The 124,637-nt window shown below is 31.6% G+C and overlaps 11 protein-coding genes across 11 annotated transcripts; 9 read left to right on the top strand and 2 right to left on the bottom strand.

Moving 5' to 3' along the window:
• Positions 1-4,406: 4,406 nt before the first annotated feature.
• On the top strand, positions 4,407-8,226 carry LOC112747650 (protein GET1-like). Its single transcript, XM_025795801.2, has 7 exons — positions 4,407-4,598; positions 4,842-4,921; positions 5,860-5,930; positions 6,294-6,352; positions 6,440-6,521; positions 6,695-6,744; positions 7,842-8,226. Exons 1-7 carry the CDS (start codon positions 4,482-4,484, stop codon positions 7,908-7,910), a joined length of 528 nt encoding a protein of 175 aa, XP_025651586.1. The 5' UTR covers positions 4,407-4,481; the 3' UTR covers positions 7,911-8,226.
• Positions 8,227-27,432: 19,206 nt separating this feature from the next.
• LOC112747651 (rab escort protein 1-like) lies at positions 27,433-33,491 on the top strand. The gene is made up of 9 exons (XM_025795802.3): positions 27,433-28,940; positions 29,957-30,079; positions 30,167-30,266; positions 30,703-30,741; positions 30,865-31,111; positions 31,203-31,278; positions 32,003-32,195; positions 32,687-32,767; positions 33,017-33,491. Exons 1-9 carry the CDS (start codon positions 28,204-28,206, stop codon positions 33,110-33,112), a joined length of 1,692 nt encoding a protein of 563 aa, XP_025651587.1. The 5' UTR covers positions 27,433-28,203; the 3' UTR covers positions 33,113-33,491.
• A 7,615-nt stretch (positions 33,492-41,106) lies between these two features.
• Positions 41,107-45,159, top strand: LOC112747652 (protein RKD5-like). The gene is made up of 5 exons (XM_025795803.3): positions 41,107-41,288; positions 41,475-41,745; positions 42,484-42,731; positions 42,936-43,150; positions 44,735-45,159. Exons 1-5 carry the CDS (start codon positions 41,237-41,239, stop codon positions 44,936-44,938), a joined length of 990 nt encoding a protein of 329 aa, XP_025651588.1. The 5' UTR covers positions 41,107-41,236; the 3' UTR covers positions 44,939-45,159.
• A 4,330-nt stretch (positions 45,160-49,489) lies between these two features.
• LOC112747653 (probable serine/threonine-protein kinase CST) lies at positions 49,490-55,960 on the top strand. Its single transcript, XM_025795804.2, has 6 exons — positions 49,490-49,809; positions 50,171-50,553; positions 53,714-53,849; positions 53,962-54,107; positions 54,261-54,384; positions 55,292-55,960. The coding sequence occupies exons 1-6, from the start codon at positions 49,737-49,739 to the stop codon at positions 55,657-55,659; spliced, it is 1,230 nt and encodes a 409-aa protein (XP_025651589.1). The 5' UTR covers positions 49,490-49,736; the 3' UTR covers positions 55,660-55,960.
• Positions 55,961-66,021: 10,061 nt separating this feature from the next.
• On the top strand, positions 66,022-66,927 carry LOC112747654 (dirigent protein 5-like). Its single transcript, XM_025795805.2, has one exon. It carries the CDS (start codon positions 66,104-66,106, stop codon positions 66,683-66,685), a length of 582 nt encoding a protein of 193 aa, XP_025651590.1. The 5' UTR covers positions 66,022-66,103; the 3' UTR covers positions 66,686-66,927.
• Positions 66,928-68,056: 1,129 nt separating this feature from the next.
• LOC112747656 (protein MODIFYING WALL LIGNIN-2-like) lies at positions 68,057-71,486 on the top strand. Its single transcript, XM_025795807.3, has 3 exons — positions 68,057-69,090; positions 69,190-69,392; positions 69,869-71,486. Exons 1-3 carry the CDS (start codon positions 68,977-68,979, stop codon positions 70,101-70,103), a joined length of 552 nt encoding a protein of 183 aa, XP_025651592.1. The 5' UTR covers positions 68,057-68,976; the 3' UTR covers positions 70,104-71,486.
• LOC112747655 (phosphoinositide phosphatase SAC7-like) lies at positions 70,957-80,740 on the bottom strand. The gene is made up of 21 exons (XM_025795806.3): positions 80,535-80,740; positions 80,168-80,335; positions 79,953-80,036; positions 79,336-79,463; positions 79,157-79,245; positions 78,293-78,350; positions 78,081-78,137; positions 77,945-77,978; positions 77,635-77,715; positions 76,732-76,838; positions 75,126-75,212; positions 74,962-75,039; positions 74,672-74,742; positions 74,472-74,570; positions 74,097-74,196; positions 73,702-73,810; positions 73,513-73,585; positions 73,086-73,179; positions 72,556-72,648; positions 71,967-72,033; positions 70,957-71,519 (listed from the first exon to the last, which is right to left on the bottom strand). The coding sequence occupies exons 2-21, from the start codon at positions 80,313-80,315 to the stop codon at positions 71,389-71,391; spliced, it is 1,788 nt and encodes a 595-aa protein (XP_025651591.1). The 5' UTR covers positions 80,316-80,335; positions 80,535-80,740; the 3' UTR covers positions 70,957-71,388.
• A 1,415-nt stretch (positions 80,741-82,155) lies between these two features.
• Positions 82,156-84,953, top strand: LOC140179047 (replication protein A 70 kDa DNA-binding subunit A-like). The gene is made up of 10 exons (XM_072217379.1): positions 82,156-82,305; positions 82,399-82,669; positions 82,757-82,856; positions 82,931-83,140; positions 83,238-83,373; positions 83,457-83,620; positions 83,713-83,827; positions 84,281-84,478; positions 84,582-84,662; positions 84,768-84,953. The coding sequence occupies exons 1-10, from the start codon at positions 82,156-82,158 to the stop codon at positions 84,951-84,953; spliced, it is 1,611 nt and encodes a 536-aa protein (XP_072073480.1).
• Positions 84,954-89,173: 4,220 nt separating this feature from the next.
• On the top strand, positions 89,174-91,032 carry LOC140179048 (uncharacterized). Its single transcript, XM_072217380.1, has 3 exons — positions 89,174-89,183; positions 89,353-89,847; positions 90,278-91,032. Exons 1-3 carry the CDS (start codon positions 89,174-89,176, stop codon positions 91,030-91,032), a joined length of 1,260 nt encoding a protein of 419 aa, XP_072073481.1.
• Positions 91,033-94,414: 3,382 nt separating this feature from the next.
• LOC140179049 (uncharacterized) lies at positions 94,415-95,053 on the top strand. The gene has a single exon (XM_072217381.1). The coding sequence runs from the start codon at positions 94,415-94,417 to the stop codon at positions 95,051-95,053; it is 639 nt and encodes a 212-aa protein (XP_072073482.1).
• An 8,077-nt stretch (positions 95,054-103,130) lies between these two features.
• On the bottom strand, positions 103,131-105,643 carry LOC112746843 (uncharacterized). The gene is made up of 2 exons (XM_025794977.3): positions 105,088-105,643; positions 103,131-103,339 (listed from the first exon to the last, which is right to left on the bottom strand). Exons 1-2 carry the CDS (start codon positions 105,614-105,616, stop codon positions 103,131-103,133), a joined length of 738 nt encoding a protein of 245 aa, XP_025650762.1. The 5' UTR covers positions 105,617-105,643.
• Positions 105,644-124,637: the final 18,994 nt, after the last annotated feature.

Raw genomic sequence — 124,637 nt, forward strand, 5'->3', positions numbered from 1 at the left:
TAGTGGTCATTTTTCTTTGCAACTTATATGGCCACCAAAAATAATTCTAAAATTGCAATGTTATTCATTTTTAACGGCCATTACTATTACCGTCAAAATCCATTTTACCGGCAATTTATATGGCTATTAAAAATAATTCTAAAATTATAATATTATTTACTTTTAGTTGCCATTACTATTGCCGCTAAAATCTTAAGACTTTTTTTTAATTATATTATATTCATTTTTTTAGAAGCAACGAACCATGTTGTGACAAGAGCAACAACGGTAGCTAGAAGATCTTGACAATGTAAATCTGAGATGAACAAACGATGACAGCGATACGAATCTAAGGCGGATCGGATAAAAACGAAGTCAAAGGAGTAAGAAAGTTACGACGGTGGAAGAAAGTTACGCGAATTAATCCAATGTTAATACTTCTTTTCCTTTTTCAGTTTTTCTTTCTCTCCCCGTTTTTTAACTTGACTTAGGGATAATAAAAAGAAAGTGATAATAAAGTTTTGTGACAATAATAGCAATGGCCATTATAATAATTTAAAAAAATTAAAATTACAAATAATAAAAGATAATAATTTTTTGACAATAGTAATAATGGCCGCTATAATATATAATAATAATAGCAAATATATAATTACCGTAAAAATATAATTTGAATTAAAAAATTAATGACTATTATGTTATTGTCATTAAAAGTTTGTCGTTCAAATATATATTTTTTTATAGTGTAATTTTTGTCTTTTAGTATTAGTTTTTGTTCTAAATGCAGTTAATTTTTTTTAATTATTAAAGAGCGATAAACTTCCAGTAATTTGTTACCTTTTGTGCTTTTATTAACTAATAATACTATAACGGTGTAAATTTTTATGCACTTGATGATCAATAAAAAGATAACTTACTAGAAAAACGAGTAAACAAAAATGGTATGGTTCAAAAACCTTTATTGATGAAACCACTTTTACCATTGCTAGCTGGTCAAAACAATAATCTTTTTAATTAGCGCGACTATCTTAGATATTTTGAAAATCGATTACTTTTTCTTTCTTTTTAAACATGGACGACAATAACATTTAAAAGTCAAATTCCTAATATACTATACTAGGTATGTATTAGCCTAATTTTAGGAGGGTGGATTTTCCCATTTTCTTTAATTATTTGGTAAAATATATTTTTTTATTATTTATTATTTGTTTATATGTTTTTTTTATTTCACTTAAAAAGTATAAGATAAAAAATCATATTTTACCAAATAATTAAGAGTAAAATTGAGAGACAATCTTAATACTTTATTAGTATGTTTTAAAATTTTTAATGATATAGAATTGAATTGAATTCTATCGAAAATTGGATTCTAGAATTGAATTGAATTATAATATTTAGAATAAATTAGTAAAATTATAGAATTGAATTGAATTTTAGTGTTTGAAATGTCTATCAAATGAATTAAAATTTTATAATAGACAATGTTATCCTATATTAATATAACATCATATTTAACCTCAAATAATAAATATATTTATTTATTAAATTATATAAAATAATAAAAAATTTATATGTTTAATTAAAATTTGTTTTAATTAAAATTTGTTCACCTCTGTTAAAAAAACAAAATTTAGATGAATTTAAAAATATTAAATTTAAAAATATTAAATTTAAAAAATATTTATTAATTAAAAAATTAAACAATTTTTTATGATTGATTCCAACGACAAACCAACAACAAAAAAGACACATGAACTATCAAGAATGAATTTGTTGAGTAGTCTAATGACATAGTAAGTAAAAAATATTAATTATTAATGGTAAATTATAGCAACTAATTCATGTTATTAAAATGGAACAAAATTATGCTACTTTTTACTAGTGTCATGATAATCAGGTTCATTGATAGCTCCCTCCCAAAACCAGACCCTGCTCTGATACCATATTATAATACAATTCTTTTCACTTTTGTATTGTAATAACTTAAAATGTTCAGACGTATTGAAAAATGCTTAGTATCATTAATTTAAGTTAAACACATAAAATTTATACGTGTGGATAACTTTTTTAGATTTATATAGTAGATCTTTCAAAAAAAAAGGTATATATTATATTAAATGAATTTAAAGAAAAGAAAGGAAGAAAATGAAAATGGCGAGAAAAGAGAGAGTTGTGTTGAAAAGTGAAAAGCATTAAGAGAAAGTGAATAAACAATTAAAAAAAAGTAATTAGATTATAAAGATATTTTAAATATTTTAAGTTTTAAATGAAATCCAATAAAATTAGATTTCAAATTGAATTTATTCGGGTTGAAATTAATTTTGAGAAAAAATAATAGAATTGAATTGAATTCCATCTAAATTAATTTAAATATTTTTGTTTTAAATATTGAAATTAAATTAAATTCTCATAAAAATTAAATTTTAAAAAAATTTTAAATAAATAAAAAAAATTGAGAGGATTTATTAATCCTAATACTTTATGATAAGATCTTTTAAAGTTTAAGCTTGAATGATTTTGAGAAGAGAACGAAAATTAGAAAAGCAGCAACTAATTGAAGTCCTTCCCGCTATAATTAATAAGAAAATATTAGAATATCCACTGTTAAAAAAATGTATTAAATGAATTTATTTTTATTTCTTTAATACTTTTTGGTTTAGTATTTATTACGATGAGTAACCGGAGATTAATGGATTGGATTCATTAGGTTGGTCCAATAGTCTCAGGAGAGAAGTCTTAGAACGGGTTTGCGTCTTTGGGGCCTCCGTCCGACTTGTAAATATGAGCGAGTGGGGTGGTACTTGCAAAGACACTTCGATGCCTAAGTCAGCAAGGGTGTAAGCAGGTTTAAAGAGTACTGGGCTTAGAGATGCCTAAGGGGTGTCAGTGTATTTATAGTGGTGAACCAATAACCACCGTTGAAGTAGTTCTACCTTTTAAGGTGGATAACCGTCTCTTTATCTTAGGGAGGTTGAGATATGGCTCCTGAAAATGGGTTGAGGGATTCTAGGGGCAGTTATTTTAGCGTTATCTGCTAGCTAATTTTCGTTCCCAACTTCCTTAGAGCAGGTCGTAGTAGGAGCCGACTTCTAGGAGAAAGTTGGTGTAAAATGAGGGTCAATTCATTGACCTTAGAGTTGGAATAGGATATGAACAGTATTATATATATAATTTTTAAATAAAAATAAAATATAATATAATTAAAAAATACAAATAACTTGTTAAAGAAAATTGAATATAATTAGTAGTAGGGGTGTACAAATTTCAATTTGATTTGTAGGAGTTGCAATTTTTATTCAAATTCTATCTGCACATCTGCCATTTTTTATTCAAATCTTATCCGAAATTTAGAAATATCATCCAATTTGCAAATCTTATTGGATCATGTAGTGGGATTGGATATCAGATTTTATATATGTATATGCGCATTAGATATGTGTAAATCTAAATAAAATAATAATATATATATATATATATATATGTTTTTTTTCAAAATTTTGTTTAATTTTTTATTTGTATTGTACTTTTGAAATGTTCGTATATCAAAAATTTATATTATTACTTGTATTTTCGGATTGAAAGAGTTAATATTTAATTTAGTCCAAAAAATTTAAAATTGAATTTAAATTGACTCTTAAATAAAAGAAGTCGATTTTTATAAATAATGTGTTAATTTTACATATTAAATTGTCAATATTTAAATTTCTCATTTAGATTTTATATGATTAAGATTTATTAGACTTTCTAAAAATTTAATTAGTTCTCTAATATCTTCGTGAAGATGATAATAATAAGTTCAATTAGGAAAATTTGTGTTTTTAGAAGCAACACTCAAGTTTTTAAAGTTCTAATAAATCTTGATCACATGAAAGTTAAATAAGAAATTTAAATCACAACAGATTAATGTACTAGATCAACACATCATTAATAGAAATTAGTTCAAAAATTAACGTGAGTTACGATTATAAATTTTAAAGATCAAATTAAATTCGATTTTAAATTTTAGATACCAAATTAAATATTAATTTGGGTTGAAATGTTCAGCAATTTTAAGTTGAATTATATAAAAAATAACACATAAGGAATAAAAGAAAAAGAAGAAGAAAGATGCTTATATATGTAATTATGCATGCAAGGGTACAGCAAGATTTGGTTCAACTTAATTATTAAAAACATTTGGCGGCCAATCATTTATGTATTCAGATAAATGATATAACGCAATATTTTAATAACAATAAAAATTTAATTTTGATGTAAAATAATTATATAATTATATTTATTTTTTAATAATATTTTTTTAATTAAAGATATAGAGTGTCGAATTTGCGACTTTTTAAATGAGTATGAAGAAATTATGCCATATTTTTAGTTATTTACTTGATATTGCGTAATTGAATTGGATCAAAATTAAATTCTAATAATAATAAAGGAACAAAGATAGAAGAAGGGGATGCAACGTATTGAAATCTTAGTTGCATTGATCATCCAAATCTGAGTGAATAATGGGAGACGAAGCAAGCCACGAACATCGTGATCAGGGTTCATTAGCAGCTCCTTTCGTTTTCTTGGTTGTTGCTTCTGTGCAGTTTTCATACTTTTGTCTTGATTACTTGAAGAAGGTACCTCTCTATTTTTCATGTCTCTCACCATTCTAATCATAATTTCAATCAAACCCTACTATGTTAACCCATTACATTCATTTTCTTATTAAGATCCAAAAAATGCGAATTAGATCATCTGATTTTCATGCAGAAACTTATATACGTAGAAAATCATCAAATTAAAGAGTTGCACGTGTTGATTTGATAATACTCATTTGTTTAATTAGTCACATTATTGTTTCTCTTTGCCCCCTACTACAGAAGGGATCTGTTAATGATAAGCAAAATCAGCTTCGTGCGGAAATAAAAGGCCTTTTGAAAGAGGCAAAATTATTGTCACAGTGAGTAACTCATATGCTTTAATGTGCTATAGATCTGATCTGTGTAATTTTGTTTCTTAGTTTAGTCATCATGGATTCAGGCATGAGTACCTTTCCTTATTTAATTTTTGGATTCTATCATATCTTTCAAGTTAACATGGTTAGATTCTGAATAAATGAGTATCAAATATTATTAAGGAAGAATTCAGTGTATTCACTCAACTATTGAAGTAACTCCAATATTAGAAATAACAAAAGAGGAATGCTATAAGGCCATAAGAATTTATTGTTTTTGGTCATCAATTAGCCATCAATGTTTAAAAGTGTGGGCTAAAATATGATGTTAGATTACTAAACTAAAGGAATTGGATTGATGGTTAAAAATAATAAATTATGATGACTATCTGGTATTTTTCATAAAGCAATAAGGCCCGAAGGAGAAGCACGTGTGCAACTGGCCCCAAGGTTGCTCTGGACCACCATCCGTGCGAGTTGCTCCCCAACAAGAGCTTGTCTCTTTGAATCAACCGCGAGACAGGGGCTCCTGGGAGGCCAGCATTCGCCCTCTCCTCATGGCTTAAGACGGGCTGGGTGGGGTGGGTTTTGGTGACACTTAGGCAGACGCGCTCTCAACCTAAGGGCTTTGGGGCTCTGTCTTGCCTCTCCCATTGTTTTCATAGCTTTGATACCTCTGGAGGCTGGGATGTTGAACCTCGGGATCGTAGGAACTCCGGCATATTTATCTAAAAATGTTTGGACATGCTTGTTATAGAAGTGAATAGAAGGATGGACGACAAAGAAAGTTAACTAACATGAGTAGAGATTAAATCACTGGAAAAGAGATGGCCGAAGATTTATTGTGTTTGAGTATTTATGTGTGTTATTAGTTTAGAAAACATTTGTCTTGTGTATATATCTGAGTAAAAGAGAGCATTTTGGCCACTTGTTTGTGCTGTTAGGCCAGCAACCTTTGCACAAGCTGCAAAACTTAAAAGATTGGCAGCTACCAAGGAGAAGGAACTTGCAAAATGTGAGTTCATTTTCTGTTGAAATCTTCTTTAAAATTTTTATTTTGCATTTTGCATGTTATTGATATAAATTGACATGTTGCAATTTCATACTTTTTAAGAATTTTGAACCTGTATTTTCTAGGTCTTTTTTCATCGACATTGTAATAACACTATGCATTGAGCTCAACTTTGATAGAAAAATATATTGATTATCAGTTAGAAAACAACATCAAGTCATATAATACTTCTTATATGTAGTATCTATCTTCAATTTTGATCTTTCATACCCTTGATTCTATCAATTGTTTGATAAAACTTTAACAATAATCAATGTCATTACCTAAAAGATTGTTAAAAACCATACTTTATAAACTATTGTGCAGTTCAAAATATGCATCACAGGGATTATGCTTTGTATACAAAACTGATGCTTGTCACAAAGGTATCTCAAGATACAACTTTTTCTCATGTTAATTTCTTGTCAAAATTTAAGCTCATGTGATACTTATTATTTGTTTGTTTTATGTAGTATGTAACATATGCACTGCTGCTCTTTTGGTTCTGGCATGTTCCTGTGGCTAGCATTTCTATGCAACTTGTGCAACCATTTGGTAAATGCAATTATGATGATATGCATTATTACTTCAATTTAATTTTAGTATGTTACATTAATTAATGAACCCTCTCATACATTACTTTCTTGGATTTCTGACATTATTAAACTGGCATGAGCCGCATGAGTCATTTTTATTTGAATTCTAAACATATTTTACACTCTTTGCAGGAAGACTTTTATCTTGGAACACTTCAAGAGTTCAAGAAAACCATGCTACGGTAAGTAATAATTAGTATCTTAAGCTTTGTATTCTCTTGAAACATGTTATTCCGCCATCATTTTTATTAGGGGTGACTCTTGCTACTACCCTGAATCATTAACCCTTGTATTTAATATAAGGAATTAAAATTAATGTTAGATTAAAGAAGTGTGATACTTGTCTTGAATGTTACTCCAATTCAAATCTTGAGCCAGTGTTTTGGGATATTTAGTCATTTAATTAGGTGCAATACATAGACACTAGCAATATAAGGTGCAACACTAAAACCATTTGGAAACACTTTGTTTTAGTGATTCAAAGACTGATTTGAATGTTATTTGTCACATGATGAGATGTATTAAATATACCCGTTCTCTTGTTCAGTATATTAAATTGAGTTACTCTTCTCTATCATTAGATATAGTTTATGACCTAAATCAGTGAGTTTTATCCCTCATCTATATTGGTGAAGAGTCCTGCTAGGGAGCCAATGGAATATTTGTACAATGTGTACAATAGATTATTTATTTGGCCCAATATGAGTTAAAAAATGAACATTCTCATACTATCCACAATAAGTCAATAACCATCCGGATACTAGAAATAATAAACATCTCATGTTATCCCAAAAGCTTAAGCTGATTTTGAGATTCACCAAGAATCGAACTCTTGACCTTTCAGATCTAGAGTTCTAATATCGTGTCATGATACCACTCATCCCAAAAGCTTAAGCCGATGGAAAAAGGTAACACTAATGGTTATATCTCTAATACTGAATCGGACATCCTTAAACCTCCATTATACACATTGTACAAATATTCCATTGGCTCCCTATACTTCCTCAGGGTGGATAACGTGAATCAGTTTAGCATACGAGAAAAAATGAGTACAAAAAACATTTTTTTATAGTATTAAAAATGATTAAAACATTATTTAACAAAGATATGTAATTATATATAAACTAACTACTAAAAATTTTGTATCTTAAACTCCTAACTCATTAATCTGAAGCAATTTTTCAGCATGATTTTTATATATAATCTTAATAAATAGCATTATAATTTCTTGTGCAAGAAATTGATAGGTAATTCTAACTGTTGTTACATATATATGCAGATTGGGATAATATCATGGTTAGTAGTATCTGCCAGGTTTTGCAGATTTGTCCGTAAAGCTTATAGCTAATAGCAGGTAGTGTCATGATTTTTCCTCAAAACAATATCAAATGCAGAAAGTTGCTTGGACTGCAATCTTGGATCTTAAAATGTAACTAACATCACCTTAAGCTTTGTACCATCATGATTTTGTTTTTTAATTCTTAAAAGTTAAAACCTTGGCTGGTTGATCAGTCTTGCTACTTGTAATACTTCATTTATTTTTGCCATTGATTTTACTTTTTTATTTATTTATTTTTTAATAAGCCCAGGCTAAATACCTTCTTGAGAATCCACTTTGAATGTGGATGTGCCAGTAAAATTTTCATGTCATAGGCATTTATCTATTTTTTCTCCATGAAAATATAATTTGTACTTGGTAAGAAATTTCATCATTTACTAAATATTTGGTGAGGAAAGAAAATAAGAAGGAAATGATATAAAACTGGAATTCTCCTTCCTTTATTTCTTTGATACATTGAATGAGATTTGAATTTCTCTCATTTTGCTAAACTGCTAACTATCTGAATCACTCACGAGCCACCACTATACCACACTTTTAGTGGCTGGAAATTTTAGTTATCCATATCATTTGTTTGCAGGACAAAAATAAAAAAAGGGGAAAATAATAACCTTTAAATATACTGTCACAACTTCTCATAATAATTTTACACAAGTTTTTAATCACATAACAATACGTCAATAAAAATATCTTTTTTTATATTAACGACGTAAATAATTATTAAAAAATAGGCATAATTAAATGATTATGTAAAATTTTTTATACTATATTAAAATTAAACTCTTAAAAAAATTAAAACTTCCTAAAAGAGTTAAATAACTATAAGTATTCTAAGTTTTTAACCTGTGAATCAACATTAATGTTTTAATTATTAAAAACAGAAAAGCTCTGCATACAAGCGATTAGGGTTTGTAAGCATTACAAGTCAATTAACCAATACCCCCCAAAACGCGCTGCAAGTGTTATGTCCCATACACGCGCTATATAAAGATCTTGCGTATATATAACTAACAAATTTAAAAGATTTGTTTCCTTCTTCGTTCTCCTTATTTCCAAGTTTGCTCGTTCTTCTTCTCCTTCGTCCCCCTACTTTTTCGATTGTTCTTTTTCCTCTCCTTTTTCACTGGTTTGTTCTTTGTCATTGACGTTTTTCCTATCTCTGTAACTCCAGCTTAGTTTTCTTTTCGATTTCTGGTTTCTGAAATCAAAGTTTGAACTCGTTTTGAAGATAATGGATGATTCAACCTCAGATTGTCAACTGAATCAGGGCGAAGTGGATTATGAATTTGAATCTAACGAAGTTCCTGAGATTTGATTTACATACGATTACTCTGAATTTTGTTGCAGTTATTTGTATAGCATTGTGTAGCTGAATAATTCGTGAACATTGACTGTGAAACTAACGCGTGAACATAAATCTGTGGATTGAATCTAATGTATTAGTTTTGATTAATTATCTGCAATTTATAGCAGACGCTCGGGTGTAGATCAGAATTTTTTAGGTGTATTTTTGGGGGAAGTGTGGGTGTATTTACAGTTTATGGCTTTTTTGTTATTTTTAGTTGAGTTGTTGTCGTTGGGGTGTATTATATCAGACATGATTGTGTGTATTTTTTGTTTTTGACATGGTGTATTCTGCAGCCTCTCTGTTGTTGATGACCAGTTTGTTCCTATTTTAGTTGAGTTGTTGTCGTTCGGGTGTATTATATCAGACGTGATTGTGTGTATTTTTAGTTTTTGACATGGTGTATTCTGCAGCCTCTCTCTGTTGTTGATGATCAGTTTGTTCCTATTTTAGTTGAGTTGTTGTCGTTCGGGTGTATTATATCAGACATGATTGGGTGTATTTTTAGTTTTTGACATGGTGTATTCTGCAGCCTCTCTCTGTTGTTGATGACCAGTTTGTTCCTAAGGTTGGAATGATCTTTACCACCATTGAAGATGCTGGACAATTTTACAGGAACTACGCCAAGGCTGCAGGTTTTTCTATAAGAGTTCGGAGCATAAATAGGAAGGAAAACGAGATTAAGAATCAATTGATTACATGTAGCAGAGAGGGAAAATGAAAATCTAAAATATCTCCGACCGAGAAGACGAATCTGACAGCCGGTTTAAACTGTCCTGCAAGAATTTATATACACACATTGAAGGATGTTGGTGCTTGGATCATTTCAAAGGTTGTGCTGGATCATTCACACCCTTGCTGTCCAAGTAAAGCAAAGATGCTCAAATAGCACAGGGAACTAAGCATGTCCATTCGTCGTACAATAGAGAATATCGAGGAGGCTGGTATTAGACCAAGCAAAACTTACCAATCATTTGTTGCGGCTTCTGGGGGTCATCACGAGTTAAATTTTATTGAAAATGATGTGAGGAATTACATTACGAGAGAAGTGCGTAATGTTTTCGAACAAGAAGATGCAAAGAAATTCGGAAAATATTTGTTAAGAATGAAAGAGAAGAATCAGAAGTTCTTTTTTGAGCTTGAACTCGAGGAGGATCAATCGATTAAGCTGACTTTTTGGGCCGATGCAAGAAGTAGAGCTGCCTTTGAGTATTTCGAAGATGTTATTTCATTTGACACCACCTACAATACAAACAGGTAACAAACTGTCCCTGTTTATGATGCTAAATTAATGTATTTTTATGAATCCACGGCAGAGGTGTATATTGGGTGTTTTTGGGTGTATACAAAGCATTTGTTGGGTGTACCTAATTATTTTCCATTCTGCACTATGGTAATTTGTTTCAGGTATAATTTGGTTTGTGGTTCTTTTATCGGGGTGAATCACCACGGTCAGTCAACACTTCTTAGATGCTCTTTGATGAAAAACGAAGAAATTGAATCATTCAAATGGTTATTTCAATGTTGGCTTCGTTGCATGGGAGGAAATGCTCCGAAAGGGTTTCTCACCGATCCATGCGCATTAATGAAAAGGGCTTTAGAGGCCTGTATGCCAACAACAATTCACCGTTGGTGTATTTGGCACATTACGAAGAAGATTCCAAGTAAATTAAACGGGTACAATGGACATGCAGAAATTGAACAAGAAATGAGCCAAGTTGTTTGGAACTCTCATAGTAAAGACTCATTTGATAGTAATTGGAATAATTTTCTGCTGAATTTTAGTCTTGTGGATAATAAGTGGCTTTCAGGTAATCTTTGTTTAAAATCTACAGCAGAGGTGTAAATTTAATTTTTTCAGGTGTATTTATAGTCTGTGTTTGGGTGTATTCTGCAGATCTCTATGAAGACCGTCATATATGGGTTCCAATCTATCTGGATCACCACTTCTGGGCATGTATGAGAAGCACACAAAGGAACGAGAGCATGCATTCATTTTTTAACAAGTTTATTACTCGGAACAGCTCGCTTATTCAATTCGTCAAACAATACGATAATTGCCTCGGAAGCAGGGAGCAAGTAGAGAGAGAATCAGATGCTGCAGATTTTTATATGGTCATATCGTGTGCAACCAAATTCTCCATTGAAGCACAGTTTCAAGATGTGTACACTCATCAAAAGTTTAGGGAAGTCCAAGCACAATTCAGAGGAAAGGCGAATCGCATCACTAGATTAACGAATTCTACTCTAGGCCATTTAGTATACGAAGTTGGAGAACAAGTTTCCAGATTAATATTCAACAAGTTTGTGGTTACTTATGACTCAGTAGCAGTCGAGGTAAAATGCCAATGCTTATTATTCGAGTCGAGAGGGATACTGTGCCGTCACGCACTAAGCGTGTTAAGCTTTGAACGAGTAAGCCAAGTGTTACCTAGATATATACTGGAACGATGGAGCAAGAAGGTAAAGAGGCGACACGCACACATCAAGAGCAGCCACGACGAACCACTGTTGGAGTCAAGAAGCAAGAGGTTTGACCAATTAGTTTTTTGTTCGCAAAATATTTGCGAATTTGCATCAGAATCGGAGGAGCTGACTGCAATTATGCACCGTGCGTACGATAACGTCATGGTTGAGATGGAATCATTGAAAGCCAAAAGGAAGGGCACATCTTCTTTATCTCACGAAGATGCCAACTTGAAATCCGTTAACGAGCTTCAAAGCCCTCCAAGGATTCGAACAAGAGGACGTCCAAAAAATAGGCTAGGTTCAAAGTTGGACAAACAGATTACAAATGCCATAAAGAAGAAGAAAACGAAAGATTTAAACGAGGTAAAAGTGATGTTCTTTAAATATGTGGTGATTGAGTTTATTTTTCTCGTTAATAGTTTAGCTAATATGTGAGTTTGTTATATTCAGTTAAACCTCTTTGATGCTGCATCAGTGGTGCATTCAAATTCCAGCCACTATCAAGGACATGTTATGAATTATCAGTTCAGGGTACTAGCAGCAGCGGATAACTCTTTGGGTGTATAGTTACAGAATATGGGTGTAAAAGTACTGTTCTTTTGGGTGTATTTTTGTGAATTTTCTTGTTTTTCACATTTTACATATAGATACATATATATACTTCAGAATCTTGTTTTTATGTTATAAAATACTGTTTGTTTTTTTACAACGGTTTAAGGGTTTTAGGTATTAGGGTTTAGGGTTTTAGGGTTTACGGGTTAGGTTTTAGGGTTTACAAGTTAGAGGTTAGGGTTTAGGTTTTAAGTATTCAGGGTTCAGGGTGTTAGGGATAAAGCATCAAGGGGGATAGATTTTTGGGTGTATATTCAACTTTCTTTGGGTGTAAAAAATGGCAGGTTATGGGTGTATAGTTGCTTTGATGTTTTCCTTCATATTATAGTACCTATAATTCATACATTTTGAATACAGCAGAGAGAGTTTAATTATTGAAAGAAATTTCACAATAAACTGGATTATAATTGGAAAATTTTTACAGCATGTGTTCAATTTGTTACAGGACTATATAACATTTACATTAATAAGTGTCAACATCCTTAGAATCTATCTGACAATATGGACTCAATAACAACGAGAATGGCTTGGACAGTCTTATTGCATTACTTCTCCTAATGGCTTCAGCTTTGTCTAGATTCATGTCATGGAATAGAATCCGGGAAGCATATTCCACTCTAAAGTGGTCCACCTCATGCTACAGTAAAAAAGAATATTTTGTTTAATCAACCATGTTAATTGAGTAATGTAATACAGAGTTATTTAATTTTCAACATATTTGCCTGGGTCCAATTGTCCCACTCATACTTCCGCCTTTTAATTTTGCGAGCTCAAATATCTCAAGCCACTTCATTACGTAGATAGCACAGTCATAGCTGAAAACAAAGAAAATAAATTACAAGTTACATATAGGAAAGTTTAATTTTCAAAGTGAAAGATTTATACCTTGTCTTTTGTCCCGAGATGTGAAGGTATGGTGGTACAATTTCCTTGTCCTTGTCCCTTGATTTCAGAGGTGCCCCCAGTATATACTTTAATTCGTGAAATTACATATCCCTTAAAAGACGAAACAAATCAGTAATACATGAATAATTTCAATAATGGGATACACCCAAAGGAGCACAAAGTTACACCTTATATTGAACAGAAATACACCCAACTATTAAAATACAGAACACATAAACAACTTACAATGAATGTATTCAGGGCAGTTCTCTCATCAGACAGAGATTTCGTGTGATATTGGTCGACTATATAAAATTTCCGCTTTCTTGTATCAGCAAACCATAACCACCAATGCTGTGAATGTCAAACAGGTGCAAATATCTGAAATATGTTCAGATTGAACACTGTTTTAGTTTATTTGGCACGTAAGTAAAAAATGGTAATAAGAAGTTTTAGAAATGAAAACTTACAAAACGATGGGATGTTAATTTTTGAAGGTCCAAGAAGGGTATAAACATTGGATAGTCTTCCACCCTGAACGGCTTATTGTTTTTAGGCTGTAAGAATACCCCATGTGGATGATTTGCAAGGGCCATGTTCTGCAAAAATTGTGAACAACCAAATGAATACAAAAAATACACCCAAACGAATCCAGAAAATACACCCAAATGAATAAACAACTAACACCCAATTGAACACAGAAAATACACCCAAATGAATAAACAAAATACACCCAATATAAGACAAAAAAATACACCCTAAGGAATGCAGAAAATACACCCAAAATTCGTTGAAGCAACCCTTACCACAATATTAGGGGGAGATAGTATACTTCTTCTTGAAACATTTTAATCTTTTGTTGGTTTAGGATGAAGCACATGGCAGAAACAATTTAGAAAAAGATGCCAAAATCAATTTTACATCAATCAGGATTGTAGTTAATTTTGGTGATAAAAACGTTAATGTTGTTGTAATATTACCTCAGCTTCTATATGCGTTTCAAGCGCGAGTGATGCAATGTGGAGTTTTGATAGAGTGTATATATCTTGGGCTTGGAGTCTGCAGACGTTGTCAAACTCATTAGTTAGCCCATTTGCGTAGGTCTTCACTCGTATAGTCCAGTGGTAGCATTTCTCTTTCATGTCAGAACTATTTTCATTTGTCCTTGCAGGAGTTTCAAACTTCTCAAAACTCTCTGTCCCACTCTCTTTTGGAATCTGCGGACTTTTTTCTTTTTTTGTCACCCCACCACTTGTAATTTTTTGTACCAGATCCCCTAATTATTCTAGCAGTTTTGGGATTTCTGGAGTTTTTGCCCTGTCTCCATCTTGCGTTGACGCTCCCTCCTGCGTTGCTGTTTCTTCTTGGCTTAAATCAGTCAAGTCAAGGCTGAATGATGACATCAGATCTGTTTTAGGAACATACAATGCTGTTCGTGCCATCATCATCAGCGCAGCAGCCTAATTAAAATTTAATTAGATCTATTTTTAGCAAATCGCATCAATTAAAATTTTGATGCATTCCATTTAATCAAAACCGCTCAATAAAATATGATAGTATTTTAATTGTTAAATTAAGATATTAATTAAATATATTAAATTGGTTATACATTTTATTATCTTATTCATATACTATTATTATTTAGTAACCATTTTAAGAATGTAAAATGAGATTAATTTATGTTACCAAATAAAAATTACTTCTAATTTTTAATAATAAAATTTTATTTTTTAAAATCTGATCGATGAAATCCAAACCGCAATAGTTTGGATTGAATTACATTGGATTGGATTTAAAAATAAAATTAAATTAATCTAATTTAAACGACAACAAATTATGTGCTTCATACCAAATTTATTTATTTATTTGGCAAACTCTCTTGGTCTGCGGCATAATTTTTTTTTATCACTAATTAGACATTTGAGTTCTTTTCTTTTTTGTCAGGGGCACCTTCATTTAGACTAAGGTGTCAATGGCACCCTTGCGGCTACGGCCTTGCCTCTTCTTAGTGACAGAGAAATAAAGACCAGATTATTCATTCCATTTAATAGAATTATTATAGAAAGCAGTTTGAACCCCGGTCTATTTAACTATTTTTTGACTTAACCCGGTCTGCTTGTTTTTTTTTTTGGACCTGAACCGGTCTGATTGTTTAGATAGACACAGATTGCGTGATCCCTTTAAGCCTCATCCAACCACTTAGCCCAACACTAAACAATCAACTGGAGTTAGAAAATTATAGCTTTGGGCCAAGCCTAGAGAAGAGGCCCAAGCTACGTTTCCTCTCTTTGACCACCCACCTAATTCGATTTATAAGCAAACTGAGAGAAAGAAAATCACATGAGATGACTAGGGTTTTGGTTTCGTTTCTGCAATCTGCATCTTGTTCATCGGTAGGGGTTATGTTTTTGTTTTTGTGCAACGGATTATGAGGGCTGAGGCGTATAGGGGAGAGCAGTTATGTTAATTGTGGCTCTGAAATACTCGTAGGTTATCTACGGGCTGCCCTGCCTTCAAAGCCCTTTACAGCAATATGGCATCATAGTACGGGTTTTGTGCTTTGTGGCGTCTTGGGGAGGGGCATTTTTGGATTTTCGACTTTGGTCCTTAGAAAGCCCTTGCTTTCATTCGCCAAAGTCCACTCTCCGATTCCCTTCCTCCGCCACACTCTTCACCACGAATCCGCCTCCAAACGCCATTACATTTCAAATACCACTTTTTTCCTTCTTATTTGTTTTTTAAAGGAAGTGGATTAACCATATTTTTTAGAGTTTTCTACTGAGTCTATACTATACTGTTTGGGAACTACCTAAAGCTAATACAGTAATACTTGAGTTTTGTTAGATTATTTTTGCGGAAAATTTTTGTTGGGATCTAATTAATAACAAATACTGAAATACACGAAGCCTTATGCCACATGCTCTATAGTTTTGTAGAAGTTGCTGACTAGAAAAGATGAGGAATATCAAAATTAGTTTCTGATAAATTTTTTGTAAGACAGTTAGACTTCAATAAATTTTAATTAATAAATTTTTATTTTGTAAGATAAATTAGTTTTCACATAAAATTGTTAATATATAATGATCTGAAAATAATTGCTAGAGATTAATTTATCTATTTTATTTTATCAAAATTTTATGTAGAATTAATTTATTTAATAAATTAAAAGATTATATATTAATTTGATAATTTAAATTTGTTCAAGACTAAACATCTCAATAATTCAAAACTTATTGAATTTGTTAATGAAATATTCAACTTAACATGGCTAACGAAATATTGACATTTTGCGCCTTTTGATATGGTGTAGCCATCAACACGTTGTTTGACTCGGACAACGCAATATTTAGAAGGGTTAGAGGAGGATGCAATTGAAGTGTTTCCTTTATTGTAGCTTTTACGTAATTTAATTTGGACAATTGTGATTCTGATTCAATGGTGTTAATTCAATCCTATTACTGCATCCAATTTTGCTCGTATTTTTTTCATTGTCTCTGGATTCTGTGTTAGCCTTGCCATCACCAATAACATTGTTCTTGATGTGGTTTCAGTTCCACCCACCATTGCATCCTGTATAAAAAGAATCATTTAGTTAATTACTTGGGTTGGTGTCATAACAATATCTAGACATGAATTTTAGTTCTTGTGTTTGATTAATATACTTTGCTAAGTTAGGTCACGTTTGATTAATGTATCTGTCTATTCACCAGAGACATGAAGACAGTGGCACGTGTATATTGTTTGTTTGCTGAAAAACAAAATTTTAATAGACATAGTTATACACAGTAATACAGATGTACATAAAAAATATGTATTTAGTGTAATTCTTCAAGCTATGACACTATGATACAATTTATGAGACACAAATTTTTTAAAAATTTTTAACCTTCATAACTCTCCCTCTCCTCCCTATTTCAATTCCTTCTACCTTTCTACCTCTCATTTATTACTGTCTTCTCCTTTCACCATTATCCTTGTCGCCACTACTAGCACTGCCACTTCTCTCTCTCTGCCGCCACCCCTTGCCTCCTTCTCAACGTTGTTGTCGTCACTATTGTCATCGTGTCTTTGTTCACCTTTCTTCCTCCTTCACTTGCGTCGACGCCTCATTCCCTCCAAATCTATATTCGCCGTTGCCCTCTTCACTCGTCGTCCACTGTATCGCCCCCCGCCATCACTATTGTCATGCCGCCTCGCCTTCAGATTTTCCTTGGGCCGCCTCTCTTCTTTGTCGCTCGTGTCGACGCCTCCATTACCTCGCCTCCAAATATGCCTTCACCCGCCTTTCTTTCTCCTTGGCTCGCGCCGGCATCGATGCCTCTGTTGCGTCTCCCTACATATAGATTTGTCTTCGCCGCTTTCAGATCCGGCTATTCTCCCTCACATCCTTCTTTCTTTTCCTATATTTTTTGTGCCCATTATTCTTTCACCGGGTATATTTTATTCAAGTTTCCTTTCTTTTCCTGTCTAAATCTTTATTTCAATTTTTTATATAAAAAATTATTGATTTGATTATTATATTAAAAATATTGATGATAATTCATTATTATTTGGACTAAGGTTAAAAAATTAATGACAGTAATAGTGAAAAACAATGCTAGAAGTGGTGTTGCAGTGAATACAACATATGGATAAATATGACATTTGATTTAAATTAATATGTCTTGTTCATCATCACCAAACATAATAAAAAAATTATGTATTTTGGCCTTAGGGCTTCCAGTATACAAAAAAAATTATGTATTTTGTGCATTATCAACTTAATTTTTTTTCAAATACTTTTAAAAGTACTTTTAATTTTAAAAAAATGCAAGGATAAACACATCATTTTTTATTTATTAAAAAAAATGAGATACTTGTGACACTTTAACAAAAACATTTTACTAAAGCAAGACTAAAGACTAGATAATAATCCGTAGTGAACACTTAACTTTGATATTCTAAAGAGAGAGGCAGGACTAGAAAAACATATTATGAAAATTGCTTTAATCTGTTCCAAAGTCATGCAAGATGCTGAATCACCATCACTCATTACAAGCTTAAAAAAAACAGGGCAAGAAATCTCTTTTCTCTTACATATATTCACCATTTTCAATCACACTCATTCTCTTCTCAATTGCAGAATCAAACAACCTATCAACCCAATTGAACACCTTCTATTATGGACCCGAGTCCCAACCACTACGTCCCAATGATGAACTGGCTAATAAATCTACATTTTATGGTATTTATTTGTTTTAATTGAGTGGATTTTATTAATTTTTCTTGCATTTATTCATTGAAATAGCATAGTTTTGTGAATTTCTTCTAATTGTGCTTTGTGATGAAAACCATGCATCTTATGCTTAAAATTTCTAATTTTAATTTCAGTTCTATTCCATTCAATAACTTGATGTGTTTGTTTAAGTGATTGATGGCAAGGATGGCTTGGAAGGATGAAGGAAAAGCATGCAAAAGTGGAGAATTCATGAAGAAGTGAAGGATTTGTAGAGATGTCAATCTTAACTTCTTCGTACTCAAGTGATCATAACTTGAGCTACAGAGTTCCAAATGAGGTGGCTCGAGTGGCATTAGAAAGCTAACATCTGGGGATTCAAACCGATATACAATTATTTATAGTGAACGTATGGTAAGATGTCCGCATACGTAGCCAAAGTGCTGTGTACACAGAACACAAAAAAATGTGACTCACTTAAGGCATCACGTGACCAGTGATTTCTGAAGCATTTTGAGCCCAATCCAACCTATTTTTGATGCTATTAAACCAGGGATTGAAGGGAGAATGAACCAAGTAGTCATAGTTCAGTTTTAGCCATGCTTTAGGTTAGATTTCTAGAGAGAGAAGCTCTCTCTTCTTTCTAGAATTTAGGGTTTTGTGCTTAATTTCTTCTTAGATTTAGGTCTAAATACTTGTTTTGATTTAGTTTCCTTTACTTTTCCTTGTTCTATTGCTTTAATTTTCTTAGTTCTTCTTGTTAATTTCTCATTTCGCCATTTTTTAGTTCATGAACACTCTTGTTGGATCTTGAATTTCTTTAATGAAATTTGATGTTCTTATGTTAATTGATGCTTAATTAAGTTGTTGTTATTGTTATCTTGTATTTGGTAGCTTTAGATTTTATATTTCATGGCAATTTTACCATACTTTTATTTTATGCCTTCTATGTGTTTGATAAAATGTTTGGTTTGGTGTTAGAGTAGATTTTAGCACTCTTGGCATGAGATTGAGAACTTAGGTTCCTTTATGTCATTGATGTATAGTGTGATTAGTAATTTAGGGTTGTTGGTTGGTTTTAGGATCAATTATGTCCACTTGACTTCACCCTCTAATGTTAGAGGATAACTAAGTGGAATTAACCATTTGTAATTACCATGTTGCGGTCAATGATCTAGGATAGGAAACTTTGACTCTCTATCCTTGCCATGAGTGTCTTTTAGCATTTATACTTCCTTAGTTGTAGCTTTACTTTCTTGTTCATCATACTAAAAACTCCCAAAATTTCTCATAACCAATAATATGGGCACTTTCCCGCAATTCTTTTGAGAGACGACCCAAGGTTTAAATACTCTCAGTTTTTATTGGTTTGACTTAAGTGACAAACAAATTAAACTTTGATTGAGAGTTGTCTATTGGTTTGGATTACTTTAACGGAATTATTTTGTGAAAATTTCGAACTAATGATTTCTGCCACGTCAAGCTTTTGGCGCCATTGTCGGGGACTTGAAAATGTGCGCTTGTTATTGGTTATTGTATATATGTTGATATTGTGAATTGCTTGATTTTTGGTTTGTTTGCTAGTTTTTGCTAGTTTTAGGAGTTTGTTTTCCTTGTTTTCTTATTAGCTTTTATTTTTATTCTCTCTTTCTATTATGAATTCTCACCCTTTTGGCTATGAGTTTGGTTCTAACATGCTGTAGGAAATGGAAATTTCAATGAGGATTTGCATCAAAGATGAAAAAATCAAAGGTGGGAGAAGCCTCAAGCATATGAACAATCTTCATGACAACAACATCTTCCGGCATACTATGAGCATAATCCATCCCTTGGTACATACCAATCCCATGGTTATGGTGAGTCTTCTTGTGGTTATCAACCACAACCGCCCTATGCGGCTATGCCCATGAACCCCCTTCTCAACATTGATCTCAACCTTATTCACAAGCCCCATACCACCAAACACCTCCATATGATCCTAATCCATATCCACCATACCAACAACCATACAAGCCACATGGACCATACTTAGAACCACCACAATTCCAACATCAATACTCCCAAGAACCACCACCTCTATATACACCACCTCCATACTCTTACCAAGATGAACAACCTCCCATATATGAGAACTTTCAACCACATGATGAATTCTCCTTTCCACTACAACCCTCCATGGAAGAATACCCATATCCATCGATCTAAGAGCAATATGATCCTAATTATGTTAGCCAAGTGGAACAAGAGCCAATGGATCGTCTTATGGATGCGATGGATCAGCTTAAAGCAATCATATTTCGAAAGGAGCAAGAGAAAGTCTAAAAGAGGCACGAAGCTATCATGGTTAACCTTGCTAAAATTAAAGCCAACTTAGACTCATGGAATTCATGCCACAAATAAAGTATTTCCACGGATGAATGTGGAGAATCAATCGAAGAGCGGAACAAGTGGAGGAATTAAAATCATTAAAGAGGAAGAAGTGGAAGAAGCTAAAATCATTAAAGAGGAAGAAGTGGTAGAAGATTTGGGAGAAGTTGAGTGTGAGGTGGATTCCAAGGTTGTAGAACCTTCTTCCATTGAGCTTGAAATTGATATTGAGGAGGATAATGCGCAACCTTCAAGGCATATTGTGAATGATGAATGATTGGAAGAAGTAGAGCAAGTAGCAAGCCCCACCATTGAAGATGATTCTGCACAAATCAATGTGCTATTTGAGACTGTTGAATCTTCCTCATTGTGTTGTGAAATTGATGATAAAGAGAATCATGCACAACCTCCAACACATGACTTGAGTAATGAGGAATGTGTAGAAGAAGTTGGTAAACAAGGAATTGAAACTGAGAAAGCTTGTCAAGAGGTGGATGTAATTCAAGAAGAGGAAAAGGGAGTTGCAATCACCTTGCCAAAGCTGGTTGGAGCCTCTCTCACTAAGAAACCGTCCATCATATCATTTGAGTGGATAAAATTCATATCTCTTAGTTTTATTGTCCCACTTGAATATGGTTTACTTGAAACGGATGGTCAACTTAGAGCTCTTTATGGAGTGAAGAGTAAGAGATAGATCGTTTGTAGTTGGAATCATAAATCTAGGCTCATTAGGAAGAAGCTTTGGTATTTAGGGGGAATTCTGAAGTGATGACACCCGAATGGAAGCATGAAGATCAAGAAAAAAGGGTGTTGACAAAAAAGGTTTGGGATCCTAGAATACAATTTGGGAATCAACAACTTTTTGGTTTTGTTACTTGCTTGAGATTTCTTGAAAGCATTAATGGATGAGATTTGTGCCGGTTTAGAATTTCTCAAAACAAGAATCACTTCGTCGGTAGCATAGTCTGAACCGACAATTAAATCCCAAACTCAAAGTTTAATTCAAATAAAAATAACCGAGAGTAATTAAACCTCGAGTCGTCTTCCCTAGGAACCAGTGACCAAGAGCACACAATTTTGGTTGTGAAAATCAAGGAAATTTTCAATAGTGAAGCAAGCAACAATTTAAGTTTGGTGTTGTGATGAGCGGATAATTTATACGCTTTTTAGCATTGTTTTTTTAGGTAGTTTCCAGTATGATTTAGTTAGTTTTTAGTATATAATTATTAGTTTTTAAATAAAAATCACATTTCTGGACTTTACTAGGAGTTTGTGTGTTTTTCTTTGATTCATGTATTTTCTAGCTGAAATTGAGGGACCTGAGCAAAAATCTGATTCAGAGGCTGAAAAAGGACTACAGATACTGTTGGATTCTGACCTCCCTGCACTCGAAATGGATTTTCTGGAGCTACGTGTCTTCTGGGGCTGGATTACTACGTGATCATGTATTATAAGAATAAGAATATACGGATGATAACCAAAACATTTATTTTACTCTGATGAACTTACATTTTAGATGGAGCTGGGGGAAGTGTGGGTGTGCTTTCTTCAAGTTGTTGGGGGGTTCAGGAGTGCTGCACGGCACATAAAATTAATCATGATGTAAAAAAACTGGTCAGGGGCAATATACACCCAAACTGTAACCAAATATACACCCAAACTGTAATCAAATATACACCCAAACTGTAACCAAATATACACCCAAGACTATTTCTTACCTTTTTGTAGTTCCTTCAATTTGTAGCAAAGGGGTTGGTTCATTTTTTGTCTCAGGTATTTCTTCAATTTCCGGCACAGTGGTTGTTTGGGACAGTGGTAGACAAACTTGAATCAGAACTCTAAACAAGAAGAAAAATAAAAGGTTAACAAAGCCTCCGAAAATAAAAGGTTATAAGGTTGAAATTTTCTTGAAAAACTCACATTGCAAGCGCTTCAGACGATGTCTCTTCCCTCACAACCATCATATTCTCTTCAGCCGTCTCACTGGCTGACTCTTCAACGAGACTCAACCTAAAATACACCCTAAGAAAGTCAAAAATATACTCGAACAATTCAAAAGAAAAACAGGCTTTGTTTTTTGAGAACTTACATACTTGCAGTTTTTACTTTTTTTGCTGCCTTTTTTTCTCGAATAAAAATATAAAGGGCTTTTTTTTTCTAAAAAAAATATATACAGAATTACAAGTAGAAGGTAATAAAAGAACAAAAGCATCGGTTATTTGAAAGAGAAATTACATACTCTCCGCTGGTTTGTTTACGCTACTTTGTTCTGTGTGTCCTTGAGAGGAAGGATCATCACTTTTCAAGTTTACGTTCGGTATTCTAAACATAATAGAGTACATGTTATTCACACAAAATACCATACTGTTAAATTAGGATAACAAGATTTTATCAAATAAAGCTTCTTACATTTCAGATGAGAAATAGTGACCTTCCGTCGATCGCAGGTCAACTTCCTTCTCCCTGCAAAACAAGAAACAATTATTAGCAAAGAAAACACCCTAAAATCTGAAATATACACCCCAACAAGACATACCCCTGTACAGCAGATTTTTCATTGTTTTTCCTTAAGAATTCATCTAGATCTTCAGTTCCAATTTTAGATTTGACAGTACATGCATAAAAGAACATGTTAACAAATATAATTTTGATGATAGACGGTAATATAGCTTACAAAGTACTGTACCCATGATAGGATTGAGCTTGCTCAGGAGATGAATCCTCAACAATGACCTTTTTCTTTTTGGATTGTGTCCTGGGTGAAAAAAACAAGTATGAATCAGAAATAAAAAATTAATTTTATCGCAAAATACTATCCAAAGAAGTGCTTACTTTTTTGGTGTTCTCTGTGTCTTTTTTTTTGTTTTTTGCTTCTTCACTGGTGATGATTCTTTGCTTCTCTAAGTTAATAAGAGACACTCTGTTAATACATGAAATCTTGATAATAAACCCAAAGGAAAGGAGTAATAATTTCAGAACATTACTCATCAGTTGATTCAGATTCTGAATCAGAATCCTCCTGATTCTTCTTTCTTTTTTTGGACTCCATTCTGGAAGGAAAACAATCATTATTTAAAAACATACTAAAAGGGATAAAATACACCCAAATAAATACACAAGATACACCCAAATGAATGCATAAAATACACCCAACTTGATAAACAAAATACACCCAAATGGATAAACAAAATACACCCAACTTGATAAAGAAAATGCACGCAAGTATGTTACTTACTTTTTAGCTTTTTTGCTGGGTTGTTTTCTTGGTGAATCCTCTAAGTCTTATTGAGTCTCAGACTCAGAGGTAAAATTGTCACTATCAGTTGTTTCTGTCTCCGATGATGATGTTGAACTTGCCTTCCTTTTTTGTTTTTTTTATTTCTTGTTTTTTTCTTTTTTCTTTATTTTTTTTCATTTTTTCTCTTATTTTCGCCATCTTTACAATCCCTTGAAACATTAGAAATTTTAGTTAGCAGCATTCAGGTAAATAAAATACACTCAAGATATTTTGTTCACTTACCATATTTTCCTCTATTTCTGCCCTCATTCTTTCGACCAACTGCTCCTTACTCCAGTTGGCAATCCAGGGTTCTTGAGGTCTTTCTACCCTCTTCTTGTCTTTATTTTTTGAAATATGAAAGTAAATTATCATCAGGGCAAATAGGCAGCCATCAATTGCCTTTTTTCTTTTTCAGCTTGTAATCTGTTATGCCCTTGATGATAAAACATGTCCTCCCCAGTTCCTCTGTTATTGTGTCCATCTCGAAAATTGGGGCCAGGTGCACAAGTGAGATTTTGTTTATTGTTGTTGGTATCAGGAACGCCATCTGTATATAGAGGATGAAAATCCTCTTGAACATGAGGCGATCCTATTCATTACCAACGCCAATAGCCATCATCTCATCTATTAGATTTTTGAGGGTCTTACCCTGGAATCTTCTAAAAATTTCTTTGTCATCTTCATAAAGATCCTTATAATTGAGTTTCTGACAAAAAGGAAAACAGCATAGTATGAAAATCAGTTCAAATACACCCAAGCATCAATTGAAATACACCTTAATATGGCTCATATACACCTATAATTTTTAGCGAGTTACCTAACGCGTTGATGCCAAGCGTAGCCCCTATTATTTTTGGTCTTACTTTAAAAAAAACGTAGCCGGTTTTCAGTCGGTTTTTCCCTAATTTGAAGGAGTTAGCCAACTCCCTTAATATTTGGTGATGCACCCTTAGCGGCGGGATGTGCATCAGGCCACCAAATCCCAAATCCCTAACAATCGTTTTCTTCTCCTCACTCATGTTTCTGAATTTCTCACTTAACAAATGTGTTGCACACTTAAGGTCTTTGGTTTGCTGTAAACAAAGCAAAATTATAGTCAGATATATTTCTATTATATAAAACTGATTTCATCTAAGACATATATTTGTTCTTACATTTTTTTCAGCTTGGTTTCTGGCTGCCATTTTTTCTGAAATGAAAAATACACCCATAGATATGAGTCAGATACACCCATATATATCAGTCAGATATCACTCAAACATGCATTAATATACAAGGTCAAGCAACATTACAAGGTTAAGCAATATACACCCATGGACAAGCAAATATTAGAACAGTTGCAACTGTTGACTATATTACAGTATATCAGTTCAGAAATATACACCCAACAAATTATGTCATATATATCCAACAAATTACTCCATATACACCCACCAAAATTATGCAATATACCCCCAAAAATCAGTTACCAGAAGAACTAGAACAACAAGAACAGTAACACCTAGAACAACTAAGAAGAACAGTATAACCTAGAACCAGGAATAATAGTAAAACCTAGAATAAGTAGAACATTATAAACTGTAAAATGAGACGTAGAACAAGAAGAACAGTAAAACCTATAAGAACAGTAAAACCTAGCTCTTCGATTTTCGAAATGTGGAAAATATACAAGATGAGTAAAATAGTAACGTAACGTACCTTGAGTATTATAACTTCGTTTTTTCTGGAGCTTGTTGATGGAGAGTTCTATGATGTGTTGATGGAGAGTTCTAATCTTCGCGACAATTGCTATCTCTGTAGTTTGCAATGTCGCTCGAAAATGGACGGTTTGTGTTTTCTTCGAATGGCTTGGAGAAGTGGAAGAGTGCGCCATTAAGGAGCGATTTTCGCGAAGCGCAATTGTTGAGTGGAGCGCGTGAATTTTACGCTCCATTCAAAGTAATTGAGTGCGCGTGTGAATGAAGTGTGGGCTGGGAACTTGTATAACTTGTAGGGCCTTTTTGCTTGTATGTGTAGCAGGCCCGTATTAAAAAATATACATATTATTCTCCTAGTATAGAGTTAATCCTCGTATTAGTCCGAAGAGTTGAAGTTACACTTATATTTTAATTTGGTCTCACTACAAAAAAAAATACTGAATACCGTTAAATTTACTAGCAAAAAAATAAAAAGAATTAGCCGGTAATCATAGTACCGCCAGATGTTCCGTTAGATTAAATTCGACGATATAAATCTTGCTGGTAACTTGTAGCGAATTTAGCATCGGAATATGATGGTTTATGGGTCAAAAATCTGATGAACGTTGCCGGTAAAATAAATCTGACGGTAACGTTGGCATTTGGCACCATAAATTGAGCCTTACCGTCGAAAAAATCCGACAAAAAATGTTTTTTTTAAAATAGTTTGAATGCGACGTCGGAATTTTCCGTCGGTAAATCCGCCGGTAGCATCAATATATTTTTTTTCCCAATCTATGATGGACACCAATAATTAATAATTGATAGTCAACTCTCAATTAACAACGAATAAATTAGTATTTTATCTGAAAACAGTGATTTATATATGAGGTAAAATATCAAATATACAGAATGTAAACATGAAATGAAAGTTTGAAAATGAAATATATAAGATAGAACTATATTGACATTAATCTTATTCAGATTCATCATCTTCTTCCTTTGGTTTGTCATCCTCCTCTTCTAAGGTAATTTCCTAATCATCGAACTTGTTTTCTTCTTCTTCGTCTCTATCAACCCCCTCTTCTTCTTGAAGATCGTCGTCGTCAAGTGGTAATGTGTCGTCATCTACCCTAAGGTCAATGATGTCATCATCCATAACAGATTAACGCCGACCTAAGGGTGATCATATCACCAGTATCAACCACCATTTTCGAATGAGTTGAATCATGAATTTGGAAAGGTTCCTGACCCCAAATAAGGCAAATAGTATACTTGTCGTGCATTTTGAGGTAGAATAAAAGGATCGTAGTGCCTATATTTTCTGGTCACATTTACTTCATGATATTGTAGTTCTTGTGCTTTCGTGTTCTTGTCGCGAACTTGGATCATACCTTGTACGTAGTGCGACCAAAATACTCTAATTGAATTATATTGTGCAACACACTATACCAATCAGAATGACCACCGCCTGAATCCTCAAGAACCCAGACCCCGATGTTATCTGTTTTCTTTCCAACCTACCATTGTAAAGAATGGAACCAAAACCATTAACATTATATATTGGGTAGCTTGTGCCCTTATTTATTGGACCCCAACTAAGTGCAACTAGTTCCGAATCTGTTGTGTCAACTAGGTGCACTTTGATGTATTCTCTGAACCAAGGAAAAAAATTATTTAGTGATGTATTAGGATTTGTTTCTTGGAATAACATAGAATACAATAGGATAAATAACAAAATTTCAGTGTAATGAAGTTTTGATTAGATGACGAATATAGGATCCTCAAAGTTTTAATTTACAAAATTTGGTTCTCCAATTTGGCATTTGTGACTCACGGCAGTCTCTGATCCTATTTTCGTCACAGAACCATTAACGACATGTTAAAATAGACTAACGTCTAATACACTAGACTCCCTATGAATATCTGACATGAAAATTAATTTTTTTACCTCAATATACTCTTTAAGAAGTCTTTAAAATCTTTAAGTGAAATTAGAATTAGGGTTTTAAATATTTCATAAAGAGCAAATTGAGGTTAAAAAACTTCAATTATCATTTCAGCTCTTTAAGAAGTCTTTGAGAAAGAGCTCACTATACTGAATTTATCTGCCAGGAACTGGTCTAAGTCCTCTACTACCATCACTATCATTAAGAAGTTATATAAAAAGATAGAAATTTATAAAATATTTGTTGCATAAAAAAATCTCTCTTCTTTTTGGGGGATGGTTAAAAATATTGTATAGATCCTTATCTAAATTGATTGGGCCGAAGCCCAAAATGGATACCCAATTCCCTAAAGTGAAGATAGCTATTGCTTGACCCAAACAAATCCATGATACCATTCTATCTAAGCCCAAACTTGTCGTTTGCTTTGGCACCAAACTGTCGTCAACTTAGCCACCTCGTTTTACGCCACACGCGGCAAATTGCTTCGACGCGCCGTCGTTCGCGATGGCCGTATCCGAAGCCTCAGCCTACCCTCCCATCGAGCCAACAAACTTCGATCTCATCATCGTTGGCACTGGCCTGCCGGAATCCATTCTCGCCGCCGCCGCATCCGCCGTCAAGAAGACTGTACTCCACCTCGACCCGAATTCCTTCTACGGAAGCCACTTCGCCACCCTCTCCCTAATTGATCTCACTTCTCATCTCAACTCCCATTCCGTCCCCGCACCACCACTACCACCATCTGCCGCCGGATCCGGTGATTCCGATTACGCCGTCGTGGACCTCGTCCACGATCCACTCTACTCCGATATTGAGGTCGAATGGCATGGTTCCGAGGACGAAACCTCGAAGATTCGAGAAGATTCCAGAAAATTCAACATCGATTTGGGAGGACCTAGGGCGCTGTTCTGCGCCGATAGTTGCATCGATCTGTTGCTGAAATCCGGAGCGGCACAGTATCTCGAATTCAAGGGCGTGGATGCGAGCCTCGTGTACGAGCCTAATGGCAGCGGTTTGGCGAACGTGCCGGATTCTCGCGGAGCGATTTTCAGGGACAAGAATCTTTCGCTGAAGGAGAAGAACCAGCTGATGAGGTTCTTCAAGCTCGTGCAGCAGCACCTTGCTGGTGGTGGCGATCAAAGTGAAAGTGGCGGCGACATTCAGAAGATTTCGCAGGAAGATCTGGAGAGTCCATTCGTTAGTTTCCTGGATAAGATGCGGTTGCCGCCAAAGATAAAATCGTATTCACCATTTTCTATATGCTAGTGAGAATTTAATTTTTCATTATTTATTTTATTCTGTTGCATGTTATCATTAATTTGAGGATAATGGGTTTGTGGTTTGAATGTGTTATACGGCAATATCTGCAAGTCCACGTATTAGTGCATATGCTTACTGCAGCATGCTGATTTGATTAGAAAATTAGGGTGTTTTAGTTGCTGAGAATTCCCAGCATTATGGAGATGGCAGTTCTTACAATCCATGGTTGCATTCTGATCTAGTCCCTCAGCATTTAAGAATTGCTAAGCCAAAAATGTAGGGGAAAATGTTTTTGGCCTGTTGTTTCGCTCTTCACAAAGTGAAACTCTTGGCTTCTATTATGGTGCTTTATTGTGATAGTAATTTGAAAAAAAAAAGAAAGATATGAGAAGAATAGGAGGGAGAGTTTCATACCTTATGCTTTGAAAATTAGAATCAAATCACCAAGCTGTCTTGACTTACAATGACAGAATAATAAAAGACCCTTTTGAACACTTAAAATTTTTGTAAAAGATGGATGAGTTAAGGCTTTTCTAGTGTTTGAATTATAGTAACTTTTTCCCTTTCCCTGAAGTTGCTTTGTCCTATCTAAGTCATTGGTTAAACAGTTCAAATCTTAAAATAGTTGGTGGTGGTTCACTTTGTTAGTTGGATGGGGCATTTGATATATTTTTCTTGGGAAAGGTGAAACGAGTACTCCCTTTGTTCTATGACATCTGGTGCTTTGGAAATTTGATAGGTTAAAAAGATCATTGTATTTGGATATTATTAATGTATCTGGATATAGTTATGAAAGTAGTGAATTTCCAAAGCGACAGATGTTGTGGAATGGAGGGATTACCTTTTAGTGCAATGAAGAGAACTGTATCTTGTTTCATCTCTCAGTGGTAATTTTGAGCAAAATTTGCTAAGCTTGGCTGTATGGTGTATATATTGCATGCATGACCTGCTGAAATGCTTCAGTACACTAAGGGCTATGACTTGCTGTCTTCTACAGAATTCTTTTGTATGCTATCGCCATGTTAGATTATGACCAAGACAATAATGAGGTTTGCAAAGATTTGCTCAAGACAAAGGATGGTATTGATCGTTTAGCTCAATACAGCTCATCTGTTGGAAGGTAAGTTCTAATTGAATTGCTTTCATGCTTTGAGGTTGCCTGACTTGTTATGGGAACATGTTTAGATACTTACCTTGGTTCGCACAGGTTTCCTAATGCACCAGGGGCTTTGCTTTATCCTATTTACGGTGAAGGAGAACTACCACAAGCTTTCTGTCGCCGTGCTGCTGTCAAAGGTTGCATTTATGTAAGTTCCAGTAGATTTAAAATATTTAACTGATATTCTCTCCAAAAGTTGCGTATCTTTGTTCAACCATTATTTTAAACAGTGATTCTGTGTATATCAAATGCTTCTTGTTTGTATTTTGTTCATTTTTATTTGTCAAATCTCTTCTCTCTCTCTCTCTCTCTCTCTCTCTCTCTCTCTCTCTCTCACACACACACACACACACACACACACACACAGTGAAGAGGTTATCTTTGTTGAATTATTGCCATGGAAGTGGTAATCCTCTATTTTTTGGGTTAGCATGAAATTCATTTATCTCTTATCTGTTCTTGATAATAGTTGGAATTTCTCTAATATTTTGTTGGCAAACTAAAAGATATGGTTAACTCTTTTGTTGCTTCCATGTATTCAAAAATATTATGTAGTTTCTTATATGTTAAAGCTTCTGATTCAGGTTCTCAGGATGCCAGTTACTTCTCTGCTTATTGATAAGGTGCAGAAATATATCTTTGTATTGTTCTTTTTTGTAATACATTTCTGTGAGAAGAGATGAGGTGAAGAGGTTGGTCAACTTTGTTGGAATTTCACCTTTTGTCATTTTTAAATCAATGCGCAGGTTACTGGGTGTTATAAAGGTGTCAGACTAGTTTCAGGTCAAGATTTATATAGCCATCAGCTAATCATGGATCCGTCATTTGTGATTCCATCACCACTGTCCCCATCTCTAGGCGATTTTCCCAGAGAGAAGATCCAATTATTGAGTCAGAGAGATTTGAAAGGAATGGTGGCCAGGGGGATATGCATCACAAGGAGTTCCATAAAGCCTGATTTATTAAATTGCTCAGTGGTGTATCCCCCTAGATGTAAGAGATTTAAATACTGCATTTTATTTGGCAGAGGCACATGATAAAATGAGAAAGAAATTAATTTTTTTTTCTTTCATTCCCCCAATAGCTTTGTATCCTGAACAAGTGACGTCGGTCAGAGCTCTTCAAATAGGATCAAACCTTGCTGTTTGTCCCGCGGGCACGTAAGTTTTCCTCTAAATAATCACCGACATACACTTATTATGCATTTGGTTTTCCTTTAAATTTCCTTTTTACCTTTCCTTAAACCTTCTATTTATTTTTATTTTAATACTTCTAGATTTTGTTTATATAGTATTGGCTGGGATTTGGCACAGTATCATAATGTATTATGTAGTAGACCAGTGGCTTTAAAAAATTACTTTTGTACTGTGGTTCCCTTAGTTTATATATTTTGTCACAATCTGATGTTTGATGATTGTTTTCTGTCTTAGAGGCTGACTTGATACAAAAGACGCTTGTTCTTCTGAGAGAAGATTCACAGACTTAGATCCGTATCCTTATATCCATTCCATCCAACTTTGAAAACAAATAATGAAGTTGTATATATATATATATATTCCCTTCCTCATATTGCTCTAGAAGGGATCGTTATCGTTAATGCTATATACATTTCATTTATAGGCATAATTTGTAAGGTCGTTGCTTCAACAAGTCAACCTAGATGCTCCTTTTGCTGTTTAACTATCACTTCAACCTTTGATTGTGATTACCAGTCCACCAATGGTGCTTCCTCCATTGTCAGACATTGTCTAGATAAAGACATGCCCCCTTCTCAAAGAGATCATGTCTTGTATTTGTTTGTAGTTGCTCCCACGTCTATATCTTTTTGTTAGCTTACTCATATTCGTTATTCAAAACTACTAATGGTGCTTTTATATCTTGCAGCTTTATTTTATACTTCTCCACTGTGTGCAATGATGCTGATGAAGGAAAGAAGTTATTAAAAGCAGCCATGAATGCTCTTCTTACACCGCCTGTGTCTGTAACCTCTGAAAGTAATCCAATTGTTCAAAGTGATAATGAAGATGTAAAACCCATTGTGCTCTGGAATGCATTTTATATCCAGAAAGTATTCACGGTGTGCCTCTAATCCTGACTAGTTCGCATGTTGCTTTCCCTGATGTGTAGTTTTACCTGCAAATATTGTTGATCACTCCTTTAAATGTATTATTTTGAGATAGTATTGACATAGGTTCCCCCCTTCTCTATCTCCGTATATTAAAAGAATAAAATAGGGTAATGATTGTCACTTCTATTTTCTATAATGCCACTCCATACTTGATTTTTTTGCCTTGTATGTTTGCATGAATTTGTTAAAAAATGAGTAATATTATCAAAATATGAGTGACAATATCAATTCTCCAAAATAAAATATGGAAATCAATTGAAATGTTGAGAGTTAAGAGTATTATATGGTCCTTCTGGGTCACATACCGTAATTGTCTTTATAGAGCACGACCAATAGTGTCTTAAGAATCTTTGCATATCAAATTTCATACAAACAGAAGCATTCTGTAGCATTGATATAGACTTTCTTGGCTTATGGATGTACTGTTCTTTCAATCCCAGGGTAAATTTGACTCTATGACCTCCGCTCCAACACCAGATGGAAATCTAAACTACGCTGACATTTTAGATGCGACTGAGAAGGTATGCCTTTTATTTTCTTAGGTTAAAATATAATCTTTTCTTCTGTGTTATGCCTTGCATGTATAACTTTATTTGACTGCTACTCAAATAGCTTCCCCTTGCATTTGTATATTCTTGTTTAAAAGAAAAGAAAGGGATATTTTTTCTGCATTCAAGTCTTTGCGATAATTAAGGACCAAAATAAATTATGATCATATTAATTAATGATTAGCATATTTGCTGATGCTTATTCATTTGGTGGCGTGACAGCTATTCGGTCAAATGTACCCAGATCAAGCATTCTTTCCAAAGACAGAATCACCTGAAGATACTATGGATGAGAATGGAGTGATTATGGAAAGCTAATCGAAGGTCAAGTAGACTGATCTTCTCGCAGGACTGCAACACCAATCATGTGATCTGGGTGACAGTAAGTTGTGAAGTTAGATATATGCATCTCCCAATTTGTAGATTTAGGTAAGAAGGTCGCAAGTCAAAATTTTGGGAGAACAAAAACAAAGAGGTCATCAGGCTCGGAAAAAAAAAAAAACTACTGAGTCTATAATGTTTATCTGAGCAGACAGATTCTGATTTGGTGCTGTATATATCACTTTCAAGCCATGTATGTTGTGGACAAGTTGCAACTTAAAAATGATTCTACTGTATAGCACTATTGTTGTACAAGCATATTTAATTTTCAAGACATTAACGATAAATGGATTGTTTCTCTTACAAGTTACAACAATAAGCTGCTGAATTTCGAGTTTTTGCCAATGTTTACTTTTTGAGTCTGGAGATTCATTTCATGCACAGATAAAACGGCTCGCCGAAGAATGACAAATCAGATAGCCGAAAGAGAATTATATATATATATATATATATATATATATATATATATATATATATATATATATTATCAATTTACCATAAAATAAAATGCATCCTCTCTACAATTAAAAATGTGTGGGAGAATTAAAAATATATGAGTAGGATGTAAATGAAGTTTGACTTATTTAAGTTTTTATTCTGTTATTGGTATAACATATATATTAAAATACAAAATACACATTAAGAATGAATTAAATTATGTATATTTATATATATATTAAAATACAAAATACACATTAAGAATGAATTAAATTATGTATATTTATATATAGTGACTGATTTGATAATTAATTTTTTATGTGTATATAATATTTTTCCTTTTTTAGAGTACTTGTTTTTTTTTTTTTTTATTTGTAACCTTATTTGGTAGCTTAGGTAGCTTTCTTTTGCAACCACAACTATACTATTTTGGTTCAATATGTATAATTTTTTATCTTAGGAAGTAGTTGATGAAATGTTCCTTTTGGTTATATAAATTACTAACTATATACTTAAGGTCTAGAAGCTCTATTTTTATCAATTATTTACATGACTATATTCATATTAAGAGTTTTATTTTTAGATATGAGAAGGAGGAAGAAATTTGATGGAGGAACCATTTTGACTTATAATTTAAAATCGAAGGACCATTTTAATTAATTTAACGTGTCATATAAAATTTTTGTTAGCCTGTTAATTTGGTGATTGCTATCTTTTAAAATAAAATACTATTTAATTATTAAGTTGTAAAATGTAAACATTAGAGAGAGAAGTAAATTAGTGTATTAGGGAAGCTGTTCACGTCCACATTTTGTTCCTCAATTTGAACCTTTAAGATATAATTTAAAAATTAAGAATTGATGACTGCGTCAAAGATGTACTTGCTATTACTAATACTAGTATATCGGAGAATTTTGAATTGATTAGTTTAAGTAATCTCAGATTGTAGAACAAAAGAGTATCTCGAATCTACATCGAGGTATTGACGGCCATTCTCAAATATCGCAGAACCGAACGGAATATGATAAGATAAAATGGAGGTAGAAGGTTTATGGGTCGTGAACTTCTTTTTTTGGAGAAAAAACAATGACGGTATTCGGAGAATAAGCATCGATTAATTCTGTGCCAATAAACGATTCAGATTCAAGAAAAATAGCGTCTGTAGACAATATGTAAAAGAATCTCACTTTAGTCATGTAATCAGTCTACCATTTTGCATTTTTGCCCGTTTGAGAGAGTTTAAGTTAGCTATTTGCCCAAGCTAATTGGAAGGTAGATAGATTTGTGTTGGAGTTGATCAAAAGTAGCTTATAAATCAGCTGGTATTAAATTAGGTCATCTAGTTTGATTTATTTTTTATTTCAGTCTATCTTTAACATTTGTTTTTAAATTAAAAAAAACTAAAAACTAACAAAATATTAAATTTTAATTTTTATACAAAAAATCAATATTTCTACATAATTATATATGTATTCTTAAAAAATCTATTTTTAATAATATTGGTATAATTTTAATTTTGATATACTATCGGTATAAAACGTTTTACATAATTATCCAATTACATTTATTCTTTTAGATGACCATTTAAGTTATCAATATAAGATGTAGTTATGTTTGCTAGCGTTATGCTATATAATTAGATGCACGTACAAAACTATTTTACACTAATAATGCATCAAAAATAAATTTTATTTGTATAATTTTATATTATGTAATAATATTTTTAACAAATATAGTTATTTAAGATATTTTAAATTTTAATATGAAATATACTATTATATGTCAAGTAATATAAAATATTAATTATTTTATATTTTATTTATTGCAATAAAAAATAACATCTTAATATGAATTTATTTTTAATATAATAAAAACGTTACTCATATCATTAATCAATTTCAATTAATAAAAATATTTATAATTTTTTATGTATTAATATTTTTTGTATTTATTTAAAATATATTATATAGAAATAGATATTTATTTATTTATATACTAATATGTTCTATATTTATTAAGATCTATCAATATTTTTTATAGCATTTTTAGTTTTTATAAAATTTAATTATTTATAAAAAATAGCATATTAAATGCACATAAATTATTTGGGTTCATTTTAGACAAATGTTTTTTTTATAATTAACATTTTATAATGGTATTTAAAAGTGGCACATGAATTAAATTTACAAATAGCAAAGGTACTTGTTATTGGTATTTAGAAGAAAGGTTTGTAAGATGCATAGTTACATTTTTTAATTGTAGTTAGCTTTGTGTCACGGTCTTGGACACACTCTAATATTATTGTGTCGACACTTGAACTTATTCAACATTTTGAGTTAAGACAAAGTCAGTCTAACCCTCAATACTTAGCAAGAAAGTTAAGAATACAATAAAACACAAGAGAAAAGAAGTTTTGGTGGAAGAACACTTTATTACTCAAGTGTCTATTACAAATGACTCACACATAACTCACTCTAACTCTCACCTCCTATTTATAGCCGTCCACCTCCTCAATGGATGGTTAAAATTAAATATAATTAACGGTCCAAATTAATCATCTAGAACTTTCATTACAAATATTTATCCTACCACTACTTTCTGAATACTTCTAGATTATTCCATACTACTCTTCATACTTCTATATACATTCACACTCTTCTAGAATATTCTATGACCTCCCAGAGTCTTCTAGAACCTTCTAGAGTATTCCGAGACCTTCTAGGACATTCTAGAACGTTCCGGAACCTTCTAGAGCATTCTCAAATACTCCAAAAAACTATATAAACACTGTTAAATCTAACCTAAAATTTACCGTGACATTCTCTCCCCACCTAATGTGCAAACGTCCTCGTTGTGTTCTGCTCATAATGGCGCTATAGGTGTTCTTGGAATTGTCATAGATCTTCATGAGCTTTCTAACTAGCTTCAGTTATCGGGAGCCCTTTCCACTTGATCAAGTATTGAATACTTGGTGCTACCCCTCTTCGTCGCACGACACGATTAGCTAAGATCTATTCGATTTCCTTATCAAAGGATCTAATCACCACGGGCGGAGCACGACTCGAGTCACCTCTACGCGGTTCGTCTTGGTCTCCATAATATGGTCTAAACATACTCACATGGAAGACTGGGTAGATCTTCATATAGGGAGGGAGTTGTACTTTGTAAGCAACCTTCTCAACACGTCCAATGATCTCAAATGACCCTTTGTATTTGCAGATTAAACCCTTATGAACTTTGCGAAAGGTTTTGAATTGTTGTGGAAGAAGTTTGATCATTACCTTGTCTCCCACTTGATAGCTTACATGCCTCATCTTATCTGCCCATTTCTTCATCCTCTTGGCAGCTTTGTCGAGGTAAGAACGAGTGACATCTGCTTGTTCTTCCCATAACTTAATCATATGATAAGCTCAAGGGCTCTTCCCTGAGTAAGAAGAAGAAAGAGAATGAGGTGTAAGCGGCTTTTGTCCAGCACAATTTCGAATGGGCTTTTCCTTGTGGACTTGCTCCTTTGCAAATTGTATGAAAATTGAGCAATGTTGATGAGTTTTGTCCAATTATTTTGATTAGCGTTTACAAAATGTCTCAAATAACACTCAAGTAAGACATTCATTCTCTCAGTCTGCCTATCGGTTTGAGGATGGAAGCTTGTTGAGAAATGAAGCTCCGACTCAAGGAGTTTGAACAGCTCTGTCCATAGTCGTCTTGTGAAGTGTGGATCTCGATCACTAATAATGTTTTTAGACAATCTCCAGTACTTCACCACATTCTTGAAGAATAGCCGTGGTGCAAGTATTTCACTTTTTAAATTTAGAAGTATTTACAAAGTTATAGTAGGATAGATATTTGTAATGAAGATTTTAGATAATTAATCTGGACCGTTGATTAGATTTAATCCTAATCATCTATTAAGAAAAGTGGATAGCTATAAATAGGAGGTGAGAGTTAGTTTGAGTTATATATGAATCACTTATAATAAACACTTGAGTAATAGAATATTTTTTTCACCAAAACTTTTTTTTTGTGTTTTCTTGTATTCTTACTAGATACTGAAAGTTAGGTTGACTTAATTTTAATTAAGTTAAGTAAATCTGAATATCAATACAATAACATTAGAGTGTATCTAAAATCGTAATATTTGGCTATTTGAATAAAAAATTCAAATGAGATATAACATCAATTTATACTACTACTCTCCTAGCCTACGCATTGACATTGTTAATTTCAGCAGATCAGTTATGTCAATACACACTTAACAATTTATTCGCATCATGAATATGGTGTTCTATTTTTTTTATTAGGAGAGTACCTAGTAATTTTCCATTAGCATGTTCTGTTATATATACCAATTTAATATCGGGTATTTAATAATGAGTCATTTCCTCAAAAAGTGCGTAATATAAAATTTTTACTAGTTTCCTACATTATACCTCCATTGCTCTACTACTTTGGAAAAGGAAACATCCTTTTATGTCAAACACGAATACAAAGAGAAGGTGAATTTTAGCCTGCGCCTGTTCAAAAGAGGCGTCTGGAACGCCTTGTACTTTCTGACACAGGTTTGTCGGTCATTTGTAAGTTTATACTCATTTTCAGTTTTGATCACTAGATATAGTACTATCTGAATTTAGACCACTTTTATTATTAATAGTTAGAAAATAGCCCCACAATTTCATGAAGCTTTTTTTTGGACCGTGACTTGCTCTTCTAGTCTTCTATAATAATGGGCCAGCCCAATTTTTTGCAACATTAAATGACTATTAAAAGTCTAGTTTGTACTTATCATAAAAAAAAAAGTCTAGTTTGTACTTAACCAAAAAAAAAAAAAGTCTAGTAGTAGTATGTGAAAAAATATACTTCACATTAGTTACATGAATTCTATACATATAATTATGTAACAGTCGTACTATATGAATAACAATTTTTTTTTAAAAAATCATGAAATATGTTATTTCTTTTTTTTTTAGAATTTTGCTATCATAGATTCTAAAAACATTAGTTAAACATATAATAAAAAAAATATTTTAATATTATTTATTACAATTTTTTTTTACATTTTTAATATAGGATAGCAAAACCCTTCTTTTTAAAACATGGAAAATGAAAATTAAAATATTGACATGCATTAATAACTAACTGGGTTTTATTAAGTAAACAATGACTTTTGTAAACAAAGCAAATAATGGGTTTTAGCATTGACCCAATAAAGTAAAAAAATACTCCATCTCAAATTAGCTCTTAAACTTTAATATTGGGATAACCATCTGCACACCTAGTGAATTGAATATCCAACCATTGTTAACTGTGTATGAGTAAATCGAATAAAAAAAATAACCATCTAATTAAAAATAATGAACATAATTATCTGCATACCTATTGAATTAAACATTTGACATATCCATTATTCACATTATTTAGTATTCTCATTATCTACCTAAACTTTTCCTAACTAAAGCTAACCATTATTTGAATGCTTTCATTACATCAAATTGTTTTCATTTGCTTCATTTCCTTTAAATTTGATGGCTATAAATCCGTAGTACAAGAGTTTACTTAGCATGTCTTGTTAAGATTTTTATTAATAAAAAATTAATAGTCTTTATTTAAATAAATATAAAAATTTTTCAATTAATAAATTTAATATATGTGATAAACGTTCGCTAATATAATCTTGGTGAAAACTATTTAAGGAAGTGGACAATTACTAGTTATATTTCCCGTAATAATTAATGTGTCGTGATTTCACTAATGCATTTTGAACGACAAAATGTTCCAATAAATACCATGCTTAAATTAGTATTCACAAATTCACGAACAAAAAAGGAGTTGACAACTACATAATATTGTTCTATAGAATTAGAATCAAATTTCATAATTGTTAAAATCATTTTTTAAGTCAACTCCAAAAAATAACTTATTGAAATATTTAATTTTTTGGTACTGAATAAATTATTTAAATAATTCTGCATTTTTTAACAAAAACAACTCTGTTTTTGGTTAACACAAAACAACTAAATTTGTTTATGGCTATACACACAACAATCATTTAATTCTTAATATTTGCCTATGGTTCAGTTTGTTACAATTTTTCTTGTCCAGTGTGCAAAAATATTCTCACAAAAAACGTATCACTTTTCTAATATATTCACACATTTTTTTTTTGTCAAGAATATATTCACACATTTAAAGGGCATTCCTTACCAACCAAAAATGTATTCATACATTTAATTAGCCCAACTAAAAAGTCCACTGGACCACCAAAAACTGAAAACATGTTTACACATTTAACATCTAATGTATGTATATTACATTTTCACCACAAACACAAGAGGCCATAACGTAATTATAAAAATACAGGATAAAACTGGATGGAAGTCACATAAATACACGTCATTGTCACATAAAAATACGTGTCTGTTGCATAGAAAGCCACAGCAACAAAAAAGGACAGGCGTTCCAGATGCCTCTTTTGAACAGGCGCAGGCTAAAATTCACCCAAAGAGAAAGATAAGGTAGATGTACAATATTTTAACAGTTTGACGAATCAGTAGTATATATATTTTTTTAATTATTTGGTGGATTAGTATTCTGTACTCTATATATTTTTTATTTTTAAATATTTCTAAAATTAGTTGTTTAGAATTAAAATATTTATTATATTCTTTATACTAGTTTTAAAATTAATTCTAAAAAATATATTTTTTTAGTTTTTTATTTTTGATTTTTTTATAATTTTATAATAATTTAATATCAATCCAAAAATAAAATAAACTCAAATTAAAACAATAAAATAAAAATGTTTTAGTCCAAATAAAATTTTAATGTGTCTTTTTTTTAGTTAAGAAGTACTAAAATTTTATATACAATTTTAATCAAAGAGTATTAAAATTTCGTATTATTTTAGAGTACTAAATCAAGTGCTGAGTATTTATACATAAATATTTTTATTTAAAAATAAATAAATAATAATTAAGATATAAATACTTAAATTTTACTTTTATTGTTTTTGCATAAAAGATTCTTTAAGACAAAACTGAATGGCTTCATGGTTATTTAAGAAACTGATGTGATTTTAATAATTTGCGTTACTCAACTCAATAGTACTCTCTTTTACTCTTTTTGCTCCATCTACACAAGTTAATAGCCTCATTTATCTCACAATAATAACTATTTGATTCGCTAACAATTTTTAAGTTACATTTAAATAAAGGAGCATTTTCTAACTAGCAACATTCTTTTTAATTTTTTAATTATTTTTTTATGAATTTATTTTTGTATAACTAAATATTTTTTCAAAATTATTTAGTTGTATAAAATTATTTAATTTAAACATACAGGCTTATATATAGGAATAGAAACATATGATTAATGGCCTTAATGCAAGTAAAAAAAATTTGCCTTTAAGACTTGCAGATCAAGCTTCATTGATCATTAAAAAAAAAGTTAAAAAAGAAAAATAAAAACACGTTCTATTTTGGCTTTGACATGATTTTAAACTGATCCCAAACCAACTAAGAAAAGCGGAGAGTCATGCAAACTTAACACTTTAAAAGCCGCTTCCTTTCCCTCATTTCGTTCTCCCTTTCTTTCTTTCTCTCTCTTAGTCATGCTGTCTTCTTCAGCATGGATTCCTCACTCAGCATCCTCTTAGTCTTCAACAACACCATCCAACCAGGTACTCAACCCTCAAACTTCAAACCTCACCATACCCATGCATTTCATCACTCAAATTTCATAACTTCCACATTTCTCCGTTCAAAAAACTGTGATTTCTTCTGGTGGGGTGGTGCCAAACGTTGCAAGTTTTCAATTTTTATCTTGTTTTTGTTGTTTTATTTTGTTGGGGTGTGTGCATTTGCAGAGTTGTTCAGGAGCGTGCATGTGTATTGCAGAGAATTATTGGATGGGGACGAAAGGGAGGAAGAAGAAGTGGTAGTTGAGAGGGAGTTTGTGTTATCTGAGAGTGGCTTCTACGTGGAAATGAAGTGCACTCCAATTCTCACATCACTCAAGCTTTGTGTTGATGATGTTTGTGAAGGTTACAAGAATGGTGTGTGGCTTTGTGTCTTTGCGTTTCATGCTGATCACACGCCTCAATTCACACACATTCCTTCAATTTTGTTGTTCGCCAGGTAGTGCCTATTTGCTGTTTGATATAATTTCTCTTTGAATTATGTGATCATTATTTCCCCATTTTCAGAAATTTTGAATTGGTCCATTTGATTGAACAGTTATTTTCTGTGTTTTGTGTTTTCCCTTCCCACTGTACACCTAAATTGATCAATCTACTGGGAATCAAATGGACCAACCTAGTGTTTGTAGAAAAAAGTCATTTAGAGAAGCCAATTGTTGTAACATTGGAAAATTAAATCAGGGTGAGTGCTGCATAAATGTTTAACAAAGCTTTTAGTTGTACTTTTCAAGTTGTAATTGGATGTGGATCTCCCCTGTTTCTTCCTTTGAGAAAATAGAGAGTTCTTTTATGAGAGTGAAACAATGTTTCGGTACGAAACTGGTTGACCCTTATAAACTGTTTCTTTCTATCTTTGTAACAGCAATATCTACCAGCTGATCCACATTTGTTTATCCAGTCTAGTTTGTTGCAGTGGATAACTGTACACTGTAATATAGTGGACCGAAAGTGGAGTAGGTGTATATTCCTTTATTTATATTCTTTTATTTTTCTTAGTCCTGAATATGTTTCTTGATTTATTGTTTATCCTGGGAAATAAGCAATGGCTACTCAGACTGAACACATTTGGTTGAAGCAACATATTTTTCATGTTATATGAAAATGTGAGCAGGTCTAGTAATCTTATATCATATTCTAACTCTCTATTATCATAACTTAATTTTATTTATCCTTTCAGAAACTCAAAACTCAAGGCAATTCCCAACTTGCTTAATGATCTCCAGATTATATACAAGCTGGAATTGAAAGCAGAAGTCAAAGATGATCTGCTAGATTCTTCAAAGGAAGAATCACAGGGAAATAGCGATGGTCACCAATCACCACAGAAAGCCTTGCCAGTATTTAATCAGGATCTAAATTGCCTTCCTTTGGATGAAGACACAACTGAGTTGATCGACAAGAAGACAAATGTTGAAAGCTTACCAGGTTCAGAGTCGGTCTTCTCTTAATCCAATAGTAATAGACATAACTGTCTAGCACAGTTCACTCGATATGGATAAAATTATAGTGCAGTAGATATGTTAGCCAGATGATCTCTGCTTGCCCAGCCTATGCTAAATTCTCCGTCTCATTTATGAAGATTCCAATTGTAGAGTTAATCATCTCATTTGATTAGATGAATGGTTGCAGGTTTTGGAGCAAAGAAAAGGAGGGCGCAAAGCGACCACATAGCGAAAATTGCTTTACCAGATTTGGTCAAGTACTTTGATGTGCCAATTGTAGAAGCGTCAAGAAATCTGAATATTGGGCTTACAGTTCTCAAGAGAAAGTGCAGAGAATTTGGTATTCCCCGCTGGCCACATAGGAAGATAAAATCACTTGACAATCTCATTCATGATCTTGAGGTCCTTCTTTCTTCCTCTTATTTTATTATGAAGATCTTACTATTCTTAATGTCAAGCTATTTGTATACAAATTTCTGGATGACTTTTATCCATATACCTACCTCTTAAAGATCACATATTTGAACAGAAATCAAACATTTATGTGCATCTACCTAACATATCTCTTGAACTAATAATATTGCTAGAAACGTAATGATGAAATGAATGGTAAAATTTGTTTTTTAAGGTAGAATGGTTGAAAACTTTTATTGCTTTCTATCTTTCACTTAAGTATTATTCATAATAGACTGATAGTTTAAAGTTCTTTAAAATCTGGCTAGTGTGCATGGTGTAAGTTTTACATTTTTAAGACATGAAGACTCTCTGCATTTTTTCTTGTAGAACATTTGATGGAGGTATCAAGTATGTTGAAGTGCACTTCAAATCATCATAAGTGGGCTTGTAATCCTTGCTTAGTTTATATTTTGTGAATATTGTTAATTTTATGGTCTTGTTCTGGTGTTCATAAAGGTCTAATTTGTTGCATTCCAGTTTTTCTAAAATCTTGAAATAAGAAAAAGTAAAATGATTATGGAAGAGAAGAGGAATTGGGTTATGTGGTTTTATCCTGTGAGCTACAACACTTGATAAGCATAAATAATGACATGAATTTGGAAGATGGAGATGATCATTTAGTGTGCCCTATATTTTGCTGAATAATTCAATATTTTCTGTTCTTTGGTATACATTCTTTAAAATTGATTTGAAATTTAGACATGATAATATAGTATTTGAAGTTTTCTTAGATCGTTAACATTTGACTTCAATGCATAACTTAAAAGTTGGAGATGAGAATGTCACACTAGATGATTTGGTTATATCTTGTGAAGAAGGTCTATAGAAGACTTAATGAGGAAAATAGATTAGATATAAGGGAGACAAAGAACACTAGGAAAAGCTAAGCACTACAAGGTTAATGATTTGATGCTAAGGCAATATTAATCTGTGTTACGGCCCAATTTGGTAAAGCTTTTTGGAGACGTGCAAACTGCAAAGCACAAGTACTCCACCTTGTGTTTGGTAAATAAAAAAAATCTTGTGCTTCTGTTTTTAGTTTTGTAAATTTATGGGTGCTTTAAAAGCACTAATGACAGATAATTTTCAAAGCTAGTTTGTGCTTTTCAAAGTTAACAAGTCTAATATGACCTTATGCATTTTTTTGTAGCTTATGCATATTAAAAGTTACTTTTATTTTGATTTACCAAACATAGCTAATACAAATCTTGAAAAATTAAAGTTTTATCAAATCGGGCCGTAACTGACTCATCTAGACGTCTACTGGACAAGACTTGGTTGTTATAGTTTGTTCATAGATTTTTTTTTCCTGTGTTGTTTTTTTCCCTATATTTGAAGGCTTTTGAGTGTGGTTTATTATGATCTTTGCCTCATGCTTTGTTTAGTTATTTACTTTTTTATGCTTCAACTGCGTTTTGAATAAGTGGTCCCTGAGTAAAATCTTTTGGACAGCCTTGTACTCCCTACAAAGTTATAATTTGGAGTCCACACTGCGGAACATTCCCTAACTTATACAGAGGTTTCGTGCAGGAAGAGGCGAAACACCAAGAACCAAAGGACAAGGTGGCAGCGATGGCGATGGTGAGGAGGCAAAGGATGTTGGAATGCGAAAAGGAAAACATGGAGAAGAAGCCCTTCATGGACATACAAACTGAGACCAAGAGATTCAGGCAAGATGTGTTCAAGAGAAGGCACAGAGCTAGAGCTGTTGAAAAACATAGTTCTGCAGTTTAAAGCACTTGGCACTTTTTTCAAAAGAGTTAAAAAGAGACAAACAAAATCATAGTTTGCAGTAGCAGATTTATAGTTTAATACTGAAACCTATACTGTTTTCTGCTTCTTATGGCCAATTTGGCCCCTTTTTTATTTTATTTTATTTTGTTTTTTACATATATATGAATTTTAATTTCAATATCTGCTAATATATCCTTGGAGCTCAGTTCCTATCTTCTATATAATACAGTATGAGCTGTATTAGGCTTAAACTTCTCTCTCAGACTTTAATTTTGAAGATGTTTCTTATTTGTATTATTTCTGAATTTAATTTTTAATGTATTGTTGGTGTTAATAATTTTATATGTATATCTAATTACAAAATATCACATTAATAAATTATAAAAATTAAATATAATTTAATAATTATATAAAATATTTTACATTATTAATGTATTCAAATTAAACTTGCCTTAGGAGTCGAGTGATGTCTAAACCTTAAAGATGGTATTAGAACTTAGAAGTTTCGTCTTTAAATTTTAAGATGATACATATATACATTGTCACACGTGCTATGCTACCTTTATTGCTTGTGCCTAAGTAGAAAAGAAAAAGGAAGCCATAAAAAATCTACAAAAAATTTAGATGTTGAAAAAAATGTTCTTAAGAAAATTAAATCAACAAAAACACCCTTAAATGATTTTAGAAAACAAAAATAATTAAATATTACATATATTTTGAAAAAAATACAGATTGAACTTTATTTAAAAATGAGATTTTTTTTTAAATTTAATGATCTTGTGTTTTGAAAGAGTTTTAGAAATCAAATTTTATTCTGATTTTATATATATATATATTTTTAAATAGTTATACAAATAATTTTTACAGAAAATCATATCACATGTCTAAGCTTGTCAAATACCCAAAAAAAATGTATTTTTTAATTATTTTTATCGCGTTTATAAATTTCTAAAGCGTTTTTATAGTTTTAATCTTTTAAAAATATTTCTAAATCTTTTAAGGTCATTTTTAGTAGCTACTGAATAAAAATATATTTTGACTTTAATTCTTTCATATTCATTTATAAATTTAATATCGATACGGGTGGACCAGTGTGTGAAAGAAATTGATGTGTCTTTTTCAGCGAAGTGCTAAACAACTAAGTAAGTATTGTGTTAAGATTTTAGTCAAGTCATGGCGATTGTTTGCTTGGATTGAATTTGTTTTTCAAATATAGAAAATACAACAAAGAAATATATGAATAAACATGTTCCTTTCACGTGCTCATAATTAATATCGTTTCATTTATGTACCTCATTTTCTCTCAAAATCACATACTTAATTAGTATCTTATTCTCTTAAGTATTTAGTTGGATAATTGATTCTTCCTTTAGATACGGATCCAAAATAATTTAATTTGTTGAAAGACAAAGCTTATCCATTTTGCAATTTTTTTTTTAAAGTTCAAATACTATTAGTCATTGCTATTTATTGTAGTCCCTCCCCTCCAAATAAAAAAAATTAAAATTTTTTACTAATAATAATCTTATTATGTTTTTATGTATATTTTTATTTTTTAAGATATATATTAACTATTTTTTTTTCAAACTTGTATTTAGCAAAATTAACTCACATGGGCTACTCTTAAAATTTTAATTATTATATATGTACATTTAATATTTTTTATATTAACGTAATATTTCAAATACACTCTATCTTATTTTACATAATATATACTACAATAACCTCCCCTAAAATAATAAATTTAGGATATAAAAAGGATTTACAAATAAAATGATTAATAGCACAGTAAATAAATAATCACAAATATTCAATTCAATTTTAGAATTTCTTGGATGTGTTTTTTCTTGGTCACCATATATATGATGTTACTTTCACAGTTCACCAAAGGAAGCATTCTGGAAATTAAAGCGAAGGGTGTAATAATAATAATAATAAATTGGACCAAACCATAAAACGCGGTGCTGACTGTATAATATATTGTAGTATGAATGCTGAAATTTCGTCGCTATCATCATAATATAATATAATAAATAATAATGGAGCCCTAATTAGGATAAAGAAAGTATTTTTTGTACTATATGACCATATGCTTGTCAAAGCTACACTATTTAATTATATATATATTTGTCTCTTTTAAACATAAAATAGAATAATGGCTTTGAATTTTTTTTTTTTTTTTGTGGTCCTTTCTCCTTTTGCATAGACTTTTATGCAATAGAACATCAATAATTCTGTAGAGTGTGAAGGGACACGTGTATATTTTTTAGAGAGTTGATAATTGAAATAGTCTTTAAAATATTTTTTTATATATATACAAATCCTTCAATTATGTGCAAATCTATTTAACAAATATAAATGTGGCCTATATATAAAAAAGGCATTCTAAAAATAATATTAGTGCCTATAAAAAGTTAAATTGTCTACAATTCCAGAGTAGAATATGGCATGGCGGAAAAATTAATAAAATGTTATCATGTATATAAAATCTTGAGTCAACAAATACTTGAACCCAATACCGAATATTTGCAGCGTATTCATAAAGATGAGTGTTAGGACAGTAATTTTTGTGATTTGTAACTATCAAATAGTCATTAATAATAATTTTAATAATGTAAGATTAGTTTGAGATTTTATTCAATAACTCATTTTTCTTTACTGATTATATGCTAGTCCGAATTTAATGAAGTTACTAACCTTAAACTTTTTCATTCATAAATATGATCACCTGCTGATGTCAAACTATAATTTCAAGTCCAATTAAATGAATTATATTATTACTAATATTTTGGTATCATTAAAAATTATAGAGTATATATTAAAATAAATTTCTAAAAAATATTATGTCAAATATTTTTATTTTTAAAATTTTTTTATTATATTAAAATCCTTAAATTTTATAAAAATAAATCTCTACTTTAATTAGATCTATTACTTTAATGTGATAGAAAAAATTATATATCTTTTTTTTATAAAATTTAAATAACGACCAAAAAAATTTTTATCTTAAAATTTTTCTCTGCATTGAATTTTATCAAATTCTAACAAATCAAAAAAGGTATCAGTTAAGTTACGAAATTTATGTTATTTCATTCGTTATACAAAAGAGTAGGTCAAAAAATTATATAATATAAATAGATATTAGTATTTAAGTATAACTAAATATAAATTTTACTATATAGATATATAGTTATAGAATAGTTATATATAGAACAGATATCAAAATAAAATAGATAGAATGAATAAAAGAATATTTTTAAAATAATCTCAATGTAATATTTTTTTAAATGAAAACATCCAATGTAAACTCTCTTAGGATATATTCGGTATATACTCAAAATTATATGATGTCATGCATGATTACATATTTGCATGTAAGACATTATGCAAAAGGAAAACAATGTCCCATATAGTAGGAAACAAAACAATACAGAAAAGGGCTAGGCAACAACCAATAGTAGGCATAGAATAGAATGATTTGAATCTTCTAAATTTTGAATTTTATTTTAAAGAAAAAAATAGAATTTATCACCATTTATTTTATAAGTGAGACTAAAAAAAACATAAGAAAAAAAAACATTTAATGGTGAGAGTTTTCATTTTATCCTCTAAAATAAAAATCTAAAATTTAAAGAATCGAAATTTGCATAGAATAATGATAAATGTCAAGTTAAATTAGGAAGTTAATTTTTTTAAATTAATATCAGTTTTTTTTAGTTATTTTTTTATTTTAAATGTTAAACTCTCAATTTTAATTTTATATCCTAATTCTAAACTTGAAGCTCTTCAAAAAATAATTCTTTGGCAATAAAATTGATTAATTAATATTAATCAATTAAAAATTAATTCTATATACATTTGTAAGAATAATGGCAATTAAGTTGCTAAGTTTATTACTGTGTTATTATGGCTTGGAAAATGTTATATATATGATTGTTGTTTTGGTCTCTAGACTACTTCCATTGTGCTCCACATGCTTTTTCCATCAGTACCATGTTGTTTTTAGAATTAAAATATTATATTATATTTGTATTTTTAATCTCATCAATCACTTTTAAGAATATTTAGAGATTCGTCATCATCTTAATTATAACATAATTTTTTTTAAGTAAACAATGAGATCCAAAATGTTAATAATAAGATGAGCTAACCTCCACTATTAGCTGTAAAAATTAAACAATAGTTTAACATGCATACAATTCATGATCTTAACTTTATCTTGGGAAGTCAAATAAAATAATTAAGAGGTAAAAAATAAAAATAGACCTCCAATTAATTAATAAGTCCATGTGTAACAATAACAGTAGTTTATACATGACAGTACTATATAATATTATAATGCTTTAGTTAACTCCAGCTGCTAATCATTTTGTATTATAAATTATTATCCAAACAGCAAATATCATATATAAAAAAAAACAACATAACTACTTATATATAGTATAACAACCTCTAAAAGATAAAATAAAGGACAAAGATAGTGATCTAGGTATATGATTGGTGGCCCAGAATAATTGTTATTATTTGGCGGGCGCCTAATACGAATTAATTAACTATAATCAGTAAAATTGATCACTTTTTTAGATGATCCGCGTAGTGAACACCGCAATGGGCAAACACATAGTGATATAACATTAACATAGCAATTGGAAGCATAGTATATATAACTCATAAACATAGAAATACTAGTCAATAACCATAACCACATCGAAAATGACACTTAGTTTCTTCTTCTTCTTCTTCTTTCTTTGTTTCTCTAACTTCATTCTTTGTTGGTTGAGTTGCGACCAAACACGCAATGGGTAATTGTTTTGGTTCACCACCTACGAATGAATCACACTCTACCATCAATAAACCTCGTCATTATTCAGGCAAGTTTAATTTGTTTCGTTTTTTAGATTAATTCAATTTTCTCTTTGTAATCGTCTTAGTTAATTAGATGTTATTTTGGATTCAAGTACCGAATGAGAGCAGACAGTTACAAGAGAGTGATTTATAGAGATTTACAACTCTAACCTCCTAACAAACTTAACAGATTAGAGAAAACTCTAACTGCCTAACTAACTGCTGACTCAGCTTCTTCTAGAACCTTCTCAGCTGCTTCACGTGATTCGTTCACATATCTCTTTATAATCCTTTTCATATAATGGACGCCACTCTAGTAGGCTCAAATCCGAACCATTAACTCTTGTTGAAGAGAAAGAGTATTTAGATTTCAATTTGTTTTTACAGGTTCTTGGAGTGGTGGTGATGAGAGCAAGAAGGTGGCATCATCAACAATTGATGATGGAGGAACAAGCAGCCAAGGAATTAGTAGTCATCAGTTTTCGGCATCGGAGATTTCGAGCTTCGGTGGAAGCTTCGGTGGATCGATCATAACTCACAGTGGCCAGATTCTTGAGACTCCGAATCTGAAAGTGTTCAGTTTCATGGAATTGAGAGTGGCAACGAAGAACTTCAAGCCGGATACATTGCTGGGCGAAGGTGGATTCGGAAAGGTTTACAAAGGTTGGTTGGATCAGAGAACGCTTTCTCCGGCCAAAGCGGGTTCCGGCATGGTCGTCGCCGTCAAGAGACTCAACACCGAGAGCGTTCAGGGATTTCAAGAGTGGAAGGTCAGTTTTTTTTCTTTAAACAATTTTTTATTCATTTGTTCCAAGTTTTTATTAATGTTGGATTGTTGGTAGTTATAAGATTTTTGGGTGGGGTTTTGTGGTCATCATTGTTTATTGGAAATTTATATGATATAACATATTATTTGTTAATTTATTACTAATAATAATTAATTATTATATTTTAAATATATAAATATATTTTTATTAAATATAATTATAAAAAAATATTTTTATTAAACACATTTATAAAAATATTTTATTAAATTTAATTATAAATAAGAATTAATAGAAACTATTAAACTAATAAAAATACTGTTAATAACGTAGTAAAATTGTTATTTATTTTTTGGTACAAATTTAAATCCAATTAGCTTTATTTAAATTTAATAATTAAAAATTATTAAATAATAATTTAACTAAATCAATCAAATTATTTAATTCTCAATTGAAGTTGATTAGACTGCACTTGTTTTCACCTTATTTGTTTATTGCATAAATAATGTAAGTGTTAGGCTGTTGTACACTATGGATTTGGATATACGGATCTTATAAAACATTTTATATGCTTATCTGAATTTAATTTTTATATAATTTTATTGTAAAAAAGTTTAATATAGATTGTTAATCCTACCGTGTTATATCAATAAAAGTAAATAATTTTTAAATTTATTATTTAAATTTTTATCTGAATACATAAATTTAATTAAATAATTATATAAATTTTTTATATTAGAAATATATCAAAAATAAATTTATTATTATATAATTTTATATTTTTGCTTGATATAATAATATATAACTAGGCATACATGTAAAATATATTTATAAATATGATGTATGAAATCGAATTTTATATAAACACATGTAAGAGATATATACTCAGAGATTAATGTCGTTTTCATGCAAGAGAAATATAAAATGTTATTTTTTTGGAGATATGGCCATATATCATGAATGTACCATTCAAATTATTTTAACTTTTTAGATGAACTACAAAGATTTCCTTTAAATTTGCATTAATATAATCTTTCCTATTATTATACATATCTCCTTTGGTCCTATATTATCATATTTTTGTTTTAAATTACTAAATTATCCCTTTCTCTCCATTATCATATACATACCCTACCACCCACTGCTATAGTGTTTTAGCCACCATTCTTGTCTAATTAATCACGTTTTTCTTGTCCAAGTAGAATAGGAGGTATGTTGCATATTTTGTAGTCCAAACAAATTGGATATGACCCAAAAACAAACAAACAAACAAAAGAGAGTGAACCCTTTTCTTAATGGGGCTTCCTTAGCTATATATGTTTGTGGTAGGTTAATTGGAATCTTTGAAAATCTAGTGCCATTGTGCTAATCTATATGGGGTAGTTATATATAGTAGCCACTAACCATATATAGAAACTATATATAGAAAGTGGAAAGGGAAAGATAGAGAAAGAGAAAGATGAACAAGGTTATAGAAGTCATTTCAATGTTATATAAGAAAGGTAAATATAATATAATATATAATCAGCACTAAAGGGAGGATTGTATAATTAATTAATTATTAAAACTAGAATGGGATATCAAGTGTTATGTTTATACAAAGTTTTATACAAGTGGAATTTCCTAAATAAATAAATAAAAAACTGACATTTGCTTTTACATATTAGTTCAATTTTGTTGTGAACTATTTATTTACTTTCATTTTTTATATTATAATAACTGCGGTATTTCACTTGGAATTAATCGAATACGTAATTAACACAACCTAATTGAGTGATATCGGTTTTGTTTATTTTCTAATGGTTTTATGCTTGAATCTTAAAAATGAGGGGGGGGGGGGGACACCATTTTTATAATTAAATTGGCCGAATTAATGGAAATCCTAATAATAATATAATTTAAATGGAGAGAAAGATGCATTTATATTTAAAATTAAAATATGGATTATCATTTATTTAAGATCTAGATAGCTGTGGCAATTTGGAGCCACAGATAGCTTGAAAGTCTTATCCATGAGTTTTCCATTTCCTCATTATACACGAAATAATGGAATATAAATCTATGGAAGAAAGATCAAAGGAGGTTTATGCATTCGGGTCCTACTTAAAACGGACCTGTCTTTTTCTTTACAAAACTATGTATTTTCCCACATGCATTGAATCTAAAGATGGTCTGTTAAAATACGCTGCTTTAATTTCAACACTGCTTAATCTATTGACTATTTGATTCGACATAAATTTTCAACATTTAGAAGTTGAAAATGAGTTCTTTCACTCCTCATTCCAAACCTTTTTTTTTCTTAAAAAGATATATATAGTAATAAAATAAGTAGGTATTTAATTACAATTTTTTGAAAAAACATTTTAAGAAAAAGAAATATTAAGTCTGTCTTGAGAAAAGTTTGTTATAAATTTGTAGGTCTATGAAAAAAAAAATCAAATTAATTTTTAAAAAAGTAAAAGAAAAATACTCAAAATTCATCCATTTTTATTATTATTTTTTGTTATTATTTTTAGTTATCAATTCAATTCTTTTAATCTAGTAATTCAATAACATATTTTTAATCCATACTTTTAAACATTGATGATTAAATAATAATAAAAAATAATAAATTCAATTTTTTTAGTTCAATAATTCATTAATATACTTTTAATCCATACTTTTAAACGTTGATAATTAAATGATAATAAAAAACAATAAATTCTAATAATCGTATAGTATTTCTCAAATTAAAATATAGGTCCTTCAAAAATCATAATATTGGCCCTGATGATTCATTTTTTGTTAAAGAGCTGGAAATTCAGCGTTGTAGTTTTTCAATGACTTATTTGATATTTTTTCTGACTTATAAATTTATTATAATTTATCTCAAAATTGTAAGTCTATTTATCTTATTACTAAAATATATATGGTATATCCAAATTGAGCATTTTTAATCTAAAAGTTCTTAATGATTTCATATTATTTTAAGTTTTTAACATATAATTTTTGAAAAAAGAATTAGTTGGCTTTCTTTAACAAAGTCAAATCATTTCTAAAGGTAAGCACAGAATTAAAACCATATTGAATAACATACATATGCATGTATGCGTCAATCAACAACTTTTTTGTGCCTCTAAATTCCAACCATTTGACTTCGTAACTAATACATTTTGCAATAATGCAGTCAGAAGTCAGCTTCTTAGGAAGGATTTCTCACCCAAATCTTGTTAAGCTTTTGGGTTATTGTAGAGAAGCTGATGAACTTCTCCTTGTTTACGAGTTTATGCCTAAGGGAAGCTTGGAGAGCCATCTCTTCAGAAGTATGATAATCAATCTATCAATAATTAATTAATAATTACAAATTTAACTTATTGGAATGCAGGATTTGAGTTTAACTCCAAATATTATTCTTTTTCTTTATTTCTTGCCCAGGAAACTCTAATACAACAGAACCAATTTCTTGGAACACTCGTCTCAAAATAGCCATTGATGCTGCTAGAGGCTTGGCCTTCTTGCATACTTCAGAAAAGCAAGTTATATATAGAGATTTTAAGGCCTCCAATATATTATTAGATGGGGTAAGTTTGATATATTCTAGTTTTCTTTTATTTTATTTAATTTCTGCCTTGCATGCCACGCTTATTCTCTTTGACAAACTTTATCATATATGGATGGATATTCAATTTCAGTATGGTATTGAAAAGCAAATGTTTATTTTATGATGCATACAGGATTACAATGCAAAGATTTCGGATTTTGGATTAGCTAAATTGGGGCCTGCTGGAGGAGAATCACATGTGAGTACCAGAATCATGGGCACCTATGGTTATGCTGCTCCAGAATACATAGCAACTGGTAATTATCTATTTCACCCCATTAAGTTCATACTAAATGCATAATATAATAACGTAGGCAGAGTAATGTAATCATTGCATTTGAACATGTGATCTTAAAGTTGTATGGAGACAACTTAATTGTATTGTTTGTTTATTCTTTTTGTATTTGAATCTTCTAAATTTTATTTCTCACTTGAAAAGATAAAATATAATCTCTCACAATTTATTTTATAAATAGAAAAAAAAAAATAAAAAAATATATTCAAAGATAAAAAATTATACTAAAAAATAAAATTTAAAAGATCTAAATATTGATTAAAAATATGCGGCTGGACTAAATGTATTAGATTACTTACCAATATAAATTAAAATGGATGGCCTTACGTTTTTTATTAATTAATATAACACTTTAAATGTCCTCTTAATTATATTAGTGTATATATATATTCTTAATTAATTCAATGAATTGTCATTTTACATTTTTTATTAATACATATTGATTTTTCAATATAACAAAAATCATGAGTGAGTAAACAAAGTAAAATGTGGATACATATTGTCTTCAAATATTAAAAAGAAATTAATTTAGTAGTTAGCAAAATAATGTTTAACAAATCGTATTAATAAGATTTGATATTTTAATTTTTTTTATAATCTTCCAAAAAAGTGGTTAATATAATTAGTTGATATTCTTTTTAAATTAAAATTATCAAATTAATAAAAATACAATTTTTTTTATTTAATAAGAAACGTTTAAGAATTAAACTAATTAAGTGAACAATGCAAACAGAATTATCCAATCCAATAATACTATATTATTATTATTATTATTATTATTATTATTATTATTATTATTATTATTATTATTATTATTATTATTATTATGTGATGAATAATTAACTATTATTATATGTTAAACTAAACAGGTCATTTGTATGTGAAAAGTGATGTGTACGGATTTGGTGTAGTGCTGCTTGAAATGCTGACAGGGCTGAGAGCACTTGACACAAAGAGACCAACAAATCAGCAGAACCTTGTTGAATGGAAGAGGCATTCACTCTCTGATAAGAAGAACATTAATAAGAACATCATGGATCCAAGAATTGAGGATCAATACTCAGTCAAAGCTGCAACACAAGCAGCTCAACTTACCCTTAAATGCCTTGAACCTGTCCCCAAGAACCGCCCTTCTATGAATGAAGTCTTGAAGTCTTTGGAATCCATTGCTGCTATCAAACATAGAACCTCCAAGAAGCCTTCCAAGAAATTAAACACCATGCATAGTGCTAATTAATAAGTAACATCATTCTCATTCAGTAAATATATTCTTAATCAATCATCATCATTTTTCAAGATATATACTCGTTTAGTTTTGTTACAACACCTTTTTTACTACTCTTGGTCTCTATTTTTTTTTCTTTCCCCTTAGGATTAGAGACATTAGCATTGATGTATAATGATAGCCTCCATTTTTGTTGTGATTTCTGTTTTTATATTGTAGAAATAAAATTCTTAGGAAAAAGGTATGTTAGGCAATCCAACATCACTTCAAAATTTATTGAATTTCCATAATACAAGCAGCAGCTTTAAAGTAAGTTTAACTTATAAAAATATATAATTTTGATAATATCAAATGATAAAAGATTAAGCTTGTTTGAAAAAGAAGAGAAGAGAAGAAAAAACTTAATTAATCTGAATTTATCTATACCATTTATATCTATTACATATAAAAAAAAATGTAGACAATTTTTTTCTAAAATAGTATAAAGTATTTATAATTTGATTAATCTTATATTTATATTACACATATTTATGTACTTATTAATACATTAGTACAATATAATGTTCATTGGATTTTCGTTGATTTATCAGATATAACATACCAAAAACCTTAGAGGAACGACTTAGCTTATAAATATGATACTTGGAAGAAAAGTTAACACATAAAAGTAGTGCACTCGTAACTAAAAGTAGTACACTCTTATTACACTTCATCATTATCTAATCCAAGACTTCAACGGTCCTCATCGTAGTTTCTTCCATTCCATCACGCTGACACGGCCGAGGAATACGTTACAATATGGGATACATAGATACATAAATTTTAAAATTTGATAAGATATAGAAAAATGCATATATATATATATATATATATATATAATATAAAGTATTTTTTAAATAAGTTTTAATAATATTTTAATATTTTATTAATATTAAAATATAAATTAATTTTTTAATTATTTTAAATATTTTTTAATTATATAAAATATTTAAAATATTTTTATTTTAATAAATAATAAAATATATTATTTCTAAATTTATTTCAATAATACATGTTAAAAATAAAATTGAACATGTTGACACGTAATAGTATTTAAGTGTGTCTAAATTTATTCAAAAAAAAATTATTTTTTATTAAGATATGATTAGATATATCAGATACGCATCAACGATTGTTGTGTTCAAAATATATTCGACACATAGACATGATAATTTAGTGAAGTGTTCATATTTCATAGAATATAAATAATAACTATTATGAACAGCGCACAAAATATATTTTATATTTTTGGACAGGACACAAAATAAAAATTTATTTATTTTTTGCCCTGAAAAGAAGAAGAAGATGATATTCAGAATCAGACCTGTTCTGTTTTGTTGGACAGGAGTACAGGACACACGTAAGAAGATATTCAAATTTTTGGATAGAACCAATGAACTTACAAAGGAAAGAAAAGAAAAGGACAAAGCCGAAGATAAAAAAAGGAAATAAAATTCTGCTAGTTGCTTCCGGACTCAGACTGACCCCCTCATTAGTCCTGAATAGGGTAAGGCCCGCTTCATTTAAATGGGCCCATACATTCAAGCCCAGATTGAACTTAGCCCATTACTCTCGATCCATTCAAGCCTGCTGGTTGCCTGGAAGCCATGAGATTGTGTATGAATATTACATTGGATGCAAATGGTGTTTATTATATCTGCCTTGGAAGTGTTCTAGCCTATAAGGTATGATTTTATACTTATTTATTTATTTTGGAAAATATTGATTTTTGGCATACATATGAACTTCTAACAAAATGTAACTCAAAGTAGTAAGGGGATTGATTATTTCATATGCCCTTGTTTCTGTGTAGAAGAATCAGTATATCAATTCATCATAAGGTTTTATATTAGGACTCTAATTGCTTTTAGAAATCTATTAAATTGTACATGATCCAAGTCATAAAGTTTCATTTCAATCGATTGGGTACCATTACCAATCGATTGAAATTGACAAAACATTCAACTTCATCACTTTCCAATCGATTGGATTATATTACCAATCGATTGAATTTGGCTAAAACTTCAATGTCATCACTTTCCAATCGATTGTATTTGACAAATCCATGTTGTTTTCGTGAATTCAATCGATTGAGTAACAACAACAATCGATTGTTTTGAGGCATTCATTCGATTGAAAAGTATAAACAATCGATTGGTATAAGCTTTTTACCATTCTACCTTACAACTTTCAATCGATTGTTTTGTGATATAGTGTAAACTAATCGATTGAGTTATCATTCAATCCATTGTTTTGAAAAACCAATCGATTGAATTTCAAGGAAACACGATTTGGAAGCCGTGGACGAACGTAACGAGATCAAAGTTAATTATTTAATCAATTGGAATTTATTTTTGTATTTGATTGTTAATAAATATAATAGATAATTGATAAAATAATAATTTATAAAATAAAAAACTATTTTTATAATTAAATAAAATATATGGAGTTGATCTGTAATTAAAATTAGTTCAAGAACTACGTAGCAATTGATAAAAAAACTCTAAAAACATGTTTCTTACTTAGACCACTAAGTGGTCCAAAGGTTCCTGGACCACCGAATCCTGTGCCTACTCTCTCTCACTCAGTCACTCAGGCCATAGAAACCATAAAGTCATAAACTCCTCTCTCACTCACGCAGACTCAATTCTCCTCTCTCAGTCCAGTCCTCTCTGCCGCCGTTCGTCGAAGCCTCTCGAAGCCTCACGCTATCTACCACTCCGTCGCAGTTCGTTTGCCTCCATCCATTTTCACTTCTCGGCGCCATCGTGCTCTATCGCAATTCGTTAGTTTCACTTCTCGGCGCCATCGTGCTCTATCGCAATTCGTTAGTGGGCAGTATATTTGTTTTCTTTCATATTCACTTACTCTTTTTGTTTTTTATACGGAAGTACATATGGGAGTACATAAAAATTTGAAATATAATTTAAGTGAAAAAAATTTTATATTATACACCAATAGAGTAGTGACATGCATTAGTTGGGTCATTAAATAAATCACGTATATTTAAATTATATTTTAAAATTTTAAATAGTGAGTAGTTAAAAAAGAGGTAACCGTATTAATAGTGGACAGTTTAATGATTTTCGTAAACGTGTTAATCTCTATCAAACATATTTATTTTAATCTCTTCTACCAACCTTTTTATGTATTAATTGTATGCAAAAAAATTTAGATTATTGATATTATTAATATTTTTTTATTTTTTATTTTTTTTAAAAATACATATATCTCGTTTAACGAGATAAACACGTGTCATATACCATCTTTTATCTTGTTTAAACTGTAAACAAGATACATACAAAATTATATTGTTTATAGTATAAATAAGATAAAAAAAGAAATATTTATTTCGATAAATATTTTTAAAATTATTTATTTTGATAATAAAAATAAAGAAAACTAAGACATTATAGAGAGGGAGGGGTCAAATTTTTTTCTATTGAAAAACTCTTCTATACTTGATATTTATATCATCTTATATTTATATATAGGGAGGGTTTATTGTATATGCATTCAGATTGATAACTTCAACATTATAACATTATCGACGAATATTATGTCCACAACACATACAGTATGGTTCGGAGAAAAGAAATAAACAAGCATATGGGACTATGCACTCTTAAAATAGAGAGAAATATTGCAAAATAATTAAATAAATAAGGAAGAAGCAACAAATATAAAATATGAAAATATAATTAGATAACTCAAGTAGTAATATTCACTAGAATTACTATATCAATATAATAGATATAATTAATTATTATAATAAAATATAAGAGAGAGAATAGTATGAAAAAGAGAGAAGAGTATAAGAGAGGGAATATTGTTTTATTGCTTGCTTCTGTATATTTCATTTGTCCCATACATGTTTTTATAGGCAAATAAAATTTGCTTTTTCAAACCTTATTAATTTCCTTCAACATAAAGACTTGCTCCTTTCAACATAGGAAATTGAATTGTTCATTAATGGACATCCATTCTTATCCATAGCATCATCGTCACAACACTCCCCCTTAGATGTCCATTTAGGATTATACCTCGTTAAAACCTTACTAAAGAAAAACCCAGTGGGAAAAAACTTTAGTGAAGGAAAAAAAATACAAAATCCATTGTGATGGAGACTGCTTCATTAAAAACCTTGTCAAGAAAAATCCAATGGAAAAAAATCTTACCAAGGAAAAAAGAGTACAGTCTCCCCCTCTTGTCGACATCATTTAATGTCTCGAAATCGGCGCATCCCAATCTCGTGTACCAATCTTTCAAAGGAGGATTTTGGGAGTGACTTTATAAATAAATCTGCCAGATTATCACTTGAGCGGATCTGTTGGATATCAATTGTCCATTGATTTTGAAAATCATGAGTGAAGAAGAATTTGAGAGAAATATGCTTTGTTCTATCACCTTTGATATATCCGCCTTTAAGTTGAACAATACATGCTGTATTATCTTCAAACAGTACAGTTGGAGTTATCTTCTGATCAATCAGTCCACATGATGATAGAATATATTGGATCACACTCCTCAGCCAAAAACACTCTCGACTAGCTTCATGTATCGCGAGTATTTCAGCATGATTAGAAGAGGTTGCTGCTATCGTCTGTTTTATGGACCTCCATGATATAGCTGTACCACCATATGTGAACAGATATCCTGTTTGAGATCTCCCTTTATGTGGATCAGACAAGTATCCAGCATCTGCATAGCCAACTAATTGTGACTTGGATCCATAGGGATAAAACAACCCCATATCAACCGTCCCATGAAGATATCGAAATATTTGTTTGATTTCACTTCAATGTCTTCTGGTTGGAGAGAAACTATATCTTGCTAGTAAATTCACAGCAAATGATATATCGGGTCGCGTATTATTAGCAAGATACATTAGCGCTCCAATGACACTAAGATATGGTACTTCAGGACCAAAGATATCTTCATTTTCTTTTTTAGGATGGAATTGATCCTTTTTCACATCCAAAGATCTTACGATCATTGAAGTACTTAATGGATGTGACTTATCCATATAAATCTCTTAAAGATCTTCTCTGTATATGTCAATTGATGAATAAAGATCCCATTTTTTTTTGTATGCTCGATCTGCAGGCCGAGACAAAATTGAGTCATTCCAAGATCTTCCATCTCAAACTCTTCTTTCAGAGTTTTTATAATTGTTGGAATCTCTTCAGGAGTTCCAATGATATTTAAATCATCAACGTACACAGCAATTATAATGAACCCAGATGTAGATTTTTTTATAAAAACGCATGGACAGATATCATCATTTTTGAATCTATTTTTGGCTAGATACTCAGTAAGACGATTATACCACATTCGTCCAGATTGCTTCAGACCATATAAAGATCTTTGCAATTTGACTGAGTATAACCCTTGCGAATATTCATTGGATGGTTTAGATATCTTTAATCCTTCAGAAATTTTCATATAGATATCACGATCTAATGAGCCATACAAGTAGGCTGTTACCACATCCATTAAATGCATATGCAGTTTATGATATGCAGATAAACTGACCAAATAACGTAATGTTATCGCATCCACTACAAGGGAATATGTTTCTTCATAATCTATACCGGGCCTTTGTAAAAAACCTTGTGCCACAAGTTGGGCTTTGTAGCGCACAACTTCATTTTTCTCGTTTCGTTTTCTCACAATTACCCACTTGTATTCAACAGATTTTACATCTTCTGGTGTACAGACTACAGGTTCGAAGACTTCACGTTTTACAAGTGAGTCTAATTTAGCCTTCATGGCTTCTTTTCATCTTGGCCAATCATTCCTTTGTCGACATTATTCGACTGATATTGGCTCAAGATCCTTACTTTCATGCATGATATTTAACGCCACATTATATGCAAATATTTTATGGACAATTGTCTTATTTCGGTCTCATTTCTCTCCTGTAAAGACATAATTTATCGAGATCTCGTCATTTTCACAATTTTCAGATACCTGAACGTCTTCTGGCGTTAACATTATATCATAATTTTGGACAACTGCAGGTGTCTCTATTATGTCTTTTTCAATAGGAATAGTATTTACCTCTTTTCACTTTCGAGGATTTTTATCTTTGGAACCGACAGGTCTGCCACGCTTCTGACGTGAATTTGCTTCAGTGGCTACTTGTCCTACTGGGACATCAATTCGAATTGGGGCATTTTCTGCTGGTATATAAGATTTGGTTATCCTCTTTGAATCAAAGAATGCATCAGACAATTCATTTGCTATTCTTTGCAAATGTATAATCTTTTGAACTTCTAGTTCACATTGCCCTGATCGAGGATCTAAATGTATCAACAATGATGCATTCTAATTTAATTTCTTTTCAGAAAGCTTATTCTCTCCCTCTAATGTTGGAAATTTTGATTCATCAAAAATGACAATCTGCAAACCGGGCTTTAAATACATCTCCAATTTGTATCTCAAGATATCTCACTATAGAGGGAGAATCATATCCAACATATATCCCTAATTTTCTTTGGAGTCCCATTTTGGTGCGATTAGGTGGTGCAATGGGAACATATATTGCACACCCAAATATTCTTAAATGGGAAACATTTAGCTGCTAGCCAAAAGCTAATTGCATAGGAGAGAACCGATGGTAACTCGTTGGCTTCAAACGAATAAGTGCTGCGGCATGTAAAATAGCATGCCCCAAACCGAGGTTGGGAGATTTGTTCTCATAAGTAAGGGTCTAGCAATTAATTGGAGGCGTTTAATAAGTGATTCTGCTAACCCATTTTGTGTGTGAACATAAACTACTGGATGTTCAACACTTATTCCATTAGCCATACAATAAGCATCAAAAGCTTGGAAAGTAAATTCACCAGCATTATCAAGACAAATTGCTTTGATTGGATTTTCTGCAAAAATTGTGCTTTTAATCGAATAATTTGAGCCAGTAATCTCGCAAACGCCAGGTTGCGAGGAGACAATAAGCATACATGTGACCATCTCCAAGATGCGTCTATCAGGACCATAAAATATCTAAAAGATCCACATGGTAGATGAATAGGTCCACATATATCACCTTGAATCCTTTCTAGAAATTCAGGGGACTCAAATCCAATCTTTACTGGTGATGGCCTTAAAATTAACTTTCCCTGAGAACATGCAGCACAACAAAATTCACTAGATTTAAGAATCTTCTGGTTCTTTAGTGAATGTTCATGGGAGTTTTCAATAATTCTCCTCATCATGGTTGTTCCTGGATGATCCAATCTATCATGCCAAGTTATGAATTCATTTGGGCTAGTAAACTTCTGGTTTACAATAGCATGTGATTCAATTGCACTAATCTTGGTATAATATAACCTATATGAAAGTGAGGGCAACTTTTCTAATATAATCTTTTTATTTAAATCATGAGTTGTGATACATAAATACTCATGATTTTCCTCATTCATAGTCTCAATATGATATCCATTTTCGGCGGATATCTTTAAAGCTCAACAAGTTTCTTCGAGACTTGATAGACAACAGTGCATTATTTATTATGAATTTTGTTCCTCCGGAAAACAATATTATAGCTCTTCCAGAGCCTTCTATCACATTGCCTGAGCCAATAATAGTATTAACATACTCTTCTTTTGGCACAAGATGGGTAAAATATATATTACTTTTAAGAATAGTGTGCGAACTTGCACTATCCGCAAGGCAAATATCTTCAGAATATGTCCTTACCATTTTTCTTCAAAAACAAATGATAATAATAATAAAATGAGTAGAAGTACATACACAATAAAATTATTCACATGAATACTTAACAAACACATACATATATCAAACTATTCCATCATTGATCAAATAGCCAATATTTCCTTCAAGATCCTCAAAGAAATTAGATACATCATAATGAGTGGTAGAATTTTCATAATTTGAAACAAAATTTGTTTCCTTTCCTTTGTCATTCTTTTTCAAGGATGCTTGATAAAGATCAACTAGGTGCCTTGGAGTACGACAGGTACGTGACCAATGGCCCTTTCCACCACAACGGAAGCACTTATCATCAATTGATTTACTTTGCCCATTGTTTCTTTCTTTATCCCACTTCTGGTGAGATCCTTTCTTATGAATATAATTCTTCTTCCTTCCATAATTTTTCTTATTACCAAAATCTTGTCATTTACCTCTTCTGGGGTAATTTGCCGCATTTACTTCAGGAAATGGGGCAGCGCCAGCTGGGCGCACTTCATAATTTCTTAAGAGTAACTCATTGTTGTGTTCAACAACAAGAAAGTAAGAGATTAGCTTAAAAATTTTTAAATCCTTTTTCTCGATTGCTACTGCAAGAGCACATTCGAGGCATGAAAGGTTGAGAAAGTTTTTTCTAACATATCGGACTTAAGGAAGTATTTGATGATTATACCTCTCTTCAAGGTCTTTCCACAGATCTGTAGAATCTTTTAATATGGGATATTCATTTTTCAATCATACTTCAAGATGACAACGAAGGAAAATTATGGATTTGGCTTTATCCTTTTGGGATGTATTATTTTCGGCCTTAATAATTTCTCCAAGATCCATTAAATCAAAATAGATTTTAGCATCTAGTATCCATGATAAATAATTGTTTCTAAATATATTAAGAGCATTAATATTCAAGATGAAAGAGTTTCGACATAATGAAAATTTGTTACCTGAAGTCTTTCTAAATTTTTGATAGAGCTTCGTATTGATAACGTGTTGTAAAATAACTAAATAAATAAGAAAGAAGTAACAAATATAAAATATGAAAATATAATTAGATAACTCAAGTAGTAATATTCACTAAAATTACTATATCAATATAGTAGATATAATTAATTATTATAATAAAGTATAAGAGAGAGAATATTGTTTTATTGCTTGCCTGTGTATATTTTATTTACCCCGTACATGTTTTTATAGGCAAATAAAATTTGCTTTTTCAAACCTCGTTTAATTTCCTTCAACATAAAGACTTGCTCCTTTTAACATAGGAAATTGAATTGTTCGTTAATGGACATCTATTCTTATCCATAGCATCCTCGTCACAACATGAAATAATGTTTATGTTATTTTTTTATATATTTTTATTGTATATTTTTATGGTATATAAAAAGTAAAAATATTTATCTTCTCTCACTTTTTATTAACTATTTTAAGGTATGAATCTATGTAATGTATTATGGAGATAAGTGCTTCCACTAATTTTTTTTAATAATACATAATGATGATATATATTTGCTTTTATTATATTATTAAATTATTATAAAAAATATTTTATTGTCATGATATGTATATATCATTCTTTTAAAATAGAAAAAAAATACCTACAACGTATAAAAAATATTCCAACGTTCAAATCAATCTATATTCAAATAGCATTAAAAATTTAAGAAAATGATTCAATTTACTCAAATGTAGATTAATCAAATTTGTTCTACTAAAACTAAGTCTCAGTCACTAATACTATTGTGTGAACAATTAATTTACTCCAAATTCCTTTTTTTTTTCCCAGAATGCTTATCTAAATTCAAAATTCAACATGTTTATACTGGCATTTTTTTTTATAGAAAAAGAATAAATAACACGTGAAATCACTAGGGATTATCATGTGTATAAACTCATACCAATTTCACACAATTAGTCCAAATGTGAGCTAATGTTCACACTTGACAAATATGAATCAATTCTTCACAAATAAGCCTCTCTTTTAATATGTATATGTGGAATTTCTTCTTGTTCTGTTGATAATGAAATTTAAAGTATGCAATTGAACATAGTGGGTGAAGTTTGACATTTCAATTTGTGTTCCAATTCACCAATCACCACTTAAACCAATTTCATTTGTGGCCGCTCCTTTTTGAAAAACTCATGTCACCTGCGTTCACTTTGTAAAGATTTTAATATGGATATGAAATCATATACTCTTAATTGCACGCAAACTAAGGTCTATACATAGCATCATATTACATCAATTTTTCAATATACCAAAATTGGCAAACATGAAATATATTTGAATGGAATAGATCAAACAATAATTTCATTATATAGATAAAAGAACATTTTTCTACATGAAAATGCAGGAAAGTAATTAAGACTCCTTCAAAGTATATAGCTTCTAGAGTCACAATTCAACTACAGAGGTCTTTGGTATTTCACACAAAATTCCACAGTCAAATCCTGAGAAATCTAAGTAAACAATGAAAAAAACATTAGACTGAACATTGAACAATAACATTAAAAAATTATTAAGACTCTTACTTGGAGTCATTTTCATTGACCCAGCTGCCATCCACCCATGAAGTCTCAACCACTTGTTCATATTTATGAGACTTAAACCAACCCAATTCATGCATATAATGAGAGAGATATATACATATAAAAATCAACCCTTCTTGTGAATCAAACTCAAAACAAACCTAAAAAAAATATGGCTTTTTCTTTTCATCATAATTATGCTCTTGCAATTATTATCCTTATTTTGGCTATGATCCAATTTGAGTTCACCAATGGTTCTCACCACCACCATCATCATCACCATAAACATCTCAAGTCCCTTCACTTCTCTTTGTACCAACATGAAACCATAAACAAAACAGGTTACATCATAGTAAATGGTGTCCAAGGTGGTGCTAGTGTTACTCAAACCACAACACCTTTTGGTACCCTTTTTGTGTTCCATGACCCTTTGACTCTCACTGCAAACAGAACCTCCAAAGTTGTTGGAACTTCTGAAGGGACTTCAATCACTTCAAGCTTTGATGGGTTGCAAAGCATTTCCATTGCAAAGATAACTCTGAATCTTAAGAATCATAAAGGGTCTATTTCTATTCTTGGTGATGTGAACAACATCAAGCCTTCAGATCTTCCTGTAGTTGGAGGCACCCAAGATTTTATGTTTGTGAATGGTTATGTTACTTCTTCTCCGGTTGATTTGAAGGGTCTCACCGTTGTTTATAAGGTTGAGTTTCATTTGTATTGGCCTCCATATGCAACTACTCAAGCATCTTAATTAAGATTGTTTATGTTTTTGATTTGTTGTATCATATTGTTACTTTTGTTGGATTTCTTGCTAGCTCAATAACTTTATATCCTAAGGGGACAATGTAACTATGATTTTGTTTAGTATGTTAATTTCAACTTTAGAACATTTTTAATGAGGTGTGGTCGTATGGGAAAGCTTGTCTTAGAGTTTGGTTTCTTAGATAAGCATAAATTAGTACCAATGAGTAAATTCTATTTTGTTGCTCGTTTTATACTTTTTCCAAAGAGTTTGGATAAATATGTATGATATATTTGATGATAATGTCTATTTGATCATCAATTTAGTGTTAACAAATAACTAAATAGAAAGATAAGCTAATTTTAACAAAAGGCTAACATGTTCTTTGCTTCATTTGTGGCAAAAATATTAAAACAACCCAAGACTTGTCTTCAAGATTGCTGAACAAATTTAAAAATTGAACTGTCTAAATTCTAAAACTTTGTGTTTTGATCAGAACTTAAATACTAAAACTATTAATCGTAAACAAGTATTTTTAAATGGGACTGAATTAGCTTTTCTATTTTTTTTCTTATCAAGTGCATCTTAAAAAAATAACTCTTTAAATAAATTTGGGTTGCTCGAGTGGTCAGTTCATTTGTCTGTTTAAATAAATATCAAGGATTCGACAGCAGCAACTCATTGACTAATAATAGACCTTTAAATAAAACTCAAAATTTTTAACAGATTAGTTCTTTGGTATGTGGAATTGGAAGAGATGACAATTTTTTTTTAATAGAGATCAATTCTATAATTGGACTGAAAAAGGATATTTTGACTGAGCCCGTTGGATAAATATTCCCACAAATTGGGCTTGGCGATCTTTATTCAGAGATTATTTTTGCTGTGAATTTATTTTTCCCATAAAATAGTACCAAATATTCTCAACAACAGCACCCATTTGGCATTTGCATATCTTTTACAAGCCTAGTCACCAAAAAACGTATCTTTACAAGCCTTGTTTGTTGGTAATACTATTTTGATAAAGAAAGCTGCAATTAATTGCGTTTGAATAAACAAGTGTTAGAGATTTAAATTTCATTTTGTGCATGCAATCCATTAATTAATGATAGACCTTTAAATGGAGTTTCAATCCACAACAAATTAATTCTTGTTCTTCTGTTAAATTGGGGAATACCTAGGCAGCCAAACAAAAAAAAGCTGCAATTTGAACATTTAAGAATCAACAAAGGCACCATCTCTCTGAACTCTGAACCATTTCTACGTTGGGAATTGGGTTTCAAACAAGGTCAAACAAACAAAACAATTAAACAAATCTTAGTCAATGGGGTTCTTTCTTACTATGTGGAGAATACGTTGATGCCTTTACATTTTTAACTCTCTCTCTCTCTCTCTCTCACACACACACACACACACACTTGCTCACATGCCTCCAATGGAATCAAATCAAAGTGACTTATGATTAAGAGAGTGAATCTTAAAGGAAACATCAAAGAAATAACCCTCAATATCAATAGAAAGAGAAATGTCAATTACCAAGGTGAAGGAAGGAAGAACCTAGTTTTTTAGTTTTAGAATTTTCATGGCAATGGCCCCACACAACTCAACAAAAGAGATAAGAAGCTTGTATCAGAAGTGGCATAAAGAGAACCCTCACCGCGTGAACAGCTACATCTCTTGCCTAAAAACGTGGCAACTAGCAACTAATAAAAATATATTCATACTTAATTGCTCTAATATTATTATTAGTAGTAGTTAGTACTTAGTACCAACTTAAATAAAACTTTAATTTATATGCTTTCTTCATATATATACATGCTCTGATGTTAGCTAAGATAATTATTAATTAATGAGTTACCTTTTATATTTACTATTTGGATAGCTGTTTTAAAAAATTGTGTGAAATTGACCATTTTGGCCAAATAGTTTTTTTGTTATTGATTTTGGGAGATTGTCATGCATGTGTGTATTTCATGGTAATAAACAATTTTCATCAATAGTTAATTAGCTATAAATCAAGAATGGAGAGTTATGTTAGATTTGTAGCTATACAAGTTTCAAGCTAGTTGCAATTAGGAATGGTATCTCCTTCATAAAAAAATGATAGACCTATTGGGAAGGAAGTCTCAACTACCACAAAAGAAGAAGAAACTCAAAGAAGAAGAAGAACATGGCCAATACCTTCAAGGAAATAACAACAGCAGCAAAGTCATCTTTCTATTTCTTGATTTTTAGCTTCCAATATATTCTCTCTTCTCAAGTCTCATCTTCAAATAAACATTCACTCACAAATCTCAATAATGGAAACTCCAAATAGGTGTAAATTTACAGTGATCTTCTCCGTCATTATCTCCCTCACACTTGCCTTAGTTTCATGCTTATTATGTATAGCCTCTGAGATTAAGAGGAACAAGGTAGTGTACATAAAAGAGTTATTAGTTATTATTATTGGGGAATTTTGATCTTTTTAGAAATGGGTTATGATGATGCATTTGTTTTGTCCTATTTTACAGAAGGAGGATCTTAGATTCAATGGTAAACAATGTTACTTACCATCAAGCCAAGCATTTGGATTGGGGATTGCAGCTTTGGTTTGTTTAAGTTTGGCTCAGATCATTGGCAACTGTGTATTGTTCAAGAATTATTGTTCAGGAGGGAAAAGAAACTCACATTATAAGATAACACTCATTGCAATGGTTCTGCTTTTGATCTCTTGGTAGGTACCAATCTTTTTTTCATATTTGTTAGTAGTTGTGACTTACTTCATATTAACACAAGTACATAACCAGATAAAGGAACAAACCAGATTTTGCTGAACTTTTATTAAATGCTCATAATTTACAATGTTAGAAATGACATATGGTTGCTCTAGAAGGAAGTTTCACTCTTGGAATCTAGTTCTATGAAATGGACACACTACCATCCGATCTAGTTGTCAAATCAAATTTTCTTTCTTTGTGAATTGTGATTTGGATCGGTTTTGACAATGAATACGGTGTACCATGTGTCTTGCCCTTTATTGGCCACATGTTGACAATAGTTGAATCATATAATTTTTTTTCCGGAGGGAAAGCACATGAAAACCCCAGAAACATTTTTCATATAAGCAAATAATTGAGATTAGATTAGCCTTCTAAATACAATACATGACCAACATTAGACTCAAAATTTGAATGATGTGATGGTTGGCAGGCTTAGCTTTGGGATTGCAATGATCTTATTGATAACTGCCACAAGCATGAGTAAGAGGCAGCCTTATAGGATAGGTTGGTTGAATGGTGAATGCTACCTAGTCAAAAGGGGTGTTTATGCCGGCTCAACCATATTGATCCTAGTAACCGTAGGTTCGGTAATTGGTTCGGTTTTGTTAACAATAAAGGCCAATCAAACAGAACAAGATCGCAAAATACATGCACAAACAGGGTGAGGAAGAATTGATCATCCAATTATTATACTTAAAAAGATGCGTTACAAGTTGCTGAGGTAAAAATCCAAGTTTACATTCCAAAGACATGCTTCCAAAGAAATACTAATATTATAATAATAGTTGTTATTCATTAAAAAGGGTTGCCACATCCAATTAAGATGAGTTAACATGCTTGTACAATGTCCTAAGGAATAACTTTATTTTTCTTCTTCTTACACTAAAGAGAAACTTAATATGTACACATTCTCTTTGAGGTGGCCATTGCCTCGTGTAGGAACCCATTTAGGATACCATCTGCATAGATAGATAATTGGTTTGTATATCTTATGTATTTATATTCACCTGCTTAGTTGCATTCATTATTGTTTTGTTTAATAAAATTGTACTTTACAAATAACCAGAGATGAAAGGATGATATTTATTATCACAAAAAGGAATTGATTCCCGTAACCAGTCAGATGCCTAGTCCCCCCAAAGATGCATAAAGTGCAGCAGCTAAAATTTAAGTATAAAAATACGCAAACAAACACGCATGGTATAATAATAGTAACTGAGCATTGTCATATGAATTGCAAGTACAAATATCCACAAGCCGAGTTCAATATTTTGTAATTGATTAAATTAAATGAATGTGACCAGTGCAATAAACTATTATCATCATTATTCGATATTTGAAAAAGTGATTAAATATAAGTTCATAATGAGATGAAGCTCAAATAAAAACAGTTTAACGAAGTCTTTTTAAAAGAATTTATCCAAAGGCATTCTAATTCTTGCCGGAAATAGTGATAGTAAGTACACAGCTAATACTATCATTATAAATATTAAAAATAGAAATAACAACAAGTGCCAATATTTCTAAGCGTTCTATTTTATGTATCTCGATTTGCATGAAGCATACAAAATATTATCAAATTTGATGAGTTCCAACAACCTCAACATTCTTCCATCTCAAACATGGCACAGATAGAGCCAAATATACAAGGTGGGGAGGATCTGCAATTCGGCATAAACATTGACAAAACAACCACCCCAACCCCTCCAATGGGACGTGGACAGGATCACAGGACCATGATATAAATAAATTTCTGGAAGCTATAATGATGAATACAGAATTAGTAAGAAAGAATAAATAATAGCAAGCAGGGAACCTTGATTTAAGAATCGAATCTGTTAAAGTGATCTGGAAGTGTAACTAAGGCTATGCCAATGAGTCCTGTGTTGCAGAAGCTGCACACTGCACATAAATGAATGTAATTGCTCAGCGTGATCTGCATAAATATTTTTAACTCCTGGGCTTGTGTAGGCGAGGCCTGTTGCAGAAAACACGACCATTCGCCCTCACAACTGCTGCTATCCCGATGCTAATGCCAGCCCACATTAGTGATAAGAAGAAGTGCCGATAATCATATCGACCTGTTTGAAAACAGATAAAAGATCATCACTTAAAAGCTATAGATTTCACACCATGTGGCATGTGTAACACTGCCACGCTCTTGTAGATAATGGCCTAAACCTGAGCTAGCAAGTCTAAGTATGTATCCAGTTAACTAGGACTATAGGCAACTTCCTCAGATGCATCAAACATTGTAATAGCCCAATACTATTTTAAGAAATTCTCATAAATTTTGAAGTCAATTTTTGCTTTCAATATCCATAAACCTTGGGCAAGCCATTTTTTTGCAGCAGAGGATTACCATACAAGACACGCAACCACTTTAAGTTACTTTTGAAGCTCGCTGATCTTGGTGATATACCATAACTAAATTGAAACATAATCAACCTAGAGCATTTAATTAGTCTAAAGGCTACTTCCCTTCTCGCGTAATTACAATTAAACTGAACATACAAAAGTTGACTCACCTTGATTCAATGACATGATTGCAAAAAAGAATCCAGTTAAAACCAGACCCAAAGCTAGAGGAAGTGACTGCAAAGTTTAATGTAACTCAAATCAATATCAGTTTGAACTTTGAATTAAATGTATATAATATTCTTAAAGCATTTCAGCAGCTATATTGATCAACTACAGCATACTAGCTAAATGTGTAGTGCAAGACAATCTTATTTAATCTTCAACAAAGAGGCAGTGCTTAATGCACAGTCTGAGAACCTAATCATTAAAACAATTTCCTTGACTGAATGATAGGGTTACTCATTTTAATAGCAAAGGCAATTTTTCAACCAAATAAAAGTTGAATCATTTTTTGCTGTCGTATTATGGGCTTGTGGCCCATTACAATCTCTCACTTTTCTGTTGGGTTCAAACCCACATTTTATAAACCATATAAAGTATCTCTTGCAAAACAAAGAAACAAAAAACAAATAAATAAATTATTTTGTGTCCTAATGAGATAGATGTCAATTGACAATCAGAATAAATTTAACCTTTTCAAACCAAATTAGTTGTTCTAATTTAACCACGAAATACTTCCATCTAAACTTTACTCACAGCTATAGATTCAAGGCCTTGTTTCTTGGAAGAGGGAGTTGCATCTCTGCTGACAGAAACTATATAATGTCCTTGCAGGAGATCAATTGCGTCCTTCACATAATTAAGAAAATCATAAACAGTATAAAACCAACAAATAAAAAGCTGAAAATGTTCAAATCAACAGCTTAAGATATATTAAGACACAGAAAACTTAAGAAAATTATTTACTAAACTACTCATGATCTGTTCAGCTGGGGTAACTGATAAGTGACATTGAATATAATTTCTTCAGAATATGTACACAGTAAGACATGTAGAGAAAAAGCCAGTATCTAATGCATAATAAATACTGCAAGAAGCAGCATACATTCAATAAAACTGTATTAGGAAGGAGAAGGGAAAAGCAAAATACATAGAAGACTAGGCCAAGTCAATAACAAGTAAGGACCATAGTTTTGAAAACCAGACCAATCTTGGTTATCACAGCCAAGTAAACACCAAACAAATGCTACAGCAAAGCTAGAGTATATAATGAGAGGATCACAAACCTGCCTAGTTCCATCACTAAAATTATTCAAATAATAGCGTAGAAGAGCATTCCAGCCATCTTTTAGTATCCCTTGAAATGTTCGATGTCCAAATCTGAATCCCATCACATAATTAAAAAGTGATAGTGCAAAGGTTATATATAATTTATAACCAACATCTTTGAAACTTTAGAGATGTTGAATCTTATCATAAAATCCCGCCACCTTAAATTATAAAACAATGGCATACTTGCATTATATACTTCCATGTTATTGACAACCTTTGCCATTACACAATATATGATGTTTAACTTGCTCTTCAAAGAATTCAATGCTGATTGCAATTACAACTTAGAAACATTTTGTGCATGCATAGTTTACTGATCTTATTCATATGTGAGGAACAATGAAAGCTTTTGACTTTTCAGAAATTCATGGGAAAAAGTACCTTACAAAGTCTCCTTTCAGAGCAGGAGTTCCTGTGTACTGTGTACTTATATCATCTCCATGATTTGCCCACACTGATCCAAGAGCAACCATTAGAGATAGGAACTAAATCCTTTGAAGCAACTATTGATCCTATACACACATACACGTGCATTTTAAAGGACATAATTTGGAATCAAGAACCACTTACAGATCTTAAATTTTTCATCCAGATTTTTATGTGAACTAATGGTTTCTTCGGCACCAAAGACACCAAGCCTTCTAAGCTGGTATTCCAACATTTTTCGGCCTATCATGCTCTGCATAAATTTTTTAACATAGTTAAGCAGAAAAATGATGCCACATAGAGGCGCACACACATAGACAATGTACAAACAATTATGGGGATCAAAGTCACAGTTTTATATACTTGTACATACACATACATATACATGTGTACAATGAGGAGCTCTTTTCTTCTTCCCCATGCAATAAATCCAGAATAGATAATAACAGAAGGATGACATGTTCTTATAGACAAGGAAAGAAATATTTTCTCCTCATCAGGTAATGCACAAAAGATTTTACATAATAGAAGTAACCAACCTGAGTTACATTTGTACGGTCCAGACAGTCAATACAATTGGTCCTAACAATCCCACGTTGTTCCTTCATTTTCTCTCCCTTTTCATTCAGTAGAAGATATCTACAGTTCCAAAACAGAATTGAAACACGCAAAAGATTATTTAAAATGCTTCAATTAGATATGAGTACAGCATCATATTATATTATAAAACAGAATAATATGGTTAAGACCCTTTTCCAGGAAAAATAGCTGAAAACTATGCTAGAAATTAGTAGCTCATAGGTAGTTTCCTGCATGGATGAAACCAAGCAATAGAAGTGTGAAATTCAAATATTAACTAAATTCTGAACGGATTGCATTTAGTAGCTTAACTACTTAATGCAATAAATACATACCCATTTGTGTCAATAAAATCCGAAATTTGATCATAAAGGATTGAGAGACGTTCAAAATGAATGTGCCCACATACTTGATGAAAATCAAAGTGCACATATCTACAAAAAGAAAATAAAAAGGTATGCATAGATATCAAATAAGAAGAAATCAAATGCATGTATGTACATCAACTTAAAGGTTAATCGAAAGAGACTTCTACCTTACATCATCACTAGCCACTTGCTGCACTGTACTGCCAAATTTTTCACACAGCCGACCTTCTCCACCATGCTGATAAGATACAAAGCAGAAAGAAAGGGAATCAAACAGAAGCTCGCTCATGCGTAACATTTACATGCACATCATTTTATCATAGGTCCACCTATACAGTACGTATTCTCTATAGTTGTTTACGAAACTACTATGTGAATACATTAAAAAATCGTCAAGTAAAATTATCAACCATCAGATAAAACCTGTCAGTTCAATAATCAGTGACAGAATATTCACCTTATTAACAAGATCAACAGCCAGCACTGCCCCATATTTCTTTCTTAAATCTAAGAAATGTCTTTCCAGAACTCGAGGCTGCATTACAAGCAATGAAAATAGCAGTGAAATACATAGAACATTAGGTGTTAGCCAAAGAAATACAACAATCAACAACCACTTACAGCTTCGTCATGTTTCATTAACTCAAACTTTGGTTTATAAGTTAGGTCAACAATTTGCTCCCATAGCAATGGAATTGAACCACGAACCTGCAGAAGCTCAACCGAGGTAGCTAATAAGACATATAACAAGAAACATGTTTAACTGAGAAAATCTTGGGAGCACAAAGACTGTTCACTATCATCCACAAAAGTAAAAGCAAGAATCATAGTCAATTTTGTCACACAGACGTGCTTTTTGATCATATATGGACATGAACCACCCATTTTCACTATAACCTAAGAGAGTTGGAATAATTACCACAAAATTTGTATTTTAAAATATGATTATGTGGATTCTACTAGAAGCAAATCTCATCAGAGGATTCTTAGAATTAAAGGTTACGGTGTAATTTGGATTCCTACCCATCTTAAAGCTACATTGCATGTGGTGATACATAGGCCTAGCAGTGTATTGTAATGTCTTCCATTTTGGTAATTTTCCAAACTTAAAACACTAAACATTGAGTCAAAGTGAATAAGGAATAGTAGAGCAAAGAAGTCGAGACTGGATATAGGAAAGAAAAAGATAGATGGAATGCCTTAATTGGATGCCAGTATTGATGTCTATTTATATAAGGTAATAAATATAATTGTTACAAAATAATATGAAAACCAATTCAAAAAGATCATGTAGGATTTATTTTGATTCGATGATACAATTAGGATATTATAAGATATTTCCACGGTTTCTAATAAAATGTAAGAAATTAAAATAATATACGATGATACACATTACGGATATAGAGAGAGCACAAAGCCAAGGCATTGACTCCCCTTAGAGAAATTCAAGAGACAGAAAAGCAGTCTCACAACCAAAATTGGCTTGTGTCGTTATTTGAAGAAAACTGCTCCAACTATGACTGGCAATGAAAAAAGAGGTTTGTTTTTATGTGACACTGATTTTACCTTGCCATCATCATTGCCCTTCCCTTTTATGGGATACTTGTTGATTGTAAGGTAAAAACAGTGGACATGTTCTACATTCCAGTTTTTACTAGTTAATTACAATTTTTTACTTGCCAAACCAATTACTACTCAGCATACGTATTTTACTCCCCATTTTAAATAGTCTTTCCAATCTTGTTTCTTCTAATTACACTCACTACAGTATGATCACCAAGCAAAGCCTAAAGATATTATTATACAATTGAAAGGGAATAAGTGCATGATTAACAATTTTTCTAGTATTTTGTTTTTTTTTTTTTTTTTTTTTTTTTTCCTGAAGGACAAGAAGCTGGCTTCTCTAAGGTTCGGCACCACTAATTTTAAAGGACCACAAGTTGTAAATAATGATTCAGACAGGCAACGAATAATTTCTGAACTATCTTTGATGTAAAAAAGTTAAATTTTCATTGTCAACTCATTAAGGAACTATTTTAATTAACTATCCGATGTTTATTTAAGCTTCCGCTTACTAGCTGAAAACCCTAAACCACAAATACTAATGTTCAACATTGTGAAAACAACAACTATCCCCAGCAATAAGACCACTACTAATTGTTAGAACTATCCCATCTCACCGGGCAAGCACACCATAGAAAAGTTTCATGATCATAGAAAGATATACCTGAACAAATGATGCAGTATACCCATTGAGCTGCATAATTTGCTCTGTTTCCACAAAATTCGCAGCATACCCATCAGCATCAGCTCCTCTTCTCCATAATCGAGTTCCTTTCAGAAAAGGAAATTGCACGTGGAACATTAGCAAATCAACCAATAAAAGATGATGGATTATACCTTTTTCAAGCAGCCAGAAATGACAACCATATTTTCTCATTAAAACTACTCAAATTGTAGACTTTTAAGTCTCACATAAAATCAATGTGCTGGGGTTAAAACGAACGGAATTAATTGCACATCATGTAACCCAAGTTATGTCACAATAAATTCTGCTTACACCATACATATTTATAGATACTGCAGCCAGTTAGACCTAGAATGAATCCTTTTTGTTTCTCCTACTCAATCATTGCATTTAATATTTATCAACTCTATACTGCTCCTAACAGTTTGAGACTGGGTCAAATTTTGTAATACCTCAAGTTAATATACTTCTTATAGTAGGGCATTTTTCCACCACATCTATCTCTGTGGTTGCAAAAGCATTTGTCATTACCATGGATATTATCTTCTTACTCAAGTACCCTAGCCTAAACCATTAGTAATCTCATCAATTATTTTCCTTCTTATACTACCAAGTATTAAATATTCAGTACAACTTCAATCATCAGCATATCCTAAATTCTAATACATAAAGCAGTTAAAAAATTCTAGCAATCTTCCATTATCACCACCTAATTAACCACTCCATTAATTTGATATCCTAATAGAGACTGATTCATTAAGCAAGAAAGATCACATCTACTTGCTATATTTATGATACACATGCACAGTCAAGTTGGAAATGAATAGAACTATTTTTGGCGGATTTGGATAAAAGAAACTATATTCTTAAGCCTCAAAATACCATTTCTTCTTGTGCATCTCCTAGCAATTAAAGTGACATCAATAGTCTCTTTCCCAATGGCTGCTTGAAAGTAATGAAAACCTAATTACTTATTAAGGTCAACCCTGAAGAAAGATGGTTGAGTGAAATACAAACAGTTGAAATAGTTAAATGAACAAACAAAATATTGTTGTCAAAACAATGAAAGATGGTTGAGTGACATACAAACAGTTGAAATACTTAAATGAACAAACAAAAATATATTTTTGTTAGATAACAATAACAACAAACAAAATAATGATACAACATGGGGGAAATCAAATAAGGATACTGCCTTGGACTACTGGGAGTAAGTATGGGTCTAACTGCAAGAACAGGACCATACACTTATTAGTTAGTAATATAACAATAATAAGTACAGAATAAACATGGAAGAAATTGAACGGAAAATTTTTCCACAGATCCACCTTATTATCAATGAGCACTTCCAACATATAATTGTTCCAAAGAAAGCGAGGTTCTGCCTGCAGTCAAGAATTTGGTAACATAAGCATTTTAGCAGGATAAAACAAAAAGACAGCAGAAAGAGTCACTTTAAGCAGGAAATCTTTGCCTAGACATAGAAAATCACTCAGTGCTCCTAATTAGCAGAGTAGTTGGCTAGAATGAAATAAATTACCTGTCTCCAAAGAGGAAGCAATTTAGACTCATCACCTAGGGCATTTAAACGCTGTGCACTGCAGAACATTGATATGATATCAGTAAATGCAATTTCATATTTAATTTTGACACTCAATAAAAGTTAAAAAAACAGGTTATTTCAATTAATCACTTTAAGTTTTCTAAAATATGTGACTCAGAATATTAATATAACAAATAAGAATTTCACATATGACATCAAAATGAGTCAGTCTTCAAGTACTTTTGTAACCTAACTTGCCAGTGGCTCTTTACTAGAAAAGGGCGTATATCTTTTACTTATCCTAGAGCTCAGCTAGCAGATGTTGCTTGCTTATGTAGTCAAGCACCTATTCTAAATCCTAGTTGTAAAACTAGACAGACTTGCATGCTGAAACTAATTTGGCAGAAGCAAGTCAAGCAACTCCTCTTAATTATTACATTTGTTTTGCACCTTCTTTTCATTTCCATTTAGAAAATGCACTCAATTTTCAATTAAGGAATAAAAGTTCTTGCCATCTTTCTAACTTAGAAGTAATCAGTCACCTTTTGTCACTAAAACATCTCTTTGTTTGAAATTTGAAAAATGTCAGTGTGTCAATTCTGATGCAAGTCTATCATAACTGAGACACTAAAAGTAGCATATACAAGATTAAATTGGCAAAATAGAATAGAGAGGGAAAATGCATTTTCTCTATAGGTTTACAGGGTGCATGGATGAAGCAAGTAATCAACAGAGAATGCTACTTCCTTCTTTGTGGATATTAATACAAGTACTTGTCTCAAGTTTTAGAATGAATAAAACCAATATCATATTTCTGTAACAAATTTGTACACAGGGCTGATGAATATTTAAGTGATTCACCTCAGAGTTAAGTTAGTTTCGTATGAGAAGAACAGACCATGGGTTTTCTCAGCAACATTTAGCAGCCCTAGAAATTCCATTTCTGTCTTCTGTTGCCAAATAAGGTATAAAAATTATGAGTTGCAAATTGGTTGGACATAGAACTAAATAAGAAACAAGTGGAGTTGTAGGAAGCAAACCTGTTCAGCAGGGGCACTTTTAAGAGAATGATCACAGGGAAAAAACTTCAAGGAAGATATTTTAAAAATTGGATGCCCCAAGTAAGATCCAACACATTCTCGATCAGTTATAACCAGCAAATATGATCCTAAAGGCCCAGTAAAATTTAGCAACATCAAAATGATTAGTCAATATATTGAAGTCTACAGTCAAAAAGCAATGCATTGAGTCCTGAAGAAAAAAATTCGAAATGCAAACTACAGCTAGAAAATCAACATGCTATGATCAAAATCACAATTACACAGACAAAACAGGAATTTATCCAGGGAAAAAAAAGAAAGAAAGAGAAGCAGACTCTGAAAAACAGGGACGGGTGGAGTAGGCACCTATTGGCTACTGCATAAGGTGTAAAGATATAAGCAATATTGGTATTTATTTCCTTCCCTCTAATCTTATAACTTAACATTATAGCGCAATCATATCAAACAAAGATAAATCCTACAATAAATCAACATGCTCAACAAATAAAAACTCAAAGCACAACCAAAAAGAGAGGCATAGTATAATCACTCATCACTTATGGCATCTACAATATCAATCAGAAAATAAAGGATAAGTGCCTCCTAGGATTGCTTACCAGCCAGAAGCCTCAACATGCCAACCACACCGAAGATGGTATAAATCTTAGGAACTTGAAGGGAGTTACCTTGTGGAACTTCATCTGTCATAGCATGATAATAAAGCAGGAAAATTACATTAAAAAGAAAAAGGATCGATCATAGATAAGTCACATAGTAAGAATAAATAAATAAAAGAACAATTATATATTGTAGAAGCAAGGAAGCAACAAACCGATTAGCTTCATGGAACCATCGACTTTACTAATGGCCAAAGAAGAACCAGAAGAACCATCCGTTGGTTCAATCACGTACTGATCCGGAAAGTCCCAAAGCCGCATCCGCGTGTAAAGCTTCTGCACCGAATCCGCCTTCTCCATCATCGTTGAAGTTCTTCAACTCACTGACGAAAACAAAACACAGATCCGTAATTGAAGTAACCAAGAGTTACTGAGATTCGACTTTGAGCTTGATCCAATCAAAATCGAATTAACACTATTTTTTTCCCGCTAAAACAGTGAAACTAAGTTGGATTGTGTTATTTTCTCGCACTTTCTCGGCGGAGAAAATGAAGAAGGAAGCAAGAGAGAGAAACTATTTACCTGGCTCGCACGATCGGAGAATGAGAGATCCAAATTCGAATTCGAATTCGAATTCGATGTGGCTTATGGAATCTTAGCGTGAGTGTGTAAGACTGTAACTAACGAAGGGAAATGATGCTGCATTGCTTCCTCATTATGCCACTTTCATTTTATTTTATTTTTTAATTATATTGTTACATTTTTTGAAGATAAGGGCGTGTTTGGATACTTTCCTGTCCTAGGCCCAGACTCCGAGTTAGATTCGTTCGTTGTCCAAATGCGGTGCTAAGGAGAAAGGTTGGGCCGATTCCGCTATGACAGTGCCACGTGGAGGTCTACTATAGGTTCGTGAGACCGTGAGATACTACTGTGGCGTAACAGTAACGTAGTTAACGCACTTTTGAGATCGTTCATCCGTTGTCACCGTTGGATTGGAATTCTTATAATGGATAATCCACACCCATTATTGAATAATATAGTATTTTTTTGGGTAAAAACTCAAGTGCACTCGACTTCACATAAAGTTGAAAACTGAAAGTTGTTAAATAATTTGACTGATTTAACTAAATTTTTATCACACGACTTCCAGCTATCAACTTCACGTGAAGTCGACTGCACCTGAGTTTTCACCATTTTTTCCTTTAAGAAATTTAATTTGTGGGTGCTCTTAAAAATTTATATGCATTATGCTTATAATTTTTTCTGAAAACAATGTTATTGCTCCGTTAATTTTACTTAGGTGCAGTCTAAAATTATTATATTCTATAGTAATTAACTATAGTAGCTACACTAGTCCATCGGGTGTAAGCAGAAACATGTGTTGAGAGTTTGAAATTAATAATTTATATTTGATTATTTTAACTCAAGTGTGTCAATTGGTTAAAAAAATATTATTAATTAATTAATTGTAACCACGGTAAACAGGTAAAGTATAATTGTGGCATGCTTTTAAGGTTCCATATAGTAATTACTGTTAATTAAGGTTTCCTCACACCACAATGATATTCCACGCCCCTAATCATATATATCAATCCCAAAACATGACAAGGGGGAGCTTTAATAGCGAATAAATTTACGGCACACGATGTAAGTTCATTTGGATCATATATATGTAGCCAACTGAAAATGTGCAGGAAATACTAAATTAAAAACCACTCAAATAAATTTAAAATTATTTTATTTTATAAATAAATATATAATTTTGAATATTATATATAAAATTATAAATATTAAATTAAATAAAATTATTTTAAATTATTTTTATTTTTGATAATAATAAAAATATTTTTAAAGTATCTTAAAATACTACAACAATGTCTAATGGTGGAATAAAGCCCTTTTCTATCTTCTATTAATATATAACAAGTGAATAGTGCATGACTAGGTAATTAACAAGTGTCATGCTTCATTAGTTGATATGTGTCTTCAAATTGGAAATGACATATCACATAACAGCAACAGTTTACCATTATTTGTATCAAGAAGGGGTTAAATAGTCAATTACACATGCAAAATTTTTAGATTTCACGTCAGGCTATATATATAAGCTACGTTGTCAATGTTCAATTAAAAACTCCCGCTCATTTAGAGAATTCCCAAACTTTCTTCACACATCTTCACTTTATCACTGTCCTGAAAAAACATGGAGGAAAAATATGATTCAATATCGGAAGTAAATCTCAAGAGGCTTTGGTGGAATTTTAAAGTATATATTGTTAGGATATGGGAAGAGCTTAGCAAATACAACAAACAAGAGACTTGGTCTATTGAAATGGTTTTGCAAGACAATAAGGTAAATGTCATTTATGGAATTTTATATCAATTAGTTGGTTTTTTTAGATCAGTTTATGTTAAAATGATTCTGACACCATTTTTGTACAAACAGGGAGATAGGATTTACTCTACTGTGCCAAGAGCTTTGGTTCAGAAGTGGACTCCGATTCTGCACGAGTTTCAAATGTATACAATGACAAATTTCACAGTAGTTGACAACAAGACAAAGACAAAAAATGGTGTCAGTAGATATGTGTTAACATTTTCGCACAGAACTAAAGTTACTCATGTGGAGGTCCCTACATTCCCTTTACAAGCGTTTCGCTTTCGTTCATTTGTTGATCTCCAAAATGCTGCCATGCTTGGAGATGCTGATATGTTTGGTGAGTTTCATCAAATATATTGCAATGCATATAATATTTACACGTGAATGCATATATTAACTTTCCCATCTATTTTGCCACACGGAGATATTATTGGCGAGGTAGTGGGAAAGGAAGAACCAAGAGATCTGATAACTAGCAAGGGGAGGGAGACCAAGCGATTGGTGGTTATTCTCCAAGATTTAGAGTAAGTACGCTTAAACAATCGAGATTGATATTTCTTAACTATTGAAACTAATGCTACTGTTTTTAAAATGGCAGCAACAACCGGATGAGCTGCACTTTGTTTGGTGACTTGGTGGACCAAATCGTACCTCACCTACAGGAGGAGAGGGTAGAACCACTCATCGTGGTTATGCAGTACTTTAAGGTATCCAGGTGGAATGGAAAAACATCTGTTCAAAGCAATTTTGCAATATCCAAGGTCCACATCAACCTGGATCTAGAAGAAGTCAATTTTTTCAAGACCAGGTTAACATTATATATATCATATATTCTATTGCCTATGCCTTTTCAAGCAGTGTTTATTTCAATGGTAAAATAAATTTTTCCTTACCGTAAACTGTAGAGTTGTTAGTGCTGGCCCATCAAGCGTATCCAGGATAAGCTATGTATCATCTCCTAGGGATTGGTCTGCAGCAGACGAGCTTAAGAATGGTTGTGTCGCTGTCAAAACAATAGAAGAAGCTCTTAATGTTGCTCAGGTCATGTGTCAAAAAACATGTTAAAATAAATATATACACGCAAAGAATATATTCATAAAAGAAATGTGTTGAATGCGTTTCAGGAAGGTCCTATATGGATCGCTGGCACCATTGTATCCATTAATGCTGGAAAGGCAGGTTGGTTTTATAAGGCATGTCGAAGGTGTCTAAAGAAGGTTGAAACCCCTGTTGGTACTAGATATGAATGTGCAAAGTGCGGCCACACACATGGAGTAGCTGCACTCAGGTTGACTTTTGTGAACATTCCTTTACTTTGTTTTAATAAGTATGTTATGCTATGAGTTATATCAACTATCTATGTTGCATATGAACTTTTAGGTACAAGGTTGAAGTTATGGCTCATGATGAGACAGATAGCATTTGTTTGCTACTGTGGGACAAGGAGACCACACAGTTGTGCGGAAAGCCAGCCGAGTCAATCTTTAATGAGAAGGTAATTGCAATTTTAAACCATAAATTGCTTCCATTTCACGTATATCTATTTTCTTTAAGGGAAAATATGAGGAGCCGATGAAATATTTGTACAATGTGTACAATGAATGTTTAGCGAGTATTAGAGATATAATTATTAGTGTTATTTTTTTTCATTAGATGAAGTTTTTGGGATGAGTGGTATCATGACATGGCATTAGAGCTCTAGATCCGAAAGGTCAAGAGTTTAATCCTTGGTGAACCCAAAAATCAGTTTAAGCTTTTGGGAAGATATTTATTATCCCTAGTACTCGAATGATTATTCTAGATAATATGGGGGATGTTCATTTTGTAACTCAATAGCTCATTGTACACATTGTACAAATGGTCCATTGTCTTCCTAGTGGGATCCTTGGTTTAATCATGTATATAATAAGTGGTTCCAAACATTCACATTAATATACAATTAATTCAGCTTGCTCCAGACGATGAGTATCCACATACGCTGGACAACATGATGGACAAAAAGGTGCTGTTTAAGCTTAATGTTAAGGCTGCAAATGTCAAGCAGTACGATCCAGTCTACACTGTGATGAAGGTGTGTGATGATGAGGATACCATATCGAAGAACCTCCCAATGACTTTAGTCGACAATAATACTCATGTAGTTAATGTACGTAAACACCAGACCCTATAAGTATTATGTTGGATGGATACTAAACCAAATGTTCTTCTTATTTCAAATCTAATTTTTCTTAGGGTATTCATGTTCTTAGGAGGCTGGGAACAATAATTCGTTCGATATACCAGGCATTGTTGTTAATCTTACAATTGACAATGATACTCACTTTAATATGGTTAGTGAAACTTTAGTGGTTTCTAATGATGTAAAACAGCAATGACATTTAGCAAAGGAGAACACCTTATCAAATTTTACTAACAATCTGTTTTCTTTTACTAAGGATTTTACTCAGGAATGTGTTAGTAGCATCAAGTTCAAAACTCCAGCTAAAAGAGTTGCCAGTGGTGTAAAGGTTGCAACTATCAATCTCAACCAGGATGAGGAGGAAGTTCATCACTCCACCAATAGATTTACTCGCAAGCTTTCTAAGAAGATGAAATCCCAACAGTCAGATATTGATAGTTAAATCTTGAATCTAAACATTGGTGCATTTCTCTATCAGTGATTGTTATATTTTAAGTTGCAAGTTGCAGTAGTTTATATTTAATGCATGTATGGATATTTCTATATGAAATGTAATCTTAGACCTATTGATATCAGAATTGAAATTCAAGTCTTATATACATATGTATATATGTGTGTGTTTTTCAAATGCTGTTTCAACTTCCATTGAAGTCCAATGTTGCTTTGAAGCATGTTCTCATATTTGGTCACGCTTCTTCAAGGCTCATTATCAAATCTATTTTTGACTAACATAAAATTGGGAGTCATGTGAATAAAATCAAACAACATCGTAAAAAGGGAACAAGCCTAGCATATCAAACTTAGAGTCCCTGTCCAGCCGAATTGCTCGAAAAAACGGGCAAAACAACAAAGATTAGAAAATCCATTTTAGTTTGCTGAGTTTGTATTTAAATTTCATCATCCATTGAAGTTCACTTTTGCTTCAACATGAATAGCTATATTTATTTTAGCACAGGAGGACAATCTAGAATATAGATTAAATTTATGTAATAAGGCTAATATGAAGGCATCATACCTTGAACTTTTAAGTTTGAAAGGTAAACGGAAATTAATTTGTATTCTTAGGCAAAACAATTCATAGCATTTTGATGATCTCCAACGTATGCATAAGCCTTTGTCCATATGGTAATATCGACATGTATATGCACAACCTGCATTAGAATAAATATAACTAAAGAAAAAAAAAATCAAAATGTCAGGTCTCAGTCCGTCAATTATAATTGTCCCCCATGACAGGAGAAAAAGTATTTTATTACTATAAAACATAATCCATTTTAACCTATTTGACAAATATATTTATTCAATAAAACTCAATAAGCTAAATCAATAAAATGTTATTCAAAATTTATATATTATTGATTTTATTTTTTTAGAAATATAGGACAACTTATTGTCAATTCCTCTAAGCACTTACATTTTAAGAAAAAGAACTTTTGAAGTGAGAAAATAAGATCTTAATGATTATTGAATTGACAATTTCCACAACATGCGAATTTTCTTTCTAAATTAGAATAAAATAGTATTTCCCATTTTAAAAAAGTATTCACTTTAAAAGAATATAATATTCCTTTCTATATATTCTCTAAACAGTCATTTATAAAAAAAACACAAATCCAATTTAAGTTTTATTATTGACATTCTGATTATACCTATATCTATAAAGTATAACTCAATATTATTAGATGTCAAAGATTGAATTAGAAAAAAATAATATATAAAATTAAAATAACCAAATTACCTTTTTGTTATTGAACATAAGAAATAAATATCTTAAATTTAAGTAAAGTTTATAAAAAGTAACCATATATTTACGTCTATACAATAATTGTTGGGAATTGAGATCTATGAATTATCTATATATCAACTAATTCATAAAATAATTTAGTTTTAAAATAATTCAAATAAAATATTTGAGTTTAATTCAATCAGGCATGATGGTTTTCAACGGTCAATGTGGATTTAGCTAGTTGGGAAACAAATACATTCACAAAAATTAATTTCAAATAAAGCTAATTATTTTCTACAATCAAGCATGATTAACAGTCCAAAATTGGCTTGGCAAGATTGATCGTGCTCGAGCCGTTGGGAGAGGACCACGTACATTTGTGTTATATGGCGAGAATTACCACTTGATGAAAAGTAAGGCTGGCAACTTATACTCTATCCACGGGTATCCAGATTCAATCCGTTCGGATATGGTAGTGGATAGGGTCCGCACCTCATATATAGCACATATTTTATAAAAATTAGGTATATGGTGTAGAAAGTGAAAGTTGAACCCACAACCTTTCTTATGTAATAACTTACAATAAGTGAACAACCACTAAACTAGTTAGTTAATTTAGTAATTTAGAGCAATAGTTTTTTAATTTTTTATGTTATTAATATGTATAAAATTTGAAATGATTGAATTTTATATTTACTTTGAAAAAATTTGATATTTCTGCGGGTAGGGTAGGGTAGGGTAGGGTAGGGTTTAGAATTTTAGGGTGCGGGTAGGGTTAGGGTTGAGAGATTCTCAACCCGTGGGTAGGGTAGGGTAAAGTTTTAATGAAATTTTCAACCTGCGGGTAGGGTTAGGGTAGGGTCCCTACCCTACTGATGAGCGGATAATTTATACGCTTTTTGGCATTGTTTTTAGGTAGTTTTTAGTAAGTTCAAGCTACTTTTAGGGATGTTTTCATTAGTTTTTATGTTAAATTCACATTTCTGGACTTTACTATGAGTTTGTGTGTTTTTCTGTGATTTCAGGTAATTTCTGGCTGAAATTGAGGGACTTGAGCAAAACTCTGATAGGAGGCTGACAAAGGACTGCTAATATCTGACCTCCCTGTACTCGAAATAGATTTTTTGGAGCTACAGAACTCCAAATGGCGCGCTCTCAACAACGTTGGAAAGTAGACATCCAGAGCTTTCCAGCAATATATAATAGTCCATACTTTATTCGGGAATTGACGACATAAACTGGCGCTCAACGCCAGTTTCATGTTGCTGTCTCGAGTAAAACGCCAGAAACACATCACGACCCGGAGTTGAACGCCCAAAACACGTTACAACTTGGCGTTCAACTCCAAAAGAAGTCTCAGCTCGTGGATAGATCAAGCTCAGCCCAAACATATACCAAGTGGGCCCCGGAAGTGGATTCATGCATCAATTACTTACTCCTGTAAACCCTAGTAGCTAGTTTAGTATAAATAGAACTTTTTACTAGTGTATCAGTCGTCTTTTGACCACGTTACATCTTTGGTCTCAGTCTTGTTTTATTCTTCATCTTAGGAGGCCATTGATCACATTTTGGGGGCTGGCCATTCGGCCATGCCTGAACCTTTCACTTATGTATTTTTAACGGTGGAGTTTCTACACACCATAGATTAAGGGTGTGGAGCTCTGCTGTACCTCAAGCTTTAATGCAATTACTACTCTTTTCCTATAAATTTCATTTATTCCTATTCTAAGATATTCGTTGCACTTCAACTTGATGAATGTGATGATCCGTGACACTCATCATCATTCTCACCTATGAACGCGCGTGACTGACAACCACTTCCGTTCTACCTTAGGCCGGACGCGTATCTCTTGGATTCCTTAATCAGAATCTTCGTGGTATAAGCTAGAATTGATGGCGGCATTCATGGGAATCCGGAAAGTCTAACCTTGTCTGTGGTATTCCGAGTAGGATTCCGGGATTGAATGACTGTGACGAGCTTCAAACTCCTGAAGGCTGGGCGTTAGTGACAGACGCAAAAGAATCAAGGGATTCTATTCCAACCTGATTGAGAACCGACAGATGATTAGTCGTGCTGTGACAGAGCATTTGGACTTTTTTCACTGAGAGGATGGGATGTAGCCATTGACAACAGTGATGCCCTACATACAGCTTGCCATGGAAAGGAGTAAGAGGGATTGAAGGAAGAAGTAGGAAAGTAGAAAAAGAAAGGGCACAGTATCTCTATACGCTTATCTGAAATTTCCACTATTAATTTACATAAGTATTTCTATCCCTTTATTTTATTTATCTTTTAAATATCTAATCCAATTACATTTGACTCTACCTGACTGGGATTTACAAGATGACTATAGCTTGCTTTATACCAACAATCTCTGTGGGATCGACCCTTACTCACGTATGGTATTACTTGGATGACCCAGTACACTTGCTGGTTAAGTTGAACGGAGTTGTGTCCACACATAGCAAAGAGCCATTATAATTATTCCATACAACAATAAAGAGTACAACATTGATGATCACAATTTCGTCCACCACCTACCCTACCCTTTGCCAGCCCTAATGGGAAGTCTCTTACCATAAGAAGGGGACACGGCTAAATTTGCACAACTTTATGTTTTTTATACACATAATGAGATTCAAAATTGCATTTCAGCAGTAAGGTAAGTCATATATGAACAACATGTGCAACTTTTTTTTATTAATACATGATTTAGATTGTTTAACCAGATTATTAGACAATTAAAGGTGTGTTACTTTATACTGTCATGCAGTGGAGAAAAATCCAATAGTTCACGAAGACATAGTTGGGGACTTGAGGTTGATGTTAGATGAACAAACTACCTTAGTCAAGGCATTTCACATGGCTAGAGAAAAAATAGTAGTTGATAGCCAATCTAATGTAAAGTTAAGATTGTTGGGCAAGCGTGGAAAAGATGGTAGAAGGTATAATCTCCCATCTACGAATGAAGTAGTTGCACTAATAGTAGGTGATTTTGATCTTAAGAAAACAGATAGGGACATTCTGGTCGAGACACGAGGGGGAAGGCTATAGAGAATAAACCAACTTAACCCTGCATACCTGGGATTATAGTATCCTTTATTGTTTCCTTAGATGGCTACAAGGAAGATATACCACTAAATAGAAGGGCAAGGTCTTCTGAAAAGCCTCGCGAACATGTTTCAATGAAGGAATTCTTTGCCTTTAGGGTACAAGAGAGGTTAGCTGATGGATCGCCATTGCTTTACTCAAGGAGACTATTTCAACAATTCTTGGTGGATGCATATTCAATGATTGAGTCTTCAAGGTTGATGTATATTCACTTGGACCAGAACAAGTTTAGGTGTGAGATGTATAAGGGTTTAGCAGAAGCTGTCTTGAGAGGTGAAACAACGCCTTCATCAAGGAAAAAACGTATCATACTACCATCATCATTCACAGGAGGTCCGAGATACATAATACAAAATTACCAAGATGCAATGTCTATTTGTAGAGTGGTTGGCTATCCAGATCTCTTCTTAACATTCACTTGCAACCCTAAGTGGCCAGAACTAGAAGATTTTCTTAAGAATAGGGAACTTAATGCCGAAGACAGACCAGATGTTGTTTGTAGAGTTTTTAAAGTAAAACTTGATCATCTCATACAAGACATAAGAAAAAAAAAGGATTTTCAGAAGGGTTACTGCAGGTAAATCTCCAACCTTATTATTAATTGGTATAATAAGATTTAAATTTGTATTTGACCATTCATAATCTTAGGGTTTTTCATTGGCAGTTTTTTGCAATCTAAATAATCATCCATACACTGCTATGACAAAAAATTATAGATCAAACACATTATGAATACAATCTATAACTATTTTATAGGGCAGAACCACCTTTTTATACTCCTTAATATTTCATACATTGAACAATTTACAAAGAAAGTCTATTAAAAGGGATGTTAGAAGGACATAGGATAACGCATCATCATATCTCTTTTCTTTGTCTCCCAAAAAAATCCATTTGTTTAACTAAGAAATTTTCTAAATACTTTCAGTTGTATACACTATTGAATTCCAAAAGCGAGGCTTGCCACATGCGCATATTTTGGTGTTTATACATAGAGATGATAAATATCTAACCCCAGAAGATATTGATAAGATTATATGCGCTGAGATACCAGATAAAGATGTCAACCTAACATACTATGAAGCTGTAGAGAAACACATGATGCATGGACCATGTGGAACTATTAAACGGGACTCACCATGCATGAAAAATGGAAAGTGCATCAGACATTTTCCCAAGAGATTTGTTGATAGTACAAGGGTTGATGAGGATGGATATCCTGTTTACAGACGGAGGGAGGATGGAAAGACAATAATTAAATCTGGAATTGAAGATAACAGATATGTTGTCCCACACAACAGGACATTATTACTGAGGTATGGCACTCACATTAATGTGAAGTGGTGCAATCAATCAAGATCAATCAAGTGTCTATTCAAGTATGTAAACAAAGGGAATGATCGAGTCACTACTTCGTTCTATAGTAGTGCTAACACGGATGCAGAAAATGATGAGTGTAATGAAGTCTGTATGTATTATGATTGTAGATACATATCTCCATGTGAAGCAGTATGGAGGATATTTGGTTACAACATTCATTATAGAGACCCATCAGTTATACATTTGGGCTTTCACTTGTCGGGTGAGCAACCAGTAGTTTTCCAAGATCATGAAATCCTACAAGATGTTGCTAGGAAAGCGCCTGTCAAAGAATCAATGTTCCTAGGATGGTTTGAACTTTGAAGCAAATAAGAGGTACCCTAAAACCCGCAATCTAACATATGCAGAGTTTTCTTCTAAGTTTGTTTGGAATCCGACACCGAGAAAATAGTTCCCACAGAAATCACATTCCGTAATTGGACGGATATTCTTTGTTCCTCCTAGATCCGGTAAAATTTACTATCTTCGATTATTGTTAAATTTTTCGAGAGGCCCTACAAGCTATGAGGATATTAGAACCATTGACGGTGTTGTGTAACCCACCTATAGAGATGCATACTATACGAAAGGTATTCTTGATGATGACAAAGAGTACATTGATGCCATCAAGGAAGCAAGTCATTGGGACTCTGGTAGATACATAAGAAAGTTGTTTGCAACTCTTCTAATATCAAACTCAATAACAAGGCTAGAATATGTATAGGAAAGGAGTTGGAAAATCCTATCGGAAGATATCCTATACATTCAACGGAACTTATACGAGAATCCTGGTATGTTGCTATGTGCAATACTATTTCAACTTTCAAATAATAAGCTCCCATATTAGACGTTACACATTATTTATGTTTTTATTAACTAAAAAGGAAACAAATTATTATAATCTTACCACAATTCATACCATGGCCAAGACATACATGCACACAAATAGTTTTTGGCATCTCATTGATTAATGATTATATTATTTTATATCCATGTACATTAAATAGGCCCCTCAGCATGTGATTACTTGGCAATCTATGACTATTTGATGTATCTTACAAAGTTTTTATATGGGCAAAATGTATTTTATCAACATGTGTCAATGACAAAAATAAAAATTGGTATATTTTTTACATCAGAAATTGTTTGTGCCAATCAGATAAATTATTTTTTGCATCTGGCTATTTTCACATGTTTTTATAAGTTAAAACACAGGTAATCATATTCGGCACCGAAGCTTATATTTGGGATGGATCTATATTTACCATTAACAAGTTTAGTTTTACTCAATCATAATACACATTTTGTATTCTTGGATTATTTATTCGAAGGGATTAGTTGAATATTGCCTATTTTAGATTTTATACCATTAATAATTAAAAACAACGATAATGTGGCTTCTATTTACATATCTACATCTGACGGATCAAGAGATGAGGGATCTTACTCTTTTAGAAATGAAAAAGATTCTTAAATCCTACAACAAGAGTTTAAAAGAGATTCCATCCATGCCATTTCCAGACATCGACCTATCCTCACAGCAGTTGTTTCAGTCGGGGGTTAACAGGTTGATATTGGACAAATTGTGTTATGGTAGACGCAGGCTTAGCGCAGAACTAGATGACTTTGACAAAGCTAATTGATGAACAAAAAAGGTATTTGACACCATCATGGCAGCTGTGAACAACGGACAAGGTGGTGTATTTTTTCTATATGGTTACGGTGGCATTGGGAAGACATTTGTTTGAAAGACCCTAGCTGCTGTGATCAGGTCAAAAGGGCAAATTGTCCTATTGGTTGCCTCGAGTGGAATCGTATTGATGCGTGAGCATCTTTCCTATCTTTTCCTAGTGAATTTGCATTTAATTTGTTAAGTTTAATCAATAATTAATTACTTTTTAGCCACTATGGATGCTACTTTGAGTCTTGTGCAATTCTGTTTATTTTAGGTAGCATTCGGCTGGATTTGATGGAGTTTCTGCAGCACAAGAATTAAAGAAGAGGACAGCGAGAAGCGACGTATTTGGAGCTTTCCATGGTGACGCGTGCGCGTGAATGACGCGTACGCGTGATTTGAATATTTACACGGCGACGCGAGCGCGTACTTGATGCGTACGCGTGACACGCAAAGATGACCATCGATGCGTACGCATAACTGATGCGTACGCGTGACATGCGCCACGTGTAGAAAACGCTTAAAACGCTGGGGGCGATTTCTGGGCTGTTTTTGACCCAGTTTTCAGCCCAAGAAACACAGATTAGAGGTTGCAGAATGGAGGACTCAGAGGAACACTTCCTGTTACTTCCCAAGTTAAGCGTGGACCCTATAAAACAAGTGGTCCCCATCCATCAATTGAAGACTTGCTGATTATTTAGTTAATTCTGATTTAAAACTTTATTTTTATCTTTAAATTAGGAAAAGATTTATTTTAGTTTTTAGAAATTAGATTTTTAAATTAATTAGGATTAAATATAAAAGGGAAAAGGAACTTCCCTGAGGGGGGATTCCATTAGTTAACTTTTCATTCCACCTCAGCCCAATTTACAATCCTAGTTTTCTTCTCTGAATCATGAGCAACTAAACCTCCATTGTTAAGGTTAGGAGCTCTGTCTATTGTATGGATTGATACTATTATTTTTCTATTTTAATTCATGTTTTCATTTATATTTAAAGAATTGTTTTCGTTCTTTATTTTATGAATTTGGGTGGAACGGAAGTATGACCCTCTTTCTAATTGAGTTCTTGTATAACTTGGAAAAGCTCTTTACTTGAACAATAGGTTGAAAACAATTTCTCCTAAATTTTAATTATTTGGATTTAATGGGATACGTGACATATAATACTCTTATTTTTAGGTAATTAGAATTTTTGTGGCATATAAACTGGAATTTGATCATCACCCTCTAATTGGAATTAATTGACCAAGGAATTGCGATTGATGAATTTTAGAGAAGACTAGAAAGGTCTAAGGAATTAGGGTCTAGTCACATATAGTTTGCCATCAATTAAATATTTCATGATTAAAATAAATTAGTAAGAAAAGTCAATCCGAAAAATAGATAACTCTGAAGCCTTAACTGTTTCTCCATATTTGGTTTTCAACTTATTTACATACCTGTCTTCAAATTTTCTGAATTTATTATTTAATGCTCTTTGAACATCCAAAACTCTTTTCTGCTTGCCTAACTAAGTAAATCATTTAACCATTGTTGCTTAGTCCATCAATCCTCGTGGGATCGACCCTTACTCACTTGAGGTATTACTTGGTACGACCCGGTGCACTTGCCGGTTAGTTTGTGGTTGTAAATTCTGCACCACGTATCTCTGTTATTACCCGGTGGAAGAATAGCACATTTACAGTTTGCAATCCCAATCAACCTAGATGAATTCTCAACATGTAATATAAAGCAAAATAGTGGTTTGGCATATTTGATTACAAGGGCCAAGATTATTATATGGGATGAAGCTCCGATGGTAAACAGACTTTGCATTGAAGCCCTTGACATGACGATGAAAGACATCTTGCGATTTAAGAATCCAAAAAGCCTTGACCAGCCATTTGGAGGAAAAACTGTCGTATTTGGGGGTGATTTTTGACAAACATTACCGGTGATACCTAAAGGCAACAGACAAGATATTGTAAACGCAACAATAAACTCATCTTATCTGTGGGACAGTTGCAAGCTTTTGGCACTAACAAAGAACATGAAACTCAGAGATGAGGATGATGATGAGAGCAACAATGATCTTAGATTGTTTGCTGAATGGATTCTTGCAATAGGAGATGATAAATGTGGAACCTCGATTAAGGGGATAGAGAAGATTCAAATCCCTAATGATATTCTTATTGAAAAGTGGGACGACTCTATACTTGAAATTTGCAAAGCAACATACCTTGAATTGTTTGGGTGTTCCAATAATATAGCACACATTAAGGACAAAGCCATTCTTGCACCTACACTTCAAATGGTGGATGAAATAAATAGTTTCATGATGAATCTGAATCCCGGAGAAGCCAAAATTTATTATAGTTCTGACACATGTCAAAATAATGCAAACAATGATATATTGGCATCAGTACATACACCAGATAGTCTTAACACCATCAGATGCTCCGGAATTCCTAACCATAAGTTGACACTCAAAGTAGGGACCCCGATTATGTTGTTAAGGAATATAGACCACTCCGCAGGTCTATGTAATGGTACTAGGTTAGTGGTAACTAAATTGAGAAACCACATCATTGAAGCAAGAAGCCTAACAGGGAACGACATGGAGCAGAAAGTCTTTATTCCGTGGATGACGCTAACTCCATCTGATCATAGGATACCATTCAGTTTCTAAAGGAGACAATTTTCTATCATGATTTCCTATGCTATGTCAATTATCAAGAGTCAAAGACAATCATTGTCAAATGTCGGATTTGTTTTGAAGAAACCTGTCCTCACACATGGATAGTTGTACGTGGCTATATCCAGGGTTACTCATAGGAGGGTGCTCAAGGTTTTGATATGTCATGACGACCATCAAAGGAAGGAAACAGATAATGTGGTATATAAAGAGGTGTTTCGGAACGTAGATTAGATTCAATCTTCATACCAATTGAAGGTAAGAAAACATGCATTTGGCTGCATTTAACTTATTACTTACCCATCCTTATTGAATGCTTTATTAATGTGAAATTATATTGTCCAACTTAGCATTAGGTGATTACAATCGCATATGAATTGTAGGATATATTTGTGTAGTTAGCCCAACCTATTTCATGGAGATTTACCTTGCTTATATTATTGTTAAAATCTTTCAACACATGACAAATTAGTTGTGAATGGCCATTTGGGGCCAAATTAATAACTTATTAAGTTATTTATATTTATAAAATCATTACTGATCCCAAACTTCTTTTGGTTTATAGCACAATCAGATGCATTAAATTTGTCAATCATCATCCGAGACATAACCTCTTGGCTTCCCATGTCACATGATACTGTTTTATGGTTATGTCACTTTACTTGAGAGGTAATCATGCATTTACATTTCATTGCTTAGTTTATTTTACTCCATGATTAATTATTACCTAATAAATGACATTTGTTTTCAATTTGGCATTAGGAAGTCTTTGCACTTCTTACCACCTCATCTCACAAGGTTTTAAAAAAGGTGATATTCCTACCATGGATTTAGTCAGTCATTTGGTAAGCGTAGCACTTTTAACACACCCATGTTCTTATAGTCTTAATAGCAGTTCCTTTTTCATTATGAACAATCCATTCCCTTACAATTTCCATGACATTGGCAGAAACTAATCTACTACTATTTGTCGATATTATCAACAAAGTAAATTAAACATACAAATCAACCATGGCATACAAAATCAAATTTTTTATTTGAGCAAGTCACTAAGACTGGGTCTAACCTCAAGTATTCCGCACGACACTTACAACTTTTACAGGAGGAACTAGCCCAGCCGTGACCAGGTATCTTACATATACTGAAACCTCAAATTTTCACATGCCAAGCTGCAAGTTGGCAAACAATAAAAATTTACAGTTTTTCAATCAATACAGGCTTAACAAACCAAATTCGTGTGGTAAAATTGTAAAGATGGTACCTTAACCATCTTTCTTATGTATGAGGACCTTTTGTATCCTCGGTCTGATCAACATCCACGGATATGCCACCAACCATTCTTTCAAAAGTGTCAATCCTAAAAGGTTAAACATTTTGCAAAAGCTCAATTGCCTACGTCAATTTGCCAATCACAAACAACAACATCAGCTGTAAAATTAATGTAGTTAGCAAATTCTCTGAATTTTAACCCTTACGACAACATAAATCAGGGCTTTCCATCTCCATTCAGTTCACGGAACTTGGGGTCCTTCACAAAATAACAAAGCATCACCCTGAACACGATCAACTTCAAAGAAACATAAAATTAACCAATACCAAAAGCTCAATCTCTATTGGAGGAGACTTTATGCTGGCAAAGCACGGCTATGTACAACCCGTTCAACTCCCATTGAAGCAGAGCCAATAACCCCAATTGTCAGTTCCATTCTAATTGGTATAAGAAAGAAAGCTTTCCACTTTCATGTATTGGTCTTTGTTAGGTGGGGTACCTAATTATTACACATTGGTTACAGTTGTTTTATAAATAGACCCATGCATAAAATGTAATTTATACTAAAGAAACTTATTAATCACTTTATCTTTAGGGATAAGTATTGTTTTGGTCCCTAACGTTGAGGGTCAGAATCGAAATCGTCCCTGATGTAATTTTTGACTTAAAATCGCCCTTAATGTTGCATTTTGTTTTAAAACCGTCATTTTTAATAAAATTTTTTCTAAATGACAAAAATACCCTTTTCTCACCATTTCATTCTTCTTCTTCTTCCAGGAGAACTTAAAAGTAGTAGCAGTAAAGCTTATTGAGAACTTTCTGAACAAAGGTATATTCAACATGAAAATGACATAGAAACAGTTCAAATACTAATTTCACCAACATATTGTGCTACCTCAGTAACAGAAAAAACTCAAGATCAGTGACAAATCAATATCTAGCACTAGCGGCATGATAACAAACAAACCGGAATTTAAAGAGGCAGTAAAACCCAAACTATTAGAACCCAATCCAGTACCACCAATATGTAATCCCTGCAGTTTTGTTGCCCCAAGAAATTGAAAAGAGAGCCGAGAAAAAACAAGTATATATTGAACAAATATGAAGTGATCCACAGCGGGAACTGGAGTGAATCAAACTCAGCTTCATGTCTTTCACTTCACTTGTTGTTTTGCATAATCAACCTCTTGCTCTAACTGCATTAGCTTCACACAACATGATTCTAGTTGCTGTACATAGGCCTGCATAGAAATATCACCTATCACATGAACAATTAGTATATCTAAGCATTTGCTGCACATCTAACATGATTTCCAATGTATAACCTTCCAAACCTTTTTGCGCAAACGACTCTTACGAGCAACCTCTCGATTTTGTGCAAGGCGTCTCTGTATCTGCATGTTTCAGCTTGTTAATTCCTTTTTTCTTTATAACCCTATAATGAGTATGAATACACGACAGGCATAAAAAATCGGTAACCATAGGACCTCTGAATTTGTTGGTGGGTGTGGGTCTAAATTTGCTTTTGAACCCATTTAACCATAACCAAGCACCGTGATCTGTTTCAAAATTTCTACATACAGCTAAAGATGGAGACCCAGAAGAAGCAGAAGATGAAGAAGCAGAAAGCATAAGACGAAGAAGCAGATCCAGAAACAGAAAGCAAAGGCAGAATCAAGAAGCATAAGATGAAGCAGAAGACGAAGTAGAAACAGAGGCCGAATAAAGAAGCAGAAGTGGCGAGGTGCAGCGGCAAGGCGGTGAAGAACAGTGGCGAGAACGCGGCGGTGAGGAGCAGCGGTGCAGAAGCAGAAGCTCTCTCCTTGACTCGCGACGGCGACGGCGACGGCAGCTCCAAGCTTCGCCGGCGCCGTCCCCCTCCCCTTCCCCCTCTCCTTCCCCCCACCCCCTCGTCTTTTCCCTTTCTCCCCTCCCCCTGGTGTCTTTTCTTTTTTTTAATTTTATAATTTTTTTATAAAAAAGGATGATTTATAAAAAAGGGGTATTTTTGTCATTTATAAAAAAATTAATTAGAAAGAACAATTTTAAAATAAAATGCAACATTAAGGACGATTTCGATTCTGATCCTCAACGTTAGGTACCAAAACAATACTTATCCCTTATCTTTACAAAAGTCATAGCTAAAAAGGCTTAAAATGTGGGGAGTGGATCCTCTCCAGTGAAAAAAAAAACTGGATGGTGTTCAGTGTAGGATCTCACTCTTGATTGTTCTTTTTTTCCTATTTAATTTTGGTCACACTTATAGAATTAAAGGTGAGAGATTACACTTTATTCTCTCAAGTGTTAAAAAAAATGGAGAGGATCCATTCCCTAAAATGTGACTTATCTTTATAAAGCCTCATCATTATTATTACTTATTAGTCACCTTTTAATCTCTACCATGTCTTAAGATAGATTTAAAATGAAACAAAAAAAATATTGTGCACACAGTAAGACTCATTAGTGACTGATGAGGTAGGTAACCAATTTTATGTATAAAAAAAAGGGCTATTATACATAAGACCATTTTTGTTCACGTAGTTTTGCTAAAAGTGATAGGAAATTAGGTTCTTACTTCTTATATTAGACTAATAAACTCATTTGTTATTAATTAAACATTAATATAGAGTGCAATAATTATGAAGTATCAATACATATTAAATTCACGTCCAATAATTAAAAATATATGTCTAATGAATGCTATTAAAAAAATTTAACTATATTATTTATGACCAATATAAGAGCATTATTCTTTTATAAACTGTGCACAATATTAATTTAATAATAATTAGTGCATTTTTTTAAATCTTTTAAGTGACCGACAATTAGTCCTTTTACGTAATGGTTTATTAATATATTAACAAAAATTATTTCTATAGTTTCTTTTAAATATTTATAATACTAATTTTACATAGAAATTTTTAAACATATATTAATTTTAACTAAAATATTAAAAATATAACTATGCCAAATTCTATACATTAATTTTTTAATTCAAACTCTACATTAATATTACTAATTAGTATGAACTATTAAATTTACAAACAATTTATATACAAATACAATAAATAGATTATGTATACAATTCGCGCATCTAGCAGGTTTTACACTAGTTAAAAGAATCGGTTCCGCTACGTTACCAACAGTATATCTGCCAACTTCTGCTAACTCTTATTTATAATTGTGTTTCATGGAAGTGTGTTCGTGGATGTGTCTAATAAAAATATCTTTTTTATAACTGTGTTTAATGGAAGTGTCTTTATAGATATATTTTCTAGATGTGTCTCTTTATATATGTGTTTAAAATATATTAATTATTAGATACATCTACGAACATACTTCCATGAAACACAAATATAAATAAGAGTTGGCAGAAGTTGGCAGATAATATGTTGGTACCCTATACTTTTCCTAAAAGAATATGTTGATATGGCAATGGAAATGAAAATGTGGCATCTTTTGATCTTCTATTCTTCTTGGGTTTTCAATCCTGTTGGATAGTACCTCTTTGTTTTCTTATGATGAATACTCAAACTCAGAAACTCGTGCGTATAGAAATATAGAGTAAATAGACAAGAAATGCATAAAAAAAATTTGAGATCACAAAAGTACACATCACATAATTAAAATTTTAATGTACACACTAAAAATAGCTAACAATGAACAAACCTAACCTGCCATTAGAGGAGTTTTGTTTTTGTTTAGTTTAGTATATATGTGACCACATCAAAATGTTGAGTTGAACTTTTTATCATTGTTTAGGGTATCTAAGTGAAAAACAACAATTTTGTTTATTTTAAAATCAACAAAATATTATTATTAAAGGATAGAACGTCGTTTTTTAGTCATAAATTGATTGAACCCTAGTTTTACAAAATTCGCTAGAGGTGACAACTAGGGTGAGAGGTTGAAGACATGTATGTCTAGAGATGAGATTTGAAGATTGGAAGAGAGCACTTCACGTTAAAACAGCTTAAGTGATACTGGTAGATCATCAATCGGAGTTGCTGCATCAAAGAGAAAGAAGAAGGAAAAAAACCCTTTTAATGGTAACAAATGCTACTATAGCATTGAGGTGTTGTTGTTAAAGTCGCGAACAATAGAGAATCCAAAAAGATGGTTCTTTTGTTGTCCTTTGTATAAGGTGTGCGTTTGCAACTTGGTTTCAAACTGTGTTTATTGAAAGTCTTTTTTTATATTCATATCTTATTCTGTTTATCTTCAATGAAGCAGAAATCTGAGTTGAGATATGAGTATTTTGTCTTGATAAAGTTCAAGATGAGTACAACAACAAAACTATTTTGGATGCTAATTTGTTGCAACATTCAAATTTTGGAGAACAGAATGATATTTCGAGTCAATGGATGGACCTATATGTTGCAACGCGTGAAATTGATGTTGAACTTGAATACTAGGATGAGAGCTGAAATTAGTGACCTAAAGAAGTTGATAATTAAATTGTATACGAGAATGGTTATTTGGGATTCTGCTTCAAAAAAACAACACTCTACCCTTTAACAATAATATTTTGTTGGTTTTAAAACAAGCAAAATTGTTATTTTCCACATAAGGAGTGCCGATTCACCATTTTAATGGCCAATATATACACTAAATTTAACAAAAACGGAGTCTTTTAACGGCATATTAGTTTTGTCCATTGTTAATCATCTTCGATGTCTACATTGAAATTTTGATTCTGTCATATGTATTTTTATGACCTTAATACTTTTGTTCATTTACTCTAGAAAAATATATATATATGGAAACTTCTCGAACTTATCCATCCAATTCCTAACCTTCTTCTGGGACTCATAACCTCTAGAGGAGAGAAACAGATCGCTTTCTTTGTTAATGATGTGGTCGAGGCTTCGATTCTTCATCCATTTAAGTCGTATCTTCACTATGCTCCATCACCATTGTTGCTGGTGGTGGTGGCAAAACTTGAACAATTAGAGACACGATTTTTGTTAAATTTATTGTGCATTTAATTTGGATTTTGATTTGGAAAAATTAGAGTTTTAAACTAAGGAACGTGATTCAATATACAAGGGATGTCACATTTTTATTTTTGTTTGTCATTTCAACCAATTTCCTTATATAAAAAAAAAAAAGATTTTTTATGGTTGAACATTTTTATAGTATTTTAAAATATTTAAAAAAATTATCAACATTTTCGAAGATTAGGAAACAGTTTTTGTAGATTACCATCATTTAACGGAAAAACAAAGAGAGGCAAGTCCACCATTCCTATCAATAATGAAAGATTCCAATGGTAACAAAATTGACTATGAAAGAATTAAATAAATTTTATATCCATAAAAGATTAACTGTGTTCGACAAAAATATTCAATTCTTAAATTTTTATTAATTTCATTTAAACCATGTTAAATCTCAAAATTAACCTTATCACCAATCATCTTCAACTTTTAACCTTTTGATATGCCTCCTTCTTCATTTCTTCTTTTTCCTCTTCTTTCATTGTATAAACAAAATGGAAACAAAAGAACCCTAAGGCCAAATCTATTTTCTTTCCAAATTTGTCCATAATTACTCACACTTGCGCCTCTGCCGCGAGCTGTGCGGCATGTGCCTCTAGTTTGGCGTTCTGCCATATGGCCTTCTCAACCTCCGCCTCCTTCTCTCTGAGCTGCCGTGCCACCACCTCTTTCATGGCGGTCAGCAGCAGTTGGTAGTGTTTCTGCCTTTTCTCTGCCAATATCCGCCACAACTCCTAAACCCTACTCTGAGGAGAAAAATCGTTCGCATCAGCGATCGCCAAAAGTAAATGGAAACTATAAGGAAGATTTAGAGCAAAGTGAATCCGATGAAAAGGATGGTGTTGATCTTGGAAGCGTTATGATTGGTTGTTTTGAACTTTTATCCAATAAAAAAAAAGAGTGATTAAACAAGAATGAATAATTTGGTACCTGAGTTTAGAAAAATTGTTCAATTTTGCCCCTTTGTTATTTGATTTGAGAAGCAAAGTCTTATGAAAATAGAGATAAGAGAGAAGAATAAAAAATGATGAAGATGGAGATCCATGAAGTTTTAATGTTTGTTGTTATTGTTGTTGTGAAAATTGAAACTCGAAAGATATTAATAGATTATTATTATTATTATTGTTGTTCATGACCACATTGTTGTTGTTGTGAACTGTGGATTATTTTCTTTCGAGAATTAGTACCTGAAAATTAAATGATAATGTTAGGTGATGAGTTAGAAAGAAGGGAGGTAAACAGATTTGGAAAAGAGATAAATTTGGATTTAGAATTTTTTTTTGTTTCTCATTTTATATTATTTTTGTGATGGAAGAAGAAAAAATAAAGGAGGGTTGAATATTGAAAATGATTAGTTCCAAGAGTTAATTTTAGAATTTAATGTGTTTTTTAAATAGAATTAACTAAAATTTAACGATTAAATATTTTTGTCAAATATAATTTATTTATTTTTAATATAAAATTTATTTAATTTTTTTGTAGTCAATTTTGTGAACATTTAAATTTTTTATAGTCAAAAATAGTTATTTATTTATTACTACTATTCTATTACTACTACTACTACTAATAATAATAATAATAATAATAATAATAATAATAATAATATAATAATAATAATAATAATAACAATAATAATAATATAGCAAAAGTAGGTGCAGGTAAATTTGAAGGACACATGGTGCCATCTTATATTATGATTGCTTAAAAATGTAAAAAACTTCAAAATCACAATTCATGCATATATGAAAACACAAAACGCATTATTATTAGTTTATTACTACTTCATTCTTCTTCCAACATCTCATTAAAATTGCTTGTCTTCTTTCTCCTCTTCTTCTTCTTCACCCGCCGCAGGCTCATTCAGATCAAACCCTAAAATAATTTTCCCTTCTTCCTCAATTACTCCCTCCACTGGGAGGTTGAGGTCAAACAGCAGGTTGCGAACCGCCGGTGAAGCTCCACCTTCTCCAACCTCGCCGGAGGCATCAGCACTGCTTCCTTCTTCGCCAGCAGCTAAACCACATACATCACAAAATGGAAAATTGAAAAAGACAATGAATGAATCATTAGATACTCACATGAATGTATATGTGAAATTCATTTTATTAAGTAGCAATAAATAAAAGATATTAAAACTTGTCCTACTTCAGATATTTTTATTTAGAGAAACACGCACGCACACAAACATTATCAAACTAGATCTAGATAGAATTTTAGATCCATATAGAATTCGTTCTTAGATTCACATGTATAATTAAGATTCTTCATTAGATTGATTCTCTGATGTTACGTTTGACCGTGAATGACATGAAACATCATAAACATTACAAAAGACTCTATCTGATTAATGGGTGGAGACAAATAAGACATAAATATAAAAACATAAAATGATAAACACAAGACATGAAATTTAAATACTTATTTGGTATTTAAGTATATAACACTACTTGTAATTCATTATTTGAATAAAATGACAATATTATTTTTGTCACAAATCACTACCACCATCTTTCAGTTTAAATTACTGCCATTAAAATCACCATCACCACTTTTTTATCACCATTTCAGTTCAAATTACCACTATTAAAAATAGCAAAGCAGATAAAAAAATTAAAAAATCAAATCCAATTCAATTTAACATGCATGTGAATACAATTTTTAATCAACATTCGATCCAAATAAAAAATAAATAGGAAAAATATAGGTAGACAATAAAAATACTAAACAATGTGAACAATAGATATATCGAATGTTTATTTCATTAGGTATGAGGATGATTATTCTAATATTAAGATTTAGGTGAGTAATTTGGAGGTGTAGTTTGTTTTGATTTGATTGGTAATTGTTCATGTTGTTTAAAAAAGTTATTAATTACTTAGCATAATCCAAATAAAAAAGAAAACTATAGAGATATGACTTCGAGAAAAAAGAAGCAGAGAAATGGGGAAAGAGAGACGGAGATGGAACTTGAAGAGGCAAAGAGATAAAAGTAGATCAAAATACGTAGAGGGGGACATAAAAGTGACGACGACAATAGCTGATTTAGCAAAGGTAGAGACAATGACGAATTTGATAGAAAGAGACTCAAAGATGAAAAGAGATAGACGATGATGGATGAGTCAGCTATGATGACAATAGAGAGCCGGAGAGGAAGGGAGGAGAAAGAGAGACAGTAAAGGAGGATGCGAGAATGGAGGAGAAGTAACAGCAAAAAAGGATAAAGGTAGTGAAGAGAGACAGAAGAAATGAGATGACGGTTTAGGTGGGAGGCATCAAGAAAGAAAGGAGGGTGTGAAGACTAAGAAAGAAAGATAAAAGTAAAAGGTAAAAATTCAGGTGTAATTTCATATAAAGTTGATAACTAAAAATTTTTAAATAAAAATTTAGTCAAATTATTTAAATCATTTAACCGTTTTTAATTATTAATTTTACGATAAAATTGATACCTGAATTTTTATCTTTATATTTATATATGTTATCATGTTTATTATAATTTTGTATCTCATTAAACAAACAATGCACATATGTTACGGTATTTATATTTTTAATAGACATAGACACTAACCAAATAGGCTCAAAATAATAAAACAGCCACATTTATACAAACACAATATATAACGCATTGACTGAATTAAAATTCAAATATCTTATAATCAAATACACACATAAAAAAATAATTCAATTTTTAATTAATTTATACTTATATATTTCTATTTAATAATTTAAACTTTTAGAATAAATAATTATATGACTAGATATACCCTCGTGACGGTTGCCACTAGCATTGGTGGCGGCCTTTGAAGAGGCAGAGGGGAAAGTAGGTGGCTTGAAGAAGCCACGGTACTGGCGATCAGGGTGTTTTCTCATATGTCCAAAGGCTCCCTTCCAACTCGAAAATGTTTTGCTACAAATTGGACATGTTGGTGTACCGCTTGGAGGATCAATAATTTCGGAAGCCTTTCGCCTTTTAACAGGACCAATAATGTTACTACCACCCAAAACCACTGCACCACCACCCACCGCAGTTGCGATAGCCCCACTTACCATCATCTGCGGTGGTGATGGTGGTGGTGGTGATGGTGGAAGGCTTCCTCCTCCATTAGTATCATTATTTGTTGTGAGATCCGTGAGAATTTTCTCAGGAGTCTTGAGAATGATTAGTTTTTCTTCTTCACCGCTTAAGTTGGGTTGATCAACAAGTGGTGAAGATGGTGGTTCAGTAACGGGAGTTGAAAGGGACAAGGATGGAAGTGAGGTGGTGGAAGCAGAGGTAGATTGGTTCTTCTCCATTTTTTGATAATGAGAGTGAGCCTGAGAAGGAAATTGTGCGATAAAAGGATATATATTTGCATGTCAATATATATATGGGAGGTGCATGAATCATCCTTTACTCAATTAATCGTCTATATTATTATTTAATAATAACTATTTACGTCAAGATATTTTCATCTTAATATAATCATTAAAATATGAATATTTATTATATCAAATATATAATTTAATATAAATATTAAAGTTGTTTACCAACTTTAAATTATTATCTTTATATAAAAATATTTTTACATGATTAGTTATTATATTAATTCATATAATTATGTTAGCTAGGTGTATATTAAAATCAACTATTAAAATCGATTATTAAAGTAAAATATATATTAGATTATAAAATTTATATTAAAAATTAGTTAAATTATATATGTATTACACATTGGTGTAATCATATTTATTCTTTTGGATAATCATTCAATTAATAATATAAAAGGTAATTATTTTTGTTAATATGATATTAAATAATTAGATGTACGTATAAAATTATTATATACTGATAATTCATCAAAATTAAATTTATCTATTTATATATAAATATATAATAACTAATTTTAATAGATGATTTTAGTGTATAAATAACATTTTGAATTAATTAATGTGTATGTATTATTCTCGTGGGGTTGAAAAAATCGTTGCCAATAGGGCTTCTCGAGAGGGAATGAAAAGTGTGGCATGTGGTGGAATGAGTATAATTAGTACAAACGAACATTTAATGTCAATTAATCCCTAATTATGTTATTTACTTCTTTGGATTACAAAAGTTGGCCAAGTGTTGTCTCTCTTTTTTTTAATTCTTTTTTATATGAAAAAATATAAATAGATAATGAAAATATTAAACAATATAAACAATTGATATATTAGATGTTTAATTTATTAGGTGTGTGGATAATTATCTTAATATTAAGATTTAGATAGATAATTTAAAAATGTAATATGTTTTTATTTTATTAGGTCAATTTTAAAGCTTTTTGTTTATATTGTTCACAAAAGTTATAATCTACCTAACAAAACCTTTTTTTATATATATAGCTTCTTTTATTATTTGTTTCATTTGTATGACATAAATTTAGCAAAATGAAAAAATAAATACATATATAAATTTTTATCATCAAGATGCTTGATGATGCTTCATATATAAAAGAAATACATTTCTTATATATGGTAAGATATCTATGAACTTAATTAAATTATAATTTGGTCAAATAGATCATTATTATTATTGAATTTGTTATTAATTAGTTATTTTAAAAAAGCTCTTTATTATTAATTCATTTTCACTCTCTTCCTTTATATTTAATTTATATGACAAAAGAATACAAAAATAACTAAAATATTAGAAAAAGATTTAAAAGAAATAAAAACAGAGAAAATAATATTTAATTTTATGTGCTAACATAACTTGATTGAATGTATTTTAATTTATAATAAAAAATATATTTTAATTTAATTGAATTCTCTATGTCAATTCCAATATATGTATCTAAGCCACTAAATTTCACACATGGAATCTAGTCACTTGGATATGTTGCCACAAGTATGGATATACACCTCTTATATAATTATATAAATTTTCAGGTTTAATTTATAAGGATGACACTGAAAGTTCTGTTTCTAAATTGCTTAATTAAAAGGTTGCACATACAACAAAATTTTTGGGTAAATATGAATCCGGAAATGAATATAAAGCAACAAAATGAAAGAGCATGGATGTGAATATATATTACTGATATTTACTCATAAATTAAAATAAATATTCCAAATAAGTAGGATATCCATCACCAGTATTATTGTATTCATAATGATTATACCAAATAAAAATTATAAATCAACCCCCATTTTCTCACTTTAAAAATATGTTTTTCAACAAGTAACCAATCCATACATAATCTTTATAGTAATACAAATAGGGAGCCAATTTGCTGACGTGGCGCTCATACGTTGAGTCTGGGAGTTTATTTGCTTACGTGTCGTGACTAGAAATTTTTAAATTTATATTTATAAATTATAAATTATTATTTGCTTAAGTTGTTTTTTTCAAATTTTAAGTTTGGGTTGTTTTACATAGGTTGTTATTTTTTAAATTTTAAATTATTTTATTTGTTTGGGTTATTTTAGTTAGGTTGTTATTTTTTAAATTTTAAATTATTTTATTTAAATTGTTATTTTTTTAATTTTATTTAGATTTTACTTAGGTTGTTCTTTTTTATATTATAACACTATTTTTTAAATATCTGTTAATTCTTTTTAGCATTATTTTTTAAAATTTTAATTTTTTTTTTAAATTGCAGCTACATAAATTTTTTTAAAGAAATTTAGAGTTTTAAAAAAATTTACGTTAATTATTCTTCGATTGTTACGTACTAATATTATTATATTATTATATTATTATAAAAATTTACGTTATGTTAGAATTTTTAAATTATAATTTGTTTAAGTTGTTATTTTTAAAATTTAAGTTTTGGTTGTTTTATTTAGTTTGTTATTTTTTAAATTTTAAATTAAAGTCAATCAAATTTAAAAAATATTAGTTATGATGCAACTATAAAAGTATAAGTTACGAGAGATGTAAAGCACCACAATTTAAAGTACATCAATCCCTTTCTTTACATATATCTAAAATCTCTCTATTTATTCTAATGGCTGGTATTCACAAAATTACTGACATCAATCCTACAATCGACAATTTGTGTGTACGTATACGAGTGATACGGTTATGGACACTGCCAAGTTACGGAAATTCTCCATTGCCATACTCAATTGAGATGGTTTGGCTCGATGAAGACGTGAGTTTTCTACTAATGTTTTTTCTATTTTGTTTAAAATTTATATTATTTATATTTTAAATTTATTTGTTTATTCCCATCTAATCGTTTTTTTGTTCATTAATTCTAGGGAGGAAAAATACACGCAGTTAAGAAGGCTTTTGTATCTCGATTCGTGAATTTGCTGGAGGAAGGAATATCTTACCAAATAAGATATTTTGGTGTTGGACTCAATAAGGGTTACTTCAAGACTACACATCATGAATACGTGGTTAATTTAAACCAACGTACTGATGTGCACAGACTTCCAGAATCGTCGAGTATCCCACGATATGGATTTAAGTTTGTGAGTTTTGACACTCTCAATGCTCCTGGGTATGATTGCACCTATTTAGTTGGTAAGTTTATTATTTTAGAAAAAGTATAATTATTTATTTTATTGATAATTTATTCTGCGTTTTTTTTTTAACAAATTTATTGACAATAATTTTTTTTATTTTAAATCATTTCAGATGTTGTTGGATATCTTGCTGGAATTGGGAATGAGAAGACTCTTGAAAAGGATGGCAATTCTACCAAATATACTGTTATCGAATTAGAGATTGATGATGGGTAATTATCTATTTATTTTTATAAATATACAAATTTTGCTAATCTCATCTTTTTAAATTATTATTTTAACTTATTTTATTATAAATATTTTTATTAATATTAATAAGTAACAAATGTATCTTAACTAACATTAAGCTTAGTTAAAATGTTTTAGATTCAAAGCCACCGTTTTTAAACGTCTAATTATTTAAATTTAATTTTTTTTAAAAAAAATCACTTCGGATTGATTTAAAAAAAAAGATTCAAATTTAAAAAAAAATAATAAAAAGCATTCTTTCCGCGGTTTATTTGTTACAAATTTAAAATAATTAATTAATTATTAATTTTTTAAATTGTATTTGATATTTTAATTTTATTATTAAATTTTAAATTTTAAAAATATAAAATATATATAATTTGATATTATTTTATTGGTAGTTACTTTTTTAACATTAAACATTCTATTTGATATAGAAAAATAATGGAGTGTGCATTTTTTGGCAACTATGCACATGAATTAAATGCTTTTCTGGGATCTGGCAATAAGGATGGAGCTGTTGTCGTCTTAGAGTTTGTTAGAGTGAAGTTATTTAACGGTAATATTTATCCATATTTTTTTAACAATATATTTTTATATGTGAGCTTTTACTTATTGTTTATGTGAATTTTTACTCATTTTGTATTAAAATAAATTTTTCAGAAAAGATTGTTTTACAAAATTCCATGTATGGCACAAAGATGTTCTTCAATCTTGAAGATACAACTGTCATCCAATTTAAAAATAGGTGGGTATTTTCTTTTTAATTCTTTAGTTCCATACTACGTGTGTGTTATCTAACATAATTTTTTTTAACTTTATTTATCAAGCTTTGTAAGATTTGAAGAATCTAGAGGTAACATCGGCGGAATTCCAAATGAGGCTGCATTCTTAAAAATTTATCAAGGCAAAACCATCGAGCAGTTAAAAGAATTCGAAACGGTAATTTTTTTTTTTAAAATGGAGAAAAAAATAATTGAAATCCGTTGTACATGGATTATTTTTATTTATTCATCTTATTTATTTAAAAAATTCACCAAATTTAGGGAATTTAAATCATTATTTTTTTTCAGAATTCTATTTGTATTGTCTTGGCTACTATAAGTCATATTATGGATACTCCAGACTGGTGGTACGGCCAATGTGAATGCAACAGGTCCACATATGCTTTTACAAAAACTTTCAAATGTTCAAGTTGTGGCCGTCTCCTTTTATTCATAACTCCAAGGTTATTTATTTATTTTTTTTAAATTAAAGTATATGCACATTGGATTAGATATTGAATAAGTCTATATTTAACTTTTTTTTATGTTATTTTTTTTTTAAGCAGATATCGAATAAAGCTTGGTGTCATTGATGATTCTGACTGTGCATGTTTTGTAGTCTTTGACAAGGAGGCAAAACAAGTTTTGGGAAAGAGCTGTGTAGAGATACTTGATCCACTCCTATTGGTAAGATCTAACCAATATTTATTTCTAAAAATATTAGTGAAGATATTTTTATTGGTAATTTTTATATTATTTATTATTAATATATTATGTAATACCCTGCAGAAAGGAGATCTATCGGATACACCTACACTTTTGCTCAACCTAATTGATAAGACCTTTCTCTTCATCGTTGAAGTTCAAATATCTGATAATCCACATTTTTCACCTTCTTATAAAGTTAAGAAGATGACTGATAATGTGGACCTCATAAATAAATTCAAAGAGGCTCACCCTATTCAAATTGTGAGTATAATTATAAGTGTATTTTCTATTAAAAATTAATTTATTTTTTGCTTCCTTGGTCATTAGTAGTATCTAATTTATAATTAATAATTAATTATAATTTTAGGATGTTGACTACACCGGTGGTTTGCTTCCAATTTCAAAAACATCCTCAATCATTGAAGGGTAGAAAGTAAAAGGTGCTAAGGTATTTGTTCAAAAAATAATTTTTTTTTTGTTTGTTCTCTCAAAATTAGAAATTAATTTTTTTTATAATTAATAATTAATTATAAAATCAAAGGTTAGAAAGAAGTCTTTAATTTAACGTGGTATTTTGTACAGAATTTGTTGCTTGAATTCTCCAATGAAGTTGCTGCCAATGATGAATCCGAATTGTTGGAAAATGCTATTACACCAACTAAGCGATTATGCTCGGAGTCGGAAGAATCGAAGGTAGAAGGTGATACCTCAACTTCCAAGAAGATCAAGATTGAGAAAGAAACTTGAGAATTTGGATGCACATGTTTTGGAATCCCTTTTAGAGTCTATCTTATAGAATAATGTCAAGCATATGTTTGTTTTGGTGGAAACATTATCTTTTCTTGAGTTGTTATTTTTCTTTTGGTTCTTTTCTATTTTTATGTTTGGAATTTAGAATTTTTTTAAATATAAATTGAAGTTATTTGGTTATTACTTGTGGTTTTATTTTTAATTTGATTTTCACCGTTGATATTCTGATAATATCTAATTTAATATTTAATGTCATAAAGTTATAAATTTTTTCTTTGAATTATTGTTGATACAATTAAGTTAGTTATTAATTTTTAATGTGTATTTATTTTTTTAAAAAAATCTAATTATAATTTTTAATTAAAGTATTATGTTTAGAATTTTAAATTTAAATTCAAATATACTTTTTTTTTGAATTTTTACGTAAGCAATTTGACAATATTTTTTAAGAATTTATATAATTTATAAGTTATTATGCTAATTACAAAGGAGTATAATAAAGTAAATAGAATTATCAGTCTTATTAAGACGTGAAATTATTTATACTATTTAAAAAAATGTAATACTGTTTAAATTTTAGAAAAAGTATAATAAAGTTAATACTGTTTATGATGAAACTAAAAAAAATTATTTTTAAATTAACAAATTTCTATATTCCTAATAGACAGCGGACGTTTGATTAGAAAATTTTATTTAAAAATTTAAAATTTATATTAGCTAATTAGAAAATTCTATTTAAAAATTTTAAATTTGAATTTCTAATACTAATTTCTAATTAAGTAAGTTCTTAACCATTTCAATATTTAAATTTAAATTTTTTTACTTGCCATATTTATAAATTTTTATTATTATCTTTTAGATTATTTCTCCACAATAGAAGTACTTTCATCTTTTTCTCTCTTTTTAAATTTTTTTTCTAAATTTACGATATTTATAAGGTTATTAATTTTTAGATTATATTTAATTTTATTATTTTTATCGATAAATAATAGGATTGATACTATTTATGACAAAACTAATAAAAATTATTTGTAAATTAACAAATTTCTATATTCTTAATAAACAACAAACGTTTAATTAAGAAAGTTTATTTAAAATTTTTTAAATAAACTAGCTAATTAGGAAACTCTATTTAAAAATTTGAAATTTAAAATTCTAATACTAATTCCTAATTAAGTGACTTCTTAACCGTTTTGATTTTTAAATTTAAATTTTTTTGATTTGTCACATTTATAAATTTCTCTGTTTACTTCGTTTACATTGTTATTTTTTATATTATCTCAGCACAACAATAGAGGTACTTTCATCTTTTTCTCTCTTTTTACTTATAAATTATTCATTTTCAATCTCTTTATTTAAGGAAATAAAAAAAAAAGATTTTAACTGTAAGTTGAATTTATTGATCGTGAGATTAAACTTATATTTATTTGAAAAAAGATACTTTTGAAAAAAAATATATATTATTTTCCATAAAATATGTTTAAATCCATACATTATTATTTTCCATAAAAATATATATTATTTTCCATAAAATATGTTTAAATCCATACCATGTCTTTCATCATTTTTGTCTCAGTATTCAAGCACTATACATGTACTCCTATGTACTCCCGTATCTATGTTTTGATCGATATGTATACCAAAAACAAACGCCGCCATATGTGTACTCCTGTGTACTTTATTTTTTTTAATAATATAAAAAAATTGATAATAAAAATGTATTAGGTATAAGGTATATATATTTTTAATTAGTTAAAAAATTATTTATTTGGTATTTCCAGGTATATATTGAAAGATGCAAGAAGTCCAAAGAGAAGCAAGATCGAAGAGAAAATTGATATTAAAAGACAAAGAAAATACAAAGCGGACCACAATTCAATGTAGACTTCATACAAAAAATAACTAACATGTCATGAGTATTTTGGACGAATGAAAGCCCATAAAATACAATATTTTCTATATATTATTTAGCTATTGACAAGTAATAAATTATTAATTTACATTGTTTTTGTAATATGTTACTAAATTTGTTTATGAAAAAATTACAGGAAATTCGAGTGATGGTTCCAATGATGTGCATTTTCAATCGGTGTTGTCGAACATTACAAATGGACTCAATACAGGTTAATTTTTGGATGATTTTTTTTGGAACTTACTTATGTGAATGTACATGCACTTTATGTATTTTGATTTTCCTACTATTTATTCAATTATAAACTTTAACAAAAAATATGTTCAAAAAACTAATATCTCGAGTTATCTTATTAGATAATAACCCAACACCATATCGATCAAGGTCTCCAACTACTAATCTACACTCTGTAGGTGAAAAGGAACGATGTTCCAATATTAGTGATATTAGTAATTCAGGTATCACATGCGAAGCATATGATAGCCCATGTCATCAGACAAGTCAACAACAGCTTCAACAAACATCAAACAATATCGACCAGTTGCAAAGCCAGCGTATGTTAATATATGCTTTTATTACTTAAAGACCAAACATTTAACTTTTCAATTGGTCTCTTGAAAACAATCTTTGATATATGCTAAATAATTATTATAGATTCATTGGAGTACTCAAATCGAATTAGATTGCAAAGGGATGCAAGACTGAATAGAAAGACTATGCTACTTCAAAAGAGACATGGTAAGATAAGCATGATAGATTGTAATTATCATAAAGCTAAAATTCTACTTCTTTTATCTTTAATACTACTTTCATAATATATATTCATAACTCAGCTGATTCAAACATTTAATATATATTCATTTTTCTTTTTTTTATAATATAAAGTGCTTGATTTACTATCTCTAATGATTACAGGAGCAAGTACATCTAATTCAAATTTAGATATTAAAGAATTAGAAGAAGTGTGCATAGCTGAAAAAGGAAGACACCTGAGACAAAGAAAAACATTCTTGAAGGAATTGGCTATAAATCTTTCAAAAATTTTTGAAGAAGTTGAGGATATTACTGAAAACACGACTATATTAGATGATTCTGTGCAAATTGAATACCCAGCCATATTCGATGTTGCTGAGAATACAGGTAATCTAAGAAGTAGCAATATCAGCAGTTTATTATTTACTATTGTTATGCTTTTTATAAACAAAAAATTATCGTTTAGTGTTCAAGTTTTTAAAATTCAAACTAAGATATGGTTATATATTATGATTTTTGTATTTGAACATTGATATATTGTAATTCTTATTGTTTGATTAGTGTGCATATAAAACTTAAACCTTGAGGTTGGCACAAAAAAATTGTATTATATGATCTCATCTTTTTAATCTATAAATTGTAGTATTCTGTAATCTTTTATAAATATTATTTTTATACCTAACATGGTGAAAGAAAGATATATTTTTATATAAAGTATTTTTTTCAGATATAACTGAAACATAATTTATTATCTTTGTCATTATTAGATGTGATAGATATTGGTGACCCAGAATTTTTTTGTCGGCATTGCGACGCCATGATGTGGTATGAGGAGAGATCAGAAAAGTCTAAAACAGGATCCAATATTGAGTTCTCAATATGTTGTATGCGAGGGAAGGTACAATTGCCGTTTTTGCAACGTCCACCTCAGCTCTTGCAAGGTTTATTATCTGGAGCAGACCAGAGAAGCAAACACTTTAAGGATAATATAAGAACTTATAATAGCATGTTTTGCTTCACGTCCCTCGGAGGTAAAATAGAGACCTCTATCAATGATGGGACAGGTCCTCCCCAGTTCATTGTGAGTGGACAAAACTACCACAGAATTGGAAGCTTGGTACCAATTGAGGGACAAAGACCAAAATTTGCGCAGTTATATATTTATGATACAGAAAATGAGGTCTCAAACAGGATAGAGATTTTCAGGTTTGTATCATGCATTCCAAACTGATTAAAAAATTATTTAGGTAGTTCGTACTTTGATTTTGGTTAATTATGAATACTAATATTTTTCAATTGATGTTTTATACAGTTCAAGAACAAACAACAACAACATTGACCAGTCCTTAGTTCTAGATCTCAAGGACATGATCGATCAACATAATGTTCTTGCTCACACATTTAGGATAGTGAGAAACTACCTGAATCAAGGTGATATCGCAAATATAAGACTACGGTTGTACCGAAAAAGATCAAAGGATGCAAGAGTCTACAATTTACCATCTTCTAACGAGGTCGCAGCTCTAATAGTAGGAGATTTTGATTCTGGAGATGCAGGGCGTGATATTATAGTTCAATTAAAGTCTGGACATCTGCAAAGGATTCATGAGACACACACCGCATTTATTCCTCTTCAGTACCCTATGATGTTTCCTTACGGTGAAGATGGCTACCAAGAAGACATTCCTTTGCGAGAATCTCATAGGGCTGATGAAAATAGAAAGAGACAGCGTGTGAGTTTAAGGGAGTTCATAGCATTTAGAATACAAGAGAGAAAGGTCGAGTATGCAACCATTGTCAATGGTGGAAGATTATTTCAGCAGTTCTTGGTTGATTGCTTTTCTATGATTGAAACACAAAGGTTGACCTACTACCGAAACAACCAAACCAAGGTGAGGAGTGATATATACAAAGGGATTCAAGATGCAGTTGTTAGGGGTGAGACACGTGCTTCTAAAGCAGGTAAGCGTATCATCCTACCTGCGTCCTTCACTGGTGGCATGAGATACATGTTTAATAATTGTCAAGATGCTATGGCAATTTGTAAGAAATATGGATATCCAGACCTCTTCATCACAATGACATGTAACTCAAGTTGGCAAGAGATTGGCAGGGTTAACAATCCAAGGAACTTAAAGGTTGAAGACCGGCCGGATATATCGTGTAGAGTATTCAAAATTAAGCTTGACATGATAATCTCGGATCTTAAGCAAGGAATTCCATTTGGAGTGCTAGATGCAGGTATTGCTCATCATCCGACCTTATTTTTAGAGAAATATTCATTTAGATTGTTATAAAATAAATGGCAAAATATTTTCTTACTTAACGTATTGTTGATTTTTTATTATCACCCTTAATTTATCAAAGCACATACATAAAATAGATAGTTTAAATATAACATATAACTTTTTTTTTGTCTTTTTGGTATAAGGGATGTATACGGTGGAATTCCCAAAAAGAGGTCTACCACATGCTCACATTCTTTTGTGGTTAAGTGGAGACCATAAGATAACAACGACAACTCAAATTGATCAATTAATATCTTCAGAGTTGCCAGATCCTGCTCAGCATCCAAAATTGTTTAGAGCTGTATCTACATATATGATTCATGGACCATGTGGTAGAGCATTCTCAAAATCTCCCTGCATGAAAGATGGGTACTGCACCAAATATTATCCCAAGACATTCAGTAAAACCACAGTTATCGATGATAGTGGATACCCATCATATAGAAGACGAGACACAGGGGTGGTTACTGAGAAGAAGGGAGTCCATATGGATAATAGGAATGTGGTTCCATACAATGCATATCTACTGATGTCTTATCAAGCGCATGTTAATGTAGAGTACTGCAACAAGTCGAATGCTATCAAATATTTGGTCAAGTATGTGAATAAAGGTCCAGACAGGGTAGCAGTTGGAGTTACAAAGGAAGCTTCCAGTGGAGAGGATGCTCAGGTTATTGATGAGATCAAACAATTCTATGATTGCAGATATTTGTCTGCATGTGAGGCTGTGTGGAGAACCTTAGCGTATGATATTCATCAAAGGTGGCCTTCAGTGATGAGATTAACCTTTCATTTGCCTGGAGAGCAAAATATCATCTTTAAAGATGATGACGATCTTGAAGAAATCGTGGAAGAAGAGGAAGGAAAATGTACAATGTTCTTAGCATGGATGGAGGCCAATAAAAAATTTAAAGCAGGTCAAACTTTGACGTATGCTGAGTTTCCAAATCAATTTGTTTATGATAGAGAATCAAGGGTGTGGCATCCACGCAAAAGAGGTTATTCTATCGGGAGGTTAAATTATGTTCCACCGGGTACAGGTGATATTTATTATATGAGAATTTTGTTAGCTGTTCAGAGAGGTTGCACAACATATGAGTCTATTAGGACAGTTAATGGAATTACATATTCTAGCTTCCAAGATGCTTGCTATTCCATGGGACTACTGTGCGATGATAGGGAATTCATTGCAGCTATTAATGAGGTAGCTGAACTTGCATCTGGTCATCAATTGAGAAAATTATTTGCGATGCTACTGATATCTAATAGCATTAGCAACCCAGAGCGTGTTTGGAATGCAACTTGGACATTATTGGCTAATGGAATACTATATGAGAGGAGAAAAGCTTTGAAAAACCAAGGTATTTTACTATGTCTTTTTTTATATATCAAGATTGTATTCTCTTATTATCTTTATTTTTATTAAGAATATTAATAATTTTATTTTAGAATTATTTATTAAATATTTCATAAAACCACTATGTGCTTTTTCTAGGACTAAGCATGACTGATGACGAATTGAAAAACCTCTGCCTTATTGAGATTGAGAAGATACTCAACAGCAATGCGAGATCTTTAAGAGACTATCAATCAATGCCATATCCTGAGATGTCTCATGTTCGCCTTTTTCAGAATAAGCTAATAGAGGAGGAGTTAGCATATGACACAAATGAGTTGACTCATACAAACTTATATACAGAACAAAAGATGACTCATGAGCAAAGGTTAGTATTTGATGAGATACTCAATGCTGTTGTTACAGACTCTGGTGGTTTTTACTTCGTTTATGGGCATGGTGGGTGTGGTAAGACATTTATTTGGAATGGACTTTCTTCTGCTATTCGGTCTAGAGGAAAAATTGTTTTAAATGTCGCATCCAGTGGAATTGCTTCTTTACTCCTACCTGGTGGCAGAACGGCTCATTCTAGATTTTCAATACCCATTACAATTACTGATGAATCTACTTGCAACATCAAGCATGGCAGTTTGAAGGCTGAGCTGCTCATCCAAAGTAGCTTAATAATTTGGGATGAAGCTCCAATGCTCAATAAAATGTGCTTTGAAGCACTTGATCGGACGCTCAGGGATCTTATGTCAGTTACCGATCAACATAAGATACATCAACCATTTGGTGGTAAGGTTGTTGTTCTAGGAGGTGATTTCAGACAGATACTTCCGGTGATTCCGAAAGGAAGTAGACACGATATATTGGCATCCGCTATTAACTCATCCCATCTGTGGTCATTTTGTAAGGTTCTGAAATTGCATACGAATATGAGGCTTCTAATGTCTTCTTCGGATCAAGATGAAGGTGAAATGAAGAGATTTGCTAATTGGATACTTGATGTTGGAAATGGAAATATTGGCTCTGTTGTTGGTGATGAATCAGAAGTTGAAATTCCAAATGATCTATTGATTACAACTACTGATGACCCTCTCTCTCATTTGGTAGACTTTGCATATCCAAATTTGTTGCAAAACATGTCAGATTACAGGTATTTTCAGAGTAGGGCAATTCTTGCACCCACGCTTGAGAGTGTCGAGAAGGTAAACGATTTTGTCTTGACAATCTTTCTAGGGATGGAAAAGGAGTATTTGAGCTCTGACACAACATGTCAAGCTGATGAGAATGAAGATGTACAACAAGAGTGGTTCACACCAGAGTTCCTAAATGACATCAAATGTTCGGGACTACCCAATCACAAGTTGACTTTGAAGCCAGGAGTCGCTGTAATGCTACTGCGAAACATAGACCAGACTTCAGGTTTATGCAACGGGACAAGATTAATAGTTAACGAACTTGGCAGCAACGTAATTGGAGCGACGGTAGTGACCAGTAGAAATATTGGAGATAAAGTGTACATTCCAAGAATGAACTTGATCCCTTCAGATTCAGGATTGCCATTTAAGTTCCAACGGAGACAATTTCCATTGACAGTATGCTTTGCAATGACCATTAACAAGAGTCAGGGTCAATCATTATCACATGTAGGGCTTTATTTGTCAAAATCAGTGTTTACCCATTGACAACTTTATGTTGCTTTGTCAAGAGTTAAGAGTCGCAGTGGCCTCAGGGTTTTAATTCTAGATGAAGACGGCAATCCAAAGTCATCAACAACAAATGTCGTGTTCAAAGAGGTTTTTAATAATATTTAGGTAAGAATAATATTATTTTTATTTTAATAGCATGTTATGATTTATACTTTTGTACAAATATTTACTATAGATATTACTAATTTATCTATAACTCTTTTTTCAGATTTGAAATGAAATGTGTAACAAGGAGCACAACATCCTATGCCAATTGCTTTTCTAATGAAGTTAGTAAGATACTAGGTTATCGATCGATAAATTTTTATTAGCTTTTTATACAAAATTTAGTGTAAAATTAACATGCTATTATTACAGTTATATATGTTCTTATTTTTTTCATGTCTCCCTCCTTATGGTTTAAGAATATTATAAACTTCAAACTTTTTTATTTATATTTTACTTTGAATAAAGATAAAACAACATATTTAACACGTTTATTATATAACTACGATGATAGTGTTATACTAAATTTAAAAAAATATATAGTTATAAAATATTATTTTTAATTTAACTTATCAAATTTAAATATAAGCCCGTGCATCGCACGGGTTTAACACTAGTTTAACTTATAAACCAGAAAAAACTTAAAACCAAGAAACCCATAAAGTAACAAAATAAAACACCATGCATGCATATTATTATACAACTCAAGCATAATAATATAAATGTGATTAATTAACTTGACTAATCTTCCAAAAATTCTCATCATCATCATGCCTTGTCTTCTTCATCGGCAGGCTTATTGAGATCAAACCCTAAATCTTTTCCTTCATCACCGTTCCCTCCTTCACCACCACCGCCGGCTCCTCCAATTGGCTGGTTGAGATCAAATGCTCCGCCTTCTCCAACTTGCCCGGCGGCGCCAGCACTTCCTCCTTCGCCAGAAGCGGCACTACTTCCTCCCTCCGCAGAGCCTAAACCACATAAAAAATAAAAAATAAAAAACAAAGACAACAAATCATTAGATCACACACCGTGAGAAATTAATCAATTATATATATATATATATATATATATATATATATATATATATATATATATATATATTCTTTGATCTTAATTTTCATAACAATATATACCCTGGGTGGTGGCACCACCAGTAGCAGCGGCGGCGGCGGCAGAGGACGTGAAAGTTGGTGGCTTGAAGAAGCCACGGTACTGGCGATCAGGGTGCTTCCTCATGTGTCCAAAAGCACCTTTCCAACTTGCAAAAGTTTTGTTACAAACTGGACATGTTGGTGTTCCAGTTGGAGGGTCCTTCACTTCCGATGCCTTTCTCTTTCTACTTGCACCACCTGCACCACTTCCACCGGAACCCGCTTCACCCAACACCACTCCCTCTCCACCAACACCAACCGCTATTGCCATAGCCGACCCGCCAATCCCTCCTTCTTCTTCTGCAGCCGAAGGCGGAGGAGGCGGCGGGCTTTCCCCGCTTTCGGAGAGTTCAGCCAGCACTTCTTCTGGTGTTTTCAGAATTACTGGTGGCTCTTCAACAGGGACATCTTGCGGCGACGGTGGTGGTGGTTGTTCGGTGGTGGAGGTTGAAGGAGAGGAGGAGGAGGAGGAGGAGGAAGCATTTTTGTCCATAATTGAACCAAGAAATGAGATGGAGTGTGAAGGAGAAGAAAGGGTGCATGAATGAAAATGATTAATTACTGTTATGTATATATATACAGAGAAATACAGAATCAAGTTTAAGAGGGTGTGTGTGTGTTTAAGAGAACACGTAGCTTTGTGAAAGGATGCGATGCCAATAAACACCTTTTCGAGACGCCGGAACAAGTTTAAATGTTTAGCGCCAACACACAAATTTTGGTGCCAAATTAATTAAAACTATTGTCTCTTCATTTCATTTCTACGTGTATTTCAAAAGTTAGTGAAGGAAATGGAAATCATAATAATGTCCAAATTATATTTCTTTGTTTGTAATAATAAAATGGACGAGGTATATATACAAAAGTTTAGTTTTGATATAATAATGCAAAACATACACATATGAAAGGAATAAAATCATATAGCTAATTGTAAATTTAGTTACATAAATACTAAGTCAAATATTATATTATATTATATTATATTGTTAGTATCTATTTATCACGGTTATTAAAAGAACATAATTTTACTAAAACAATAATTTTAATATATAATTAATTTATGGAAAATGCATTAAAAATTAAAATAGTTCTAATAAATTAATCGAGTATATGAGTTGAATTCTAATACACTGTTATTATAGTAATTTTTTATAAGCATTTACCTATATAATATAGGGTTAAATGCAATTTTGATTCTTAAAGTATAGGTTGAAAATTTTTTTTGTTTCTAACTTTTTTTGCATACAAAATCGTCTCTAAAATTTAATTTGAATTTAAAATCATCCTTCAAATCAAAATATCATTCTCCTTTTTCATTAAAATACTCAGTTTCTATTCTTCTTTTTCTTCTTCTTCATCATAGCATCACCTGTTCTTCTTTTTTTTTCTTCAACTAAAATTTTAACAGTAACAACAGAATTTCAACTAACAAATATCAAAAAATTAAAAATAGAATTTTAACTAGCAAAATATCAAAAACAGAAGAATGAAATCAAAATCAAAAACAGAAAAAACAGAAGTAAAAGAATAATAAAATTAATCAGAATGAAATCAGAATCAACAACAATGTGATTAACAAAATTAATAAATTAACAAATCTAACAATGCAATTAATAAAAAAAAAACAGAAGCAGAATTGGTAGAGTTGCAGTGGCAGTGTTGGCCGCTAGTGGTGGAGGTAGAACAGGGGCTGTCTTCTATGTCTGGTTCAGCGATAGAGAAGCTAATGAAGATGATGGTGACGTCGCCAGCAGTTTGTTGGAGAAAAGAGGCCGGCTTCAGTGGTCTCTGTTCAGTGAAAAAACTGAGGGCGAGCAAGGGTGAATGGCTAGGTTGGACAGGAACAAAGGAGGGAGACGTTACGACGACTTGAGTATCGACAGCAACACTAGGAATCCGTGATTTTGGGTTCGCAGAGAGGGGGACAGAGAACTCACCGCGATAGAGCTAGCGCGAAAGGGAGAAGAGGGAGGTGGGTAAGGAGACATGCGGAGGCACTGTGGTGGGAAAAGGAGAAGAAGAATGGCGTCGATTCCCCCTCCTTCTCTTCCCTCCGCCCGCTTCCCGGGCCACTCTTCTTCTTCCCTCCCCTCTCTCGTGATTTCCTTTTCTCTCTCTCATCTATTTCTTTCTCTTTTTTTCTTTTTTTTTTATTTTATAGTTTTTTGGTTAAGAATATTTTGGTAATAAAATTTAAAATTTAGATAAAAAGAACAATTTAAAAATTAAGTTAAACCTTATAGATGATTTTGTATATAAAAAAGGTTAAAATAAAAAAAAATTGACTTATACCTTAAGAATCAAAATCATACTTAACCCTATTATATATGTTATATTATGTTTATACCCCTTTTAAAATACGAAAAGTATGATACTTATTATTAACCCTATTATATATGTTATATTATGTTTATATCCCTTTTAAAATAGGAAAAGTATGATACTTATTATTAATGTAATAACATATAATTTAATATTTTATATAAAATATTATACATATACACCGCTAATATATGAAAATTAAGTTCGAGATCATAAATATTTTTTAGAGTAAAGTATCGTTTTTGTCCCCAACGTTTGGGGTAAATCCTATTTGTGTCTCTAATGTTTAAATCGTCCTATTTGTATCCCTAACATTTGTAAAAGTGATTCAATGTTATCCTGCCGTCAATTACACATCATGAACGCTTTAGTTTGAGTTTTAAAAATCTCTTCTTGAAATTAGAATACAAATGTCTTGTATAGAATCGATGATCCACTCCGAAAAATAGCTCATCAAAAGTTGAAATTAATTTCTACAACATTTACATAATTCACTTTTCTAGTGACATAATTGAATCTAAACATAAATAGTGGTTATAATATTAAAATCGAACACATCTAAGTGAGACCTAATTGAGAATGAATACATCCAAGTGAGAATAATTGAAAAATATAATCTGATTTGTTAGTATAATTGATAATAGGATAACATTGAATCACTTTTATAAACATTAGGGATATAAATATGACGATTTAAACGTTAGGGACACAAATAGGACTTACCCCAAACGTTGGGGACAAAAACGACACTTTACTCTATTTTTTATCAATCTATTTTTTAGCTTGAATAACATTTACACCATGTGTAATAAATAATAAACTAACAATATCTCAAACTTTTAAAGTGTGTAGCTCCTTTCTTAATTTTATTTTAGAAAAATAAAAAAGATTTTTGAAAGGCATCATTACAAAAAAGGCGCTCATTTATAGGATTTTTTTAAGTTTTGCAACGATTTTTAAACCCTACAAGTTACATTACGACGATTTTATTAACTGACGGAATTAGGTGTCCTGAAGTTTAATTACCGAAATTTTTAAAAAAGCGACACTATTTCAAATTTAAATTATGACGGTTTTTTACCTTCTGTAATTTATGATGGTTTTTAGTATATTGCGTCAGGTTTCTAAAGGCATACAACTACACTGTTTTGCAGCGATTTTGATTGAGGTTGTGGGGTTTTTAAATCCCTGTAAATTACTTAGACTGAAAACTATTTTTCTATTTGTCGGAGATGTAAACTGCCTAAATTTAAAAATTATTGCACAAATAAAACTGCCATAATATTTTTATTATGTATATATGTAAACTCTGAACAATTAGTAACTAACTAACTAATAAATTAATTATTAATCAAAGTAATTATAAAATGAGATTAGATAGTATAATGTGATAGAAAAAATTAAAACTAGACTTTTGACACAAATTTTAAAGAATTTGATCCAAAATTAGACCGAACGAACTGAACTGGGCCCAAAACGAGCCCAAGACCCAATTCAACCCAATAACCCTTATGAAGACAGCTTCCCCTTCCTCCCTTCTCATCATTCACGCTGCAAAACATTAGGAGAGGAAGGAAGAGAGCTCTCAAATCCTAGCTTCAATTCAAACCACCATAACTCTCCACTCTGAGCTCCGATCGCCGCACCGTTTGCGGCCACGCGATCATCGCGTCGAGCTTTACGATTCTACTAGAAAAATTTTATAGGTAATGCGCTCTATCACCTCAGCCTCTCTACTCCTCAATTTTTTGACATTTAAAAGAATCCAAGTTGAGAATTAGTTGATTTTAGTTCTGTAGGTTCAATTTAGCTCGTGAATCTTGTTGGACTTAGCTCTCTTGGTCTGTGAATACAGTGAGGTCTCTAACCCTGACCAAATTCGGTTCTAGTATGTTAAATTGTAAA

This window comes from Arachis hypogaea, chromosome 15 (genome assembly GCF_003086295.3).
Source record: "Arachis hypogaea cultivar Tifrunner chromosome 15, arahy.Tifrunner.gnm2.J5K5, whole genome shotgun sequence".
Classification (NCBI taxonomy): domain Eukaryota; kingdom Viridiplantae; phylum Streptophyta; class Magnoliopsida; order Fabales; family Fabaceae; genus Arachis; species Arachis hypogaea.

Bases quoted from the DNA above. Each gene is read 5' to 3' on its own strand.
- LOC112747650 (XM_025795801.2), top strand. From the start codon at position 4,482: ATGGGAGACGAAGCAAGCCACGAACATCGTGATCAGGGTTCATTAGCA. The intron at 6,353-6,439 runs GTATCTCAAGAT...TGTTTTATGTAG, and splicing joins AACTGATGCTTGTCACAAAG to TATGTAACATATGCACTGCT. The intron at 6,745-7,841 runs GTAAGTAATAAT...ATATATATGCAG, and splicing joins TTCAAGAAAACCATGCTACG to ATTGGGATAATATCATGGTT.
- LOC112747651 (XM_025795802.3), top strand. From the start codon at position 28,204: ATGGCCGTATCCGAAGCCTCAGCCTACCCTCCCATCGAGCCAACAAAC. The intron at 28,941-29,956 runs GTATTCACCATT...TGTCTTCTACAG, and splicing joins TTGCCGCCAAAGATAAAATC to AATTCTTTTGTATGCTATCG. The intron at 30,267-30,702 runs GTAAGTTCCAGT...CTTCTGATTCAG, and splicing joins CTGTCAAAGGTTGCATTTAT to GTTCTCAGGATGCCAGTTAC.
- LOC112747652 (XM_025795803.3), top strand. From the start codon at position 41,237: ATGGATTCCTCACTCAGCATCCTCTTAGTCTTCAACAACACCATCCAA. The intron at 41,746-42,483 runs GTAGTGCCTATT...TTATCCTTTCAG, and splicing joins TCAATTTTGTTGTTCGCCAG to AAACTCAAAACTCAAGGCAA. The intron at 42,732-42,935 runs GTTCAGAGTCGG...GAATGGTTGCAG, and splicing joins AAATGTTGAAAGCTTACCAG to GTTTTGGAGCAAAGAAAAGG.
- LOC112747653 (XM_025795804.2), top strand. From the start codon at position 49,737: ATGGGTAATTGTTTTGGTTCACCACCTACGAATGAATCACACTCTACC. The intron at 49,810-50,170 runs GCAAGTTTAATT...TTGTTTTTACAG, and splicing joins TAAACCTCGTCATTATTCAG to GTTCTTGGAGTGGTGGTGAT. The intron at 54,385-55,291 runs GTAATTATCTAT...TAAACTAAACAG, and splicing joins TCCAGAATACATAGCAACTG to GTCATTTGTATGTGAAAAGT.
- LOC112747654 (XM_025795805.2), top strand. From the start codon at position 66,104: ATGGCTTTTTCTTTTCATCATAATTATGCTCTTGCAATTATTATCCTT.
- LOC112747656 (XM_025795807.3), top strand. From the start codon at position 68,977: ATGGAAACTCCAAATAGGTGTAAATTTACAGTGATCTTCTCCGTCATT. The intron at 69,091-69,189 runs GTAGTGTACATA...CCTATTTTACAG, and splicing joins CTGAGATTAAGAGGAACAAG to AAGGAGGATCTTAGATTCAA. The intron at 69,393-69,868 runs GTAGGTACCAAT...GATGGTTGGCAG, and splicing joins GTTCTGCTTTTGATCTCTTG to GCTTAGCTTTGGGATTGCAA.
- LOC112747655 (XM_025795806.3), bottom strand. From the start codon at position 80,315: ATGATGGAGAAGGCGGATTCGGTGCAGAAGCTTTACACGCGGATGCGG. The intron at 77,716-77,944 runs GTATCCTTATTT...ATAAGTAATTAG, and splicing joins ACTCCCAGTAGTCCAAGGCA to GTTTTCATTACTTTCAAGCA. The intron at 72,034-72,555 runs GTGAGTAAAGTT...TAAACTTTGCAG, and splicing joins AAGGCCTTGAATCTATAGCT to TCACTTCCTCTAGCTTTGGG.
- LOC140179047 (XM_072217379.1), top strand. From the start codon at position 82,156: ATGGAGGAAAAATATGATTCAATATCGGAAGTAAATCTCAAGAGGCTT. The intron at 82,670-82,756 runs GTGAGTTTCATC...TGCCACACGGAG, and splicing joins TGGAGATGCTGATATGTTTG to ATATTATTGGCGAGGTAGTG. The intron at 82,857-82,930 runs GTAAGTACGCTT...TTAAAATGGCAG, and splicing joins GTTATTCTCCAAGATTTAGA to CAACAACCGGATGAGCTGCA.
- LOC140179048 (XM_072217380.1), top strand. The intron at 89,848-90,277 runs GTAGAGTTTTTA...AAATACTTTCAG, and splicing joins AGACAGACCAGATGTTGTTT to TTGTATACACTATTGAATTC.
- LOC140179049 (XM_072217381.1), top strand. From the start codon at position 94,415: ATGAAACTCAGAGATGAGGATGATGATGAGAGCAACAATGATCTTAGA.
- LOC112746843 (XM_025794977.3), bottom strand. From the start codon at position 105,616: ATGGAGAAGAACCAATCTACCTCTGCTTCCACCACCTCACTTCCATCC. The intron at 103,340-105,087 runs GTATATCTAGTC...TATGTGGTTTAG, and splicing joins TAGTGGCAACCGTCACGAGG to CTGCTGGCGAAGAAGGAAGC.